This window comes from Dendrobates tinctorius, unplaced genomic scaffold, assembly GCF_039654945.1.
Source record: "Dendrobates tinctorius isolate UK_male_01 unplaced genomic scaffold, ASM3965494v1 ptg000016l, whole genome shotgun sequence".
NCBI lineage: Eukaryota > Metazoa > Chordata > Amphibia > Anura > Dendrobatidae > Dendrobates > Dendrobates tinctorius.
In genome coordinates this window covers 80,041,195-80,185,373 of record NW_027361684.1, presented here as the reverse complement: position 1 = coordinate 80,185,373, position 144,179 = coordinate 80,041,195, and the positions used below count along the sequence as shown (strand labels likewise).

Genomic DNA, 144,179 nt, shown 5'->3' with positions numbered 1-144,179 from the left:
CTATCTTGTCATGGTCTTACTATTTTTACCTTTAGGCCACAGGTGTGTACCTGGTTGTGTTTTATGCAAAGTATTTCACCTTTTAACAAAAGTTGTGTACATTGTTAGGAAATCACCAACAATAAACACAACTTTTCAGGTGAAATACTTTGCTTCAAACACAACCAGGAACACAACTGTGGCAAAAAGCTAAAATTTACCCACAGTTATATACCTGGTTTTGAATACCTTTTTACCTTTTAAATACCCTGTATTTAACCTTTTTTTAAAACATTTCGCCGCAGAAAGAAATGACAGACAACCAGTGTAAACAATAATTTAACTTTTATTTAAAATATTTTTTTTTGTGTAAACTGTTTTTAAAGTTAAAAAAACTTTTTTAATAAAGGTTTGAAACCAACCAAATGGGCATTTTTATTACAAAAAAAACATTATAACTCGGTGTAGTGTGGGGTGGAAATACTGCTGGAGGGGCTGCGGGACACTTCGACAATGGGAGTGTGGAGAGAGGACTGGGATCGTGGTGGGGAAGGAACAGTTAGAGGTGATGGTGTGGAAAAAGCTACAGAATGGGTGGACATGTGGGAGGCAGAAGAGGTGGTGGGCGGTGGAGTGGAGGGTTGGGCAGGGACTGTAGGAGCAGATGATGTTGATGGAAAGTTGTATGGGGAAGGAGTTTGGTACGGGGAAGGAGTTTGGTACGGGGCAGGTTGCTGGAAGTGGGGAGATGTCTGGTACTGGGGAGGTTGCTGGTACTGGGAAGGTTGCTGGTACTGGTGATGTTGCTGGTATGTAATAGGAGGGGGAGGATGGAAAGTGGCTGAAGGGGGTGCAGGTGGAGGAACTACAGTGGTGGGAGGTGGAGGTTGGGAGGTAACCTGCTGTAGAGCACCGTGGCACGAATGCATTACATGCATCTGCTGGGTAGGAGATAGTGTTGCCATGCGCTCCACAACAGACCTGAAAAAGGTGTGGTTTGGCGAAGATCTTGCTTCTGAATGCATGGTTTGCAGAAGTGTCTTCACCTCCAGAATGCTGGAGTTGATCTGCTGAAAGCCTGCGGAGATTTGCTCTGACAAGACTTTTAGACAGTTCTGGAAAGATGCATTCAGATGCAAGAACTCTGGCGCATAAGTCTTTTCCTGACCCCTCTGCCGCTGCCGCCCAGTACCCGCAGGTGTACTAGAGGTGGCAGGGGCAGAAGGGTGGGGTAAAGGGAAAGCGATCTCCTCACCAGCAGCTTCATGTAATGTAGGCGGCCACGATGCTCCTGTGCTGGTGGATGGGACAGATGGGTCGAATGTGTGGGAAGGCTTGGAAGGTGCAGATGTACCGGGGCGGTCGAAGTGTCCCTCGGTGCCGGTCTCCTCAGGGATCGCCTCAGAAGGGTCCAATCGTGCAGGCTCCCGAGTGCTGCTCACCGTGCTGTGGAATAAAGAGAAAAAAAAACAATTAAAATACTGACATGGTATGGCCCTGGCTGAAAAAAAAAAGTTACATCTAACATTTTTTTTCACATGTGGTGTGTAATATTTACCTTCTAGTGACCATTGTTTCCCGGAGGAACGACAGGGCTTGTGCGTACTTGTACTTGCTCCTGCGTCCTCCAGATCCACTCGGGGCCCGCATCTCTTTATTGAACTCCTTCTTGAAACGATCCCTCACAGACCGCCACCGATTCACAATTCTGTTCCCTGAAACGAGAAAGGACAAAGTGGTTAGTATACAACATCAGTGTTTCACAAACTCCAGTCCTCATGGTCCCCAGGGGTCATGTTTTCAGGATTTCCATAGTAAATAGAAATCCTGAACACATGATCCGTGGGGACCACGAGGACTGGAGTTCGGGAAACACTGGTTTACATCAAGCAACCGGTACTGTATATACTTACGCTCTTTAATCTGGGCCCGAACATCGAGGTCCTCCCAGCGGCCCACAAGGAGAGAACAGATTTCCTCCCAGAGTCGTCGGGTAACGATCAGGTCAGCGTGGCGGCGGTCAGCCATATTCCAGAGCGGCTCCCTTTCTCTGACGAGATCGATGAGGTGGTCCACATCGAGTCCTCCATCCTCACCGTCAGAGTCGGGAGCACGCTGTGAAGGCTGTTAAAGAAAAAGACAAAAATAACATAATTAGCCTCCACAAAAGAAATGAAATAAAAAGTGCAAAAAACAAAGCAAAAATATTTATACTTACACGCTGGTGACCGCCGCGTTGCTGTCGCCGACGACCCTGGGAGGCACTGCGAGGACCTCTTGGCCGAGCACCAGATTGGGAAGACTAGAGAAGAAAACAAAAAATGTTATGTCTTTGGATGTAGGCATTTGTTTGCTGTGTGTGGTCTGCAGAACATTGTTTTCTATGTGTTGTGTGTAGTGTGATGTTGTGTTTCTGCGTTTGATGCAAAAAACTTACCAATTGTGAGCCCACTCCAAGTGTCTGTCCACCCCTTCCTTCTTCTTCTGGGAGCTCCTCTTCATCTTGTGAATCCTGTTTTGAAATAAAAGGCAGTGAATAGACATATATTACAGAGATGATGGATTTTGGAAATAAAAACTTACCGTCAAACGCTGACGATGCGAGGGAGGGCTCCCAGAAGAAGATGTGCTGTCTTCCTGGTGGCCACACTCCATGCCTGTGGGTGGTGTTCCAGCTGCTGCCATTGCTGCTGCTGCATCTATTGGGCGGCTGTTGAATAAAGAGAAACAAAGGGCCAATGAATATCTTGATATTCAATAGCCCTAGTTTGGAGGAATGGGGGATTTGATAATTACCGTCTCTCATCTGCTGCTGGCCTCCCCTCCTCAGCATGTTCCATTTGCTGCTCCATTTGGGGTGGTGGTGGTGCTGCAGTGGTCTCCTGCCTTCTCCTGCTGCGCTTGGTTGCTTTCTTGGGTGGCATGTTGGGTGTGGCTGTGGGTCCCACTGTCTTGCTTTTATATATGTCTTGTGGGCAGAGCTACTGAGCATGCTCAGACAAAAAAAACCGGATCCGGCCACCGGATCCGGCTTTCGCCGGATCAGGCGCATTGCGGCGCTCATAGGCTTTCATTGTGTGAAAAAGCCGGACGCGCCGGATCCGGCGTGTCCGGCTTTTTCGCCGGAGACAAAAAACGTTACAGTAGCCGTTTTTTCCAGACGCCGGATCGCGACACATTGCCGGATCCGGTGAAAACCAGATGAAACGCATGGCCATCTGGCGCGATCCGGCGCAAATGCAAGTCAATGGGGGGGAAACCGGATCCGGCATTGCATTTCGCCGGATCCGGTTTCTGTCAAAAGCGCCGGATCGCGCCTGACGGCGAAAACCTGATGTGTGAAAGAGGCCTTAGGCTGTGTTCACATGAGGCATTTTTTCAGTGGTTTTTTTTTATGCCTCAAGACCTGCTCTTTTGGCAAGGAAGAAGCTGCAGAAAAAATGCAGGTTGCTTGGTCTTTCTGGCGTTTTTCCTGGTTTTTTTTCTTGCTATATCTGCCTCTTGTGCATTGCTGATGACGTTTAGGCTATGTGCACACGTAGTTGGAAGTGCTGCGGATTTTTCCACGCGGATTTTGAAAAATCTCCAGGTCAAAAATACCGGCGGATTTGCCTGCGGTTTTGCGCTGCGGTTTCACACCTCACAATGGATGAGGTGTGAAACCGCAACGGATTCCGCAGAAAGAATTGACATGCTGCACATTGTAACCCGCAGCAAATCCGCAGCATGTGCACAGCGTTTTTGGTATTATTGAAAACAATGGTACTGTACAACGCAGCAGAAACTGCCGCGGACCCGCAGGGCCAAAAAGCAGAATCCGCACCGTGTGCACGTGGCCTAAGTGCAAAAAAACCAAGATCTCATTCTATTTAATGGGGTTTTGGCACTAGAAATGCTGCAGAACTTGATACCTGCGTTTTTGGTGCGGATTTTCTGCCTTTTTGGACCACCCATTGCTTTCAGTGGGTGAAAAATGCTGAAAAAAACGCTCTATTTTGCAAAAACCAAGTAAAGCACAAAATCCTGATGTGTTTATGAGATTTCTGAAATCTCATAGACTTTGCTGGTACTGTAAAATGCAGCTGAAAATTTCCATTAAAAAACATAAAAAATGTGATATGTGAACATAGGCAGGCTCGGTCTGGCCTGGCAGGGTACCGGGTAAATGCCCGGTGGGCCCCGAGGGTCGCTGGGGCCCTTTAAAAATGCTACCCCTTTAAATGAGTTGGCCCTTTAAGAGCGCGTCCCATGATTTGCAGGGACGTGCATGCACATACCATAGCGCCGCACGTACTCTGCTGAGGCTCTGACGCGCGGTCGGGCAGTGACCCGCTGCCTGGCTCCGGCTCCACTGACTGTGGACCTGTGCGTGACCTTGCTGTTCTTGATGGGCGGTGACACCCACCCCGTGCTCTGACTTCTCTGTAGCTGGCTGCTGCCTGGCTAATAGCGTAGCAGCGCCAGCACACAGACTAGAGGACACCGCCGAGCTCTGCTCTCCCTGCTGCTCCTGCTCGCCTCTGTGTGTGTACACTGCCGCGTGCCGCCCTCCGGTCCAGTGAGTAGAGAGACTGAGTCAGGGTGTGTGCATCCAGTGTCCTCCTCGAAGTCAGGCAGCTCTTCTCTTCCGACTCCCACTGTCCTGCAGTGCCAGCCCGGCTGTGTGGTGGTGTGTGCTCTCCATCGGGCTCCCTGTCTGACTCCTGCCCTGCGGCCTGCCCTGTGTAGAGAATGATGGCTAGCCTGGCATGGTGAGCTGCTCTGCTGTCTCTGCACCCTCCCTGATGAGGCCCCAATGAGAGGAAAAATAGGGCCCAGAAACCTATTTTCCCTCTCATTGGGGCCCCATCAGGTAGCCGACACAGGGAGCATGGTGACGAGACTGATATACTAGTAAACTGCGTAGGTGACAACCGTGGGCCCCCAGAAACCTATTTTTCCTCTCGTGGCCCCATCAGGTAGCCGGCACCGCTTCCAGGGAGGGTGGTGAGATATACTATTACACACTGCGTAGGCGACCACCGTATAGTATTTCATTCTCGTCACCATTCTCCCTGGAAGCTGTGCCGGAGCAGAGGAGTCCATAGTATGCTGCATGGAGGAGCAGAAGGGGCCATAATGTGCTGCATGGAGGAGCAGGGGGGGCCATATTGTGCTGCAGGGAGGAGCAGGGGGGCCATATTGTGCTGCAATGAGGAGCAGGGGGGCCATAATGTGCTGCAATGAGGAGCAGGGGGCCCATAATACTGTATGAAGGAGCAGGTGCCCCATAATACTGTATGGAGGAGCATTATATGGGGCCCATAATACTGTATGGTGGACTATGAGGTGCCCATAATACTGTATGGCGGACTATGTGGTTGCACATAATACTGTGTGGCGGACAATGTGGCTGCCCATAATACTGTATGGCGGACAATGTGGCTGCCCATAATACTGTATGGCGGACAATGTGGTTGCCCATAATACTGTATGGCGGACTATGAGGTGCCCATAATACTGTATGGCGGACTATGTGGGTGCTCATAATACTGTATGGAAGACTATGTGGTTTCCCATAATACTGTATGGCGGACTATATGGTGCCCATAATACCGTATGGTGGACAATGTTGGTGCTCTTAATACTGTATGGAGGACTATGAGGTGCCCATAATACTGTATGGCGAGCTATGTAGTTGCACATAATACTGTATGGCAGACAATGTGGTTGCCCATAATACTGTGTGGCGGACTATGTGGTTGCCCATAATACTGTATGGTGGACTATGAGGTGCCCATAATACTGTATGGCGGACTATGAGGTGCCCATAAAAATGTATGGCGGACTATGTGGTTGCCCATAATATTGTATGGTGGACTATGTGGTTGCCCATAGTATTGTATGGCGGACTATGTGGATCCAATTGGCAGAATGTGGAGCTTTTATCCCCATTAGACTGGAGTGGCATGTCTGACTTGATCACTGATCCATTCATTCCCTCAGTGGCTGAACTTGTTTTTTTATAGAAGCCCCAAAGAGAATGAATGGAGCTGCGGTCAGATATCCCACCTGCCGCTCCATTTTAAAATGGGGATAAGTGTCCTATCAGGGATAAAACGTCCTCATTCTTCCAATCGGTGCAGTTTCTAATGGTCAGACGTAAGCGATCACCTATCCTGTGGAGTCCACCCATGGATCGGTGATAACTTGTTTTAACCAAAGAACCCCATTAATGTAAACTACTGTAATTATACATCCCAGTTATGGGGGCGCACAGTAGATGTGCAGGAGACCCCTGTGTTTTACAGCCGATGCTCCACAATAATGGGGATAACGACTGACAAATATTTGCATATAACTGTAGGGTGGGCCCCTAGAGTCCATTCCCCTGGTGGACCCCAGACACCCCAGTCCGATCCTGAAAATAGGCTAAACTTTATCAGCATGCACAAGAGACAAATGTGCCCTGACAAAAGCGCAGTAAAAAAAAAAGCCGAAAATTTTTTGATGTTGCAAGAGGTTTTGCCTGCAGAAAAAAAACACATCAAAAGCGCAATGTGTGAAAATGTTTAGCTGAAAAATGGCAAAAAGCTATAAAAGTTCATCCAACAAAAACCTGCACAAATCATATTACCCCATATTCCCCAGCAATCCTGTATAGAATATTTCCCAATCATTCTGAATTATGTTGGAGAGAATGTAGCCAGAAAGGCCTCTTAGGGCTCGTATCCATCACCGTGAAAAAAAAACATTCCAATTTTGGTAGAGAAAAGTAGGACGAGTATAATGCGAGTGTCATGTGAGTACAATCCGATTTTTCACCCCTAGCATCCGATTTACATCCGAATGCAGTGCGATTGCTATCCTATTACAATGCGATTTTAACATGAACTTTTACATACAACAATTCTCTGTCATTTACACATCGCTTTCAAAGGAAATATTCTTCAAAATTTTTCCCAGAGCTGTATAAAGAGACCACTGCACAGTTTTATAAAAATTAGCTTCTCTACATGTCTGACAGCCATTCCATTCCAGTGTCAGTTGAATTCCAACCAGAGTACACCTCATTCTACTTAATGTGCTTCTGATTAGGTGATTACCTCAACCAAATATAATTTAACGAAGGAAAGTATAAAAAATACTGCTGTGGTGTTCACAATCCTCTTGCACTAGGACAAGCTGGATGGCAAAAAAAGTGCAAGTAATATCCCAAAAGTAATAAGAATGGAAAAATAACTTTTAGCCATGGCAAAGGAGTTGGAAAGAGAAGTCTTGAGTGAAGAAAAGAAGGGCTCAATTCTGGCTTTACTAGCAGAGGGATACAGTGAGCGTCATGTTGCCTCCATCCTTAAAATTTCTAAGATGGCAGTCCATTACAACAAGGTCAAGCAGCAGACATTGGGGACAACAAAGCTACAGACCGGCAGAGGGCGAAAACGACTCTCCACTGACCTGGATGACCGTCTTCTTATTCGAACGTCACTCAGCAACCACATGATGACATTAAGTGACCTACAAAAGGAATGGCAAATGGCAGCTGGGGTGAAGTGCACGGCAAGAACAGTTCATAGCAAGCTTCTAGAGGCAGAGCTCAAAAAGTCTTTCATTAATGAGAAGCAAAGGAGAGCCAGGCTGAAGTTTGCCAAAGACCATAAGGATTGAACAATAGAGGACTGAAGTAAGGTAATCTTCTCTGATGAGTCTAATTTTCAGCTTTGCCCAACACCTGGTCGTCTAATGGTTAGACGGAGACCTGGAGAGACATACAAGCCACATTGTCTTGCATCCACTGTGAAGTTTGGTGGAGGATCGGTGATGATCTGGGGATTCTTCAGCAAGGCTGGAACTGGGCAGGTTAATCTTTGCAAAGGACGTATGAATTAAGCCGCATGCAAGGTTATCCTGGAAAAACGGTTGATTTCTTCTGCTCAGGCTAAAATCCCCAACTCTGAGTACTGGTTTTTCCAGCAGGACAATGCGCCATGCCACACAGCTAGGTCAATCAATGTGTGGATGAAGGACCACCACATCAAATCCCTGTCATGACCAGACCAATCTCCAGACCTGAACCCCATTGAAAACCTCTGGAATGTAATCAAGAGGAAGATGGATAGTCACAAGCTATCAAACAAGGAAGAACTGCTTACATTTTTATACCAGGAGTGGCATAAGGTCACCCAAAAGCAGTGTGAAAGACTGGTGGAAAGTGTGCCAAGACGCATGAAAGCTGTGATTAACCCCTTCCCGACCAGTGACACAGCGTATGCGTCTTGAAAGTTGGTGCCAAGCCGACCAGTGATGCATACGCTGTGTCATGAATAGATCTCGATCCTGCGGGTCAGGTGACCGGGTTCAATGAAAGATCTCCCGACCCGCGGGTACGGTACAGGGGGACCTATACTTGACCCCCTGGGGGGTGGCTTTGCCCCCCCCCGGGGATACGATCACGCCTGGTGACCTTTTTGTCACTCCCCCCTCAGATCTGATTGGAGCTAGCGTCCATGTGACGCTAGCCCTCCAATCAGATGTGGAGGGGCAGGGTAAAACAATGGCTGCCTCGCTCTTCAGCTTCATTCCATTTGTGGAAGCTGGAGAGTGAGGTGCCTGCCTGCTGACCTGCCCCACAGAGACCGCGATCGCCACTGCTGCTGCCGCCACTGCCGCTGAGGACAAGACCATACCCTGTACTCCCCTCTGCTGCCCTCCACTCCTCCCAACCTCCGCTCCCTGCCCCCCTGATCACTCCCAGCTCTGGTGATCTCCCCTTGCCCCCCTCATCACCTGCTGCTGCTGGCTTCATTGTCTCCCCTCCTGCGCCCTTCCCCCGCGCCTGACAGCTCCTTCCTCCTCCCCTGGTGATCACCCCCCAGTGATCACCCCCAGCCCCCCGATCACTACTCAGCCCCCCTGATTACTGCCCAGCCCCCCTGATCTCTTCCTGCCCCCCTGATCACCTGCTGCTGGCTCCATTTTCTCCCCTCCTGCCCCCGCGCCTGACATCATCGTCCTTCCCTGGTGATCACCCCCCCAGTGATCACCGCAATCACCTCCTGCCCCCCTGATCACCCCCGATCACCTGCTGCTGCCGCCTCCATTTGCACCTCTTCCTCTGCTTTCCTTCTGCCCCACCGCACCTGATAGCCCCATCCTCCCCTGTTGATCACCCTCCCAGTGATCACCCTATTGACCCCCTGCCCCCTTTATCGCCCCCTGATCACCTGCTGCTGCCGCTTCCATCTGTAGCACTCCCTCTGCTCCCCTCCTGCCCCCCTGCGCCTGATAGCCCCATCCTCCCCTGTTGATCACCTGACAGCCCCCCACACTATAATAAAGTTTAGATTTTTTACACGCACATGCACACACACCACACGCACAATGTCCCACTCATCCCAGTCATGCCAGGGTCTACTCAGTTGAAGAGGCATATGACATTATTGCCTCCGAAACTGATAGTGAGGGAGAGGACCCCACCTTTTTCTGTTCCTCCCACTCTTCCTCCTCCAGCGACACAAACTTACCATCACCAAGATGTCGCAGGACGAGAAATCGTCAGGAGCCCAGGGAGGAAGGGTCGGAGGCCTTAGAGGAAGAGTCGGAGTCCATGGAGGAAGTCCCACAGCCAAGTGTGAGTTTCCCCCAACCTAGTGCTATTCACGCCCAACCTAGCACTAGTGCTCCCTCCTGGACCCCTGTCCCTGAAAATTTTGCTCCACGGATTCCTGATTTCATTCCCCAATCAGGAATCCAGTTCGAGACTGCTAACTTCAGGGAAATAGACTTTTTCAACCTTTTTCAAAGTCTATTTCTCTGAATCACTTGTCAGTCTTATGGTGGAGTAAACTAACTTGTACGCCCAGCAATTTTTTGCTGAAAACCCGAATTCATCATTTTCTACTTGGAGTCCCATTGACTCTGTAGAAATGATGAAATATTGGGGACTGGTCCTTCACATGGGGATTGTGAAGAAACCGGAAATTCGCCAATACTGGAGTACTCATATTTTATATCAAACTCCAGTATTTAGCATGGTTATGAGTCACAGACGTTTTGACGCGATTCATGAGTTTCTCCATTTTAGGGACAACACTGACAGCCTTCCCCACGATGACCCGAATTTTGATAGACTGTTCAAAATTCGTCCGGTCATCGAACACTTCAGCAACAAGTTTGCTGAAGTGTACATTCCCGAAAGGGAAATTTGTGTGGCTGAATCCCTCATCCACTTCAAAAGGAGGCTTCAGTTCCGTCAGTACCTGCCCAGCAAAAGGCGAAGTACGGGATAAAACTCTATAAGCTGTGTGAGAGTACCTCAGGGTACACTCAGCTTTAGAGTTTACCAATGGAAGGACACGAAGATCCAGCCCCCAGAATGTCCACCTGCTCTGGGGGTGAGTGGGAAAATAGTGTGGGATTTGGTCCACCCTCTGCTTGATAAAGGTTAACATCTGTATGTTGATAACTTTTTTGCAAGCGTCCCACTCTTTCAATTCCTCTCTGCCAAAGCTACCGTCGCTTGTGGTTACGTGCGCAGAAACCAGAGGGGTCTCCCTTTGGTGCTAATTGAGCAGGCTCTCCCAAAGGGTGAGAGCCGAGCCCAATGTAGCAGAAACATGGTTGTGGTCAAGTTCAAAGACAAGAAATGTCTTTTTCATGACAACAATTCATAGTCCCAGCACCACGGCCACCACCGTTCGAAGTATCCCAGCACAGGTCCACAAACTGGACTGTGCCCTGGGGTACAACCAACACATGGGGGGAGTTGATCTTTCTGATCAAGTCCTCCAGCCCTATAGTGCCATGCGGAAGGCAAAGGTGTGGTACAAAAAACTGGCTGTGCACATCGTACAAATGGCACTGTATAGGCCAGAGCCACACCTTCCTTCAGTTCCAGGAGCCGGTGATAAAGGCCATGACTTTTGGAGACGAGGACGGAGCGTGCCTCAGCACCCCTGGAACTCATGTTTGCCTTATGGTACCAGGGCAACATTTTCCCAGTGAGGGAATAAGAAGAAAAAGGTGCCGGGTGTGCTATAAAAGGGGGGCAACAACTCGTTTCCAATGTGAAACGTGTCCTGACAAACCCGTACTGTGTTTGAATGAATGCTTCAAAATTCAACAGACGTCCGGGGACTAAACACATCCTGACATCTGACATTCCCCTAAAGAACTCACCCACACCAGCCTGACATACACAACACCACACACACCAACCTAACGTACACTATACCACACACACCAACCTGATGTAGTGTGTCAGGTTGGTGTGTGTGGCGTAATGTACATCAGGTTGGTGTGTGTGTGTTGTAGTGTACGTCAGGTTGGTGTGTGTGTGTGTTGTAGTGTACGTCAGGTTGGTGTGTGTGGTGTATACTACACCACACACACCAACCTGATGTACACTACACTATACCACACCACACTCCAACCTGACATACACTACACCACACACACCAACCTGACTAATGTGTCAGGTTGGTGTGTGTGGCGTAGTTTACGTCAGGTTGGTCTGTGTGGCGTAGTGTACGTCAGGTTGGTGTGTGTGTGTTGTATACTACACCACACAAACGAACCTAACGTACACTACACTACACCACACACCAACCTGACATACACTACACCACACACACCAATCTAACGTAGTGTGTCAGGTTGGTGTGTGTGGTGTAGTTTTGTCAGGTTGGTGTGTGTGGCGTATGGTATGTCAGGTTTGTGAGTGTGTGTGGTGTATACTACACCACACACCAAAATGACCTACACTACACCACACAACAACCTGACATACACTACACCACAACTAACCTGACATAGTGTGTCAAGTTGGTGTGTGTGGCATAGTTTACGTCAGGTTAGTGTGTGTGGCGTAGTGTACGTCAGGTTGGTGTGTGTGTGTGTGTGTGTGTGGTGTATACTACACCACACAAATGAACCTCATGTACACTACACCACACCAAACACCAACCTGACATACACTACACCACACACACCAACCTAACGTAATGTGTCAGGTTGGTGTGTGTGGCGTAGTTTACGTCAGGTTGGTGAGTGTGGCTTAGTGTACATCAGGTTGGTGATTGTGTGGTGTATACTACACCACACACACCAACGTGACCTACACTACACGACGCACCAACCTGACATACGCTACATACTTTCCATAAGCGACATGGTGTCCACTAACGATTCTAGCTAATTTTCCATTCAAAAAGTCAAACGTTGCTCCTTCCCTTCCGAGCCCTGCCGTGTGCCCAAACAGTGGTTTATGACCACATATCAGGTATCGGTGTACTCAGGAGAAATTAACCAACAAATTTTAGGATCCTTTTTATCCTGTTGCCCATGTGAAAATGAAAACATTCACACATTGAGGCTAAAAGAAACTTTTTGTGAAAAAAAAAAAAAAAGTACCTTTTCATTTTTACGGATCAATTTGTTAAACTCCTGGGGTTTCAAAGTGCTCACTATGCATCTAGATAAGTTCCTTGGGGGGGGTCTATTTTCCAAAATGGGGTCACTTGTGGGGGTGCTCCAATGTTTAGGCACACAGGGGCTCTCCAAACGCGACATGGCACCCATTAACAATTGGAGCTACCGTATATACTCGAGTATAAGTCGAGTTTTTCAGCCCCCTTTTGGGGCTGAAAAAGACCCCCCTCGACTTATATTCGGTGCCAACTTACCTGGTCCCTGTCATCTCTGCGGTCCCCGGTGTTCGTCTGCCGTCCCCTGCAGTGTCCTGGCGGCGGCGGGTGATGATAGGGCCGCGGCGGCGTTCAAAATCTCTGCGCGCCACTCTCTCCCGTCCTCCGGCAGTGACATGCCCCCTGCGCGATGACGTGGAAAGCACGCGCCCTCTGCCTGAGTCACTGAAGAGCCGTCGACGCTCAGGAGCAGCTGTCATCAACGTAGGTGAGTATATAGTGTTTTGTTTTTTGTTTTTTTAAATTCCAGCAGGGGCAGCAGCAGCAACATGATAGGATTACCAGTAATCCTATCACTTTGGTGGCAGCATTACGGTATTTGGGCCACCATTCACTGTGCAGCATTTATGGGGGCATATGTTGTGCAACGTTATTTGGGACACCATTCACTGTGCATCATTTTGGGGGCATACTGTATGTTGTGCAGCATTATTTGGGCCAGCATTCACTGTGCCGCATTTTGGGGGCATACTGTATGTTGTGCAGCATTATTTGGGCCAGCATTCACTGTGCAGCATTTTGGGGGCATGCTGTATGTTGTGCAGCATTATTTGTGCCAGCATTCACTGTGCAGCATTTTGGGGGCATACTGTATGTTGTGCAGCATTATTTGGGCCAGCATTCACTGTGCAGCATTTTGGGGGCATACTGTATGTTGTGCAGCATTAAATTTACCAGTATCTTCGGCAATTCCCACCCTAGACTTATACTCGAGTCAATAAGTTTTCCCAGGTTTTTGAGGCAAATTTAGGGGGCTCGACTTATACTCGGATCGACTTATACTCGAGTATATACAGTAATTTTCCATTTAAAAAGTCAAATGGCGCTCCTTCCCTTCTGGGCCCTGCCGTGCGCCCAAACAGTGGTTTATGACCACATATGAGTTATCGGTGTACTCAGGAGAAATTGCCCAACAAATTTATACTGTTGCCCATGTGAAAATGAAAAAATTGAGGCTAAAAGAAAATTTTTGTGGAAAAAAAGTACTTTTTCATTTTTACGGATCAATTTGTGAAGCACCTGGGGGTTCAAAGTGCTCACTCTGCATCTAGATAAGTTCCTTGGGGGGGTCTAGTTTCCAAAATGGAGTTATTTTTGGGGGAGCTCGAATGTTTAGGCACACAGGGGCTCTCCCAATGCGACATTGCACCCGTTAACGATTGGAGCTAATTTTCCATTCAAAAAGTCAAATGGCGGTCCTTCCCTTCCGAGCCCTGCCGTGCGCACAAACAGTGGTTTATGACCACATATGAGGTATCTGTGTACTCAGGAGAAATTGCCCAACAAATTTTAGGATCCATTTTATCCTTTTGCCTATGTGAAAATGGAGAAATTGATGCTAAAAGAAAATTTTTATTGGAAAAATTAAAATGTCCATTTTTTCCTTCCACGTTGCTTTAGTTCCTGTGAAGCACCTGAACGGTTAATAATCTTCTTGAATGTAGTTTTGAGTAGCTTAAGGGGTGCAGTTTTTAGAATGGTGTCACTTTTGGGTGTTTTGTGCTATATAGACCCCTCAAAGTGACTTCAAATGTGAGGTGGTCCCTAAAAAAATGGTTTTGTAAATTTTGTTGTAAAAATGAGAAATTGCTGGTCAACTTTTTTAACCCTTATAACTTCCTAACAGAAAAAAATTTGTTTACAAAATTGTGCTGATGTAAAGAAGACATGTGGGAAATGTTATTTATTAACTATTTTGTGTCACATAATTCTCTGGTTTAACAGAATAAAAATTCAAAATTTGAAAAGTGCAAAGTTTTAAAATTTTCGCCAAATTTCTGTTTTTTTTCACAAATAAATGCAAAAATTATCGACCTAAATTTACCACTAACATGAAGCCCAATATTTCACGAAAAAAAACAATCTCAGAATCACTAGGATCCGTTGAAGCGTTCCTGAGTTATTACCTCATAAAGGGACACTGGTCAGAATTGCAAAAAATGGCCTGGTCATTAAGGTCAAAATAGGCTTGGTCATGAAGAGGTTAAAAAAATATGGTTATTCCACAAAACATTGATTTCTGAACTCTTCCTGAGTTAAAACAGTAGAATTGTTGTTTCTGAATGATTATGAACTTGTTTGCTTAGCATTATTTGAGGTCTGCAAGCACTGCATTTTTTGTTATTTTGACCATTTCTCGTTTTATGAAAATAAATACGGTACAAAATTTAGTGCTTGGAAATTCGAACACATGTTGTCAGTAGTTTATAGAATAAACGAGCAATTTACATTTTACTCAAAAATATACCTATAAAGAGAAAAATCAGACAAACTGAAATTTTTGCAGTGGTCTCTTAATTTTTGCCAGAGCTGTATATATACTAGCTGAAGAGCCCGGCGTTGCCCGGGCATAGTAACTAACTGTGGATAGTTAGAACAAATTATAATGATTGTATTGCACATACGGTAAATTGTCATTGTTGAACATAGCAACGCTCCCCCACTGTTAAACGGAACACAAATGGTGCCATTTTGTTGAAACAAATTTTAACCCCTTAACTGCCAATACGCCTTTTAATGGCTGTAGTTACGGGGCCTTATTCCTCCTGCACCTCATGCTCCTTCTTTTTACACAGCCTCCTCCTGCACCTCACGCTCCTCCTTTATACACAGCATTTTTCTGCAGCACAGCTTTTCTCCTTTATAGTCGCCTACTCCGGCAGCGCCTCACACTCCTCTTACATATACAATTGGAAACACTTGATCCCTAGAGAAAGTGCACTAATTGCAATAAAGCGTATTGTATACACAGCCTACTTCTTCTGCAGCGCCACACTTTTCTCCTTTAGACCTAGTTCGCATGTTATTTGGTCAGTATTTTTACCTCAGTATTTGTAAGCTAAAACTTGGAGTAAAACAATCAGAGGAAAAGTATATTAGAAACACGTCACCACTTCTGTATTTTTCTCCAACTCGTGGTTTTGGCTTATAAATACTGAGGTAAAATACTGACCAAATACTGAATGTGTATATGTGGCCTTATACACAGCCTCCACCAGCAGCACCTCACATCTCTCATTTTCCCCTCACGCCTCGCATTTTCCCCCTCACACCTCTCATTTTCCAATCACGCCACTATTCTCCTCACTCCTCTTCATTGTCACCTCACTCCTCTTCATTTTCACCTCACTCCTCTCATTTTCACCTCACTCCTTTCCCTCAGACATGCACAGCAACTTCCTGTTATGAGCACAGCAGTAATCTATGAGGCTCCTCCCTTTCCCTTGAAGTCATGCCTCACAGAAGCAACTCCATTCTAGACACGACGGAACTAGATGTGGCCTGTGCCTGCCGCGCACTGATACTCTGAAGGCGACGGCTCTGATTGTAGCTCGCAGTGGCTGGGACGTCGCAGCAGGCTGGCTTTCAAGGTGAATGTGTCTCCGTCCGTGTGTGCTAACATGGGCCGTGTGGACGAGGCTTTGCATGTGGACTGAGTGTCGCTATGTGTTGTGGGTGTGGCTTGATACACATACATACACTCAGCTTTATATATATACAGTCATATGTAAAAGTTTGGGCACCCCTATTAATGTTAACCTTTTTTCTTTATAACAATTTTGGTTTTTGCAACAGGTATTTCAGTTTCATATATCTAATAACTGATGGACTCAGTTATATTTCTGGATTCAAATGAGGTTTATTGTACTAACAGAAAATGTGCAATCTGCATTTAAACAAAATTTGACCGGTGCAAAAGTATGGGCACCCTTATCATTTTCTTGATTTGAACACTCCTAACTACTTTTTACTGACTTCCTGAAGCACTAAATTGGTTTTGTAACCTCATTGAGTTTTGAACTTCATAGCCAGGTGTATCAAATCATGAGAAAAGGTATTTAAAGTGGCCACTTGCAAGTAGTTCTCCTATTTGATTCTCCTATGAAGAGTGGCATCATGGGCTCCTCAAAACAACTCTCAAATGATCTGAAATCAAAGATTATTCAACATAGCTTTTCAGGGGAAGGATACAAAAAGTTGTCTCAGAGATTTATTCTGTCAGTTTCCACTGTGAGGAACATAGTGAGGAAATGGAAGAACACAGGTACAGTTCTTGTTAAGCCCAGAAGTGGCAGGCCAAGAATAATATCAGAAAGGCAGAGAAGAGGAATGGTGAGAACAGTCAAGGACAATCCACAGACCACCTCCAAAGACCTGCAGCATCATCTTGCTGCAGATGGTGTCACTGTGCATCGGTCAACAATACGGAGCACTTTGCACAAGGAGAAGCTGTATGGGAGAGTGATGCGAAAGAAGCCATTTCTGCAAGCACGCCACAAACAGAGTCGCCTGAGGTATGCAAAAGCACATTTGGACAAGCCAGTTACATTTTGGAAGAAGGTCCTGTGAACTGATGAAACAAAGATTGAGTTGTTTGGTCATACAAAAAGGCATTATGCATGCGCTGTATTGTTGACCGATGCACAGTGACACCATCTGCAGCAAGATGATGCTGCAGGTCTTTGGAGGTGGTCTGTGGATTGTCCTTGACTGTTCTCACCATTCTTCTTCTCTGCCTTTCTGATATTTTTCTTGGCCTGCCACTTCTGGGCTTAACAAGAACTGTACCTGTGTTCTTCCATTTCCTTACTATGTTCCTCACAGTGGAAACTGACTGGTTAAATCTCTGAGACAACTTTTTTGTATCCTTCCCCTGAAAAGCTATGTTGAATAATCTTTGTTTTCAGATCATTTGAGAGTTGTTTTGAGGAGCCCATGATGCCACTCTTCATAGGAGAATCAAATAGGAGAACTACTTGCAAGTGGCCACCTTAAATACCTTTTCTCATGATTTGATACACCTGGCTATGAAGTTCAAAGCTCAATGAGGTTACAAAACCAATTTAGTGCTTCAGGAAGTCAGTAAAAAGTAGTTAGGAGTGTTCAAATCAAGAAAATGATAAGGGTGCCCATACTTTTGCACCGGTCAAATTTTGTTTAAATGCAGATTGCACATTTTCTGTTAGTACAATAAACCTCATTTGAATCCAGAAATATAACTGAGTCCATCAGTTATTCGATATATGAAACTGAAATACCTGTTGCAAAAACCAAAATTGTTATAAAGAAAAAAGGTTAACATTAATAGGGGTGCCCAAACTTTTACATATGACTGTAGATAAATTCCAATATTTTAAGGTATTTTATGTTCACCACAGAAACTTTCCAAGCCAGGGAGATGGCATCACCGGCCAGCCAAAGTGAAAGTATCTAGGTGAGGCAACAGTACAAGATTCCCTGCAGAAAATGACTCTGGAGTATGACGTTGAGCCTTTCCTGACTGTCTTTGAAAGGGTGACAGACAGGGAGAAACTGCCCCCAGTGCACTGGGCAGAGGTTCTTGCTCCATACCTTACTGGGGAATCACAGAAAGTGTACTACGATCTGGTCCTGCAGGATGCCAAGGAGTATGTTTTTGCTGTTTGAATCTGATCTTAGGGAATATGGAACTCACAATCAAAAGCAATATCGATTTCATTTGGCACGATTTTCTGCTCTGCTTTCGGACTGAATATGGAAATTGGAACTCCAGAAGAAACTCCAGGAGAATGCTCATGGAATTGTGAATTGCTGGCTTCTTGTAAGCTCAGATCTTGCTGCTTTAGTGCGTCAACTATAGATCCGAGGCAGGGAATTAACATAATACAATTGGCTTTAGAAATAACTAGCTGAAGGACACGGCATTGCCTGGGCATAGTAACCAACTGTGGTTAGTTATAGCAAATTATAATGATTATATTGCACATAAAAAACGTGCATCTATTCCTATCCTGTGTGATACTGTCTGCTGAGCTGTGTATCTAATCCTATTCTGTGTGATACTGACTGCTGAGCCGTGTATCTAATCCTATCCTGTGTGATACTGACTGCTGAGCTGTGTATCTAATCCTATCCTGTGTGATACTGTGTGCTGAGCTCCGTATCTAATCCTATCCTGTGTGATACTGACTGCTGAGCTGTGTATCTAATTCTATCCTGTGTGATACTGACTGCTGAGCTGTGTATCTAATTCTATCCTTTGTGATACTGACTGCTGAGCCGTGTATCTAATCCTATCCTGTGTGATACTGGGCTCCCCCTGTAGTCTGTGTCAGAGGGTGGTCTGTGTTGGCACGGTAATAAATTGTGTTATTTCCAGCTTTACAGAAGGACGATAACACCATAGAAATGATAAGAATAATAGGCCTCAGTTACCACAACTGTCTACAAAGAAAACTGTTGCTGATAGCAACCAATCACAGCTCATTTTTCATCTTTTAAACAGCTCTAGGACAGCGTGGCGACTTCTGTGTTTCAACTTTTATGTGGCGAGGTTGGTGTATGTGTGGTGAAATGTGAGCTGAGGGTGGTATATGTGTTGAAGCACGTGGTAGTGTGTGGCGCATTTTATGTGTGTGTTCATATCCCCGTGTGTGGTGAGTATCCCATGTCAGGGCCCCACCTTAGCAACTGTACGGTATATACTCTTTGGCGCCATCGCTCTCATTCTTTCCCTTGTTCACATCTGGCAGCTGTCAATTTGCCTCCAACACTTTTCCTTTCACTTTTTCCTCATTATCTAGATAAGGGCAAAATTGTTTGGTGAATTGGAATGCGCTGGGTTAAAATTTCGCCTCACAACATAGCCTATGACACTCTCGGGGTCCAGACGTGTGACTGTGCCAAATTTTGTGGCTGTAGCTGCGACGGTGCGGATGCCAATCCCGGACATACATACATACATACACACCCACATTGAGCTTTATATATTAGATTTAATAGATTAAATGAAACTCCGGGACCTTAAGTTTCTCATCAAGACATGTGATGGTCATGGAAATAAATATTCCGCAGGAGTCATTATCGAAAGGCTGCAGTGGCATAGGGAGAAATTTCACCGCAACAGCAAACTACCAGTACTGACTTTCCCCAATAACCAGACTGGCCTAAAGACCAGGAAAAGGTATTAGGTCATTCCACCCATTCATCTGTCCAAAAATGACAGGGGTCCATTTCCCAAAAAACTAGGACAGGTGCTGCTGATCTTTGTGACCACCAGCTCTCTGGCCTGTCACCCTGGCTTTTCTTCCAATGAGTATATAATTGCTGTGGACCGCAGGGAGCTAAAGACGGATAGAAAGCTGGCACAGGTACAACTCTACACCTCTGCTTGCTATCTCATCTGCTGCCTATCACCCTGCAATATATTTTAATGGTACAACTCTACTCCTCTGCTTGCTGTCTCATCTGCTGCCTATCACCCTGCAATATACTGTATATATATTTTTATGTGCCTTCTAAATTTTTGGTATAATTCATGTGACATCGGCGGCTATGTCCGCCGATGCCCCTTCTGTAGCAGCGTGCGCCGCAGCGTTTCCTCACCTGCGCGCTCCCGTCCGGGCGCGCGCCCGTCGTCCACTCTCCCTCACGCCGGCTCCTGGCTCCCGCCCCCTGTCTCGTGCACGCCTCCTCCCGCTCTCTCTCTCCAGCGGTGGGCGGCGCTGAGGGGCTGGACTGGGGGACGCACTTCCGGGGGTTGGTCTATTTCAGGCGTCCTCGCTGTTAGGAGGACGCCTGATGATTGTGTAGTTCTCTGCACCCTCTGGCCGCCACTGTTCTCCTGTACCTTACCTTTCTCTGCCTTATCTCCCTGCCGTCCTCAGTGTCGTTCCCTTGCTCTCCTCAGTCTGCCCAGGCGCTGCTTCCTTTCCATTCCTGTGCCCGTCCTCTGTCTCCAGTTCGCCCTGGTCCTTTCCCTTGCCATTTCCATATTGTGTCTTTTCCTGTACTCCCCGTCCCTGCTTGTATATCAGTCCGCTGCCTCTCCAGGCCTTTTGTCCGTGGAGCCGTCCCTCTTGGTTCCGGCTGTCGCGCCTCCGTCCTCTGTGGTCCTGCCCCAAACGATCCCTGTATAGGGGTCGGTCATCACCTGGCGTGCTCGGCCCAGGGGCTCCGGATCCGCGATCCAGAGGGTCCACTCTCTGACTTAGTTTCTCGTCAGCATTACAATTCATTTGTTGAATTGTACTTAATACTCACTGCTGTATATCCATGCTGGGGTCACTCTAGATGTTATCTGGCGAAAGATGTTACAGCATATAGATGTAGCCAGGCCCAGCATCTTTGATCATCTATCCACTCCTGGTGTGCCAGCCAACTGCTAATTTATCCCAAACCAGCTCCCACAATCCCTTTCAACTGATCTTATACTCAGTCCTATAAATTTAGTAGCATTCTAAGAGGTACACACGTGGGGTGGATACACGCGCCCTGCAGCAAAGTATAACTGCAGCTAAGTAACCAGAAGCTGCAGTTATTTCAAGGGCAATTAGTTATGGCAGGAGTCAAGACCCCACACTGTCTCTTTTGGGTATGTCTGCCAAGTAAGCACTTCTTATTACTTGGAATTGTTTTTTCTTTTAAACCATCTTACTCCTTCACCATGTTTACATATGCCCTTACAGTGTTTGCTCCACTAATCTTCAGTCTCCTTTGCTATTCCCAAACCCCAGAACCCTCTAACCAATTAATCATCTCCCCTTCCCTCTTACCTCCCTACCTGATCTCCTCTGCCGACCTGCTCCTCAACCTCAGATCGCTCCTAATAAAACAAGCTGGCCACTCCCTTTCTCCCATCTGCTCTCCCTCTCTCTGCTTCTCTTCACTGCTGGCGATATATCTCCCAATCCTGGACCCCCACAGCTAATGCTTCCTATTAATTCCCCCTCCTACCGCTCCCTATCTAATATGAACTAATGCAATCTCTCCAATGTAAAAACCATGCCCTTGAAACCCTTCCCCCTGCTCCCTCTCTCTGGAGCACTCTGGAATGCCCACTCCATCTGCAATAATCTTCATGTGATTCATGACCTTTTTTCCTCTCTCGCAATCTTGCCTTCCTTGGCCTCACAGAAACATGACTGACACCCTCTAACAGCGCCTTTCCTGCTGCGCTGTTACAGCGGCCTCCATTTCACTCACACTTCTCGCCCCGGCAACAGACACAGTGGAGAAGTGGCTTTTCTCCTTTCTTCTAACTGCACCTTTAACCAATCCCACCCTTTCCTTCCCTTATCCTCCTCTTTTGAAGTCCACTCTGTCCGCATCTACTCTCCCTCCAACCTCCAAGTGACCGTCATATACCGACCTCCGGGCCTAGCCACTGCCTTTATTGACCAATTCTCTACCTGGCGTCTTCACCTTCTTTCTACTGACATCCCCACTATCATCATGGGTGACTTCAACATCTCTACTGATACCCTTCAGTCAACAGCTTCCAAGCTCCTGTCCCTTACCTCATCTTTTGGACTTGCTCTGTGGTCCTCCTCAGCCACCCACACAGACAGACATATTGTACATTAGACCTGGTCTTCACCCGTCTCTGCTCTCTAACTTCACCACCTCCCCTCTCCCTCTATCCGACCACCATCTACATACTTTCTCATCCCTGTCCTCCTCACCTGTCAGCTCTGTCCAGCAACATGTGCACCGCCAAAGAAACCTCGCACACCTAGACACCCACAGGCTCTCTAACTATTCTACCACTGGCATCCATATCCTCACTTCACGACACAGACAGTGCCACTGCTTTCTACAATGCCACTCTTGCATCAGATATTGATGCGGTCGCCCCTCTCGTTCATGGCAGAGTGCGACGTGTCAACAGACAACCATGGCACAATAACACCACTAAAAAGCACTGGCAAGTGTCCAGGGTTGCAAAGCGGTATTGGAAGAAAACAAACTCGCAAGATGATTTCACTGCATTCAAACAGACAACACTCACTTTTAAATCTGCCCTCACCTCTGCTAAATAGCCCTACTTCACAACTCTCATATCTTCCCTATCCTACAACCCTAAACAGTTATTCAAAACTTTTAACTATCTCCTTCGCTCACCACTGCCTCTTCCAACCTCCCTCATCACTGCTGAGGACTTTTCCACACACTTCAAAAATAAGATCGACGAAACAAGGCAAGTCTTCATTGTTCAACCACCACAACCCTTTTGTATACCAGACCAATGCCCAAACCCCATAACCTCCCTCTCCAACATCACTGAAGGGGAGCTTAATTGTCTCCTCTCCAAATCACACCTCACCACCTGTTCACTCAAACCCATCCCTTCCCACCTCCTCCCCATCATCACCACCACTCTTATCCCATCCCTAATCCACCTCATCAACCTATCACTAACTTCTGCTACCTTCCCTTCTGCTTTCAAACATGCCACAATCACGCCTATCCTTAAAAAGCCGACCCAACGGCAATGTCCAGCTATCGCCCAATATCGCTGCTCCCATTCGCTTCCAAACTCCTGGAGCAGCACGTCCACGCTGAACTTTCCTCCCACCTCTCATCTAACTTGCTCTTTGACAATCTATAATCTGGTTTCCACCCTCATCACTCCTCATCACTCCACTGAGACAGCCCTGACCAAAATTACTAATGACCTACTTACAGGCAAAGCTAACGGACAATACTCTATTCTCCTCCTTCTAGGCCTGTCCTCTGCTTTCGATACAGTTGACCACTGCCTCCTACTTCAGATCATCTCCTCCTTTGGCATCAAAGACCTCACCCTATCCTGGATCTCCTCATACCTTTCCAACGGCACATTCAGCATCTCCCACTCCCACACGACCGCCTCATCCCACCCTCTCTCTTTTGGAGTCCCCCAAGGCTCTGTTCTAGGACCCCTACTCTTAATCTATACACTTGGCCTGGGGCAACTCTTAAAGTCCCATGGATTCCAGTACCACCTTTATGCTGATGACACTCAGATCTACCTCTGGCCTAGACATCACCTCTCTGCTGTACAAAATGCCAGAGTGTCTATCAGCCATATCCTCCTTCTTCTCTTCTCGCTTCCTCAAACTCAATGTGGACAAATCTGAACTCATTATCTTTCCTCCATCTCACAGATCTACCTTACCTGACCTATCTATCACAATTAACAACATCACGCTTTCCCCCCGTACCGGAAGTCCGCTGCCTTGGAGTAACCTTTGACTCTGCCCTGTACTTCAAACAGTACATCCAAGCTCTTTCCACCTCCTGTCGCCTCCAGCTCAAAAATATTTCCAGAATCCGTCCTTTCCTCAACCCTCAATTTACTAAAATGCTTCTGCATGCCCTCATCATCTCCTGCCTCGACTACTGCAACATCCTTTTCTGTGGCCTCCCTGCTAACACACTCGCACCTCTCCAGTCCATCCTTAACTCTGCTGCCCGACTAATTCATCTCTCTCCTCGCTACTCCTCTGCTTCTCGCCTCTTCAGATCTCTTCACTGGCTCCCATTCCCTCAACGTATCCAGTTCAGATTACTAATACACACCTACAAGGCCATCTATAACCTGTCTCCTCCATATATCTATAAACTAATCTTTCGATATCTTCCCTCACGTATGCTCCGGTCCTCCCAAGACCCTCATCCACACTTATTCGCTCCTCACCCAACCGCCTCAAAGAATTCTCCCGAATATCCCCCATCCTCTGGAATTCTTTGCCCCAACACATCTGACTATCAATCACATTTGGATCCTTCAAACGGAACCAGAAAACTCACCTCTTCAGGAAAGCTTACAGCCTGCAATGACCCCGCTGCCTCTTCACCACTACCGGAGCTACCGCCTCACCAACATTGGAGCTGCTGCAACCCCCCCCAACCTACTGTATCCTTCCCCACCATCCTGTAGAATGTAAGCCCACAAGGGCAGGGTCATCTCCCTTCTGTATCAGTCTGTGATTGTTAGTTTGTTTACTGTAAATGATATCTGTAATTTGTATGTACCCCCTTCTCATGTACAGTACCATGGAATCAATGGTGCTACAGTGGGGAAAAAAAATATTTAGTCAGCCATCAATTATGCAAGTTCTCCCACTTAAAAAGATGAGAGAGGCCTGTAATTGACATCATAGATAGACCACAACTATAAGATTTAAAATGAGAAATCAAAACAAATCCAGAAAATCACCTTGTCTGATTTGGCAAGATTTATTTTGCAAATTATGGTGGAAAATAAGTATTTGGTCATTAACAAAAGTTCATCTCAATATTTTGTTATATATCCTTTGTTGGCAATGACAACGGTCAAACGCTTTCTGTAAGTCTTCACAAGGTTGGCACACACTGTTGATGGAATGTTGGCTCATTCCTCTATGCAGATCTCCTCTAGAGCAGTGATGTTTTGGGTCTGTCGCTGGGTATGGACTTTCAAATTCCTCCAAAGTTTTATTATGGGGTTGAGATCTGGAGACTGGCTAGGCCACTCCAGGACCTTCATATGCTTCATACGAAGCTACTCCTTTGTTGCCCTGGCGGTGTGCTTGGGATCATTATCTTGCTGAAAGACCCATCCACGTTTCATCTTCAATGCCCTTGCTGATGGAACGAGGTTTGCACTCAAAATCTCACAATACATGGCCACTTTCATTCTTTCATGTACACGGATCAGTGGTCATGGTCCCTTTGCAGAGAAACAGCCCCAAAGAATGATGTTGCCACCTCCATGCTTCACAGTAGGTACGGTGTTCTTTGGATGCAACTCGGCATTCTATCTCCTCCAAACATGACGAGTTTTGTTTCTACCAAACAGTTCTACTTTGATTTCATCAGACCATATGACATTCTCACAATACTCTTCTGAATAATCCAACTGCTCTCTAGCAAACTTTAGACGGGCCCGGACATGTACTGGCTTAAGCAGGGGGACATGTCTGGCACTGCAGAACCTGAGTCCTTGGTGGTGTAGTGTGTTACTGATGGTAGCCTTTGTTATGGTGGTCCCAGCTCTATGCAGGTCATTCACTAGGTCCCCCCATGGTTCTGGGATTTTTGCTCACCGTTCTTGTGATCAAAAAGATCGAGAGGGATTATCAGTGGTCTTGTACGTCTTACATTTTCTTATTATTGCTCCCACAGTTGATTTCACCACACTAATCTGCTTGCCTATTTCAGATTCCCAGCCTGGTGCAGGGTTACAATTTTGTTTCTGGTGTCCTTCGACAGCTCTTTGGTCTTCACTAGAGTGGAGTTTGGAGTGTGACTGTTTGGGTTGTGGACAGGTGTCTTTTATATTGAGTTCAAACAGGTGCCATTACTACAGATAATGAGTGGGGGACAGAGGAGCCTCTTAAAGAAGAAGTTACAGGTGTGTGAGAGCAAGAAATATTGAATGTATTTTGGAGACAAGATACTTATGTTCCACCATAATTTGAAAAATAAATTTTGCCAAATCAGACAAGGTGATTTTCTGGATTTTTTTTCTCATTTTGACTCTCATAGTTGTGGTCTACGTAGGATGTCAATTACAGGCCTCTCTCATCTTTTTAAGTAAGAGAACTTGCCAAATTGGTGGCTCACTAAATACCCCCCCCCTATATATAAATAAATAATAATAGATGAATGTGTAAACCATAATTTTAGTTACGCAGAAGCACACAATGTCATTCATTTTCTTTTTGTCCCATGAACTTTACTGCCTGGATCAGGAGACAGGAGATATTTCCCAGCTGCTGAATTCCAGGCTGTTTTGTATATTCTCCTGAAATTCTTTTAGATTCCATGTGTAGCAACTTTAACCTTTTTCATATTTCATTACTATCGGAGGCAGATATTAATTAAGTGTTACCTGTGGGGTGAGTGGCCAGTCTCTGCATACAGATGACATTAGGGGCTCAGATACAGGAATTGTTTTTAATAATTGCACATACTACATTGGTACACAAAGTAAAAAGATGACTTATAGTCTGCCAAAAAATATTCAGATCCCTTAAAACGGGTCTGCAACTTGCCAATGTTCAGCTGTTATATCCCTCACTACGGCAGTGTTTTACTCTTACAAAATATAAAGTAAATACTGTATGTCTTCGGAAAATGTTTAACTCTTGTCTTTATGTTACATGCATTTCATGAAATAACAGTAAGTTAAGGCCCCGTCTCACATAGTGAGATCGTTAGCGAGATCGCTGAAACGTCACAGATTTTGTGACGCAACAGCGACCTCGCCAGCGATCGCACTACGTGTGACACATAGGGGCGACCGGGCCCCCGCTGCGATGTCGCTGATCGTGCTTGAATGTCCTGGGCCATTTTTTGATCGCTGGTGTCCCGCTGGCAAGCATGCATCGCTGTGTTTGACGCCAACGAGCGACCTCATTGGCAACTCAGAACTCAAGGACGCAGGCAGGAGCCGTCAGAATAGCTGCTGTGTGACAAGGTCCCAACGACCGCCGAGGACATTATACGGATCGCCGGATCGTTGCTGCGTCGTTGATTAGATCTGTCTGTTTGACAGCTTACTAGCGACCATTTAGCGATGCACCAGCGATCCTTACCAGGTCGTATCGTTGTCGGGATCACTGGTGCATCGCTTAGTGTAACGGTACCCTTAGGCTAGTTTCACACTAGCGTTCGTGGGCGCAGCGCAGGGCCGCCACTAAGCCCCGCCCCCGGCCACGCCCCCTCTGGTTAGTTCCTCCTCTGATCGCATGAGGCTGCATGTGATCAGCGTATCCTTTATTTAGCGTTGAATATGCTGACCGTGTGCTGGTCCGATTTTGTGCGCGCCGCGCCCCTTTGGCGCGGTGCCCAGAGCACAAAATGCAACAGCGCGTTTTTGTACCCTGGGCGCAGTGCCAGCCAAATCAGACCAGCGCATGGTCAGCGCACGATCACGCTAAATATAGGATATGCTGATCGCATGCAGCCTCATGCGATCAGAGGAGGAACTGACTGGAGGGGGCGGGGCTTAACGGTGGCCCTGCACAGCGCCCACGAACGCTAGTGTGAAACTAGCCTAAGAGTCTAAAACAGCCCTAATGGTCAGGGTGAAAAGTACAAAATTTGTAATTTTTTGTTTTAATATAGATTGTGAAATAGAAAAACAAATGGCAACAAAAATTCCAAAACATTTCACACAAAAACCTGATGTCAACAACAGGTTATTTTTTTTCTGATAACACATTCTCTTTAAAGGAGATGCATAAATAAAATGCCTAAATAAAATAAAGTCTGCTTTAGTCCAGAAACAGGGCTACTCATAAAATGGTTTTCCCATAACTATCATTTATTATTCATCCACAGGATAATTTATAAAAATATTATGGCTGATGGACCATCATCTCCGCTCATGAGAATGGGGACCCTGAGTAACCAGCATAAATGGAGTAGTAGTGTGCTTTCTCTGCCTATGGGACTGCTGGAGACCACTGCGATTATCCAGTACATTTCATACCTTCCCAAGGGAAGTATGTGGAGAGACTGTAGGGCTTATGCTGTGCATAAGAAGGCTGTGTGGGGCTCATGCAGTATATGGAGAGGCTGTGTGGGGACTCATGCAGTATATGGGGAAACTGGGGCTTATGCAGTACATGGAGAGGCTGTGTGGGGCTCATGCTGTATATGGAGAGGCTGTGTGGGGACTCATGCAGTATATGGGGAAACTGGGGCTTATGCAGTATATGGGGAGGCTGTGTGGGGCTCATGCTGTATATAGGGAGCCTATGTGGGGCTCATGCAGTATATGGGGAGGCTGTGTGGGGCTCATGCAGTATATGGGGAGGCTGTGTGGGGCTCATGCAGTATATGGGGAGGCTGTGTGGGGCTCATGCAGTATATGGGGAGGCTGTGTGGGGCTCATGCTGTATATGGGGAGGCTGTGTGGGGCTCATGCTGTATATGGGGAGGCTGTGTGGGGCTCATGCTGTATATGGGGAGCCTGTGTGGGGCTCATGCTGTATATGGGGAGGCTGTGTGGGGCTCATGCTGTACATGGGGAGGTTGTGTGGGGCTCATGCTATACATGGGGAGGCTGTGTAGGGCTCATGCAATATATTGGGAGGCTGTGTGGGGCTCAATCAGTATATGGGGAGGCTGTGGGGGGCCTCATGCATTATATGGGAGGTTATTTGGGGCCTTATTCAGTATGTGGAGAGATTGTAGGGCTCATGCTGTATATAAGAAGGCTGTGTGGGGCTCATTCAGTGTATGGGGAGGCTGTGTGGGGCCTCATGCAGTACATGGGGATGCTGTGTTGGGCTCATGCTGCATATGTAGTAGGCTGTGTAAGGCTCATGCTGTATATAAGGGACTGTGGGGGGGGATTAAAGATATATAGGGGAATGTCAGCATAATTAATTCTGCTCAATATTAAGTGATACAATTAATATTAATAAGTTAATATTGAGTAGAATTAATTTCAAGCTATTGGTTCGGCCCTCCACAACAGTCATGGTCTCTCATGTGGCCCCTCGGGAAAATGAATTGCCCACCCCTGCCATAGACAATGAATGGAGCATGCGGACGTTTGTTTTTCGATTCTACAGGATCTATGGAAGTCCAAGGATAGGACACCTACACATTGGTTTGTTTTCCCTTATTCTTTGGATAGCAGATAACGTTCAATTCTGGAAATAATCTTGGTAAAATTTGATACATTTTCATTTAAATGGAGGCTTCGAGTCTTATACGATATTCACACATCTGTGTGACACATTGATATCCTGTCCTTTTTTTTCCTCGAACAGTCCATGAACCCCTAGAGATTCACAGATCCATTTACATATATGTGGAAAACATGGATCGTTGTTTGAGATCAGTGAGACTCAGAGCAGGTCCTATGCTGCGGATCAGACTCCACCACACAAGTCTATGGGGATCCATGAGAAATGGATGCAAGTCGTAAGTCTTCTCCATGATCCGTGTCTCACAGATCTGTTAATTAGTGATAGATTTGAAGACATTTCTTCAGTGAAAATAATGCATTCCATGTTTGGTTCTGGACAATCTTCCTGCGGAACTGGAGTTGGGATTTCCTTGGTTACAGTTACACAATCCTGTTATAGACTGGGAATCTTGGGATATTGTTAAATGGGGTCCTAATTGTTCTAAGGGTTGTCTTGATACTGTTCTTGTGTCATCCGTTAATCTGGAGGGTATTCCGGAGTACCTGAAGGATTTTAAGGATTTTTTTTTCCAAAAAGGAGGCAGAGGTCTTACCACTACACTGTCCTTTTGATTCTACTATCAATCTGATTCTGGGTGCTAAATTGCCTAAGGTCCATCTGTAAAACTTTTCCGGCATGGAGCGAACCGCAATGAAGGAGTATATCTCAGAAAGCCTACGTACAGCTCACATCCGTCCCTCTGTCTCTCGTGGCAGCTGGATTCTTTTTTGTAAAAAAAAAAAAAAAATGGTGGTTTGCGCCCGTGCCTTGATTTTCATGAATTAAATAAGATTACGGTGAGAAATACTTATCCCCTCCCACTCATCCCTGATCTGTACAACCAATCATCTGGGGTCAAGTGGTTTTCTAAATTGGACCTCAGGGGAACGTATAACCTTATCCGTATTCGAAAGTGGGATGAGTGGAAAATGGCATTTCTCACCTCTGAGGGTTTATTTGAGAATTTGGCCATGCCATTTGGTCTCACTAATGCGCAAGCAGATTTTTAGAATTTTATTAATCATGTATTTTCTGATTTTATTGAGCGCTTTATGGTGGTTTATTTAGATGATATCCTTGTATTCTCATCTGGCAAACAAGATCACATGGGTCATCTACGTGTAGTTCTCCAGAGGTTACGGGAGAACTCTCTTTTTGCTAAGCCTGAAAAGTGCTCATTTTTTGTCTAAGAGCTGTCCTTTCTGGGGTTCATCTTGTCTGCCAAAGGGTTTCGTATGGACCCTGGGAAGGTATGGGGCATTGTGGATTGGGTGCAACCCCGAGACCTTAAGGGTCTTCAGCGTTTTTTGGGGGTTTACCAATTATTACATGAAATTCATTGAGGGGTTTTCGCAAGTGGTCAAGCGCCTCACTGATCTTACTCAAAAGGGGGCTGATCTTAAAAACTCAAAGAAAAAAAAGAGAATTGTGCTGGATCCTTGAATTAAAAACATCCTTGTTTTTATTAGAAAATCATTTAAAAAATCACATCAGGTTACGACTAAGGCTTCCGCTGAAACTGCGTCAACCAGTTACTGTCTTCCCTGATGTGAATTTTTTAAATGATTTTCTAATAAAAACAAGGATATTTTTAATTCAAGGATCCAGCACAATTCTCTTTTTTTTCCTTGGATTTATATATGCACCCATCCAACGGGTGAATGTGTTTCCTGCTTATATGGATCGGTCAGGTCAGAGGACTTACTGGTGAGCAACATATTCCCTACTGACTTTTATTTGATCTTAAAAGCTGGTCAGCTCCAGCAGTGGCAGCGTTTTCTTCATTAAAGGAATGTTTTATGTCTGCCCCTGTTTTGGTCCAGCCCGATCCATCTAAACCGTTCATTGTTGAGGTGGATGTTCAGACCTTGTGCCTTCTTCGCTAAAATTTTCTCCTGCTGAAAGAAATTACAATGTAGGGAATCGGGAGTTATTAGCCATCAAGTTGGCTTTTGAAGAATGGAGGCACTTTTTGGAGGGGGTTGTTCATCGGATCACGGTGATTACTTACCACAAGAGCCTGTCCTACATTGAGTCCGCTAAATGTTTGACTCCTAGACAGGCGAAGTGGTCGCTTTTTTTCACACTTTCATTTTTCCAACACCTTTTGACCTGGTTCCAAGAATGTCAAGGCTGATGCCTTATCTCGCAGCTTGGATCCGATATCAACTCCCGAACCTCCTTCCTCCATTCTTCAGCATGGGGTGGTCGTGGCAGGGGTGTCCTCAGAATTGGAGCGGGAGATTTGTGAGGCTCAGTCTCTTGCTCCTCCATCATTGCCTGATAACAAGCTATTCGTTCCTATTCAGTACCCATTGAGGGTGCTCCGGGAGTTCCACGATTCTGCTCTTAGTGGACATCGTGGAATCTCAGCCACTCGAGCTATTGCTAGGCTGTTTTGGTGGTCTTCCATGTCTTCTGTCTGTCATGATCCAGTGTTGGATCTGGCGGTGTTAAAAGCACAAAGTGAACTTTTTTTACTTTGGTTGAGTTCAAAGGTGTTTTGACTGTCCCCGGTGGTGGTTAGCGGTATCGCACCTTAGGTTTAGGTTATTGTTCACTTAATTATGGATCAGGTGGGACTCCCTATTAAATTGTGCTCAGGGTGTTCACTCACTGCTGGTGATATTTCTTGCTGAGTTGTTGGAGAGCCTGGTGAAAGGATGGAGCTGGATAGGAGTCCTGCGCAGTCAGCCAGAGAGATTGAGTGCCAGCAAATGGTGTCTGCAGGAAGGACTGGCATGGCTTGGTGGAGTCGCAGTTTATGGTGTCGGCGGGAAGTGCGGTCATGGCTTAGAGGAGTGGCGACTAGGAAGAGAGTTGCACTCAGCATGCTCTACTTGGTTGCTGAGAACTGGACTCGAGCATGCTTGGATTCTTGGCAGAGGCTGGACTCATCTTGGGACTCTGTGTACTGGACTGCTGCAAGTGGTGATGGACTCTGCTCCCAGGCTGCACGATGGTGATGGATCCAGTTATGGTGATGGATCAGGGTGGAGGAGAAGATGCACACAGGTGGTGGGCTCTGTTGCTAGGAGCGCACGCAACAGAGCAAAGATAAGTGGTGTTTCCCCTGTATTGTCTCTTTCCTCATGTGTGTTGTTAGTGCAGTGGTGAGATTAGTCTCCGCACCGACCTATTCCCTAGTGAGGGTTTAGGCTCAGGGCGAGCAAGGGCGTTAAGGTACGCGTGCGGCGACAGGTGCGGAGCCTGTTTAGGGAATGTGAGGAGTGTAGGGACACTGGCTCAGGGGAGTGCAGGAGGTCTCCATTTCCCCATTCCCTATCGCAGGGCCCACCATTGTTAAAGTTTCCCAGGTTCCCCCCTTTATTATTTAAATGCGCCTTACTGGAGGCGGTGTTTCCAGAAATATATTTATAACGTGTAATACCTAAATTCGCCAGGTGGAGGCGGCGTATCCACCTGCACGCTTTATTATTTAAATTCGCCCCACTGGAGGCGGTGTATCCAGGGTCACGTGTGTTATGGGTTCGCCTTGCGGCATCATCTGCGACCAGACACACGTGACCATGACACTGTCATTGCCTTGTTTGTGTCCTCTTGTGATACGTGTGTCCATGCTAAAGCTTCCCATAACCGGCCGGCCGGGGAATTGGTGCCATTGCCAATTCCTGATAGACCTTGAACTCATTTGTCCATGGACTTTAACACTGATCTACCTCCTTCTAATGGCAAAAGTGTGGTCTGGGTGGTGGTTGACAGATTCAGTAAACAGGTGCATTTTGTACCTTTGGCAGGTCTGCCTAATGCAGAAACACTATCTAAGTTGTTTGAGTACATGGTGCGGTTACATGGACTGCCTCTGAGCGTGGTTTCTGATAGAGGGGTACAATTTGTGTCCAAATTTTGGAGGGCTTTTTGAAAAAGGTTGGGTATTTGCTTGACTTTCTCCTCGGCTTACCATCCCGAGACCAACAGTCAGATGGAGAGGACCAATCAGTCACTTGAACAAATTTTGCGGTGTCTTGACACATCTTAGCAGGGTGATTGGTGCTCTTCATTGCCTGTGGCTGAGTTTGCATTTAATAATCGGATTAATTGGTCCACTGGCACCCCTCCGTTCTTTTGTAACTACGGTTTTTACCCCCATTTTGATGAAATTTCCAGGCTGGATTCAGGGTGTCCAGGGGCTGATTCAGCAATTCAGCAGTTGGGGAAGGTGTGGAGGGAGGTCCAGAGGAACATTGGGGAGGCTCAGGGCAAACAAACATTTTGCTGACAAGCAACGGTCTTTAGGGCCGGTATTTTTAGGGCTGAACTTCAGTCTCTATCCATTCCTGATCGGCACAGTTAATAAAATGGTTCTACTGCATGTGTGCACATAATATTAAAAACATACCTGTCATTACATCATGCTGTCCTATGTAATGCAGTTTGAGGAAAATTCCACTTTACTATTGGGCAAAAAGGCACAAAAATACTATGTCATTTGAGAAATAGTCTCCTGTATTCATAAGGAGAGCTCTCAGCCTGGTATACAGTCTGCACCACGCAGATACATGGCAGCCCATAAATCACTGGTTGGAGGAGGCAGTCTGAGTGGGGGGAGCGCTCCCCTCCTGAATACAGCAAAACGTAACTATACTAATCATCACTAGCAACTGTATTCTTTATTATACTCCACTATCCAAATGGACATTTGTCAAGTCAGCAGTCTTCCCCATGATTGTTTAGCCTACTGAAACAGACTAAGGCTATGGGCCCACGTAGCATTTTAAAACGCACAATGAAAACCGGACTCTTTCCCAGAAATCGCGCGTTTTTTCCGCGTGATTTTACCGCGATTCTGTTCGCGATTTTGCCGCGATTTTCTCAAGCACTTTCCAAGCGATTTGAAGCATCGCTTGGAAAGTGATTGACAGGTTGGTCACACTCGTCAAACATAGTGTTTGACAAGTGTGACCGGCTTTTTACTATTGAGGCCGCCTATGCGGCCTCAATAGTAAAAGATAAAATGTTAAAAATGATAAAAAAATAAAAAATCGGGGTATATTTACCTTCCGACGTCCCGCGCTGCCATCCCGGGCCTCAGCGTTCCCAGCGATGCCTTGCGAGACCTGTGATGACGTTGGTCTCACGTTACTATAGCGATCTCGCGAGACCACATCATCACAGGACTTTGCCGCAAGGCATTACTGGGAACGCTGAGGCCCGGGAATGCAGCGCTGGACGTCGGAAGGTAAATATACCCCGATTTTTTATTTTTTATTCTTTTTTTTACAGGGGTATGGTACCCAGGGCCTGGAGGACAGTCTCCTCTCCTCAACACCGTGGGTACCAACCGCACATGAGACGCTTAACTTCCCGCATGGTGAGCATAGCCACATGCGGGAAGTAAGCGATTCTCATGCATTCCTATGGGTGCGGAATTGTGGCAATTCTTTGCGATTCCACACAAAAGAATGATCATGCTGCGATTTTTTCCGCGATGCGATTCCGCCGCGGAAAAAAGCGCAGCATTGGCACATCATGTGCGGAATGCCATAGGAATGCATGGGGTGCGTCATGTACAAGATTTTTAAATGTTTTCGCAGCGTTTTCGCACTGAAAATCGCAGCAAAAACGCTTAAAAATCGCATCGTGGGCACACAGCCTAAGGGACCTTTTTAAACGCTTAAGAAGCCTTTGCAGGTGTTTTTTGTTGATTATTATAATTTACTGAGATAACGACTTTTGGGTTTTCATTGGCTGTAAGCCATAATCATCAAGAATAACAGAAATAGGCACTTGAAATAGATCACTGTGTTTCCAATGATTCTATATAATAAATGAGTTTCAGTTTTTGTATTGAAGAACTGAAAGAACTACTTTTTGTAGTACTTTTTGAAGTACTTTTTGAAGTACTTTTTGATGATATTCTAATTTTTGTGAGATGCACCTGTAAGTAAAGAACAATTCAAACAGCCTTATTACAGATCTGTTTTGTGATGATTAGTAAAGCAATGTCTATGGGGCACAACCAGGAGAAAGAAAAACAAAATGTTGCCATGTTCATTCACAGGCAGTGTTGTGGATGTTTTCTCCCCTAAGCCATACCCAACCTTACTCCATAGCTGGCAAGCAGGATCCATCTCCACTGCTGCGACTTGAGCTGCGCCCCTGAAGTTTTACATTTTCAGAGTTGTTTTTCTTGATATTATGCCTGAAGTGTTATTGTTATTTGAAGAGTTTTCTTTATATCACAAATACTGTAAAATAAAATGAAACAATGGGAAATAGATTCAAAGGTTGATGTACAATAACGATCACCACCATGGTGCTGGGGATCTGTATTGTAGACAAAGGCAGCTCACATGGTAGATGTCTACAGTAAACTGTCCTAGACCCCACCGATTACCACTCCCATCAACATGTCACTGTTCCAAAAGTGAAAAATGTTGAAGTCAAGGTATGTGAACTCTTCAGACCTGACATGAATGTTTATATTACTCCATCTTTATGTTTCCTCTGCTTAGAATTAGACATCACCTTGGCTCAGTCTCAGAAACCTAAACAAGATTCTTTTCATACACAGAGAGAGGAATGTGACACCCAGATTAATTCTTCAGTAGTTTGACAGAAGTTTCACACCTCTACAGTACCAGTCAAAAGTTTGGACACACCTGTTCATGCAGTGTTTTTCCTTGTTTGGACTTTGTAGACTCAGACTCTAAGCAGCAAACAATGAAGGAACACATATGGGAGCAAGAAATAAAGATACTTATGAGACAAACTAGAATATGTATTAAACGTTAGATTCCTCAAAGTATCACCCTTTTACTCTGATGACAGCTTAACACACCCTTGGCATTCTCTCAAACAGCTTCATCAGGTGGTCACAAGGAATGGTTAATCCCTCCACAGCATCCGCCACACATGTACGGCTCTGCAGGAGGTGCTTTCCCACAAACCGCCATGCATATGCCCTGTTGTGATCACACGGGCTCACACGCAGCGCCAGTGCGATAAACTGCAGGTGTCAGTGCTATGCGATAGCTGACAATGCCCACGGTCTGTGCTGGTGCCAGTTGTGAGCGTCTAACCCCTCTAATGCTGCATTAGAAAGTGACATCATCATCGATCGGGTTGTACAGGGGTGAAGCTCCCTCTCTGCTCCGATTGGCACAACTTGATTGCTATCGCATTGTGCCAATGGTCTTCATAGTGACCCTGGGCCGAAAAATGATCCAAGGTCACCCAAGTACACTGGCCTGTAAACTCCTACTCATAGCAGGAGCGGACTCTACTCCCTGTATGCGATCTAATGCCCTGCAATGCAAAAGCCAGGAGCCCATAGTAGGTGAAAGTGCTGAGCTCCTCCTCTGGCCATGCAGCCCTCTCCCCTTCATTCCTCCCTCCACCCCATGTCAACATTTACATTTTTAATGCATATATGTGGTTACCTGTACACATACTTAGTGACATAACCATTTATGTATGCAAATATCTTCAGAAAGATAGCCAACTTGAACTCTAGTGCTATTTATTGGATGTAGCAATCCTAAAAGTCAATATTGACCCTTCCACGATCTTTGCCTGATGACTTAGTATTACAGATGGGTAGACACCTTGATGTTCGCGTCCGGCTGAACAGTTAAAAAAAAAGTTTGGGTTCGGGTACCAGAACAGTACCCAAACTTGGACCCCATTCACTTGAATGGGGGGCTCGAACATCTAGTGTTTGCCATGCTGTCATGTGCATGACAGTACGGCAAACACTTCTTCTGAGTATGTGATAAAATCATTATCACCAGTCAGACAACCGTGGTTCCACGCTGTCAAATGACAGCGTGTGCCCGCAGCTGTGATCGGAGGTAAAAAGTTTACCTCCGGTCACTGGCATCAGCTGATGGGACCACTGCTCCCATTAGCCTACGCCTGCTGCTGCTGCTAATAACAGCAAAAACAGGTGGTGGCTGATGGGAGTATTCATCAGCCGGCATCTGCACTCTAAATAAATAGCTTAAAATAAAATGGTGTGGGTTCCCATGTATTTTTAATAACCAGCCAGGCAAAACTGATTGCTGGAAGCGGCAACCTTCAGCTGTCATGTCATCGTTAGCAAGGTTGGTCATCAAGAATAGAGGGGTTCCCACGCTGTTTTTAAATTATTTAAATAATTTAAAAAATGATGGGGGGTTGCCCTCATTTTTGACAGCCAGGCTTGCAGACAGCTGGGGGCTTGTTTTCTCAGACTGGTAAAGGGCCATTGATATTGGCCCCCCAGCCTAAAGACAGCAGCCCACAGCCGCCCATGAAAGGTGCATCTATTAGATGAACCAATTCTGGTGCTTTACCCGGCTTTTCCCACTTACCCTGTAGTGGCGGCAAGTGGGGTTCATATTTGTGTAGTTTATGTCACCTTTGTATTGCCTGGTGACATCAAGCCCACAGCTTAGTAGTCTATAAGACACCTATCCATTACTAATCCTATAGCTGTATGGTAAATAAACACACAGCCAGAATAAAGTTCTTTATTCGAAATAAGACTAAACACAGTTTTCCATTTTTATTTAAACCCCTTATTCCTCAGAATCCCTCATTCTACTGTAATAAAACTAAAATAAAAAAACAACAATATGCCATACCTGTCCATCATTCTGTCTCACACCGCTATCCATGTTTGGGGCACAAACGGTTTTCAACCTGGACGGTGCCAAGATACGACCGTCCAGGCTGAGAACCACTGATGAATGAGCTGCTGCAAGTGCAGCCTCAGAGACCAGTGGTGACATTATTAATCGTATTGTTATATTGGAAATATACTCACAGCCAGAATAGTCCTTTAATTGAAAGAATGACACAGACTCCTTTAATGATTAAATTTAAACCATACTCACATCATCGGCCATTCCATTTAAGCCTTCATCTCCAATAATAAAACAAAAAAAACAACAATACACCTCACCCCAAGATGCGACTGTCCAGGCTGAGAACCACTGGGAGAATGAGCTGCTGCAAGCAGCATCAGTGAGTAGCAGTGACATCATCTAGGTTACCGCCGGTCACTGAGGCAGCGTTCCCAGCCAGGCTCCAGAGACTTCACCGCAGTTCACTGTGAGAAATTTTTCCCGGTGAACTCATCACTCCACCATGAGGCTTTTTCTCACAGTGCGAGCGGTTATATTACCAAGGTCCCCGCAGTTCAGGAGCCCGCTTGGAACGCAGTCTCAGTGACCGGCGGTAACCTCGATGACGTTACTGCTGCTCACTGATGCTGCAATGCAGCAGCCCATTTATCAATGGTTCTCAGCCTGGACGGTCGCATCTTGACACGGTCCAGGCTGAAAACTTTATCTCCAGACATGGATTACGGCGTAGGACAGAACGACGGACAGTTGAGGAATATTGTGTCGTCCATGACAGCACCACCTGAGAGAGGGGATCCGCCCTTCAGGAACTCCTACAGATACATAAGAGCGGCACCTCTCCCATGCATCAGTTGGTTTCCTGTTCCTGAAGGACAGGATTCCGTACAGATCGTGTCATCATGGGCGAGGAATCTCCAGACCGGCTGTCCGACTCAGGTAGCGGAGGGTCTCCTACCTCGGTCAGTGCGGGGCCCCTGGAAGCGCAACAGTGGGTCCGGGTAGGGCTCCACGACAGTGCGCGGAGCAGGTGGGTGCGGGGTCCGGAGGATGACCGTCTCCAGGGTCAGCGCCGGCACGTGAGTATGTTCCCTCGAACCCCCGTCCTGGTCTCCCCCTGGAGCAGTCCGGACCGTCATCCGGGGCCGGCTGGCGTAGCGTGGTGGCAGGCACAGAGCGGGTCGTGCCGGGTTGGGCCATGGCGCCGCGCTGCTGTCATTTTTAGCGCCCCCGCGCGTTCACTGAAGCACCGGAGGTGACGCGGTCGGGGGTGGGGCCAGCGGAGCTGGGCCGGCTTTTTTCTGTTGTTCGCCACTTGGTGGCGGCGGCGAGGGTGCCGACATGGCGGTGGGAGGGGGGAGGGAGGAAAATGGAACCCCTGGCATATCTCCAGCGGACCCGGATTTCCGGGGGGGAGGAGCATAAGAGGCCACAGGAACACTGCAGAACTGCTTTGGGCCCTTTTGCAGCAATGGATGAGCCAGAAGCTCCCGTGGCCCAGCTGGACCGAGAGCAGGAACGTACCTCAGAGAGGTCCCAGACAAGCTCCCAGCAAAAGAAAAAATGAACTGGACAATCCGGTCACAGAAGTTCCTCCAGGCCGAAGGATCCAGCTCGCCCCCCCCATGAACCGGTACCTACGCCTTCTGCTCAGGGTAAGAGATCTTCGTGAATGTGCCCTGATGCAGTGTTCCCCTTATGTTTTTTCCTCCTATAGGGGAAGAAGTGCGCTGACAGAGCGAAAAACAGGGAGTGCGCCCTTTGCAATTGCCCCTTGCCGGACGCCTACCCCCAAAAAATGTGCCATTCATGTATACGGCAGACGGTAAAAAAAAAAAAAAAGGGGGGGGAGTAGTCCCAAAAATTACCATACAGACTTCCTTACCCTTTCCCCACTCCTACAGGTGTCGGAAGAAACCCCTGACTTCGCTATGAGTCTAAGGGAAATTATCACGACGGAAGTGAAAGCTCTAAAGTCCGTATCCCAGGGGGAATCATCTAAGAAAAGAAAGAGAGCAAGTTTCTCAGGGTCGGACTCCTCAGCTGACCCTAGAGGAAAGGAAGATTCCTCAGAGCCCTCGACCTCCTCGTCTGCGTCCTCTTCAGAGCAGGACGCCAGTCGTTTCCTTGGGTCTAGAACAAGTGGATAAATTAGACAAGGCAGTTAGGGCCACCATAGGGACGCAAAACCAGAACGGTCAGCACAGGACCTAATGTTCAGCGGTTTAGACCCCAGGAAACGTAAGTCGTTCCCATTAAAAGACAAGGTCCAAAACTTGATCAATAGGGAATGGAAGAAACCAGAAAGAAAAGACTCCCTACCACCGGCTTTTAAACGACGATATCCCTTTGAAGACCCCTCAGTGAACAAATGGGACAAAGCCCCAAAATTGGACACAGCAGTGGCTAAAGCATCCAAAAAATCCGCTATTCCCTTTGACGACATGGCTTCCTTAAAAGATCCACAAGATAAAAAGGCAGACTCCTACCTGAAAGGGACATGGGAAATGTCAGCTGGCGCCCTGAGGCAGGCAGTAGCGGCTACCTGCACAGCCAGATCTATGATGGTCTGGCTGGACCAGCTGGAGTCACAATTAGAGGACAGAGCCTCGAGGGAATCTATCTTGAAGACCCTACCTACCATCCAGAATGCGGTAGCCTTTTTAGCCGGCGCTTCGGCAGATTCTGCAAGAATGGCAGCCAAAGCCGCAGGTCTATCAAATGCAGCCCGAAGAGCTATATGGCTGAAATGCTGGCCCGGGGATATCCAGGCCAGATCCCGGCTTTGCTCCATCCCGTGTGAGGGGGAATATCTATTCGGTCCAGTCCTAGATGAACTCCCGGAGAAAGCCTGCGATGATAAAAAGAAATTCCCTTCCCTGCCCACCCCTTCCTATAGACGTCCCTTCGCTAGGAAGAGATTTTTCCATAGAAGATCATCCAGAGACCGGGGCAGAAGGGAAGATAAAAAGAAAAAAGGTACCTGGTTTATTTTTGGAGGGGGATGCCAGGAAGCATCCCGTGAGACCAAGAAACCTCCCCAATGACTAGCGGCTCCGGTGGGAGGTAAACTATCGGCCTTCTACCAAGCCTAGTCACGGATCTCTAACAGTAACTGGATCCTGGGGTTGGTGGCCTCCGGTCTAAGGCTAGATTTTTCCTGTGCCCCCTGGAACAGTTTTAAGGTCACCCCGTTCAGGTCTTCCCTGTCGGAACAGGCTGCCCTAGAGACCGAAATCCATGACCTATGCCATAAAAAAGTACTTATAAAGGTACCAGAGGCAGAGAAGGGTGAAGGCTTCTACTCCCCGCTATTTTTGGTCCATAAACCGGATAGTTCTTACAGGACCATAATCAACCTGAAGGCACTCAATAGATACCTGATCATTCGGCCATTTAAAATGGAAACGATCAATTCCACAATAAAGTTACTTTTTGAAAACTGCTTTATGGTGGTGTTGGATTTAAAAGACGCCTACTACCATATACCCATCCATGCGTCTCATCAGCGTTTCCTCAAAGTGACGGTTCATTTAGAGGGGTCGGTACAGCACTTCCAATATGTCGCCCTTCCCTTTGGTATAGCAGTCGCCCCCCGAGTGTTCACTAAAGTTATAGCGGAGGTTATGGCCCATCTACTAGAAGCAGACATCCTGGTAATCCCCTACCTGGATGACTTCCTTATTGTAGGCAGAACAGTAGACCATTGTCTGGATCAATTGCAAAAAGCAAAATCAGCTCTGGAAACGTTAGGGTGGCTACTAAACATTAAGAAGTCCCATCTACAGCCCATGAAAGTTCAGCAGTTCTTGGGCCTAATCCTAGATTCACAGAATCAGGAGTGTCATCTTCCACCCGAAAAATTAGTTCGCCTACGACATCAGGTCTTGAACGCCTCCAATAACCCCACCATGTCTCTTAGGACGGCAATGTCCTTCCTGGGTTCTCTCTCGTCCTGCATCCCCGCGGTCCGGTGGGCCCAGTTCCATACAAGGGTGCTACAGGGCGAGGTTTTACGTCATCAAAAAATCCTGGGCGGTTATCTAGAAGGCCAGTTGACTTGTCCCAACATGCTATAAGATCCCTTGATTCGTGGCTAGACGAAAACAATCTAGCCAGAGGGGTGCCCTGGGAATATAACGTCACCACAGGCGCAAGCCCTACGGGTTGTGGGGCCCACATGGGAGAGGTCTTAATCCAGGACCTATGGGATTACCATCAGCTGGAAATGTCCTCCAACCTGAAAGAGCTAACAGCCGTAGAGCAGGCAGTTAAAATCCTTCTTGTGTATCTACAGGGTCACCATGTTCGAATATTCTCCGACAATCAGGTCACCATGGCTTACATCAACCATCAAGGTGGGACTCGTTCCAGACCCCTGATGAAGGTAGCAGAGCGGCTGTTTCAATTGGCAGAGCAACATCTTCTGTCTTTAACAGCTCTGCACATAAAAGGAAGAGAAAACACCACAGCGGACTTCCTAAGCCGCAACCTTCTAAGACAAGGGGAATGGTCCTTAGAAACCTCCATCTTCGACCTGATCGTACAGAAATGGGGGCAGCCAGGAGTGGACCTCTTCGCCACCAGAGAGAACAGGAAAGTGCCTCAGTTTTGCTCTCTAAATCCCAGAGAGAAGCCACTGGCAGTAGATGCTCTTCTGATCAAATGGGACTTCGGGCTAGCATACGCCTTCCCTCCCCTGTCTCTACTACCCCTGGTGATGAGGAAAGTCAGGAAGGGCAAGGCGAGGATTATAGTGATCGCCCCGTTTTGGCCCAGGAGGGCATGTTTCTTATGCCTCAGAACCATGTCGGTGTCCGACCCTTGGGTCCTACCAAATATACCAGATCTCCTATCCCAGGGCCCAGTTTACCATCCTCAGGTGGCTGGCCTACATCTGACGGCGTGGATTTTGAACGGGTACTACTAAAGGAGAAAGGTTTCTCCCCATCCCTAATTAACACCCTGCTCAAGAGCAGAAAACCAATTACAACCCAAATCTACGTTAGGATCTGGAAAAGATTCCTTCAGGGTTCAGGGGTAGTAGCTGGGAAGTCCACACCGATAGCGTAGATCCTAGAATTCTTACAAAGAGGTCTGGACATGGAGCTTTCCACCATCGCCCTTAAAGTACAGGTGTCAGCCTTAGGGGCCCTTTTTAACTGCAACATCGCCAGTAACTATTGGATCAATAGGTTTATTAAGGCAACAGGCAGGTCCAGACTGCTAGTAAGAAATAAATTTATGCCATGGGATCTAAACCTAGTCCTCACGGCCATGACGGAGGCCCCGTTTGAGCCTATCTCATCACCCTCCACAAAAAACCTGTCTCTTAAAGTGGCTCTTCTGGTAGCTTTGACATCAGCCCGTAGAGTAAGTGACATCCAGGCACTATCTAGACTATCTCCTTACATGCAATTCAGGGACGACAGGGTAATTCTTACACCCGATCCAGCATACCTGCCTAAAGTAGCCTCCAGTTTCCATAGAACTCAGGAGATAGTCCTTCCATCCCTCCTCCCTAATCCCACGAACGTTAAGGAAAGGAAACTACGCACTCTTGACGTTAGGAGATGTCTCCTAGAGTACCTGGCAGTCACCGATCCCTGGAAAAAATATAATGCCTTGTTTATCTCCTATCAGGGCACTAGAAAGGGCCTTAGGGCTTCAAAAAGCTCGCTAGCGAGGTGGATTAGGGAGGCCATTTCATTAGCATACACCTCAAAGGGCAAACTGGCTCCTGGCAAGCTGAGGGCGCATTCCACCAGGGCCATGGCAACCTCGTGGGCAGAGAGATCAGAAGTCTTGATTGACCAAATATGTAAGGCAGCTACTTGGTCCTCTCCGAGCACCTTTTACAATAATTATAGACTAGACCTGGGTGCTTCCTCAGACCTCTCCTTTGGTATCAAGGTTCTGCAGGCTGTAGTCCCTCCCTAAAGTAATTATTACTCTCTGCAATTCTCTCAGGTGGTGCTGTCATGGATGACCGAATAAAGTGATAGTTACTCACCGGTTAACGGTATTTTTCGGAGTCCATGACAGCACCCGTATATTCCCTCCCTCTAGTTTAGTTTGGGTGTGCACTTCTTCCTCTTATTTGTACACTGGTAATGAGTAGTTGTGTAAAGTATTGTACACAAATTATGCTATTAACCTTGGTGGTCCTCTTGTGCTCTGTAAACCAACTGATGCGTGGGAGAGGTGCCGCCCTTATGTATCTGTAGGATTTCCTGTTCCTGAAGGGCGGATCCCCTCTCTCAGGTGGTGCTGTCATGGACTCTGAAAAGTACCGTTAACCGGTGAGTAACTACGACATTTTACTTTTGTTTTATTACAGGAGAAGAGGGCTTCAATGGAATGGCCAATTACAGTTTAATTTAGAATCATTAAAAGAGGTGACAAAGGTGACATCAACCTCACAAATATGAACCCAACTTGCCACCGCTACAGGGCAAGTGGGACGAGCCAGGCAAAGCTCCAGAATTGGTGCATCTAATAGATGTACCTTTTATGGGTGGCTGTGGGCTACTATTTTTAGGCTGGGGAGGGGCAATATCAATAGCCCTTTACCAGAGTACCATCCCCCAGCTGTCTGCTTTAGCAAAGCTAGTTGTAAAAAATGGGGGGAAGTCACACGTTTTTTTTTTAACTATTTATTTAAATAATTAAAAGAAACAACATGAGGACCCCTCTATTTTTGATAACCAGTCTTGCTAAAGCTGACAGCTGAAGGTTTCAGCTCCCATCTGCCAATTTTCCTTGGCTGGTTATCAAAAATACAGGGGAACCCCCCATTTTTTTTAAATTATTTATTTAGAACACAGGCGGCGGCTTGTGAATACTCCAGCCGCTCCTGCTCTCGCTGTTATTAGCGGCAGCAGCCATCAGCTGATAGGGCTAGTAGCGACAAACACCTGGTGTTCAGGGGGCCGAACCCGAACAGTAACACAGCTTCCTGGTGAAGTCCGTGATCGGTGTCCACACCTGAACAGTAGGTGTTCATTACGGACGCCAAACTTTTCTGTTCGGGTATGCTCATTTCTACTTAGAATAAGAAGCCAAACCAGCCTCTTCATTTTCAGATGTGTTTCAGGGTGTCTGCCTCTCATCAGTGCTGAAGCAGTTGATCTGATTTAGCTAGAAGAGAAACCTCTGACACATGTCTTAAATGGAATCTGTCACCCTTTTTTTGACTATGAGCTGCCGTCACCAACATCAGGGGCTTATCTACAGCATTCTGTAGATAAGCCCCCGATGTAACCTAAAAGATAGGTCTTGATCCGATGGGTGTTGCGGTCCAGTGCCTCCTATCTTCTAACGGTGACGTCCTCTTCTTTCCTTCCTGACGTGGCTCCGGCGCACTGCTCTGCCCTGTTGAAGGCAGAGCAGAATACTGCAGAGCGCAGGCGCCAGACCTCTCGCGGCGCCTGTGCACTGCAGGACTCTGCTCTGCCCTCAACAGGGCAGAGCAGTGCACCTGCGCAGGAGCCACGACGGGAAGGAAAGAAGAGGACGGCATCGTATGAAGATGGGAGGCACCGGACCGGACAGCGACACCCATCGGACCGGACCGAACGTCGGGGTGGGTATAATCTAACTCTTTTTTTCTTATCTTTCAGGTTACATCGGGGGGCTTATCTACAGCATTAAGGCTCCGTCACACATAGCAACGCTACAACAATCCCGACAACGATACAACCTGGTAGGGATCGTTGCTGCAGATGCCAAACAGTCAGATCTACGTAACGACGCAGCAACGATACGGCGACCTGTAGCGACCTTTGTAACGATGTCGGCGGTCGTTGGGACCCTGTCACATTGCAGCTACTCTGACTATTCAAACCTCGATAAGAGATGTACTGTGTGATGCTGTAGTCACAGACGTGGATTTGCGTTGCCTTTTCCACGCCCCCTCAGTTCCGATTGATGCTCGCTACTGTGTCCTGATTGGATGCCTAGCCTTAAAAGAAGGCAACATAGTAGTGCTTCCATTCGTTGTTCCTGACCGCGTGCTGGCTTGCTGATTCTAGTAGCATTCTCCGGCTGTGACTCCACATCGTTTCATCTATTATTTCATCTATTATTCAACGGTACACCTATACTCTGTGTTCACGGTAGGTATCATTTGGGGTCTCAAATGCGTTTCATTTTACTTAATTTATAGGACACCTTCCAATTATCTGCTATCATTGCTCTGGAGGGAGGGAAAGCTTGGCTTCAATCTGTACATATGCTTTTGCATGGGCAGCCATTTTAGGTGGTCTCGTGTGCACACACCCAACAAACAGTATTGCTGTTCAAACGGAATTTTTTTACTTTTTAAAATGTTTCATGTATGCTCACTGTATGCTATTCTTCATTTCTTTATTTCAGATGTTTTACAATAGCGAGGAATTTGTCCGTGAATTGATTGAGCTGTATCGGTCTCTGCCCTGCCTTTGGCAGATTAAATCGGCCGAGTACAGCAATCGAAATAAAAAAAGGGAGGCATATGAGAAAATGATTGCCCTCTTTAAGCGGCATAATCCCTGCGAGAAGGTTGATGAAAGCGTTGTTCGAAAAAAGATCCAGGGTCTACGCACCGTATATAAATAAGAGCTCAACAAGGTGGAGGAGTCAAGGAAGTCTGGTGCCGGCACAGATGAGGTTTATGCGCCCTCGTTGTGGTACTATGACTTGCTTGGCTTCACCCGCGACCTGGAGCTACCTCGGACAACAGTATCTTCGATGTGGCCGACCCTGGAACAAGACCCTGAGATCCAGAATGATCCAGACTCCCCTGTTGGAGATGTAAGTACCTTCTTCGCTTCCCTGGAAATAGCATTTTAACTTTGTATGTACAAGCCATAGTTGAATTTAAAATAGTAACTGTTTAGTAACTGTTTAGTAACTGTAATAGTAACTGTTTAAACTAGCTGTTTAATTCTGCAGTTTACAAAAGTTATCCCTTCCAGTTCAGATAAGTATACTCCTTTACTATTTTCACCCCACTCAGTTCTCATAACGTAGAATGACATTTCATATCCTGTACTGCTAGTGCCGCCCCTCACATTTCTCTCCAGTGCACATTTACCCATGCTGGTCATTTTTTTGGTATGGTGCTGGATGTTGTAAAATATTTTTTGGGTCTTGATTTAACCTTAACTTTTTGTTCCCGCAGCACCGTCATCAAGATCTGGCGAACAAGGAAGTGATGACATCACGGGTAGTGAACGTAGTATGGAGGAGGCTTGTGAGGGGTCGAGTCAAGACCCTGCACCCTCAACTTTACCTCGGTGACTACCAAATTCCCGTAAAAGAAAGCGCACCTTTGCGCCATCACAAGATCTAGTCTCTCTGGCAAACCAAATTTTAATTCATCAGGCCAACACTGCCATGGACAGCTTTGCAAACTTCGCAGCTGATAGACTTCGTAAGCTGGATGACAGACAGAGGAGCCACATGGAAAGGGTCATTTTTGAGACTTTAAGTAAAGCGGCAGCCGGTCAACTTGATGAAACGTCGACCGTAAAAAGTGTGATCGACCTTGATCCTAGTTGTCAGCATTCATGGACCCAAATGTCAGAGCCACTTCAGAGCACACCAGTGCGGAGGATTGGGCCACCACAAAACCAGTCGCTCCCCCCCCCCCCCGAAGTATCCTGTGTTTTCTCAGTCTTTCCTTTTCACAACTCTCTTCTCCGCCCAGGCAAGGATATGTAGTGTTGTTTTACTTTTGGTTTTAAGTTGGATTGTTACATACGGGGGGAATGGTAAAACTTAAATTCTGTACATGCATCAAATTAACAGGTACGTGCTTGTTAGTAAACACTTACGGTTTTGAGGTTCCTCCTGTTCTTCCGATGATGACGGGCTGAGGTTCCACCCGGATCCTCTGGCATCCTCTGATGACTCCTGCTGGGGCTCCGGTGACTATTGGTGGGGCTGCGGGTCTTCCGGTGAATCCAGCTGGGGCTCCGGGTCTGCAGGTGCGGGTGTAAAAAAACCTTATTACCAAAAATAGTAAATATATGATCAGGGCGGGCTCCAGGTTTTTGTGCGCCACGGGCAAAAGAGCCTCAGTGGGCCCCTATAACACAGACGGGACTGTGCGGGCTATGCGGGGACTGTGCAGGTAATGTGCGGGACTGTGCTGGGCTTTGCAGGTACTGTGCAGGGACTATGCCGGGCTGTGTGGGACTGTTCTGGCCTGTGCGGGGACTGTGCAGGACTGTGCTGGGCTTTGCAGGTACTGTACGGGGACTATGCCGGGCTGTATGGGACTGTGCAGGCCTATACGGGACTGTGCTGGGCTGTGCAGGCACTGTGCGCGACTGTGCGGGCTTTGCAGGTACTATGCGGATACTGTTCGGGCTATGCAGGTACTGTGCAGGACTGTGCTGGGCTTTGCAAGTACTGTGTGGGGACTGTGCGGGACTATGCCGGGCTGCGTGGGACTGTGCAGGTACTGTGAGGGACTGTACTGGGCTTTGCAGGTACTGTGCGAGGACTATGCCGGGCTGTGTGGGACTGTGCACGTCTTTGTGGGACTGTGCTGGGCTGTGCAGGCACTGTGCATGACTGTGCGAGCTATGCAGGTGCTATGCGGGACTGTGCTGGGCTTTGCGGGCACTGTGCCCGACTGTGGGGGCTATGCAGGTACTGTGCGGGACTGTGCTGGGCTTTGCAGGTACTGTGCGGGGACTATGCAGGCTGTGCAGGTACTGTGCGCGACTGTACAGGTACTGTACAGGACTGTGCGGGCTATGCAGGTACTGTGCGGGGTCTATGCCGAGCTGTGTGGGACTGTGCTGGGCTATGCAGGTACTGTGCGGGACTGTGCTGGGCTTTGCAGGTACTGTGCGGGGACTATGCCGGCCTGTGTGGGATTGTGCAGGCCTTTGCGGATCTGTGCTGGGCTGTGCAGGCACTGTGCGTGACTGTGCGGGCTATGCAGGTACTGTGCGCGCCTGTGCTGGGCTTTGCAGGTACTGTGCGGGCTATGCAGGTACTCTGCGGGACTGTTCTGGGCTTTGCAGGCGCTGCGCAACTGTGGGGGCTATACAGGTACTGTGCGGGACTGTGCTGGGCTTTCCAGGTACTGTGCGGGGACTATGCAGGCTGTGCAGGTACTGTGCGCGACTCTGCTGGGCTTTGCAGGTACTGTGCGGGGACTATGCAGGTACTGTGCGGGGACTATGCAGGTACTGTGCAGGGACTGTGTGGGACTGTGCGGGGACTGTGCAGGCTATGCATGTACTGTGTGGGACTGTGCTGGGCTTTGCAGGTACTGTGCGGGGACAGTGCGTGCTATGCAGGTACTGTGCGGGGACTATGCCGGGCTGTGTGGGACTGTGCAGGCCTTTGCAGGACTGTGCTGGTCTGTGCAGGCACTGTGCGTGACTGTGCGGGCTTTGCAGGTACTGTGTGGGGACTGTGCGGGCTATGCAGGTACTGTGCAGGACTGTGCTGGGCTTTGCAGGCACTGCGCGACTGTGGGGGCTATGCAGGTACTGTGCGGGACTGTGCTGGGGTTTACAGGTACTGTGCGGGGACTATGCAGGCTGTGTAGGTACTGTGCGCGACTGTGCTGGGCTTTGCAGGTACTGTGCGGGGACTATGCCGGGCTGTGCGGGACTGTGCTGGCCTGTGCGGGACTATGCTGGGCTGTTCAGGGACTGTGCGGGCTTCGTGCCAGGCCCCGTTTGATCCTCCGTAGCACAGCCTGCTTGTGGAGGACTGGATGTTCAGGGTGGTGGGCGCAGTCATAGTCCCTGGCATCTACCTCTTATCATATACCGCACATCTGCGTCCCCCCACGGTGTCACACGCCTCCTGGCAGCCATTTTCCCGCCTTTGCAGACAAGCTAGGCCGCATTAAGGTCATAAAACCCACCCATGACGCATCAGCTCCACCCACAATGTTATGGACGTGCGGCAGCTTGGGGGACGCTACTGCGTTCTCGAAGGAATAGGATGAATTCAGGCGGTCATACCGGAGACGCTACTGCATCGCAAAAGTGAAATTTTTAAATAGGTATATACCCATAGGACAAGGAATTTATATGTATGCATACCTGTATGTCTGTGAGTATGTATGTGTATATGTAGGTATCTGTATATGTGTATGAATATGTGTGTAGATTGGTATGTATCTGAATATGTATGTGTATATGGATGTATCTGTATACATTTGAGTACACGTACAGTATGTATATACAGGCCCTTACTACACAAGGAATGAGAAATACAGCTTTTGCAAATTAAAGCACACGGTTTATTAGACAAATCAGTACAAATTTGAAGTGTATCAAAGTGAGTAGTAGTCCACTATAAGTTCTGATGCTGCCAAGCAACAGCACCAGGACCATTAAAATATTGACAGTAGTTGTCACGGCAGGTCTTCGCATCGTGGGTGTTTCTGCCGGAAACCCAATGGTTTAAGGCCTGCAATTGCGGGATCGTTTGCATGCCATTCACCGAGCTGCACTTCGCCATTTGTTAGGTCCACAGAGTCCACAAACCCAGGCGGACAGTACACACTTGCGAAGAAAGTTGTGAAGCACGCAACAGGTCAAAACAACAGAGTCTATTGATTCAAGCTTCATGTTAATAGGCATGGGCAAAACTCTGAAGCGATTGGCCATGATACCGAAGGCATTTTCTACCACCCGACGTGCCCTTGACAAGCGGTAATTGAAAATTCTTCTTTCCCCCGTTAGACTTTTTTGGGGGAACGGTTTGATAAGATTGGGATGAAGCGGGAAGGCCTCGTCGCCAACAAAAACAAAATTAGAGTAAGTGCACACGTTGCGGATTGTGCTGCGGATTTTGCAAAATCCGCAGGTCAAAAGACCTTCGGTTTATCTGCGGATTAGCCTGCGGTTTGACACCTGATCATGGAGCAGGTGTAAAACCGCTGCGGAAACCGCACAAAGATTTGACATGCTGCGGATTAGAAACCGCAGCAAATCCGTGCGGAAAAATCCGCAGCATGTGCACAGCGTTTTTTGTTTTTCATAGATTTTAATGGTACTGTACACCGCAGCAGAAACTACTGCAGATCCGCAGGGCCAAAACCGCTGCGGATCCGCAGCATGTGCACATGCCCTTAGGCTATGTGCACACACTGCAGTTTTGGCCCTGCGGAACCGCAGCAGTTCCGCAGACATGGTACAGTACCATGTAACATTTTTGCGCGCGGTTTTGCTGCGGTTTATAAACCGCAGCATATCAATTTCTGCAGATTCCACTGCGGTTTCACACCTTTAACATAGTAGAGGTGTGAAACCGCAGGGCAAAGCCGCAGACAAAACCACCGGAAAACCGCAGGTCACTTTACCTGCGGTTTTACCTGCGGTTCCGCAGGGAAAGACCTGCAGGTGATTCCGCAGTGTTTGCTCATAGCCTTAAGGTTGCCTCTAGTCTCTGAGTTGGGAGGCAAGTGAAGGTCTCAGTTGTACAAACGCTCTCCAAAAAGTGTGTGCTCTAAAACACCACCATCGGAAACCCTACCGTTCATGCCAACATCTACATTTATAAATTCATAATTGGCGTTAACAAGGGCCATCAGGATGATCCTGAAGTAGCCCTTATAATTAAAGAGATAGGATCCGCTGTTCGGTGGTTGAGTGATCCGGACATGTTTTCCGTCCAAAGCCCCACCACAGTTAGGGAACTGCCAAAGCTGCTCAAAATCGCATGCAATCTTTTTCCAATCCTCCTCCGTGTTGGGAAACTCCATGTAGCTACGTAAACTATTGAAAATCGCTTTATATGTCTGCGGAATAAGAGCGCTGAGCAGGGTCCTGGAAATTGCTGCTGAAAAATGCAAGTCTTGCAGTGAGCGTCCGGTGGCCAGGAATCGCAGTGTGACTGCCAATCTTTCCTCTGCCGGGATGGCAGCACGCATTGTTGTATCCTTCCGTTGAATAAGTGGAGTAATTCTTTCCAGTAAATATATGAAGAATTCCTCGGACATCCGCAGATAGTTATGGAAATCATGAGGATTTTTCTCCTGCAGCTCTCTCACTAGTTGCATGTTGGACAATTAAGACCTCTTCTGCAACCATTCTCTGGTCCACATGCGACGCTTTCTTTTTGAACGCCTCTCCAGCATCCGTGCCTCATCTTGACGCCGAGCTTCCTCAACCAGCAATGCAGCAACCACAACAGCACACTGCGCATTGTTCATGATGGTGCAAACTAAAAAAAAAGGAAAAGATGATAAAAGTTTCAACAAAACAATAAAGCAATTATTAAAACTGTACATGCAACCTATCGTGGTAAATTGCATTCCATTCTGTTAGCGGGCGTGCCAGAAAACGTGCTTTATTGGGTGTGTGCACACGAGACCCCCTAAAATGGCTGCCCATGCAAAAGCATATGTACACAGATACAGTCATATGTTAAAGTTTGGGCACCCCTATTAATGTTAACCTTTTTTCTTTATAACAATTTTGGTTTTTGCAACAGGTATTTCAGTTTCATATATCTAATAACTGATGGACTCAGTTATATTTCTGGATTCAAATGAGGTTTATTGTACTAACAGAAAATGTGCAATCTGCATTTAAACAAAATTTGACCGGTGCAAAAGTATGGGCACCCTTATCATTTTCTTGATTTGAACACTCCTAACTACTTTTTACTGACTTCCTGAAGCACTAAATTGGTTTTGTAACCTCATTGAGCTTTGAACTTCATAGCCAGGTGTATCAAATCATGAGAAAAGGTATTTAAAGTGGCCACTTGCAAGTAGTTCTTCTATTTGATTCTCCTATGAAGAGTGGCATCATGGGCTCCTCAAAACAACTCTCAAATGATCTGAAAACAAAGATTATTCAACATAGCTTTTCAGGGGAAGGATACAAAAAGTTGTCTGAGAGATTTAACCAGTCAGTTTCCACTGTGAGGAACATAGTAAGGAAATGGAAGAACACAGGTACAGTTCTTGTTAAGCCCAGAAGTGGCAGGCCAAGAAAAATATCAGAAAGGCAGAGAAGAAGAATGGTGAGAACAGTCAAGGACAATCCACAGACCACCTCCAAAGACCTGCAGCATCATCTTGCTGCAGATGGTGTCACTGTGCATCGGTCAACAATACAGCGCATGCATAACGCCTTTTTGTATGACCAAACAACTCAATCTTTGTTTCATCAGCTATTTCAGTTTCATATATCTAATAACTGATGGACTCAGTTATTGTCAAGGACACCGCACTACACTTGCTCATAGAGCCAGTGCGCGTGTCCTGAGTACAGAAGCAGTGCTAAGAGTTACCTGGGGAGCAGGGCAGCAGAGGTGACCAGGCGTGCTTCAACTATTAGTGTCAGGGTCCAGTCAGCGCTGGAAAGTAAAGAGGCACGGGACCTGTGGACACTGAAAATGAACAAGCTTGCACAGGACCTATGGTCATGTGACTGCAAGGGGGCGTGGCTTAGCGTCCTGCTTTCAGATATGACAGGACACCATACAACAACTCAGAGTCAGGCAAAACGGAGGTCACAACAGTACGGGCAAACGAGGCACAGGAGGGATAAACAGACGGGAGGTCAGACAAAGCCAAAGGTCATACACAGGATCACAGTACAGTACCAGGGAGGAGACAGAGCGGATAATCAGGGCCAAGCAGAGATCAAAACCAAACAGACATATAAGGTACCAGGCAGAATCCAAAGCGATATCCAGAGAACAGACCGAGTCATACACAGAGAATCAAGTAACCAGAACACAGCACAGACACACTCAGGGGTCACCACACAATGCCAAGGGCGAAAGTATAACTGACAGGGATGGGAGCTTCCTGAGGCTATAAGAAGCCTTCCCAGAACCAGGGAGAGGCCACAATCATAGCCCCAGGTGTGCAGGTAAGCCTGCATCGGGATCACAACCTTTAACCCCAGAAATGCCAGTCATCAGCACTGGTTCCAAACATTAACCCCACGTGTGCGAGTCAAACCCGCACTGAGATCATGACAGTACCCCCCTCTCAACGGGGGGCCTCTGGACCCCCAGGCTTGCCCGGGTACTTAGCATGGAAAGCCCGTACCAGGCGATCAGCATGCATCAACCGGGCCGGTACCCAGGACCTGTCCTCCGGTCCATACCCCTTCCAATGAACCAGGTACTGTACCGACTGCCGTACCAACCTGGAATCTACGATATGACCAACCTCGTACTCCACCTGCCCCTCGACCAAAACAGGAGAAGCAGCAGACTCGGAGTCTCCCCGGACTGCTTCAAAAGGTTTCAGTAGAGATTTGTGGAAGACGTTAGGGATCTTGAAAGAGGGTGGAAGGCACAGCCTATACGCCACTGGATTGATTTTTTTCCACAATCTTGTACGGGCCAATGAATTTGGGTCCTAACTTGGCTGACGGAATCTTTAGAATCTTTAACTTAATGTTTCGCGTGGAGAGCCAAACTTTCTCTCCAACCTGAAACGTGGGACCAGGTGTTCGTTTCCTGTTCGCGAAAAATGTATACCTGCCTTGAGACCTGGATATACGCCGCTGGACTTCTGCCCATGTATCTTTTAACCGCTGAACAGAGTCCTCAGCCCCGGGGCACCCTGAATCCAGACGAGAAAACGCACCAAAATGAGGACTGAACCCATAGTTAATCAAGAAAGGGGACCTACCAGTGGATTGACTCACCCGACTATTGAAGGCAAATTCAGCCAATGGCAGTGCATCGCACCAGTCATTCTGTCTAGCAGAGGTTAGACACCTGAGGATCTGTTCCAGGGACTGGTTAGTGCGCTCCGTCTGCCCATTGCTCTCAGGATGGTATGTAGACGAAAAGGACAGAGACATACCTAATTTTTTGCAGAAAGCACGCCAAAACTTAGCCACAAACTGCACACCACAATCAGACACCACATTCAGGGGTACCCCATGCAACCGGATCACATGCTGCACAAACAACCTGGACAACGTCTCAGCTGATGGTAGTGCGGACAGGGGTACGAAATGAGCCTGCTTAGAAAACCTGTCCACCACTACCCATACCACTGTATTACCCTTAGATGGATGGAGATTCATAACAAAATCCATGAATAAGTGAGTCCATGGCCTTTCGGGCACTGCCAAGGGTATCAGCTCCCCTGCCGGCCGGCTATGAGAGCTTTTAGAACGAGCGCAGACCCCACAACCAGCAATGAATTTTTTTATGTCCGAACCAAGGGTAGGCCACCAAAATATCCTAGCCACCGCCAGACCTGTGGCTGAAATACCAGGGTGAGCACTCAGCTTGGATTCATGGAACTCCTGCAAGAGTTTCAGGCGAAGTTGCTCTGGGACAAACAACTTCCCCTCCGGCTTGGCCGCCGAGGCCTGCGACTGGGCCCCCTGAATCTCCCGTTCCAATTCAGATGAGACCTCTGCTATCACAACCCCAGGGTGAAGAATGGAGGACGGTGGCTCAGGGGGGGAACACCGGCTGAAAACTGCGTGATAAGGCGTCAGCCTTGACATTCTTAGACCCTGGACGAAATGTAATCGTAAACTGAAAACGGGAAAAAAAAAAGTGACCAACGGGCTTGTCTGGGCGTTAGTCTTTTAGCAGACTCAATGTACGACAAATTTTTGTGATCCGTGATCACCGTAACCGGGTGACTGGCCCCCTCCAAAAAGTGCCTCCATTCTTCAAACGCCAATTTGACCGCAAGAAGCTCTCTATTGCCTACGTCGTAATTTCTTTCCGCAGCAGAGAACTTCTTGGAAAAGAAAGCACATGGCCTGAGGTTGGTTAGAGTGGCAGGCCCTTGGGACAACACCGCCCCCACCCCCACCTCAGAGGCGTCCACTTCCATGACGAATGGTTTGGACGGATCTGGCTGCACTAACACAGGAGCAGACATAAAACATTTGTTCAGCGTCGCAAAGGCCTCTTTTGCGAGCGAGGACCAATTTCTCACATCCGTACCTTTGCATGTTAAATCCGTGAGAGGTTTGACCACTTGCGAAAACCCCCGGATAAATTTGCGGTAATAATTGGCGAACCCCAAGAAGCGCTGAAGACCCTTAAGATCTCGGGGTTGCACCCAATCCGCAATGGCCTGCACCTTCTTGGGGTCCATGCGAAAACCATCACCGGATACAATTAACCCCAAAAAGGACAACTCTTGTACACAGAATACACATTTCTCCAATTTGGCATACAAATGATTTTCTCTCAGCCTTTGGAGCACAGTTCGTACATGTTCCAAATGAGAATACTTGTCGGGGGAATATATCAAAATATCATCTAAGTAGATAACGACAAAACGACCAATGAGATCCGAGAATACCACGTTGATGAAATTCTGAAATATGGCAGGGGCGTTGGTAAGACCAAACGGCATGACTAAATTTTCAAACAGTCCCTCGGTCGTGAGGAACGCGGTTTTCCATTCATCCCCCTCTCGGACCTTTATCAAATTATATGCCCCCCGAAGGTCCAGTTTAGAAAACCACTTTGCCCCTGATAGTTGGTTACATAAATCGGGAATCAACGGAAGGGGGTACGTATTCCGTACAGTAATTTGATTAAGCTCCCGGAAGTCGAGACAGGGACGTAACCCGCCATCTTTTTTCTTTACAAAAAAGAAACCTGCCGCCACAGGTGAGACTGAAGGACGTATGTGTCCTTTGCGCAGACTTTCAGTAATGTACTCCTTCATAGCCAAGCGCTCAGGACTGGACAAATTAAACAGAAGGGCTTTGGATAATTTAGCCCCCGGGACCAGCTCAATAGCGCAGTCAAAGGGTCTATGTGGCGGTAACGTCTCGGCCTCGCTTTCGGAGAATACATCTTCGAAGTCCTTCAGGCATTCCGGAATACCTTCCAGCTCGACAGATGATACAGACACAGATTTAACAGGTTCAACCAGCAGTGCGGATTTATCACATAACTCAAAATCATTAAACCCCCATTGTACAATCTCCCCCGTTTTCCAGTTAATAACTGGGTTATGGTGTTGTAACCAGGGCATGCCCAACACCAACCCTGCAGGTAGATTGTCCAGCACAAAACAACTTATGTTTTCCACATGAGTAGCGCCCACTCTGAGCGAAAACACATCAGACATAAAGCGAATTCCCTCCTTAGTGAGGGGAGATGAGTCAATGGCCATCACCTTGATCAGAACCTTGAGCCTAACTGTCCCTATCTTGCAGTGTGTGACCAATTGGGAGTCAATAAGATTAATAGATGATCCGCAGTCCACGAAGGCTGTAGAGGAAAAAGAACTACCATCCACAAACAGTTCCACAGGCAGTACTACTTTAGAAAACGAGGAAAATGGTATCTGAGGGTCTGAGCAGCCTCCCCGTTGACTACCCAGACATAGTCGTTTCCCGCCGACCGGGTTTGAAGACGGGCAATTCGGGCACTCCCTTTTCCAATGTCCCGTTTTACCGCAGTAAAAGCATAACTGCTTGTCCTTCCGGCGTTTCCTCTCCGTATCCTTCAGGGAGAGGGCGCCTACATCCATGGGCTCAGGGGCAGTCTCTTTTCCACTGGGGAATAATGGAGTATCCACCTGCATCACCCCTCTGGCCCGCAGCCTGCGATCCATTCGGACGGCCTGGGTCATGGCGTCCTCGAGAGAGATGGGGGATGTAACGCCAAGGCATCCTGCAGCTGCTCGGACAAGCCTCTGCGAAAGAGTCCTCGGAGTGCGGCGTCGCTCCAAGAGACCTCTGCCGCCCAGCGGCGGAACTCAGAACAAAACCACTCAGCTGAGTGTTTCCCCTGACAGACACTCATCAACATGTCCTTTGCCAATCGCACTCGGTCAGGTTCATCATAAATGTGCCCAAGGGCCTCAAAGAATGTGTTCACTGACATACGTTCAGGAGCAGAGGAAGACAGAGAGAAAGCCCATGCTTTCGGAGCCCCCCGAAGTAGGGAAATAATGACCCCCACCCTCTGGAACTCATCCCTGGAGGAGCGGGGCCTTAGAGAAAAACAAAGCTTGCATCCTTCTCTGAAAGACCTGAACTTTTTATCCCCTGAGAAAAGGTCTGGTAATTTGACCGGAGATTCGGGGGACGCTTATGACACATCCCTACCCCCAGAACCAGAAGCCCCTGCATCGACAGCCCCCTGCACAGTAACCACCAACTGTTGCTGGGTCTGGGCCATCATGCGTTGTTCCACATTGAGCTTATGGAACATTTGGGTCAGGTGCTTGACCTGATCAGACAAGGCTTGTATGGGATCCATGAGGATAACACACACTTTTTTTTTTTCTTCAGAAAAAAAAAAACTGAAACGGTCAGGTATAATGTCAAGGACACCGCACTACACTTGCTCATAGAGCCAGTGCGCGTGTCCTGAGTACAGAAGCAGTGCTAAGAGTTACCTGGGGAGCAGGGCAGCAGAGGTGACCAGGCGTGCTTCAACTATTAGTGTCAGGGTCCAGTCAGCGCTGGAAAGTAAAGAGGCACGGGACCTGTGGACACTGAAAATGAACAAGCTTGCACAGGACCTATGGTCATGTGACTGCAAGGGGGCGTGGCTTAGCGTCCTGCTTTCAGATATGACAGGACACCATACAACAACTCAGAGTCAGGCAAAACGGAGGTCACAACAGTACGGGCAAACGAGGCACAGGAGGGATAAACAGACGGGAGGTCAGACAAAGCCAAAGGTCATACACAGGATCACAGTACAGTACCAGGGAGGAGACAGAGCGGATAATCAGGGCCAAGCAGAGATCAAAACCAAACAGACATATAAGGTACCAGGCAGAATCCAAAGCGATATCCAGAGAACAGACCGAGTCATACACAGAGAATCAAGTAACCAGAACACAGCACAGACACACTCAGGGGTCACCACACAATGCCAAGGGCGAAAGTATAACTGACAGGGATGGGAGCTTCCTGAGGCTATAAGAAGCCTTCCCAGAACCAGGGAGAGGCCACAATCATAGCCCCAGGTGTGCAGGTAAGCCTGCATCGGGATCACAACCTTTAACCCCAGAAATGCCAGTCATCAGCACTGGTTCCAAACATTAACCCCACGTGTGCGAGTCAAACCCGCACTGAGATCATGACAGTTATATTTCTGGATTCAAATGAGGTTTATTGTACAAACAGAAAATGTGCAATCTGCATTTAAACAAAATTTGACTGGTGCAAAAGTATGGGCACCCTTATCATTTTCTTGATTTGAACACTCCTAACTACTTTTTACTGACTTCCTGAAGCACTAAATTGGTTTTATAACCTCATTGAGCTTTGAACTTCATAGCCAGGTGTATCAAATCATGAGAAAAGGTATTTAAGGTGGCCACTTGCAAGTAGTTCTATTTGATTCTCCTATGAAGAGTGGCATCATGGGCTCCTCAAAACAACTCTCAAATGAGCTGAAAACAAAGATTATTCAACATAGCTTTTCAGGGGAAGGATACAAAAAGTTGTCTCAGAGATTTAACCTGTCAGTTTCCACTGTGAGGAGCATAGTAAGGAAATGGAAGAACACAGGTACAGTTCTTGTTAAGACCAGAAGTGGCAGGCCAAGAAAAATATCAGAAAGGCAGAGAAGAAGAATGGTGAGTACAGTCAAGGACAATCTACAGACCACCTCCAAAGACCTGCAGCATCATCTTGCTGCAGATGGTGTCACTGTGCATCGGTCAACAATACAGCGCACTTTGCACAAGGAGAAGCTGTATGGGAGAGTGATGTGAAAGAAGCCTTTTCTGCAAGCACGCCACAAACAGAGTCGCCTGAGGTATGCAAAAGCACATTTGGACAAGCCAGTTACATTTTGGAAGAAGGTCCTGTGGACTGATGAAACAAAGATTGAGTTGTTTGGTCATACAAAAAGGCGTTATGCATGGAGGCTAAACACAGCATTCCAAGAAAAACACTTGCTACCCACAGTAAAATTTGGTGGAGGTTCCATCATGCTTTGGGGCTGTGTGGCCAATGCCGGCACCGGGAATCTTGTTAAAGTTGAGGGTCACATGGATTCAACTCAGTATCAGCAGATTCTTGACAATAATGTGCAAGAATCAGTGACGAAGATGAAGTTACGCAGGGGATGGATATTTCAGCAAGACAATGATCCAAAACACCGCTCCAAATCTACACAGGCACTCCTGCAGAGGAACAATTACAATGTTCTGGAATGGCCATCCCAGTCCCCAGACCTGAATATCATTGAACATCTGTGGGATGATTTGAAGCGGGCTGTCCATGCTCGGCGACCATCAAACTTAACTGAACTGGAATTGTTTTGTAAACAGGAATGGTCACAAATACCTTCATCCAGGATCCAGGAACTCATTAATAGCTACAGGAAGTGACTAGAGGCTGTTATTTTTGCAAAAGGAGGATCTACGAAATATTAATGTCACTTTTATGTTGAGGTGCCCATACTTTTGCATCGGTCAAATTTTGTTTAAATGCAGATTGCACATTTTCTGTTAGTACAATAAACCTCATTTGAATCCAGAAATATAACTGAGTCCATCAGTTATTAGATATATGAAACTGAAATAGTTGTTGCAAAAGCCAAAATTGTTATAAAAAAAAAGGTTAACATTAATAGGGGTGCCCAAACTTTAACATATGACTGTAGAAGCCAAGCCCTCCCTCCCTCCAGAGCAATGATAGCAGATAATTGGTAGGTGTCCTATAAATTAAGTAAAATGGAAACGCATTTGAGACCCCAAACGATACCTACCGTGAACACAGAGTATAGGTGTACCATTGAATAATAGATGAAATAATAGATGAAACGATGTGGAGTCACAGCCGGAGAATGCTACTAGGATCAGCAAGCCAGCACGTGGTCAGGAACAAAGAACGGGAAGCGCTACTATGTTGCCTTATTTTAAGGCAAGGCGGCCAATCAGGCCACAGTAGCAACCACCAATCAGATCTGAGGGGGCGCGAAAAAGGCACCGCAAATCCACGCCTGTGTCTCGCTTCTGAGTCGCTAACGAGGTCGTTGGTAAGGTGTCCAACTTACCAATGCATGCTACGCAGCGGGACCTCAACAATCAAAAAAATGTCCTGGCCATTCCGACCAGACCAGAGATCTCACAGCAGGGGCCTGGTCGCTGCTACCTGTCAAACGTAGCGAGATCGCTGCTGAGGTCGCTGTTGCGTCACAAAAATTGTGACTCAGCAGCGATATCGCTGTGTGTGATGGGAGTGTTACAAAATGCTTTAGATAAGCCCCTGAAGTCAGTGGCGGTAGCTCATAGTCGAAGAAAAGGGTGACAGATTCGCTTTATGGGGGAACATTTTTATTTTGTGCAGAGTGCCAATAGGTGGCGCTAGATATACAGAATTGATTTGCCCCCTAGGAGTCTTGTGAAGCACCTAGAAGAAGTAGGGGAATAGAGAATGAAGAAAAGATGCTGTGTTTGTATGGGGTTTCACCAGGTGTTAATAAGTTAATTTTAGATTTTTTTCCCCCAGTTGCTGCAAGGACACATCCAAAAAAGTGTCTGACAGATAATCGGTTACCCATAGACCCTATCTACAGAACAGCTGTCTCAATATGAGTGCAGTGTATCCACATGAATTACAAGATTTACTTATTTTACGTTTGTCTTATGTGTAATATGTAACATAGAGACTAATGTTCTGTACCTAATGTCATATTTTGAACTGAAGACAAGATAAGAGTATGAAAAAAATCCATGTATACACAGGTAATACATACAAACTCCATATACAGTAGATATTTGCTTGGTTAGTAAAGAAGTCAAGTCTCTGGGTTTACGACATGCATACCGCGTCATTAATGCTCATTTCTGGGGTAAAATGGTAACAAATACAATGCAGAGAGCTGACTCGGTGCACTTGGTGTTATCGACTGCATGTTTCTTGCAGCTGGACTCCCTCTATTGGTTACTTAGGAAAAACGCATGTGACACATTGTGCAAATTCTAAAGATTAAAACAAGGCTGGCATTCAGTGGCAAACAAATTCTTTGTGAGCTTTAAGGCATAAAGGTGTATGCAGTTTGTATCATTAGAAGATGGTGCACTTTGTAAGGCCAGACATGTTTGTGTGACATAATTATGTTCAGTATGTGTGACTCCCTCTGCAAAATTGTATTTTCTTTAGAGGGTAACTACAGTATACATCTATGTACCATTTTATAATGAATTATCTTGTGTGTACATGAAGAATAACACTATTTCTGGTTATATTATGACTTGAAGTGCGATTACTTGCTGCTAGAGGGTTCCAATATTCAAAATCCTTCAACAGGACCCTCAGCTATCACAGGTCTTGATTGGTAATTGTCTAGAAAGAGGACTTGAATTCTATAGCGCCACTTGTTGGTAGTGGTGATCCTACAAGTCACAATCAATCCTTTAACGAGTTTTGTAATATGACTTTTTTTTTAGCCTCCATCTACTAAAGTAATACCCCTACTTGTATACAGCATTTCTCACCAATTTTCTCTTCTGCCGGCTGAATCTCTGATTTTCTTTTATCTCTGTGCTGGTGTTAGAAATTAGCAACTTTATTGTCTCCCATAGATAGCACAGCACACAGCAATATATTTCTGCTCTTCATTATTTAGTTAGCACACAGACATACGAGGGGCGCCTGAAAACTTCGAGGCCCACCCATGAAATCTTTTTTGCATGGTCTTGTTTTGCAATGCAATATGTTATTTAGTTAGTTGAATGGTCTCATGAGCAATCTGGATTTATTTTGATTTTTTTTTGTTTTCGTTACAGCATTGTAAAGTTGGGTCGCAAGGCTGACATATAGAAATGGAGAAGTTGGCAAAGTTCACACATCAGCTGCTGCAATTCAACCCTGTGGTTTCCAACTGCTTCAGCACCCACCCTACTCCCCTGATTTGGCTCCCTCGGACTATCACCTATTCCCACAGATGAAAAAGCACCTTGGTGGAAGGTGGAATTGCAGCCATTGCAAAAGCGTTGAAAAATCTATCTTATTTGAATTACTCATTTATAGAGTATTATGTGCTTTTTGGTTTATTTCTTTGGTATATAACACTCCAAAAAAGCACTGAAATTTTTTTTTCTGGATTCAGTTACTCATCCATACAGTATTACGTGCTTTGTGGTATATTTTGGTGCTATATAACACTCCAAAAAGGCATTGAAATTTTTTTCTGGATTGGTGTGCAAATGTAGACTAGGTATTCTCCAGAGTTTCAAGTCTATGGCCTTGTTGGGCGAGGTCTTGTTTGATATCAATTAGTTCTTTTCCGATAGGTTCGAGGGCCTTTGTCAGTATCTGTTTTATAAAAGAACGTGTTACCAGCTGCTATCTAGAGATGGATCCCATGTCTGAGTCACTCTCCATGTCCGTATCTGAGTCGCCCCCTTATGCTGGGTCTGTCGAGTGGTTGGACTTGGTTACGCCTGGGGGTGGAAGTTTTTTTTTTTCAAGAATTTATCCAGGTCCCCTTGGGTGTCTGAGGTAGAGATCTTGAACAAGCATCTTTGTTATGAATGAGTCACCGTAGGAGGCGAAAACAGAAATACTAGCTAAGTCCAGAAAACCAGACAAGTTGGCAGCTATCGGATTGCAGACCCCTGAACCTAACAACAACAACTAGCAGTAGCCGTGGGGGGTTCCTACAGTGCCCTAGACCCCTCTATCACAGCCGGAGAACTACATAGCCTAAAGACAGAAAGGGAAATCTAAACTGCCCCAGAGCAGACCCCAAAGCAATAGGCAGCCCCCAACATATAATGACGGTGAAGCAAGATGAAAAAACACACAGATAGAAAAATAGGCTGAGCAAATGATGGGGCCCAAGCTAACTAAATAGGACAGAATAGAAAAGCTGCTGTCTGCAATCTGCCAAAACCCTCTCAAAAACAAGAGCCAACAGACTGATAGGAAAAAAAGGCCCTGAAGACGCTAGGCTTCAAAAAGACTATCAGTACTCAGGTATTATCTGAAGACAGCGCAAAAAGGAAATCCGCTCACCCAGCAGGGAAAGGCAGAAATCCAGAAAAACAAGGCAAAACAATACCAAAACACAAATGCAAAAAGTAGAGCAGAAAACTTAGCTTTTGAGGAGCAGGAATCAGACTTGTCTCCAAGAATCCCTCAGAGTAATCACCCGCAAGGCACGACGTCGGCTGCCTTATATCCAGTCAGCAATCCCAGTCACCCAGTCATCATCATTCTGCTCAGGTGCTTTGTAATCAGCCTCACTACCTTCCTTCACCAGAAGAGGGAGTTCATCAGACCTCAATGGTGAAGGGGAAAATGAACTCACAACACATCTTAGTGTCTTGACTCCCAATTTAACCATCATAACAAGAATGTTGGGTATAGTTATGTGTAGCTTCTTATACCTCCCCTGGCTGGCAAGCTGAAGTGTTTAGTATGTCATCTTATATAGTACTGCAGATGTAGATTATGTGCAGCTTCAATTCTGGTATAAGATGGATAGGTATGACACAGGGTATACACAGTCAGCTGTAGACAGACTTCTATTATGAATGTTTATGGTAGATGGCAGCCTGCTGTTTTTTGGCAGCAGGGATATAAAGTATCCAGCCCCTGTATAGGGGCAGCCTGTGTCTCAGGGGGGTTTGTCCATTAATGTATTTTGCACGAAATGTCCTTATGCCTGATGTGGGGCACAGATTGTGGTCTCAGGGTCAAAATGGACTGTTTTATCTGGATACTAGTAAATAGGAAAATAAATACAGGCAAATGCAATTCTACATACAGTCTAGATCACGTGAAGTCATTATTTCCCTCTATTCCTCTTTAGTCAGACCTCATCTGGAATATTGTGTTCAATTTTGGGCACCACATTTTAAAAAAGACATCAACAAACTGGAGCAAGTTCAGAAAAGAGCGACCAGAATGGTGACCGGTCTGCAAACCCTGTCTTATGAGGAAAGGTTGCAGGATTTGGGAATGTTTAGTTTGCAAAAGAGAAGACTGAGAGGAGACTTAATAGCTGTCTACAAATATCTAAAGGGCTGTCACATTGTAGAAGGATCAACTTTATTCTCATTTGCACAAGGAAAGACTAGAAGCAATGGGATGAAACTGAATGGGAGGAGACACAGATTAGATATTAGAAAAAACTTTTTGACAGTTAGAGTGATCAATGAGTGGAACAGGCTGCCACGAGAAGTGGTGAGTTCTCCTCCAATGGAAGTCTTCAAACAGAGGCTGGACAGACATCTGACTGGGATGATTTAGCGAATCCTGCTTTGAGCAGGGGGTTGGACCAGATGGCCCAGGAGGTCCCTTCCAACTCTACGATTCTATGATTCTATGATCTGGCAGTGCTTCTCTCAGCAATTTCCCTGGTAATACTTCCAGCAGTGCTTCTCTCGTTTCAGGGCCGAAACTACTGGGGCTGTCACCCTTGTTGCCAGGAGGTAGACTTTCTGACTGGGACTAGAGTGGACACCTGACTGCAGGGGGCGAGTCCAGGATAATAGGCTCTGAGCACGGGAAGAGGGGGTCTTTGGCGGGAAGGCAGCGTGCGCAGCAGGGGAAGGTTTGCTCACTCCCCACAGCACCATATCAGAAGGCCAGGCCATTTTGCTTACTGCTCTCGCAGACGCCAATAGACCGCGAGCAGCCTAAGAGGCTCGACCAGGGGGATCACACGGGGTCGGACAGTGTACTCCTGATCTCCACCGTTGAACTTTGTCCATCCAAAGAGGCCCCGCAGGCTACTTCTCCATCGACACCTTGTTCCGGGACTGTGAAGCCATGTGCAGGAGAGTCAGGATACCTCGCGGCTGTCAGGAGACAGTGCCTCTCATTTCTCCAGGACCAGGGAAGAGACTTCACGCATCGTCTGTAATGCCACTGTGGGATCTTCAAGCTTCCACCCTCTGAAAACATCAGACTGCTAAGTTTACCTTTTTTGTTGAATATTTACCCCTTTGTTGAATCCCAAACTCCCTCTTTCACCTATTTATCTCCCTGCGTGAAGTAACACCTGTATTAAATACCCATTAACCCTTGATTTGCCTCCTGCTTGTCACTGGATCCTGCGTTCCTGCTGTTTACTCACACCTGAGCAGCCAGAGCCTGCACCTCGACCTTTGGTTCTGGAGATGCCAGAGCCTGAACCTCGTCCCCTGGTCCCGGAGCAGCCAGTGCCTGAATATTGTCCCCTAGTCCTGGAGCGGCCAGTCCTGTTCCCGAAGTCCCCTGGTCCCAGTGCGGCCAGTACATGAACAATATTCCCTGGTCCATGAGTAGCCTAAACATGATCCTTAATCCTAGACCAACGTGTCTGTACTAAGCCTTAAATCAGTGTCAGCGTAAACCTTGGTGTCAACAGCTGCAGTATCGGGTTCTGCTCAGGAGTGGTACCTAACATACCTGCTGACAAAGCCTGACCTCATGCTGCTTCCTTGGTAGCATGGGCATCACGTGGGTCTCAAAGAGATTGAATGCTTTTCCAGTTCCTCCACGGGGACTGAGCAGCATTAAAAAGCGAGCTGGGGAGGGTAATAGGGGTGGGTGATCATGCTCATAAGACAGCTGGCATATCTTGTGCCCAGGTCTTCGCCAGGTTCAGGTTCTGCTGTCTATCCCTTGATGCCACTGTCCGGAATGTCCTGGATATTCGCTGCCGGTAGGCGGTGGCCCCCAACAAGCCCTCAAAGAGGATAAAATATGACTTTGCTGTAGCCTCCTATATCTTTGGGGTCTTTACCCCTGAGAGCATGAAAACTAATGCAGTCAGAAAGCTGGAAGGTGGTCTGCATGGACCCCGCGGAAGCAGCTGACAGGCTCAGGATGAACAGCTGTGTTCTGGTCAAGAGCAAAGATATGACATTGCCATCCTCAGGCACCTGGGTGAAGGTGTCACAGAGGAGAATGTCAGTTGGGACATTGGATAAGTCTGGGGCTTCTCCCATATTTTTTTGGACCCTAAGTAGACATATCTGAGATATGAACTGACAGGCCGAGGGACAGGGTGTGCTCGCTTTCTTCTGCAGTCTGCTATTCTTTTTCTATGCCATACTGGTGCCTTTCCCTCTGAATCACTATTAAGCTCATTTCCTGAGCACTATATACTTTCTACCTATGTTCTTTAAGTCTATTTAGGGTCCAAAAAAATATGGGAGAAGCCCGACACTTATCCAATGTCCCAACTGACATTCTCCTCTGTGACACCTTCACCCAAGTGCCTGAGGATGGCATTGCACTATCTTTGCTCTTGACCAGAACACAGCTGTTCATCCAGAGCCTGTCTGCTTCCTTGGTAGGCCCGGCCCTGTGGCACAGTGGCTTCACAAATCCATGTACGTCATGGCTAGGCATAACAGTCTTTGTGAGCAGCAGAGACCAATTGTGGAATACCAGCTCCAACAGGCCCGTCAGTATTCTGATCAGCCTCTGCACATAACAACTGAAGAGTGGGCATGGATATCTGACATTTGTGTAGCTCTCAAAGACTTTTAGGACTCTACAAAAATGGTAAGTGGTGATGACGCCATCATCAGGCCAACAATCCTGCTATATGCCTTTTTAAACCGTCGCTGCTGGCAATTAAACATGAAGCTTTGTGTAACGAACGGAAGTGGAGTTAGAGATGGTGAAGTTCACATTCGTTTTTATTTTTTAAGTGGAACCTCGGGACCACGGTCCGGGGGCTCCGAAGGGGGCGTGACTAGTGCGCCCCGGGCACCCGTAGTAAAGCCTCTCAGGCAGGGCCAGAATGGAATACCCGGAGGACACAGGTGCTACCTCCAGTTAGACCCCGAACACGTGGCAGCTGTCCCAGCGGGACCAAAAGGGATAACAAAAGTTACAGCAGAGTCCGTAATGCGCTGGGTCTTGGATCCGGTTAGTTGGTAAGGATTCGGTTCCAGTGACCTTCACACAGTTCTTGGACTCGGATGGCTGTAGGCGGAACGGGATGGCTTGGGCCCAGATGGTTGCTGATATAACCAGGTAACACAGGATACTGATATGCTGTGGAAACAGAGAGCATTAGACAATGCACAGAGACTGCAGATGCAGCGCAGACAGGTTAGCATGAGAACCGGCTGTAGCAATGATAGATACTCATTGCTGCGGCGCTCTCCCTATGGAGGAGAGGCCAGAAATAGCAGCCAGTGCGCTGCCATTGGTTGATTGCATTTTTGAATAATGCACGCCGCCCCTTTAAGAAGGCAAGAGAGCGGGCGGGCGTGCCTTAATAGCCTTAGCTACAGATCTCCTCACAGGACGCCAGGAGGCAGGAGGGAGGACAGAACGCTGAGCAGCAGCATGAGAGGCTCGAGGTGAGTGCCCAGAACGGAGAGCAGCGGCAGGCCTGGACGCAGTGCCAGGACGGGGGCCAGATGTAACAGCGGCAGATCTGGGGGCAGCGCCAGGACAGAGATTGGGTGTAACACTTTGCATGTGAATCAGGTTGAGATCGAGGAAGATATGAGACAAAGACATACAACCCAGCCCATTCTCATCTCATCTGAGTAGTCTTGAAAGCTTGCAATTTCTTACCATCTTTTCACTTAGCCATTAAAAGGTATCAACCTCTGTGAACTTTCAAATTTTAATATTTTTCTATTTATTGGCTAACACGGCACAAAGATATATATTTTTAAGACTTTTACAAATTTTAGACAAAATCCTGCTAAATTCAGGGCATCCTGGAGTGAAAAGGGTAAGGGGTCCTTAATTGGGCATTCTAGGGTGGTCTGGAAGGTGGAGGGTTTTCACAGGGCACGACCTAAACACCACCCACTCAGCAAGTTACCAACTCTGCAATCAAGGTCAGGGCCGGCCCGAACGTATAGGCGAACTAGGCGGCCGCCTAGGGCGCCGACCCAAAGGGGGCACCAGAGAAAAAATTATAAAAAATCTTTTCAAAAGGCAAAAAGTTTTAGGGATGGAAAGAAAAGTGTACATATTTAAGGGCAAATATGACGCAAGAGAGGTTGGTTGGGTTGGCAACAATTTCGATAGAATCTGAAGTTGCTAAACAAATTAATCTCGGTGACTTAGTGTCATCCTTTTCAAAAAAAAGGCAAGGAAGCAAAAATTTTAATTACCTATGGTCGTTTTTGTTTTGTGTTATTGATTACTTTGTATATATTTGTCCTATACAACTTCTCAGAAGATTAAAGAGTTAGGAGAGAGTTAATTAATCATTGTTGTTGTGGTTTATTTTGCTCCTAAATTTATATCCCAAGTTTTCATCTACTGCCAAGAATAGTAGGGGCGCAACAAAATAGTTTCGCCCAGGGCGCCATAATCTCTCGGGCCGGCCCTGATCAAGGTAATGCCTCTCTACATGCAAATCTCCAGTTTGCCTATACTACACTGCTTTCCTGTGGTAAACCATTTCTTTGCTATAGTTTGTATAAATCAATGCCATTTTAACCTTTGCCCTGCTGGAAGATACAGCTCTGGACTTTAATGCAGACTGCGAGGGCTCATTCAGACATCCGTGCAAATCGTTCCGAGGTCGGACTGCATTGCACGGACTGGCCATGGCTCTCCCGACCCAAGCGGGAGGTCATCATAGAAATATATGAAGTTGTCACACTCATGTCTGGAGACCCATGGCCAGTCCGTGCATTAGCGATTTGTGCTTGGACAGATTTGCACTGACGTTTGAATAAGCCATAAGTAATACAATATTGTTAAAAATGAAGGGTGGACATACATTGTGAAGCAGTTTTTTTTACATAATGATCTATTTTGTCTATTATACTTCACCGTTCATTGCTTTATAATTGTCATTATCTGCACAATACTTTGTTATATCCCGCAGATGGACTTGATGGACATTTGTGTTTTTTTTTCAGCCATTCTATGTAACTACTATGTACTTTATGTACTATATTATGTAGCTATATTTTATCACTTAATTTAATAATAATAATTTATTTAGGTTTACATTTGCGGTTGCTATATAGTTTCTGGCATCTTTTGTGAAGATATGCAGCACAAGTCAGATCAGACAGGCTTAAAATACCTGTGTGAGCAAGTCCAAAGTTAAAAGCTGAAATACTTGATTTTCTCTGCCGTAGGAGGTTACATAACATACTTCTTCACTATGGCAAGTCAGTTATCCCAAGTGATGACTGTTCTTTAGGTGACTGCATTACGTTGAATTTTAGGTTTGTCATTAATGTACCATTTATAATACAGCTCGTGTATGCCTAGCAGAGGCCACATTGGCAAAGAATCCAAAGTTTTCCTTGAATGAAGCGAAGTAAAGACATAGCTGCAGGGATTGTGAAGCACATGATCTGAGTAAACTCGTGATGAACAGCACAGAAGAATGAAGCCGACAAGTCAGAGTAAATTTCATTAAGCCTTTCTGTTTTCTTTTCCTGACTTTTCTGAATTTCTTCAGGAGTCAAGCTATGGCTTCCCCTCGGCTGGAGACCTTTTGCTGTCCCAATAGGGATCCTGCCACTCAGCTAGTGTTAGATTATCAGCCAACGGTGTTCGGCTCTCTGTGTATCGGTAGTGGGATGGTTAGCTTGATTTTTTCTGTTATACAACTACTACCAAAGGCAAAGCAAGGCTACAGAAAACAGGGCAGATCCACCTTACCCAAGTCTTCTTCATCAAGAATCCTGCTTCTAGTTGTCATCTGTGACCTTCTTGGATGCATAGGTAAGAAGATCTGATTAATTTTAACTTTTTTTCACCCACTGATTTATCTATTTAATTTACACTATTTAATGTAAGGCTAACTTATAGTAAAATATAACATATTCATTATATAACATATTGGTTATACTCTATATGTGTATATATATATATATATATATATATATATATTACTGCTGCATGGGCATATAGCCATATGGGCTATTAAAAAAACACTTTATTGAAAACCAACATGATGTGCTGCCTTCTTTTCTTGATGGACTATTTGGAGGTTTGGTATGTACCTGGAGTGCTTGCACCCGAAATCTTTTTTCTATTTTGTGCTGTTTTTTCAATTTTGTTCTATGTATATTACTGAATATATATACAGTATATATACATATATATATATATATATGAGTCAAAATTTTTATGCGCATATTTTTAGGTCTGTCCCCTATTAATAATTTGGTATGGTTGTAACACGCACAAAATTTCAGAACATTGCAACATTGTTTACTGGTGGCTCAATCATCACAAAACTCACAATTATCTGTAATAAATGTCTTGCAGCAAAGTAAATATACATTTTTACTGTAGTTTCATGGTTTCACATTTTCTTAATAAAACATGCTTTATTTGGTTCAGGATAGTCATGGCATTGATTCTCCATACATTGGAAAAGTTGAAAGCTGCTCACCTGTGAGGGTTCTGTGTAGCACAACCACTATCATAGCCTAGTTGTCATTATATACAACATCCACAGAGTTGTATATAATAGAAAGCCAGAGTAAGTGGACTTCAAGCGCGCTGCTTATTCAGGAACGAATCATAAACAATTTAGTTGAAGGTGGTTTATGTGTTTATCCTGAGGAAGGAGTCGGATTTGAGAAAAGTTGACAAATAAACCACCTTCAACTTAATTGTTTGTGATATGTTTCTGAGTCGGCAGCGCACTTGGAGTCCACTTACTCTCAGCCACCAATTGTACAAGTTCTCCCATTTAAAAAGATGAGAGAGGCCTGTAATTTACATCATAGGTAGACCACAACTATGCGAGTCAAAATGAGAAAACAAATCCAGAAAATCACCTTGTCTGATTTGGCAAGATTTATTTTTCAAATTATGGTGGAAAATAAGTATTTGGTCACCTAATAACATGCTAGATTTCTGGTTCTCACAGACCTGTAACTTATTCTTTAAGAGGCTCCTCTGTCCTCCACTCATTACCTGTAGCAATGACACTTGTTATCAGTATAAAAGGCACGTGTCCACAACCTCAAACAGTCACACTCCAAACTCCACTATGGTAAACACCAAGGAGCTGTCGAAGGACACCAGAAACAAAATTGTAGCCCTGCACCAGGCTGGGAAGACTGAATCTGCAATAGGCAAGCAGCTTGGTGTGATGAAATCAACTGTGGGAGCAATAATAAGAAAATGGAAAACATACAAGACCATTGATAATCTCCCTCGATCTGGGGCTCCAAGCAAGATCTCACCCCTCGGGGTCAAAATGATCACAAGAACAGTGAGCAAAAATCACAGAACCACACGGGGGGACCTAGCAAATGACCTGCATAGATGCATAGAGCTGGGACCACTGTAACAAAAGCTACCATCAGTAACACACTACATGTTGCCCGGCGATAGGCCCAAAACATTAATTCTCTAGAGGAGATCAGCATGGAGGAATGGGTCAACACACCATCATCAGTGTGTGCCAACCTTGTGAAGACTTACAGAAAACGTTTGACCTCTGTCATTGCCAACAAAGGATATCTAACAAAATGTTGAGATGAACTTTTGTTATTGACCAAATACTTATTTCCCACCATAATTTACAAAATAAATCTTGCAAACTCAGACATGGTGACTTTCTGGATTTGTTTTCTCATTTTGACTCTCATAGTTGTGGTCTACATATGATGTCAATTACAGGCCTCTATCACCTTTTTAAGTGGGAGAACTTGAACAATTGGTGGCTGACTAAATACTTTTTTCCCCACTGTATTCTCCACACACTGGAGAATAAACTGTTTTCTTGAGTTCATGATTTTCAATCCATCAGCTTTTGAGGATGCAACTTGCATTAGTGTGCCACAGGCAAGGATGATGAAGAAAATCTTGGTTTATTTCCAGTGCAACTAACAGATTTTTTTTTCTATTGGATGACATGAATTGATGAAGCTTCTTGTGTAACACAAGGTCTTCGATAAGCTGCAAGAAAGTTGAGCAGGCATCATTGCCTTTCATCTGCAGAGCCAGTACAATGTCAACCTTTTCTGCAATTGGAACCTCACTGTCAAAAAGGCCAGAACCACCATATTCTCTCTGAGGTACAACAGGTGTCTGCTGAAAGTTTTTATTGCTGCATCAGCACCAGGTCCGTTGATTCCTTTGTATACTATGAGTGCAAAATTGATGGAGATTTTTTTATTGTGTCAAAGTTAAACTAAATTAGTGACAAAATATCGTCAGATCTTCAGAGCGTATATCATTTTGGCCATCCATCCGATGGCACTGTGCAAGCTGGTTGGTGCAAATTCAACTAGACACTCCTTAAAAGGGCCTAGCTCAGTTGAAACTGTATAATCCTCCATTCCAGCGGAAAACTTGGTTTTACCCAGTTCATTCCAGTCAGCCGAAATTCTCTCAAACAACTTTATATTTGGACATGTTGATGCCGGCCACAATTTATCAAACACGCTTGCAATAATTAGCTTGTGAATGTGGTGCCTGCACGGCAAACTCAGTAGTTCTCTCTGCAGTTTCTGTTGCAAGAAGACAAATGCACCAGCCTTTGTACCAGTGTTACTACTGGTCAAGTCAAATGACATAAACTTCATTTTAACCAAGAGCTGCCAATCCTGCTGAACCTTGAATACAGTCTTAGCTGGTGCTGCTCTTTTGCTGTTGGGTATCTCTTGGAATGACAACAACTTCTCAGTTCCTCCTCCTGACACCAAAACTGACAGTTGTTCACCATTTTCAGGTCTGGCTTGCAAGCTTTTTCTAGCCCCAGTGTACAGTCAGTGGACCACTGATATCGAAGGAAGCTTTGATAACATTTGCTGCAATCTCTTGATGCCGTTGACTAGCCTCTCTTACACTGTAGATTCCCTATTCAACATGAGACTGTCTGGATAATAGCCAAGAGACTGAGAAGCAGCAGCATGCAGGTGAATCGATTTTCTATCACTGGTATTAGTTCTGTTTAGAGTTGCAGCAACATCTGGAGTCACAATATTGACAGATCTTACTGACTTATGTTTCTTGTGACTAAAATGCCCTTCACTCTCGTCACTATCGTTGGAAGCGCCGTTGTTGCTGCAAATGCTACTACTATTGCAAAATTCAGCCAATAATGTTGACTGCTGAATTCGCTCAGTTTACTTTTTTCTTTGTTTCTCTACCTGTAATCTACCTGTAATTCTATCATAAATCTTCTTTCCTCAACCTTGGCCAGTTTTATGTCTAATGGTCTCATGTTTCTGTAAGGTAACAAGCAGGAAAGTGGGATGCAGTGACGGGACGCATGCAGAACAAGGGTTAACAGGTTTATTTACAGGGGAATACTCCACGCAGGGAGGTAAAGGGTTAAACAGGGGAGACAAACAGTACATAAAGACAAAGGATAACTTGAGGTGAAGTCTCAAATATCGGCAGTTCGTTAGACCAGGAGTAAGGAAGTTCCTGAACAGCAGCTCCTGCTGTGAACTCAATGGCGCTGGCAACGGTCGACATGGTGTCCTTAATAATGGGGTCCAGCACACAACAATACCCCATCTTCTGGTGACAGTGGTTAGTCTCCGATATCTTTCACTGCTCCTAGTACATATACTGTGGTGGCTAAACAATGGTGAGGGCCACAGTTCTGTACGAGCCCAAAGTGGCTCTGCAAGTATACAATGGTCAAGTCGCAAGTGTCTGGGGCCAATATTAATTAGCACAGTCAGGGTGTAGGTTACGGTCTCACTCCCGGTCTCTTTCAGGCAGCACATGCATGGTACTCACGATCCTGAAGCATCTGGCACCTGGCTTTATGTCGGTCACCGGGCACACACTGCCCGTCTCTCTCTCTCTCCCTGGTCCCCGCGGTTGGTGGCAAGCAACAGCGGTTGCTGGTCTGTGTGGTGCTGGTGCTCCCTGGACGGAGCACTCCTCTCTCTTGCTGCTGCAACACCCGTCTCGGCTCTGGTCTGTGTGCACTGCTCTGCTGATACAGCTCTGCACAGCCCGGCTCTGCATGGCTCTCTCAGCGGGCAACAGGGGCTCCTTCTATGTGGCCTGTCACCACAGCGGCACTTTCTGGCAGGGAAAGCAGAGCATGATGCTCACCGCTCTGTGCGCTGCTCTCTGCTGTGCCCTCAGTACTGCTCTGTGCCGGCACAAGACTGTCCAACTTCGTGCGCTTTTTCCTTTTAACCCCCTGCTGCTGCGCGCTCTTTTCTGCCTCTCCCCGCCCTCCTGGGACTCCAGGAAGGTCTGCTTCATTAATGCCTCCCCCAGGCAATAGGGGAAGGTTCTCCTCACTCAGGCTTTCCCCCCCGGGAACAGTGGATGCAGCCTCTTCAGTTCCGGACCCGGCATGCAGGAACCAATGGTCCGTTCAACCTCCCTACACTTCCACAATGACCTTTTTCTCTTTGAGCAAGCTACAAGTCACGGTCTTCCTGAAGTTTTTTTTAAGTTTCATGGCATCAGCATGAGTGACATCAAACAAGTTATGGATACACAGGGGTCTGCTAGTTGAAACCGTATGGACTAGGGGGTCGTCCCTCAGAATGCCCGCTCTCCCTTTAACATGGGCATAACGCTACTCGGACAACACAAAATGAGGGTAAAACAGTGTTGCAATTCTTTATTGAAGCACAATACAGGCAGATAACACATAGAACAATCCCAGCAAAGTACCCAGCATGGTGCACATTACAGAGTCTCACCCTTATGCTGATTTGCCGGGATAAGAGTAGCTGTTACTTGAGATCTTCCAGTGCTGATTACCCAAGAGAGAGGAGGTAACGACAAACATAAGAAGATGACAGTCCATTTAGGTACAAGGCCAGTTTACTGGACGGTCACAACCTGGCTTCATCTTTCAGGGTTGACTACCCCACCTGTGGCCCGCACACAGAGAGGAGGTAACAACAAGCTAAGAAAACAACAGTCAATTCAGGTTTAAGGCCAGTTGACCGGAGGTTCACAACCTGGCTCCTCCAAACGTATCCATGGTGCCAGGTGACCCGATGGTCCCAACCTGATTTCTCCAAACATATCCATAATGCCAGATGATCAGATCGTCCCAAACTAGTTTCTCCAAGGGTATCCATAGGCTCCAGGTGACTAGATGGTCCCAACCTGGTTGGCACAAACGTATCCATAGTTCAGGGATGGTCAATAGAGCAGCATTGTATTCTTCCAGCAAGGCTGTGGTCCCCTAAGCTGGCATTCTGTAGAATGACAAATCTGTTTCCCTCGTGATGAAGCCATGGTGTCTTGGCTGCTGTCCTGTAGAGAGTCTCTGGATGTTTGTATGTTTGGATGTCTTGATGTCTTGGCTGAATCTCTGGCTGTCTTATACAGAGGCATATAACCTCTTTTTAAGGTTAGCAAATGTCCTTCAATCCAGCAGTCACAGAATAGGGGATGAATGGTAATGACCTGATTGTGTAATCTATTTGCATGATTTTTCCTCCTCTGTTTTAAAAGTCAACAAACTAGCTGGCTTGGACAATGTGTAATTAGCATATCAGCAAACATCCCCAGTCATCCAGGATAAAAGCACAGTATGTTACAATAAATATCAACTTACAAAACAATATTACAGGCTTACACAGGAAAAAGTCTGTTTTCTTGACCAACCAGAAAGAAACACACAAATTCAACAGTCAACATATAGATATCAGTTAATTCTTTCTGGCTTGCTAAAAATAGATGTCTGGTTAATTAAGATACAATGCTATATGTCAACACAAGTCATCAAGTTTATTAACAAATTCCTTTTTGGATTTTTGTGTTTTGATTCGTGGTTTAGCATTCTTCTTGAGACTCTTACATTGATCAAACAAATATTTAGAGATTACACTCACCTAAAACAGTGAATAATACTGAATGTTTTCTGTCATCTGGCAAGTTTACTTTGAAACAGGAAATATAAATATATACTCTTAAATAAAAATTACAAATACGTAAATTGGAGAGTTTCAAGGAGCGATGAGGCCCTTATTGCTGCTCTATATTAAAACTGCTCAAATGCTATTTTAACGGCTAGTAAGTGTTCAAGGGCTGACATTGAGTCAACTTTTAAACACAACCAAAAGAAAGGATATTACAGATCATTATGTGTAACAATTATAGGAGGTAAGCCTTTGGATTAAACATTTTTTTATTTTTTTATAGCACGCATTGTCACCATATGTATATATTTGTTTTAGTCAAAGTCTCACCTCCTATAATTGTTACACATAGTGATCTGTAATATCCTTTTAAATAATTTTCTTTTGGTTGTGTTTGAAAGTATATATACATACACATGCACACATATGTACTATATATATATATATATATATATATATGATAGAGTGATCAAATGGTAACGTCAGTTGGTTCTACATTATTGTACTGGATTAAAAACACATGTGACATGCACAAATGTGAACAAGTTGGTCGGACAGTGTTCACACCACCCACTGACTGAAACACAAAAAGAAAGCACAGAATAACAAATGTGCAAAAGTACCCTGCAGTAAAAAATATGACAATAATCAGCAAGTGCTGGTAAAAAGATGACAACAAATACAGGGTATTTAGTCGATAGTTTTTTTGCAAAAAAGTGTATACCAAGCCACTCCACCTCGTCAAGGTAACCCTTAATGGAGCAGTCCCGATCTAATGTATTTAAAACCTGAACATATGAACAGTGTCTAAATGAACAGGATTAAGACAGGCGCTTCCTAGTATGGGCACGTGGTGTAAGACGGCTCTTTATGTGCATGTCACACAAGAGAGGGGTGGGGTCTCTCAAACCATGCAAAAGCAAGGAAAAAAAATGGATTAAAAACACATGTGACATGCACAAATGTGAACAAGTCGGTCGGACAGTGTTCACACCACCCACTGACTGAAACACAAAAAGAAAGCACAGAATAACAAATGTGCAAAAATACCCTGCAGTAAAAAATATGACAATAATCAGCAAGTGCTGGTAAAAAGATGACAACAAATACAGGGTATTTAGTCGATATGTTTTTTTGCAAAAAAGTGTGTACCAAGCCACTTCACCTCGTCAAGGTAACCCTTAATGGAGCAGTCCCTATCTAATGTATTTAAAACCTGAACATATGAACAGTGTCTAAATGAACAGGCAGCACACATATGTACATATATATATATATATATATATATATATATATATGATAGAGTGATCAAATGGTAACGTCAGTTGGTTCTACATTATTGTACTGGAGTTACAGCATGAAAAGAGGAAGCAGAGCTTAAGGATATTTTTATCACAGTGATGATATATCAACTGATCCAAACTGTATGCATTATAACTATCATTGAGCATGTGACTGGATGTTGTAAGAGAGGAAAATGAAACAGAAAAAGTTCTGAGGGGGCATTAGAATTACTAGCTATGAGCCCTAACAGTGGACTTTAGAAGAAGAACATCTGAGGTTACTCTGAATGTTTTTCCCGCAAAAAGAATGCTAAGAAAGGATGTGTAGAGCAATTGTGAGCATTCATTCATTGTTAATTAGTAGCTTCAAAATTAAAATAATTTCAATTTTTTTTAACAGATGGGTTAATAACATAACAGCATTAGCAGAACAGACTCTGTATAACTGTCCTTTTATATTTAGGGCTCATGCACAAAATATTGTGTACATGGATTTGCACAGCAATGTAGACAATTCACCTCACTACAAACTTACCCTGTAGACCAGGTGTGAGGAACCTTTTTTCTGCCAAGGGCCTTTTAGAATTTTACAATAGGGTTCGGGGGCCGTATAAAATTATTAACTTAAACATTAGCTAACTATATTTATTCAATATATTTATTTATATTTTTCATGTGATTGTAAAAAGGCGTCACGGGGTGGTAGTCGTGGGCGAGTCCCTTAAGCTATAGTCAGTAAGCACCCCGGCACCTTGTACATAGAGAGACAAGTGAAGTCCCAGACCCAGGGGTGGACATACCGCATTCGCCTGCACCAGGGCCCGGAGGTGGAGGGGCCCCTTGCAGGGTGGCTAATAATGAGTGCAATCTGGCCTGTTTATCTGGCCAGGAGGCTCCGGGAGGCCCCTGGACATATTGCCCTCATGTGCGGCAGGCAGGGAGAGATCCCTGTGCCAGAGAGAGGAAGCTGCTGGCAATGGTGATGCTGCGGGAGAGATGCGAAGAGGTGAGAGGTGCAGAGAGTTGAAAGGTGCTGAGTGTGTGTGCATGTGTGTCGCTGTGGGGGAACGTGCAGAGAGGTGAATGGTGCTATGTGTGTAGCTGGAGGAGAGGACAGAGATGGGGAGAAAGCAATGATGGGGTGATGGAGAGGGCAATGATAGGGTGGTGGGGGAGAGGGCAATTATTGGGTGGTGGCGGAGAAAGCAATGATGGTGGCAGTTGAAAAGACAATGATGGGGTGGTGGGGAGGAGGAAATGATGGAGGTGGTGCAGTGGGCAATGATGGGGTGGTGGGGGAGAAGGCAATGATGGTGGCAGTGGAAAGGACAGTGAAGACGGTGGTGGAGGAGGCAATGATGGAGGTGGTGGAAAGGACAATGATGGGGGTGGTGGGGGAGAAGGCAATGATAAGGGTGATGGAGAGGGCAATGATGAGGGTGGTGGGGGAGAAAGCAATGTTGGAGGTGGTCAAAAGGACAATGATGGGGGTTGTGGGGGAGAAAGCAATGATGGAGGTGGTGGAATGGGCAATGATGGGGGTGGTGGGGAAAAGGCAATGATGGTCGTGGTGGAAAGGGCAATAATGGGGGTGATGGGGAGGAGGAAATTATGGAGGTGGTGGAATGGGCAATGATGGGGGTGGTAGTGGAAAGGACAATGATGGTGGAAAGGGCAATGATGGGGTGGTGGGGGAGAAGGCAATGATGGGGGTGGGGGGGAGAAGGCAATGATGGAGGTGGAATGGGCAATGATGGGGTAACATAGTAACTTAGTTATTAAGGTTGAAGGGAGACTTTAAGTCCATCTAGTTCAACCCATATTCTGTCCTACCCTGCCCTAACATGTTGATCCAGAGGAAGGCAAAAAAAAACCCATGTGACAAACAGTAAGCTTCACATTGGGGAAAAAAATTCCTTCCCGACTTCACATACGGCAATCAGACTAGCTCCCTGGATCAACGCAATATTAAGGAAACTGGTATATATACCCTGTAATATTATACTTTTCAAGAAAGGCATCCAGTCCTTTCTTAAATTTTAGTAGGGAATCACTCATTACAACATCATATGGCAGAGAGTTCCATAGTCTCACTGCTCTTACAGTAAAGAATCCGCGTCTGTGAGTATGCTTAAACCTTCTTTCCTCCAGACGTAGAGGATGCCCCCGTCACAGGTCTAAGAGTAAAAAGATCATTAGAAAGGTCTTTGTATTGTCCCTGCATATATTTATACATTGTAATAAGATCACCCCTAAGCCTTCGATTCTCCAAACTAAATAACCCCAAGTGTAATAACCTGTCTTGGTATTGCAGACCCCCTAGTTCCCTAATATCCTTGGTCGCTCTTCTATATTGGTGGTGGAGAAAGCAATGATGAGGTGGTGAAGAGGACAATGATTGGGGAGGGGGAGAGGACAATAATGGGATGCGGGGGGAGGAGGACAATGAGGGGTGTGGGGGATTGGGATGGGAGGAAGGGGGGTTTATAATGGATATAGGAACAGGGGGGAAGTGGAGGAAGACGTCATTATTGCTTATTAGGTCTAACACAGTCCCTTAGTATATAGTGTACTCACTTATACATACCGCAGCCCCATAATATATAGTGTACTCGTTTATTTTGTAAATCAGTCCCTTAGTATATAGTATACACTTATTACGCTTATTATGTACAGTGCCATCCCTCATATGTATAGTGTATAGTGTAGTTACTTTTTATGACGCCATCCCTTATTATATAGCTTCCTCTGCTGTTATGTACTGTCGGAGAAGGGATTTCAATTTCTCCTCAGGTATTTTCTATCTTATGGGTACCCATGCTGTCTCTTACATAGTGTATTCTTGTTATTTTTGTTATTCACAGCGCCCTCTTTAATAACAGAGTCCCCTCTCTTGGTAGATATCAAATGCTGATGGAGAAGCCGGTGTCCAGACTACTAGTCCATCAGCTCCTCCATTAGAAAAGAAGCTTTCCCATGCTCCATCAACCATCATTGCATTATACAGCTAACAAGAGAGGATGGTATGTAATAAAAAACAGGGCTCTATATAATCCAATATGTAAGGGATGGTGCTGTACATAGCAAGAGAGGGCACTGTATAATGAGGGAATAAGGGACGGCAATATACATAATAAAGGAGACTGTTCTATATACATGTATGTATGTGTGGCTATATATATATATATATATATATATACACAGTCAATGCAAAATTTTCAGTTTGTCTGATTTTTCTCTTTATAGGTATATTTTTGAGTAAAATGTAAATTGCTCTTTTATTCTATAAACTACTGACAACATGTCTTCTAATCCCCAAGCACTAAATTTTGCATTTATTTTCAGAAAATGAGAAATGGTCAAAATAACAAAAAATGCAGCGCTTGCAGACCTCAAATAATGATAAGAAAACAAGTTCATAACCATTTAGAAACAACAATACTAATGTTTTAACTCAGGAAGAGTTCAGAAATCAATATTTTGTGGAATAACCATGATTTTTAATCACAGCTTTCATGCGTCTTGGCATGCTTTCCACCAGTCTTTCACACTGCTTTTGGGTGACCTTATGCCACTCCTGGTACAAAAATTTAAGCAGTTCTTCTTTGTTTGATGGCTTGCAATTATCCATCTTCCTCTTGATTACATTCCAGAGGTTTTCAATGGGGTTCAGGTCTGGAGATTGGGCTGGCCATGACAGGGATTTGATATGGTGCTCCTTCATCCACACATTGATTGACCTAGCTGTGTGGCATGGCGCATTGTCCTGCTGGAAAAACCAGCCCTCAGAGTTGGGGAACATTGCCTAAGCAGAAGAAATCAACTGTTTTTCCAGGATAACCTTGAATGCGGATTGATTCATAATTCCTTCGCAAAGATTAACCTGCCCAATTCCAGCCTTGCTGAAGCATCCCCAGATCATCACGGATCCTCAAACCAAATTTCACAGTGGGTGCAAGACATTGTGGCTTGTATGCCTCTCCAGGTCTCCGTCTAACCATTAGACGACCAAGTGTTGGGCAAAGCTGAAAATTAGACTCATCAGACAAGATTACCTTACTCCAGTCCTCTATGGTCCAATCCTAAAGATCCTTGGCAAAAATTCAGCCTGGCTTTCCTTTGCTTCTCATTGATAAATGGCTTTTTTCTACCTTTACATGACTTGAGTGCTGCCTCTAGGAGCCTGTTACGAACTGTTCTTGCCATGCACTTCACACCAGCTGCCATTTGCTATTCCTTTTGTAGGTCACTTGATGTCTTCCTGTGGCTGCTGAGTGATATTTGAATGAGATGACGGTCATCTCAGTCAGTGGAGTGTCGTTTTTGCCCTCTGCCGGTCTGTAGCTTTGTTGTCCCTAATGTCTGCTGCTTGACCTTGTTGTAATGGACTGCTGTCTTAGAAATTTTAAGGATGGAGGCAACATGACGCTCATTGTATCCCTCTGCTAGTAAAGCCAGAATTGAGCCCTTCTTTTCGTCACTCAAGACTTTTCTTTTCAACTCCTTTGTCATGGTTAAAAGTTATTTTTTCATTCCTTTTACTTTTTGGATATTACTGTCATGATCCCAGTGCAGGTTTTGACCTGCACATCAGGGTTTAATGTCTTGAGCCCAGTGCAGGCTTTGACCTGCACGCCTGGGGTTAATTATTGTGGCCTCTCTTTGGTTCAGGGAGAGCTTCTTATAGCCCTGAGAAACTCCAATCCCCGTCAGTTATACTTTTGCCTTTGCCCGAGTGTGGTGACCCCTGTGTGCCTGTGCCTGTTCGTTGTCTTCTAGCTTGCTTACATGGTTCTGACTCGGTTCTGTCCCCCGTTGTGAGTTTGCCTGTTGGTTCTGTACTGTATATCTGTTTCTCTGGTTTCTAACTTCTTGGCTATGTCCTGACTATCCGTTCTGTCTAATCCTTTGGTATTGTTGTGCTATCTTGTGCTTTGACCCCGGCCTGATCTGTTTACGTCTCTGTCTATGCCCCTTGGTAACTTTGTCCCGGAGTTACCATTCTAGCAGTTTTCCTGCAGCTCCTAGCTCTCTGGAGTTTAAGCCACGTCCATAGCAGTGACGTGCTTCAGGTCCTGCTGGTCTGAAGCACGCATCTTCTCTGCTGCTGCCTGCTCCACAGGTATCTTAGAGCACAGTTTGTCTTACTCAGGACACACGCTCTGGCTCAGTGAGCAAGTGCAGTGCGGTGTTCCTGACAATTACTAGCACTTGTTTTGCCATCCAGCTTGTCCTATGGAAAGAGGATTGTGAACACCACAGCATGGTTTTTTATACTTTCCTTCATTAAATAAGATTTGGTTCAGGTGATCACCTAATCAGAAGCACATTAAGTAGAATGAGGTGTACTCTGGTTGGAATTCAACTGACACTGGAATGGAATGGCTGTCAGACATGTAGAGAAGCTGATTTTTATAAAACTGTGCAGTGGTCTCTTTATTTTTGCCATAGCTGTATATGTAGCTTTGTTGCCATAGAAGGAGAGGAACCCAGACACATTTCTTGCACAGGGGCCCCAACCTGTCAGTGTCCGTCCCTGCCCAGACCTGCGGTACAGTCCGTTACCTGCATCACACTTTCACTTCAGTTGCTGGGGACGAGATCTCAGAAACACCACAAGCCACAGTTCTATTCCAACGGGAAAACTTTACTGAACATGGTGCAAACATGACAATGTTTCCTGTTCTCTCCCTGAAGCCCCTTTACGTTTCATGTTACTGGCTCTTATCCTTGTCCCGAACTCCGTATTTCTCTTGGGTATGTTTTCTGCAGAGCCAGTGTCCGTCCACGCTGCCCGGCAGCCTTTATGCCCATAACCAGGGAATTTTCTGTCCTCACTATGGTGCATGCCCTGCCCTGGGCAAGCCTGCCCGAGCTCTGCTCTAAGAGCAGGAAGTCCTTTGCCTAAAGGTCCCGTCACATTTAGCGATGCACCAGCAATCCCGACCACGATACGACCCGGTCAGGATCGCTAATGCATCGCTAAATGGTCGCTAGTGAGCTGCCAAACAGGCAGATCTCTCCAGCGAGGTAGCAGCGGTCGGCGGTTGTTACTTACCTGTCAAACACGGCGATGAAGCCGTCCTCCCGCCCGTGTCCACGCATCGTTGATCGGCGCCAGCAGGAAGCCGCTGCCAAGAAACGGCCCAGGACGTTCTCGCACGATCAACGATATCCAGCGGGGGAGCCAGTCGGAAGTAAGTGTCACACATAGTGATATCACTAGCAATATAGCTGCTGCGTCACAAAATCGGTGACGCTAAAGCGATATCGCTAGTTATCTCGCTTAGTGTGACGGGGCCTTAAGTCCCTGAGGTTTTGCATCATCCCTCTTTTAACTCCTCCCAACTGTTTAACCCTTAGTATTCTGTCCCTAAGCTAAAGAATACATTTTATAGTACAGTATTACAAATCACATACAAGAACATTGGAAAACCGCACATTACATCAATAAAACATTAAGAAGCCGCATGTAACGCATGTGCTCGTTATTCAGGAGAGGAAAGGCAATTGAGGGTCCCTGCCACCTCCTTACACTCCTCCCTCCTAAAACAAGTTTGTCCCTGACCATGATGGCTCCTGAAAGCTACAAAAACAGTTTAACATTTATTATACATTTAACACATTTATTCAGCTGATACAGTCTATGTCCATCTCTTCTTGATGGTCAACCATGACCTCGGTTCCACTCGGTTGGAACCCTGGAATCAAAAGAGTTCAAGTTCCTTAAACATGGGTCCGATGGACCCTGGTCCCTTTGTTCCTATGACCTGTACTCATAAGGTGCTGAATAACAACAGTCCTGGCCCGTGGGCCAGTCTTTTCCTGCTCCATGTATCCAAACACAGGAAGTTCATGAAAACAAACATTCTGGCCCAGTGGCCAACTTAGCGACAAGTCCATATAGTCCTGAATAGTCCCACCCACTATTTATCCAATACAAGCTTTAAAAAAAGAGAGAAAACTGTCGGCAAAGACGTTGCAAAAAATAGCTGAAAAGCTGAAAAGATGCAAAAAAAGGATTTGGGAAAAATAATCACCAGAGTCTCCAGAGCGAACGTCTGCAGGTATGTAAGAGAGCGCCTTCTGCCCACGGTGACGTTAAATGACCAGGAATAGGTGGGCACGGATTTACAGGTAAAGGGGCCTAAAAGGGAAAACTGGCAAAGATGGATGCAAAAATACAGCGCAGAGGACATAGTCTGAGGCAATGCATAATCCCCCTGCTCATGCAGACAGGCTGCAGTGTATGGGCATCAGACCACCACAGCCTAGAATGAGCAGCAGTTTCATGGCATTCCCTCTATCCCCATAACCTCTGGGGTATCCACCTTCTCATAACTAGGAGCAGGTTAGTGCGTATAACCCGGGCACAGTGCCTACTTACAGAATAGGGGTCCGCTCCAGGCTGCGTACCACCGCCACCCACGTGTCTTCCTTGGGAAGCATCCACACAGCAGCAATAACGCCACTACGGAAGGCGGGAGGAGCCTCGCGCCTCACACTGGAGCTGATGTATTTAGCTTTGACATTTCCTTGCCTATGATAATAATAGCAGTCAGACACAATACCACGCGCACCTCTGAAGAATTAAAGGGCCCCCAGCCAAAAAACGGGCAAAGTGGCTGCGGGATGCAGCAGATAATATCGCGGGCAATAAATGGCCAGTGGGTCGGACATTCTTCACCCCTGCTGTACACAATCCATTCCCCTCTGTGTAATAAATATAAGAGACATTATAATGCACAATGCTTTGCAACATAATCCTTTTTATTTGGAATCTGTAAAAAAAAAAGCTCTGTACACAGTAAAATTAGAGGCACATGGGTCGCCCTCCCAGGGCTGTGGGGTACTCGGTACCGGGCCGGTGTCAAGGGGAAATGTGTCACAGCGGCGGTGACCCGGTCCGTGGCCCTCGGCGCCCAAATCAATGGTGGTTTGTGATATAGTGTGTGATAGTTTGTGACGCCACCTGTGGTGTTTGGCAAGCAAGATGTTAAGCCAACGCTGCGTGCAGATCCTCTGGGGCTGATGGTGTGCTGCAGAATAGATGGTGTAGCTCCCCACAGGTGAAACTGTAACCCCAGGGCAGTGTCATTGCAATAGATGAGGATAGGCGCAGGCGGTGTGAGGAATGCTGGTACTCAGATGTAGCGGTACTGACGGTGTTATCGCACAAATGAATGGAAGACACCAGAGCTTGCAGTTCCAAAGGTTTACTCACAGTTCGTGGTACACACTGGTGCCTGCCTCCGTGCCGTGTCTTCCAGGGTAGAGACTCAATCAACCTCCCGGGCAAGTCAGGATTCTCCTCTCCAACACTCCGCCAACATGTACCTTTCCTGAACGACTCCTCTATTGCGCCTTAAGGTGTGAAGAGCTCCAATACCGTGGTACTCTGAAGTTCCTCCTGTCAGATGTTCCTAACAACTCTACTCGTATGGCCGACAGCTGGAGCCTCTCTCGGGGACTCCCTTCTCCGGAGTCCTGGCTCTCTATTCAGTTGCTGTTGTGCCTCAAGTCTTAGATGGGAGTAGTGCATTTACAGCCAACTACTTCACCAGTGTCTGCTGCAGAACCATAAGTGTCCATACAACCTCGGGGACTGGGCCCCGGCCTTACGCTGATAACCTATAGGCAGGGTTCCTTTTCCAACCCACGTCTCCTCTCTGTTCTCCTACTCCTTCGTTCCGCACTGTTCTTTCTCTTATGGAAGCTTAGGTTGCAGCTCTACGTCTTTCTCCTTCTGTTCCTCTCCGTGCCAGCTGGCTCAGATCACTGAGGCAGCTGCAGCACTCCTTCTCCTCGGACCCGTCCTCAGACTCTCCTGACTGACTGTCCTTCTCTCGCCTGAGCTCTCAGACTGATCTGACCTCTAATTCTAAACCTTCTCCATCTTTTATATGGATTTCAACTCCATCCACCTCCCAGCACATCCAGTGTTCCAAGCAGGGAACCACCAGAGGTGCTCTGCTACTCTCTAAGCACTGAGCCGCAATGTGGTTGTGCAGAACTACCCTGTTGTGTGGGGTGCGAGTGTTGGAGTGTGGAAAGGAGTTCCCAACTTACCTAGTTGGTGGGGCACTACACCTTAGGAGAAGGTGCAGTACCTCTGTGGCAACTGAGCCTCGGGGCGCCACACACATCCAGAATTACTTATTCAGGCTCTGTGTGATGGGATTGAATACAGCCATGTGTAATAGGTTTTAGGCCGTATTCACACATCCGTGTGTCACAATTCATGATTCAAGGGCGAGTCACTGGTGTTCCCCAACGCAAGCTCAACATTCTCCTAAGTATACTTGAGGTTTTCAACTTTGGGTCAGGAGACCAGTGGACAGTTCTTATATCGCGGTCCATACTCCAACCGCGACTAACGAATGTGTGAACACAGTGTTAATGTGGTTCACACCTCAATGTAAAACAGTTTTATGAATGACAACAAATAGAAATGTAAATGTGTTGATTCACAAAGATATGCAATATCCTATCAATGGTTATTGACAACATGAAGAGGTGTTCCACTCTAAAAACCAGTTGAACCTCTTAATAATCAATATGGTCGCATTGTTTCTGCTTGCATCAGTTATGCAAAGGATCAGTTTTGATTATTAGGTCCAGCTGTTTGCTCCTAGAACAGAAAAAACAGATGGAATTAACTAACACAAATGTGAAAGACCCCTTATAGCCCCGAGCATCTGAATGTGTTTTTACACAAACATACACTTCTAACCACATGTACACACCAAATTACACGATTACATACAGGCACACTTCTTATAAACTGATACATACACTTGTACATATATATACACCCACATAGGGGCAGCTAGCCACACAACACTTACCAGCTCTTTGTTGCACTTCTGTTCACTCAGCAAGCTTAAAGCTCCTCTCTGGCCAGGAGAAGTAGGCCCATGGTCAGTAGAAGTAGCATCATGGCCAGTATAAATAACATCATGGTCAGTCGCAGTAGCATCATGGTCAGTCGCAGTAGCATCATGGTCAGTAGCAGTAGCATCATGGCCAGTAGAAGTAGCACATGTCCAGTAGAAGTAGCATCATGGCCAGTAGAAATAGCACATGGCCAGTAGAAGTAGCATCAGGCGCACTGCTTGATGTGACTTCTTGCAGTACCTCTGCTGACCAAAAGTGGTGACATAACTGACTACCAGTAACCTGACTCATGTGGCCACTGATTGGATGCAGGGTCAGGATCAGTCAATCAGTTTCCACAGCAGTCAAGTTACTGATGGTTTGTGCCATCACTGCTCCTGACATGGCATGATACTACCAGAACAGCAGCACCGGAGCAGGGAGCCAAGTGCAAGTGGGGGAGAGAGGTGAGTATGATTTATTTTGTTATTTTGTTATTGTAACTCCATGGCTGCTCACTGCCAAATTTACTGTTTGACCTGAAAACTCCATTAATTCCCAGGGTCCGCTCCATATAGCAAGGGCGTATGTCGCCAAGGGGTTAGAGCAAAAACACAAAAAATACTGAATGGATTATTTTATGAATTCAAGTTTTAGCATATTATTTCCATTTTAGGTGTTATACTCCGATCAACAGTATGGATATCTTCACCGTCTCTTATCAGCAATATTTCCTTCAAGAACAGTACAGAGGTTTGGCCTGCTGCTTTTTGTGTTGGAAGTTCAGTAAGTATCAAACGTATTTCATCACAGCTTGGTGATGAAGTTCCAGAGCATTTAATTACAGCTTGGTGATGAAGTTGCAGAGCAGACTGTCAATCAAAGTGCCTGGGCGTGCTTACAGCCAGCGGTCACATTATAGCGAATGTTGCAGTGAGTGATGACTGTAATTTCGTCATGCATGCATGTTTGCAGGTAAATAACACCTTCCGAGGTGACAGGTTCACTTTAAATTAACTCTCTCTTTAACCCCTTCACAACCTATGATGTATATATATATATATCATAGGTCGTGTCCCTGCATTCCATGCGGGCTCTGGCAATGAGCTGGCATGTTTACCAAAGCATTTCATCAGCTGACTTGTGCCTCTAATAGCCGTGGGTGGAATTGTGGAAGCAAGTTATTAATCCCCTCCATCGGCCCCAGTATCACATGACCGTGGGGCACCAATGGGTTAGCATGACAACCTGGGGTCTGCAGAGGTCGCTGTGGTTGTCATTCCCGATCTGTGAGCGCCGCCCTGTGACCACCGCTCATAGCAGATGATCATTTTAGCTACACATACAGTAGCATGGCTCAAGCCCTCTTATGTGTAGCACAGACGATTGGATGATCGCAGCTTCTAGTCTCCCATGAAGACTATTGAAGCAAGTGAAAGGTAAAAAAAATGTTTTTAAAAATATTTTAAAACATTAAAAAATATGAAAGTTAAAATCACCCCTTTTCTGCCCCATTTAAAATAAAACAATAAAAAAAATACACATATTTGGTATCTCGTGTTCAGAATCTCCTAATCTATCAAATATAAAAAAAATGAATCCAATCGGTAAATGGCTTAACGAGGAAAAAACCCAAAATGCCAGAATTACATTTTTTTGGTTGCTGCAACATTGCAATAAAATGCAATAATGGGCAATCGAAACATTATATCTATGTGACAATGGTATCAGTAAAAACATTAGTTCAGTGCCCAAAAAATAAGCCCTCACCAAGCCCCATATTCCAAAAAATTGAAACCCTACAGGTCTCGGAAAATGACGTTATCTTTTGATGGGGCAAACTTTAGATTTTTTTTCACCACTGAAGTAAAAAAAAGAACCTAGACATGTTTGGTGTCTGTGAACTTGTAATGACCTGGAGAATCATAATGGCAGGTCAGTTTGAGTACTTGGTGAATATGGTAAAAAAAACCTCCAAAAAGCATTTTTATTTGCACTTTCACTGCACTTTGAATTTTTTTCTCATTTTCCAGTAAATGATATGGTAAAACCAATGGTATTCTTCAAAAAGTACAACTCATCCTGAAAAAAACAAGCCCTCACGCGGCCATATTGATGGAAAAGTAAAAAAGTTATGGTTCTTGGAAGAAAATCAGAAATGAAATAATGGGAATCCCCAAAGTTGTGAAGGGGTTAAAGGAAAGAAAAATATTTTGCTAGTATCCCTAAGTTGTAATATTTTCTCTGTAAGCCTGTTCCTGACCCTTTATTCGGCCAAGACAGTTTGAGCCTACTTACCCCTCATCAGTGCAGAGCAGGGTTTGACTGGCTGAATGAGATGCCCATCACTTTTGGACATTGATTTATAGAGCAGCTACTGCCAGTAGTTGGCAGACGCAAGATAGTTTTCCTTTCTTCTAGGAGAAAACTAGTATGTATTTTTAAAATGGTGCATTGCTAGTAAGTCTATATGCTCAACTGGTTTCCTTAAAGGGGTTGTCCAATCTAAATTGATAAGTCTGCAGTCACTCACTGTGTCTGCAGACTTATGAATCCCCTCAGGGCACACATTGTGCACTATGAGGATTCACTGGTTTCTTAGCCAGGACCAGTTGAGGTGGTTTAGTGAATCCTGCATTGAGCAGGGGGTTGGACTCGATGACCTTAGAGGTCCCTTCCAACTCTAACATTCTATGATTTTATGTATGCATTATGTATAATCCCGGGCAGAAATCATCTAGTGGGTGCGGACTTGCTCCATACACTTGCATTGAGCGAGGTCGTACCTCGTCTAGCGATGCTGCCATCCAGTGGGCGAGGCTTTGCTAAATGCAAGTGTATGGAGTACTAGACTGTCTCTGGCCCAGAGTATGCATATCGCATACGTTACAGCCATTCCCGACTCAGAAACCGGCGAATCCTCGCAGTGTGCAGTGTGCGCTGGGGGGATTCATAAGTCTGAAGTCACACAGAGGGACTGCAGACTTTTCAATTTAGATCGGATAACACCTTTAAGGCTGGCAAGATTCCAACCTCCAAAACTGCATCAAGGATGTCTCCACCAACCAAGTGATGGCCCGAATGTCAGGCAAGTCCTCTGAAACTGGTTAGGTCTCGTTCAAACGTCTGTGATGCAAGTACGTGTTGCATCCATTATTTTTTTTTTTTACAGATATTCACGAATGCCACACATATCCATAATAACCTATGGTGATGCTCACATGTCCGTGTCTTTAGATAGACCGTGTGTGCAAACCACACAGAGACATGGATGATGAGGGCCAATACAAGTCTTTCGGTCTGTGAAAAACACGTACAGCTCTCAGATGGCATCCATGTGCTGTACATGTACATGTTTGTCACTGCAAAGTATAGGAGAAGTTTTGTAAGTTCTTTATTTATTGATCCATCTCATGTGGACATATGGATGACACCGTTAGCATTTATTACACGGACGTGTGAAGGAGGTCTTACACTAATATACCTAGCCATTTTCCAAGGCTTGTTAAAGGCTGGACATTGACTTACAACTTAGCTACCTCAACTGCGTGTATAGCACTAGTTGGAAGTTTCGTGGAAGATAAAAACCTTTCTAAGTTTGAAATAAACTCACTTTCATCTTGTAACCACATTGTAAGGCTGGGTTCACACGTAGCGGAACTCTCGCGGAATTTACCGCGAGAGTTCCGGAATTCCATTCCGCTGGAAAATCGCATTTTAAATTCCCGCGGAAAAACTAGCATTTTGCAAGCGTAATTAGCTTGCAAAATGCTAGCGTTTTCCAAGCGATCTGTAGCATCGCTTGGAGAACTGATTGACAGGTTGGTCACACTCGTCAAGCATTGTGTTTGACAAGTGTGACCAACTTTTTACTACTGAGGCCGCCTATGCAGCATCAATAGTAAAAGATAAAATGTAAAAAATAATAAAAAAAAATAAAAAATGGTGTTATTCTTACCTTCCGATGTCCCGCACAGCCTTCCCGCCTCTCTCCATGCTCCCGTTCCCAGTACTCCTTTGCGAAAATGCCCGCGATGACGTACGTTCTCGCGGGATCACGGCGTCTCGCGGTAATTCGCGATGACGTCGCGCGAATGACCGTGAGACTTCGTGATCCCGCGAGAACAGACGTCATCGCAGGCATTTTCGCAAAGGAGTACTGGCAATGGGAGCGTGTAGAGAGGCGGGAAGGCTGCGCGGGACGTCGGAAGGTGAGAATAACAATATTTTTTATTTTAAATTCTATTTTTTACAGGGATATGGTACCCAAAGCCCGGAGGACAGTCTCCTCTCCTCCGGACCGTGGGTACCATCCGCAATTGTTCTGCTTACTTTTCGCATGGTGGGCACAGCCACATGCGGAAAGTAAGCAGAACAATGCATTCCTATGGGTGCGGGATCGCCGCGATTCCGCAAAATTAATGAGCATGCTGCGTTTTTTACCGCGAAGCGATTCCGCCACGGTAAAAACCGCAGCATTAGCACAGCATTGCGGAATCCCATAGGAAAGCATGGGATGCTTATTTTTCGCGTTTTCGCGGCAAAATCGCACGGTTGAAACCACCGTGGAAACGCGAAAAAAACGCCACGTGTGAACTCAGCCTAACCCTTCACAAGTCCCTAGAACCTTCCATGATAATGGTGGTGTCCAATTCAGGATTGGGAACCAATGTCAGCTCCGTAATTTTCAATGACTTAACTGTTGCTTCTGTTTGTCCTGCAGATGTGGATACAATTATTCTACAGTGCGAGCTTCTGGTGGCTGTTCTGCTACTCGGTGGATGCTTACCTCGTGATCAGGAGGTCAGCTGGAATAAGGTATTTCAAAAAAAGATTTTTATTTAATGATAATGTTTATTATTTTAACTAAGGTGGTGTTTCTCTCAAGGTAATAATGCAAAGTAGCCTAAAGACACCCCCCCCCCCAGAAAACCTTGTGTGCAACACCTCTTGGTGGAGGTTGTAAAAATTAGCACTAAATAAAATGGCTCATATAAAAGGAGCAACATGACTGATTTTTTTTTAAACATAAGACATAACACACAGTGGGGGGAACAGGAATAAAAGACGAACAAAGACTGCACTTTTCAGATGGTGACAGGTACTCTTTAAATGTTTGAAAGTTAAAAAAATATAAATGCTGCAATTTTCCAATTTTCACAATGGCCACTTGGGCTAACTTGTTGTTTGCGGAAACAACACATGTACATAGTCACAATGTTTAGCCTCTCCTCTATTTTCGGACTGAAGTGACTAGTGCGCCTGTGCAAAGGTCATTGTGAAGGGAGGTGGAAGAGCAGGGTCAGCTGGGACATCGTCCATTATGATTTCTGTTATCAGTTCTGTTATCAGTTGTGTATAAAAGTGTTATCTGTCATTAAAATCCTGTCTCTGATGATTAGAAATCTCCTTTAAATTGGAAACTCATCCTAAAAGGACAAAGGACAGGAAGTACAAGCCTAAAAAAGATCTAGTGGTCAGTGTGAAAATCACAAGATCACTTCTTTTTTTTTTTTTTAAAGAAAAGATTGTATGCAAAAAAAAAAAACATTGACAACATTTCAACATGTAACACAAAAACATTGTTTTAAACAATAGGTTGTTTACTGATAATAGCTTAGGGGTATTCCAGTCTCCAAGATCTTATCCCAATATGTAGTAAATGTAATAATAATAATATTAACAAATACCTCCAATAAGAAATGTAGTATAGTTCTTCTGATTCGCTGTGTCGCTCACCCCATGTGTAGGGAATTGAAGTAGCTTAGGTATCCATAGTTATGACCACTAAAAGCTGTCACTATATGAGTGGCCATAATCATGGGTTCCTAAGTTACCACAATGCCCTGCACATGGGGTTAGCAACATAGCGAATCAGAAGAACTATACTACATTTCTAATTGGATGTATTTGCTAATATTATTATTATTACACCTGCTACATATTGGGACAGGATCTTAGAGATGGGAATTCCCCTTTAAGTTTGATGGGTAATATTTAAGACAAAAGGCTTCTAAATTACTGTAGCACTATTAGATTTTTGAAACTAAAAATTGGACAACATTCTACTCATTTTGTCATTGATCTGACTGACAATTTGCTTAAAAAGTTCAGTTAGATTTCTACTTTTCAAAATTAGATATCTTTAGGTAAAGTGATAGCATTAGAAATCTTAGATATCACAAGTACGGTATTTTCCGGTTTATAAGCCACACTAGATTATAAGACGCACCCCAAATTTTGAGGAGAAAAATATGAAAAATACTTTATGTTAATAAAATGGTGGAGCTTCTTACAATTCATGCGTCTTAGTGCGGGGTGGTGGCTGCAGTGAACCGGAGTCCTAGGGTCGCTGTTGGCAGAGGCAGGAGTGGGGCGATGCTGCGGACCCCAAACTGGGAGAAAGGCGTGTTCGGATGAGCAATGCTGCGGGTGTTCGGTGGTGCGGGGATTCACCGACATTTTGTGAAAGCCAGGAGCCCCCGTACTTCCATGGTTTACATTGTGTTGGATTCTGGGTAAATACTGCAGGGGCGGCACATGCGCAGATGGAGATCTTGGCGCTGAAATCTCATCTCCCGAGATTTTGTCTCGATTTCTCCATCTGTGCATGCGCTGCACTGAAAGCCATTTTCCCGGAGTCCACCGTAATGTAAAACATGGAAGTGCGGGGTCTCCCGGCATTCACAAAATGTTGGCAGAGCCCCTGCACCACCGAACACCCGCAGTGTCGCACCTCCAAACACCCCTTCATCCCAGCCTGTGACCTGAAGCAATGAGCCACTCTTGCCTCCTCAAGCAACGACCCTGGGACCCTGCTCCACCGCTGCCGGTAAGGTATATTCAAATTATAAGACGCACCCCCATTTTCCACCCAAATTGGGGGTGCGTCTTATAACCAAATTGGGGGGCCCTTAGAACCAAAGAGTTAAGGACAAAGAAAAAAAAACTTCTAAAAACATAGTCAGAGATAGGTGGTAATAGGAAATTTGCCAGACCACAGCTGCATAGTTAGTTACATTGTTGCGTAGGCTGAAAAAAGACCTAGGTCTATCAAGATCAACCTTTCTCCACCAATTATATAGTTTGTTACTAATTTAACTATATCCCACAATGATATGTCTACAGAGGAAATCATCCAGCTCTTTTTTAAAAGCTGTCATAGTTTTTGCCATTACTACCTCTTGTGGTCGGGTATTCCACATTCTCACTGCTCTAACTGTAAAGAACCCTTTCCTATTTAGCTGCTGGAATCACCTTTCTTACACACGTAACGAGTGCCCCCTGGTCCTCAGTATGGTCTTTGGAAGGAATAAGTCATGTTCCTTTGTACTGACCACAAGTAACATGTACATGTAAATGAGATCCCCTCTGAGGCTTCTTTTTACTAAGCTAAACAAGCCCAACTTTTCCAACCTTTCATCACATGAGAGGCCTTCCATCTCTTGTAATAATCTAGTTGCCCGCCTTTGAACTGACTCTAAATTCTGAATTTCCTTTTTAAAATGTGGAGCCCAAAACTGAATCCCATATTCTAGATGTGGCCTCACAAGTGATTTATAAAGGGGTAACTATACATTCGGATCGCGGGATTTTATCTCTGTTTTCATACAGCCTAAAATCTTGCTTGTTTTTGCAGCTGCTGCTTGACATTGAGTACTGCTGCTCAGCTTACTTGTAGCCAGAATACCCAAGTCCTTCTCCTGTTCTGTAGTCCCAGCCAGGTATACTCCCATTTACTGTATATGCAGCAATAGGATTACTCCTTCCTGGGTGCATTACTTTACATTTATCTACATTAAACCTCACCTGCCAAGTGTTTGCCCATTCAGTCATCTTCTCCAGATCACTGTGCAATATTATAAAATTTAGTTAAAAGAATGGTCAAAAGAAGACTTACCGTATTTATGAATATGTCTATGGGTGCAGATTGTCACATTAGGTTATAATCAAAAAGATTCGAAAGGCCAACAGTTTTATTTTATAAAATACTGTGACAAGAAGTCTGAATGATTAAGCCATGACAGTTCTTCCTTTTCTCAGTTAACTGGAATTTGATACAAGGTTACATTATAAAAATAATTTAATTTGGGAAGTCATGCTTTCCTTCACACATTATCCACATAGTACAAAGATATCATTCTAAGCTTCCATGGATGGCCAAAGGCAGAACAAAACTCATCTGTATTTCCCATGAGTTATTGTAAGAGACTGATGTAAAAGACCTGATAGCAACATGATCTGAGCCCGAGTATAATTAAGCCCGGCAAGAAGTAAAATTAGCATAATGAACATCAGGGTCTATTTACACGAAGCTCTTGTGACATGAAGCCGTTAGGCCCTTTATCATCTCTGTGAGACCTGATACCTTTTGAGATCTAATTTTATAAAGAGTAGGACATACAAATTAATGCCAGGGTTAAAAATTGACATCCGCATGTGAAAGAGACACTAGGCAGGCCAGCAATAATGTGCATCTTCATAACAGTGCTACTTAAGTGATTTTTTGAGGTGGCCTGGGTGGTAGTCATGGCAAGGGGCTACTGTTTCAGCACCCCGTGGCACCTCGCAAAGAAAGTATAATGTCCGGTCTGTTGTGTGGTGCAGGATTATTGCACAAAACTTACGTTTGCATTTACAGATCCTGCTGATCCCATAGTCCCGTCTCCGGACGATATTGTCACGGGCACTAACCAGTGATGTACACTCAGCACGGAACCAGATAAGACAGTGGCGAACGGGGCCAGGTAGCACCCAGTGAGCCACAGGGAGCGCACGTACCCACAGGGTTGCCGGACCTGCGTCACGTGAACGCCGGAGGCAGAACGGGGGCGGAGTCTGCCGCGACACTCACCGGGGAGGCAGCGGAGAGTGTCGACTGGGAAAGCCGGGATGGGGACCGAGAAAGGCAACAACAGTACCAATGAGGGTATAACGAAAGAGGAGTCAGGAACAAGCCAAAGGTCAGGACCATAGAGGGCAGCAGAGGTACAGGAGGGTCAGGCAAAGCGAGCAGTCAGAGTGGAGCAGGAGTCAAATACCAGGCAGACAGCAATCAGAACCGAATCACTAGACACAAACCAAGATGGAGGGACGAATCGGATCAGCAACAGGGAATCAAAATGAGAACAGGCACGAGGCACAAGCACATAAGGGTCAAACTACCCAGCCGAGAGCAAAAGTATAACTGACAGGGATGGGAGCTTCCAAGGGCTATAAGAAGCCCTCCCTGAACCAAAGAGAGGCCACAAAAATTAACCCCTGACGTGCAGATAAAAACCACTGGGATCATGTGTTAAGGCTGGCGGAACGCACCAGATTATAAAATAGTAGAGAGTGCGTTAGCAGCCCGGGGACCACCGTGCAGAGGTGGTACACTGCTGCTAGGTAATGGCAGAAGGGAAGAGCGGCGTGAAAACAGTCACACATGGGTTACGTCACCCAGTGTGAACAGGAGCGGATTCTGTTACTTCACAGAACTGCACAGCCGCTTGAAAGCCGGAGTCTGTTTAACTCACAGAGCCCGGCCACAGAGCGCACAGCAAACAGCCACAGAACTCCACCCCAAGGCATGGGGTTAGAGTCCTTCTAGGCCACTGAGCGAGCGGCGTCTCTGCCACGAATGCCGCTATAGACGCCGGCTAAGGAGTGCGGAGCACTTGCTCTGAGGCATGCCGAGTCACTGATAGTGACTAATATCTGACTCAACTCTGTCCTACCTACGCCTAAGCCTGGGCGCTAGCAGGCTAGGCTGCACAACACATGCGTACCAAGGGTAGGGGTTTCATAATGTGTCAAGTCACCAGAGACATTCATACGTGCATCCATCACTCACTCCTTATAGTCAGAAAATACTGGCTATCCTAGCGCATGGCCGAGTGGCCATGCAAACCTTTTATAGCCGCGAGCGTCCGGGACCTTCCTGGCTTCTCGGATGGGCCAATTCGAACACGAGCAGGACCTGAGCACGTGACCTTCGATCTCCAAAGGGAGATCACACCACGGGCATGCTCAGTGGCCCGACATGAGGACTAAGGCTAGTTTCACACTTGCTTTTTTTTGCAGCGCGTTTTTCCCGCAAAAAAACGCATTGAAAAAACGCATACAAATGCATAAAAACGCTGCGTTTTTTTCAAGCATTTTTATGCGCATGCAGGAAAAAAACGCAGCGTTTTTGCGCGTTTGTATGCGTTTTTTGTGCGTTTGCGTTTTTTTACAGATTTTGGAAAAACCCCACAAAAAAGAAAAAACAACCATTCAACAACACACAAGACCAATGGGACTTCATTGTGGGTGTGGTATGTTAATTTATAGACCCTGTCTACAGTATTCTTCACATTTGCTTGATTCTTCTCGTGACCATGGATCTGCGCTGGAAGAGTTTTCACTTCAACTTGGATTTGGACATCGCGATGGCTCAGGCGTATGCAGTTGCTTGCCATGAACAAAGGAAGAGAGAGAGGCAGCGAAGACGGCGGCGTATGTGGATACATCCGATTGTTGAACTCCGGGAGAGCCGTGGGGCATACCACACCCTCTACAGCGAGCTCCAGTCAAACCCGGAGAAATTTACAGATTATATCCGGATGTCCCACGAAAGTTTCATGGATTTGCTTGCTCGTGTCCAACAATCCATCCGGAGACAGGACACACAGCTCCGTCGTGCGATTCCTCCTGAGGAACGGCTACTGGTGACATTACGGTATGTTTTAAAAACCAAGGGGTGCGGTCTGATGGTTTTTTTTTAAATTTAGTATTCAAAACCTTGGGTAATTAGTTTTCGTGAATGTACTAATATTTTATTTTATAGTTTTTTAAAATAATATACATAAATATTAATTTTACTTCTTTGTCTGTTCACAGATTCCTGGCGACTGGAGAAACCCTATCTTCACTACACTTCCAGTACCGTATTGGAATCTCTACCTTGTCTGGAATTGTTGCTGACACCTGCCGGGCTCTCTGGAATGTTCTTTGTCCAGAATTTATGCCCCTGCCCACCGCTGAAAAGTGGATGGAAATTGCTGACAAATTCTGGACAGTATGCAATTTTCCCAACTGTTTGGGAGCTGTTGATGGTAAACACATACGGATCATCAAACCCCAAAGAACGGGATCTGAGTACTATAATTACAAAAAGTACTTTTCAATAGTACTCATTGCGATTGCGGATGCCGGATGTATGTTTGTAGCAGTGGACATTGGAGCATTTGGCCGTGGTAATGACTCACAGGCTTTTAAAAACTCAGACATGGGCCGGAGGTTGTATGGCAACCAATTTAATTTCCCTATGCCACGGCCTCTTCCTCACACCGAAGCTCCGCCACTGCCCTTTGTAATGGTTGGCGATGAGGCTTTTCAAATGTGCGGAAACTTACTGAAACCCTACTCCAGCCGGGACTTGGACCACACCAAAAAAATATTTAATTACAGGCTGACCAGGGCCAGAAGAACTGTCGAGTGTGCTTTTGGGATTCTTGTCTCCAGATGGCGAATTCTGGGCACGGCCATTAATCTTAAACTTAAAACAGTCGATGAGGTGGTGAAGGCCTGTGTGGTTCTACATAACTTTGTGATGGCTAAAGAGCACCCGACCTTTGAACTGAACGATGATGCTCCTAACCCATTGCCTGAATTCACTCAGCACACTCTCAGGTCATCCGTTGAAGTTGGCCAAATGAGGGACCAATTTGCGGCCTACTTTATTTCTGATGTAGGACGGGTGCACTGGCAAGATGAAATGGTGTAATGTTTTTGTTTGTTTATGGTAATAAAAAACCTTATTTGATACCATTACTGAGTGCACTATATTTTTTAAACTCCAATTAAATAAAAAACTTCCCATGTATAACTGAATTTTTTGATGTTCACACACCTGGGCAGGTAAATACACATATGAGTTAAAATGCAGCATTGCTAGTCTGCGTGAAATATATTGGAACGAGCAAAGCTGCAGGCCATGAATCAGGAAACCAATTTTTTTCAAGAGAAAATTGTGCAACTAGTTGAAAAAAAAGTATGTGATTTTCTCAAAACACAACCCTCAAAACCCAACCCCAATGAAAGTCCATGGGGAATACAAGTCAGCATTGAGTGGATGAATGTAATCTGCTCCATTCCAACTTACAAGTTATTACACTAGGCCTTGGAATGACTATACTAGGCCGTGGTATTTCAAATATGAGTATAGTAGGCCTTGGGCCTACTAGTATAGTCATATGTGAAATACCACAGCCTAGTATAGTCATACCAAGGCCTACTCGATTTTTGCCAAACTGGTGAAACTTGACAAGTTTCAACAGTTTGTTTTTAATGAAACCAGATTCTAGTTGGTAAAACTAGAGTTATTACACTAGGCCTTGTAATGACTACACTAGGCCGTGGTATTTCAAATATGAGTATAGTAGGCCTTGGGGCTAGTAGTATAGTAATATGTGAAATACCACGGCCTAGTATAGTCATACCAAGGCCTACTGTAATAACTCGATTTTTAACAACTAGCATATTGTTTCACAAAAAACAAACTGGTGAAACTAGAAAGAAACTTATTTTTTAGACAAGTTTCAACAGTTTGTTTTTCATGAAACCAGATTCTAGTTGGTAAAACTAGAGTTATTACACTAGGCCTTGTAATGACTACACTAGGCCGTGGTATTTCAAATATGAGTATAGTAGGCCTTGGGGCTAGTAGTATAGTAATATGTGAAATACCACGGCCTAGTATAGTCATACCAAGGCCTACTGTAATAACTCGATTTTTAACAACTAGCATCTTGTTTCACAAAAAACAAACTGGTGAAACTAGAAAGAAACTTATTTTTAAGACAAGTTTCAACAGTTTGTTTTTCATGAAACCAGATCCAAGTTGGTAAAACTCGAGTTATTACACTAGGCCTTGGTATGACTATACTAGTCCGTGTTATTTCACATATGACTATACTAGGCCTTGGGTTGGTTTTTAACATGTATTTACCCATCAGTGTGTGTGAGCGGCACAAACAACATTAATGAAACTTTGTAATGGTGAACCACAAATGTAAATTTATTTTTAATCACAAAAATAAACCAAAAAATTATTTTTTCCGGTGTTTGGGGGCAGATGGTTTCAATTTGGGGGTGTGCAGGGAATATGCAACACTTGCAGTTGAAGACGGTGTTTGAGGGGAAGGGGCAACAAAACTTGTGGGGGAAGGTAGTCCAGTTAAGGGAATTAAATTAGGAACACTTGGAGGAGAGGAAATCTGTTCAGGTACATTAGTTGTAATGGCATGTCGCCGTAGGCTTGTGTGCCTGGACCGACTTTGGCCCAATGCCCGCCTTGATAGATTTCGCCTTGAACTAGGGGCAAATATTGAATGTAGGTCCCCCGTCTGCTGGTGTGGCAGCTGCTGCTGCTGAGGTGGCTGCTGCTGCTGCTGAGGTGGCGGCTGCTGCTGAGGTGGCTGCTGCTGCTGCTGAGGTGGCTGCTGCTGCTGACGTGGTTGCTGCTGCTGAGGTGGCTGCTGCTGCTGAGGTGGCTGCTGCTGCTGCTGAGGTGGCTGCTGCTGAGGTGGCTGCTGCTGCTGAGGTGGCTGCTGCTGCTGCTCTTCGTTGGCAGTGCTCGTCCTTGCAGGAGGACTGGTGGCGGCAGTGATGGTCCAGGTTTGCAGAGTGGTGGTGGCAGGGCTACTACATGTTGTTGTAGCGGCAGGGCTGTTCCATGTTTGCCTAGTGGTGGCTGAGCTCCACGCATGCATGGGAGTGGCGGTGGTGCTCCAGACAGGAGCAGCGCTTGCCATGGTGGTGTCGGTGAAGTGACCAGCTGCACTCAGACTTGTGGTGGTGTAACGGTGGGTGTCCTGGCTTTGAATAGAGGTGTCCGTGCAGTGGTATGCAGCACAAGTCGGTAGTGAGGTGAAGCGAGTCAATGGTGGCACAGGTGGAAATGCACCACTGACTGCTGACCGTACCGATTATGCTGCATAGCCTGCAAGAAAGCATTGTTGCAGGCCTGCAGCACATTCAGCTGTTGCTCAGGACTAAGGTGTTCCGCCATGCCCTTTTCAATCTTACTAAAAAAATGGTGTGCTGGTCTGTTGAGGTCGGCCTCCAGACGGTCAAGGCGCTGTTCTACAGAATTGAAGCGGTGTTCAAAGTGGTTAAAACCACGTTCCATGAGTGCAAAACCGCTTTCAACTCTGTCGGACAGTGACTTGAGGCTGGAATTAAAGGCCTCGCTCAAATGCATAAACTCGGGCAAGACATTCCTGTCCAAGGCCCTCTGCCGCTGGCGGGTAGTGCCCGCATAACCAGTGGCAGAGACCTGGGACAGGGGAACACCTGATGGCCCAGCTTCCTGGTCACCAGCTGTGTGTGTGGTTGACCTGCAAGGTGCTTCCTGGCTGTCGGATGGCTGGGACGGGTCAGAGGACGTCCGAGGAAGGACCGCTCCAGGGCCAGGTTGCAGGGTGCTGCTCCAGGTGCTGTGGAAGAAAGGAAAATCATTACTACCATGCCTTTACAAGAAGCATCAGCTGTGGATTAGAAAAACACAGATTAATAAAAATAAAAACCCAAAATTTATAATACTTACGATCTCGTGGCAAGGACCGGTCTTAGGAACTGCAACGCGTGATAGTGACGGTATCTAGTTCTGGTCCTTGATGCAGATCCACTGCGAACCTGGCCCTCAGCACGAACATCACTGTAGAAGCGGTCCTTGATCGAACGCCAACGTGTTCGGACTTTGTCCACTGTTGTTAAAAAAAAAACAGTGCCGTCAAGGACAACAGTCACTGCGACACAATATAGCAATACAATACTCAAAGCAGTCACTGTAGACCCCGATGACACTGTTGGGTTTCCTGCTAGAATACACCTAGCACGAAACCCAACAGTGCCGTCAAGGACAACAGTCACTGCGGCACAATGTAGCAATACAATACTCAAAGCAGTCACTGTAGACCCCGATGACACTGTTGGGTTTCCTGCTAGAATACACCTAGCACGAAACCCAACAGTGCCGTCAAGGACAACAGTCACTGCGGCACAATGTAGCAATACAATACTCAAAGCAGTCACTGTAGACCCCGATGACACTGTTGGGTTTCCTGCTAGAATATGCCTAGCACGAAACCCAACAGTGCCGTCAAGGACAACAGTCACTGCGGCACAATACAGAGCAGGGAAATACTCACTAAACGCCTTTTTGGAGGATGCTGTGGCGCTGTCCCAGCCATCCATCAACGCTGCGGCCACCTCATTCCATAGCCGCCGGGTCACCACAATGTCCTTGTGCAGCCGGTCACGGCTGTCCCACAACGGCGAACGCTCCTGGACCAGGCTGATGAGCTGCTCATTATCCAGGTAGACGTCTTCATCCCGTTGTGGAACCTAGACAAAACACATTCATTAGAATAATCAAATTTAAATTGAATAAAAAGTTACAAAAAAAGAAACATAAAAAAGAGTAAAAATAGAAGATAAAAAATAAAGAACATTACAAATCATTTGATACATACATTCCGTATCACCACCGGGACTTGGCTTCGCTGCTCCTGCTCTTCGCCCTCACTAGTCCCGTCCGCAGAAGATGATGATGACGATGTCTTAAAAAAGTTGAAAAAAACGTAAGAGATTTGGAGAAGCAGCAGATATACTTACCAGATGCACGAAAATAATCACCTCACGGTCTGCTTGCGCCAATTCCTGCCGCGATGGGGAATACTCGGATTCTGAAGACATACTGCATGTAAAAATAATAAAAATCATTAGTACATACATAATTTAAAAGGACAGGCATATAATGTAATATACTCACATTCTTCGCTGATAGAAGATGGGTTCCTTGTTGACTGTCTGCTCTCCAATCTGTCAGTGTAGTAGTGGCAGAGTTTTGGCAGGCACCTCCTTTATATAGACTTTTTTTTTTTGACTTTAGAAGATTATAACTAGTACAACAAGTGGACACCACCAAAAAAACGCAGCGCTAAAAAAACGCTTACATGCGCATGCCAGTGCGCACGTATGCGCATCCATAGGCTATAATGGCCATTTTTAGCGCAAAACGTGCGCATACGTGCGCATGCGCTTTTTTGCAGGGCCAAAAAATGCAACATGCTGCGTCTGGAAAATACAAACGCACACCCCAAAAAAACGCAGCTCATGAAAATCGCATACGTGCGCATGCCAGCGCGCAGGTATGCGCACCCATGTTAAATGTAGGGGAAAAAACGAATGCGCACGTATGCGTTTTTTTCCAGCGCAAAAAAACGCAAATGTGAAACCAGCCTTAGTCCCTGGAGAATCTCGCTGCTGAGCAGCATGCATTGCCATAGCTGTGCCAGAGGTGGCAGCAGCAAGCAAACCCATGGAGCTGGTCTGGGCAGAGCGCCGGGACCGATGAGTTTGCTGAGCAAGCTCCTCTGCGGCTGAGGAGGAATGGGAGACCGCTGGAAGTAAGGCTCGGGTTTCTTGCTGTGCAGCGACAGAAATCTGACGCCAAACATTATGACAGATATCACACACTCAGGAACAGACACTGTATTGCACTTAAACAGTGCAACTTTACTTGCTGGCACAGAAAACATGGCAGTCTCAGCAGGGCTGCCACCTGGAATTTTGTGGCCCCATACTGGCAAAATTTTCAGGCCCCCTTGTGACTCTGCCCAGGCTCCACCTCAGCTCTGCCTCCATCCTTCGAACCTTCCACAGTCCCACTGCCCACTCATAGAAAAACTCCACATCGTCATCACCAATCACACATTATCAGTTCCCATGTAACACCAGATCACCTACATAAGTAGCAGCTTTTGTTTTGGCTGAAAGATTTTTTTTAAGCCACCATCCCGATAAGGTAGACTCTTTTGGCCGGGCTGTACTCTACTCTAACCTATTAAATATTAGTTAAAATTTCAAATACTCTTTTTACAGCAGGTACATTTTTATTTGTTTCTTTAAGGGAATGTGTCACATACTTTTTTTTAAAATGAACAATAATGCCACATATAAGGGACAAGTACCACTGCACCATGACCAGATGACATATTACCAGCATAGGGCAGCACGGTGGCTCAGTGGGTAGCATTGCAGCACTGGAGTCCTGGGTTCAAATCCCACCAAGGACAACATCTGCAAGGAGTTTGTATGGTCTCCCCGTGTTCGCGTGGGTTTCCTCCGGGTACTCCGGTTTCCTCCCACATTCCAAAGACATACTGATAGGGAATTTAGATTGTGAGCCCCATCGGGGACAATGATGATAATGTGTGCAAACTGTAAAGCGCTGCGGAATATGTTAGCGCTAATATGAAAAAAAATTAAGAAGAAGAAGACCATGTAGTGACCAAATAAAAACACATAAAAGGGACAAATATGGACACACCATGGTCAAACCACATATTACAACCACATAGAATACTACAATACTGATCATTAATACATTATACACGGGAGCTCTGTATATAGTGTCAGTGTACAGATAACAAAGAGATTACCAGGGACATTATACACAGGAGCTCAGTATATAGTTTCAGTGTACAGAAAGCACACTGACTCACCGGTGACATCAGAGACATTCATACGTGCATCCATCACTCACTCCTTATAGTCAGAAAATACTGGCTATCCAACGTCTCTAGTTGAAGTCCTACATCTTTGCTTTTCTTCTTCATCCAGTTCAGACCACCATCACTTTTTCCAGCCAGGACCCATCTCTGTAGAAAATAACACAGCTATCTAGAGCACATTCCCAAATTTTTCCCCAACATCTACACTACACCAAATGAAGAAAAAAGCGACCGTGTTGTCCTGCACAGTAACAGGACATCTCCTCTCCCACACGGAAAACAGTATCCTCAAAAATAATATCCTTTAATTAGCACCTACAGTAATAGTAACCTACAATCTGGACCCCACGTATCCTCCCATTCTGGACCCCATGTGTCCTTCCATTCTGAACCTAACATGTCCTCCCATTCTGGACCCCATGTGTCCTCCCATTCTGGACCCCATGTATCCTCCCATTCTGCCTCTTGTCTCTCCATATTGCCCCCATAGTCATCCATAATAATATAATGCATCCCATAGTCATATATAGTATAATGCAGCCCCATAGTAGTATAATGCAGCCCCACAGCAGTATAATGCAGCCACATAGCAGTATAATGCACCCCCATAGTATAATGCAGCCCGATAGAAGTATAATGCACGCCCGTAGTGGTATAATGAACCTCATAGTATAATACAGCCCCATAATATAATGCACCCCCATAGTGATATAATGCACCCCCATAGTGGTATAATGCACTCCATAGTAGTACAATACAGCCCCATAGTATAATACACCCCCATAGTGGCATAATGCAACCCCATAGTGGTATAATGCACTCCATAGTAGTACAATGCAGCCCCATATTATAATACACCCCTATAGTGGCATAATGCAACCCCATAGTGGTATAATGCACTCCATAGCAGTATAATACATCTCATAGTATAATGCACCTCATAGAATAATGCAGCCCCATAGTAGTATAATGCAAACCCATAGTAGGATAATGCAGCCTCATACTGCGGCTTTACAAAAAAAAAATTCTACTTACCTGGCTGAGGTCAAGCGGTGTCCTCCGCTCGATACATCTGAGACACATACCATCATACGATAGTGTCATCATATGCTGGCGAAGTGCCCGCTGATGTCAGCTGCTGGCTTATGAATGGCGGCGGCTGTTAACTGTTGCTGTGCAGGAGGAATCTCCTGTAACGACCAGTTGATCTGGCCGTTGGGGCTCGCTGAGTACGGGAGAGGGGCTGCGGGCCCACTCTGTTCGCCGGGCCCCATACGCCAGTAAGGGCAGTAATGCCCTGATGGCAGCCCTGAGTGTCAGTACAGCATATGCTCATATTTTCAGCCTGAGCTTTCCCTCTCAATGCTGGTTCCTCTAGCCTCTGTTATGCTTGTCTTGGCTCTGCACTCCCCATACTCCTGAGCCTACTTTCCTGTACTGGTTCTTGTTCTGGCTCCCTTCACTGGGAGATGAAAATGGTTCATGTGTCCAAACCTGATTCGAGCCTGAGGCCCTGGATTTTCTAAGGGATACTGTTACTGTATACCAAGTGGCGACCGACCGCATTCTGCTTTTCCCAACGTCCTGTGCGGCCCTCTGTCCTGTTCTGCCTTTTTCTGAATCACTCTCCAGCACTTTTTTTAATGTTACAACTATAATACACTACTTTCCACAGCTCCCACTGACTGACCTAGAATCAGGAAGTCTCCCCTAGAGAAACTCCCTCACTCCTACCCCTCCCAACTGGGAAAATCCCTTACCAGTTTAGCTATTCCTATACTCTATTGTGCCCCCCCGTTGCACTATACCCATTCCTATCGTAATCTATGCTCTATCCTTATCTCTAAACTTTCCCTAACACTATGCATAAATAGTATTATTCTCTATATATCAAATTAACCAAAAGCATTAGTGATCATAAAATTCTATGCAGCATCACATATTATAAGTCACAAATCAGCACACATTTTATACAAACAATGTTTAGAACGGGAAAGGCACATGACATCCCCTGTCACACCCTTACAACTTCATAATGGCATACACAGTGCTCCTATAGTAGTGTTCCTTTCATTACTAGTGATACAACAGTACCAGACAACCACAGTAACTCTTTATCATTTTTATTAAGCCATGAGAATTGTGACGTGCTCCTTCAGGACAGAACACTACTACTGTCTAGAGTAGACCTGGGAAAAGTGTGCCCGCCCTCTCGATCGCTGTCTCCCGCAGTCAGCATTGCTGGAGGATGGTTCTCCAGCCACTTCCTCCACCAATCAGCGTGTGAAACAGCTGACGTGATGACGTCATCTCATCGCGTCAGCTGCGTACCGCCGGAGAGTTAACGATGCAGAGGCAGAGAGAAGAGCAGTGCGCCAGGGAACGGGACCGAGGTGAGTATGTGGTGTGTTTTTTTTTTCTTTCATGTGTATGATTATAGGGGTGAAGATGGGGATTCTATGGTGGTGAACATGGGGATTCTATGAGGGTGAACATGGGGATTCTATGGGGGTGAACATGGGGATTCTATGGGGTGAACATGGGGTTTCTATGGGGGTGAACATGGGGATTCTATGGGAGTGAACATGGGGATTCTCTGGGAGCGAATATGGGGATTCTATGGGGGTGAAGATGGGGATTCTATGGGGGTGAAGATGGGGATTCTCTGGGGGTGTACATGGGGATTCTATGTGGGTGAACATGGGGATTCTATGGGGGTGAACATGGGGATTCTATGGGGGTGAACATGGGGATTCTATGGGAGTGAACATGAGGATTCTCTGGGAGCGAATATGGGGATTCTCTGGGGGTGAAGATGGGGATTCTCTGGGGGTGAAGATGGGGATTCTATGGGGGTGAACATGGGGATTCTATGGGCATGAACATGTGGATTATATGGGGCGAACATGGGGATTCTATGGGGTGAACATGTGGATTATATGGGGCGAACATGGGGATTCTATGGGGGTGACATGCAGCACATGGGGAGGGTATGGGGTTACAGACAGCACATGGAGATTCTCTGGGGGTGACATGCAGCACATGGGGATTATATGGAGGTGACATGCAGCACATGGGGATTCTCTGGGGGTGACATGCAGCACATGGGGATTCTATGGGGGTGACATGCAGCACATGGGGATTCTATGGGGGTGACATGCAGCACATGGGGATTCTATGGGGGTGACATGCAGCACATGGGGATTCTATGGGGGTGACATGCAGCACATGGGGAGGCTATGGGGGTGACATGCTGCACATGGGGAGGCTATGGGAAGGCTGTATACTGTCATGCAAAAAAGTTCCAGCAACAAACATCCAAATCAGATTGTTGAATAGACGTTAAAACTTCATCTTTATTGCAATGCCTTTAAAAACATACTGTTAAAATTGTAAATCCAGGGGATTACGCGTTTCGAACAAAAATGTTCTTAGTCATAGCCATGGACATCCATGACCGGGCCGGGTGGGTCGCTGATTATCACAGCTGACACCCGGCACTATGTGTCAGGGGCGGTCACGGACCGCCCCCGGCATGTTAACCCCTGGCACACTGCGATCAAACATGATCGCAGTGTACCGGGGGTTTAGGGAAGCATCGGCAGGGACGGGGCTCCCTCCGTGCTTCCCTGAGCCCCCCGCAGCAGCGCTATGTGCAGTGCTGCTGTGGGGGCCTCCTTCACTGCAGGTCCCCGGATCCAATATGGCGGTGGGGACCTTCGGGGGCCTGCAGGGAGGTGGCTTCTTCACTGCCTGCAGAGCGCAGGCGTGAGGAAGCCTTGTGCAGCGCCTGTCAGATCGCTGATCCGTCACAGCGCTGTGTGACGTGTCAGATCAGCGATCTCACACATGACAGTGATGTTCCCCCTGGGACAGTGTAATAAAGTTAAAAATAAAATGTAAAAATAATTTATAAAAAATCGCTAAATAAATTAAAAAAAATAAATATTCCCTAATAAATTCATTTTTTGGAAGTAAAAAAAACAAACAATAAAAGTACACATATTTAGTATCGCCGTGTCCGTAACGACCTGCCCTTTAAAACTGTCCCATTAGTTAAGCCCTTTAGAGAACCCCTTAAAAAATAAAAAACAAAGCAAAAAATAATGCCTTATTATCATACCGCCGAACAAAAAGTGAAATAACGCGCAATCAAAAAGACGGATATAAATAACCATGATACCGCTGAAAACGTCATTTTGTCCCGCAAAAAACGAGCCACGACACAGCGTCATCAGCAAAAAAATAAAAAAGTTATAGCTCGCAGAATAAAGCGATGCAAAAATAATTATTTTTTTATATAAAATGGTATTCATTGCATAAAAGCGCCAAACATAAAAAAATGACATAAATGAGGTATTGCTGTAATCGTACTGACCCGAAGAATAAAACCACTATATCAATTTTACTGCACGCAGAACGGTGTAAACGCACCCCCTAAAAGAAATTCTTGAAATGCTGGTTTTTGTTCATTCTGCGTCCCAAAAATCGGAATAAAAAGCGATCAAAAAAGTCACATGCCCAAAAATGGTACCAATAAAAACGTCAACTCGTCCCGCAAAAAATAAGACCTCACATGACTCGGTGGGTCAAAATATGGAAAAATTATAGCTCTCAAAATGTGGCGATGCAAAATCTATTTTTACAATAAAAAGTGTCTTTTAGCGTATGACAGCTGCCAAACATAAAAACCCGCCATAAATATTAAATCAAACCTCCCGTTATCACCCCCTTAGTTAGGGAAAAATAATAAAATTAAAAAAAAAGTATTTATTTCCATTTCCCATTAGGGTTAGGGCTAGGGTTAGGGTTAGGGCTAGAGTTAGGGGTGTGTTGGGGTTAGGGTTGGAGTTAGAATTGGGGGGTTTCCACTGTTTGGACACATCAGGTGCTCTCCAAACGCAACATGGCGTCTGATCTCAATTCAATTCTGCGTTGAAAAAGTCAACTGGTGCTCCTTCCCTTCTAAGCTCTGCCATGCGCTCAAACAGTGTTTCACCCCCACATATGGGGTATCAGCCTACTCAGGAAAAATTGCACAATAACTTTTAGGGTCCTGTTACCCTTGGGAAAATAAATATTGGGGGTGAAAAGATCATTTTTGTGGAAAAAATATGATTTTTTAATTGTACGGCTGTACATTATAAACTTCTGTGAAGCCCTTGTGGATTTAAAGTTCTCACCAGATATCTAGATAAGTTCCTTGGGGGGGGTCTAGTTTCCAAAATGGGGTCACTTGTGGGGTGTTTCCACTGTTTAGGCACATCAGGGGCTCTCCAAACGTGACATGGCGTCCGATCTGAATTCCAGCCAATTTTGCATTGAAAAAGTCAAACGGTGCTCCTTACCTTCTGAGCTCTGCCATGCGCCGAAACAGTAGTTCCCCCCCACATATCAGGTATCAGCGTACTCAGGACAAATTGCACAATAACTTTTGTGTCCAATTTCTCCTGTTACCATTGGTAAAATAAAAAAAATTGGACCTGAAGTAATTTTTTTGTGAAAAAATTCCTGTGAAGCACCTGAAGGGTTAATAAACTTATTGAATGTGGTTTTGAGCACCTTGAGGGGTGCAGTTTTTAGAATGGTGTCGCTTTTGGGTATTTTCTATCATATACAGTTGTGGCCAAAAGTATTGACACCCCTGCAATTCTGTCAGATAATACTCAGTTTCTTCCTGAAAATGATTGCAATCACAAATTCTTTGGTATTATTATCTTCATTTAATTTGTCTTAAATGAAAAAACACAAAAGAGAATGACGCAAAAAGCAAAACATTGATCATTTCACACAAAACTCCAAAATGGGCCAGACAAAAGTATTGGCACCCTCAGCCTAATACTTGGTTGCACAACCTTTAGCCAAAATAACTGCGACCAACCGCTTCCGGTAAACAACATTGAGTTTCTTACAATGCTCTGCTGGAATTTTAGACCATTCTTCTTTGGCAAACTGCTCCAGGTCCCTGATATTTGAAGAGTGCCTTCTCCAAACTGCCATTTTTAGATCTCTCCACAGGTGTTCTTTGGGATTCAGGTCTGGACTCATTGCTGGTCACCTTTGAAGTCTCCAGTGCTTTCTCTCAAACCATTTTCTAGTGCTTTTTGAAGTGTGTTTTGGGTCATTGTCCTGCTGGAAGACCCATGACCTCTGAGGGAGACCCAGCTTTCTCACACTGGGCCCTACATTATGCTGCAAAATTTGTTGGTAGTCTTCAGACTTCATAATGCCATGCACATGGTCAAGCAGTCCAGTGCCAGAGGCAGCAAAGCAACCCCGAAACATCAGTGAACCTCCGCAATGTTTGACTGTAGGGACCCTGTTTTTTCTTTGAATGCCTCTTTTTTTCTCCTGTAAACTCTATGTTGATGCCTTTGCCAAAAAAGCTCTACTTTTGTCTCATCTGACCAGAGAACATTCTTCCAAAATGTTTTAGGCTTTTTCAGGTAAGTTTTGGCAAACTCCAGCCTGCTTTTTTATGTCTCGGGGTAAGAAGTGGGGTCTTCCTGGGTCTCCTACCATACAGTCCCTTTTCATTCAGACGCCGACGGATAGTACGGGTTGACACTGTTGTACCCTCGGACTGCAGGGCAGCTTGAACTTGTTTGGATGTTAGTCGAGGTTCTTTATCCAGCATCCGCACAATCTTGCGTTGAAATCTCTTGTCAATTTTTCTTTTCCGTCCACATCTAGGGAGGTTAGCCACAGTGCCATGGGCTTTAAACTTCTTGATGACACTGTGCACGGTAGACACAGGAACATTCAGGTCTTTGGAGATGGACTTGTAGCCTTGAGATTGCTCATTCTTCCTCACAATTTGGTTTCTCAAGTCCTCAGACAGTTCTTTGGTCTTCTTTCTTTTCTCCATGCTCAATGTGGTACACACAAGGACACAGGACAGAGGTTGAGTCAACTTTAATCCATGTCAACTGGCTGCAAGTGTGATTTAGTTATTGTCAACACCTGTTAGGTGCCACAGGTAAGTTACAGGTGCTGTTAATTACACAAATTAGAGAAGCATCACTTGATTTTTCGAACAGTGCCAATACTTTTGTCCACCCTTTTTTTTATGTTTGGTGTGGAATTATAACCAATTTGGCTTTAGGACAATTCTTTTTTTTTTTTCATTTAAGACAAATTAAATGAAGATAATAATACCAAAGAATTTGTGTTTGCAATCATTTTCAGGAAGAAACTGAGTATTATCTGACAGAATTGCAGGGGTGTCAATACTTTTGGCCACAACTGTAGACTCCTCAAAGTGACTTCAAATGTGATGTGGTACATAAAAGTAAAATGGTTTTGTAAATTTTGTTGTAAAAATGAGAAATCACTGGTCAACTTTTAACCCTTAATAACTTCCTAACAAAAAAAAATTTTGATTCAAAAATTGTGCTGATGTAAAGTAAACATATGTGAAATGTTATTTATTAAGTTTTTTGTGTGCCATATCTCTGTGATTTAAGGGCATAAAAATTCAGAGTTGGAAAATTGCGAAATTTTCAAAATTTTAGCCAAATTTCTGTTTTTTTTCACAAATAAACGCAAGTTATATCAATGAAATTTTGCCACTGACATGAAGTACAATATGTCATGAGAAAACAGTGTCAGAATCACCGGGATCCATGGAAGCGTTTCAGAGTTATTACCTCATAAAGGGACAATAGTCAGAATTGTAAAAATTGGCCCGGTCGTGAGCATGCAAACCACCCTTGGGGGTAATGGGGTTAAATGGTCACTGTACTTTCAGTCCACTTAATCTCATTTGATAGAGTATTCTAAACTGGCAATATGCAAATCACTTTAAATAAAAATAATGTTGCGTTAACCTGGTAAAATCACTCCAAAGTGACAGCCAGTCAGTGTCTAACTCTGACTAACCTCCTATTAACTGTTGTCAAATGTAATCCTTCTCTAGTAACAGAAATAGTAGGGAAGATTGCAGGACGTCCAGATGGGTCTTTACCTCTCAGCTTCTGGTCGCCTTTCTTTTAGACTCCATAGAGACATAACAGAGGTGTGGGCTTTCATTTCAGTGCAGGTCAGTATCAGAATTCAGGGTAGTCAAGTAATTGAACAAAGGAAAAATACATGCTGGGAGTTGATGAAACAGAAGTCCATGTAGTGCTGGTAGAACACTGGAGAACAACAACCACCCACTAAAAAGAGAGGAAATCTAATTAGAATGCTGGAAAAAAGGAGTCGTTCTTGGCCATATTTCCCTGTTATGTGGACAAAAAGTACCTTTGAGTTGTCCAGCTTTTTACAGGTTTTGCGTAAAAGGACGGGTACACTATAAGTTAAATTTGTTAGTGGGTTCTGTCTGATTTTATGATAGATGGTGCATAACTGTATCATCAAAATAATGGCACCATGTCTCTTATCAGACAAAAATGACCCCTGGATCTCACATAGATCTTGCACTGAAATTGAGACTGCCAAACCCCCTTATGACCAGACATTCACTAACCTGCAGTGGACCTTGGCATGCATATGCCCCCTGGCAGCAGGTATCAATCACGTGTAGGTTAATGTTTATGCCATTTCTTAGCTTTTGGAGGTCTCAATTTTTGGATTTTACTTTGCTGTTAATCTGAGCGCTGGTTTCTATCTGGATCGCACTTCATGGATAATTAAATATGCAGAGGACTTGCTTTGTGCGATAATATAATGCAGCAGGATCTTCTTGTCGTTGCAGCACTATTGTTCTTTACCACATGATGACTTGGGGCTTGGCGGTTCTACTTTGCGTAGAGGGTGTTGCAATGCTCTACTACCCTTCAGTATCTAAGTGAGTATCATCATTCTGCATGTATTATTCAGGACCCGACTATGGAAGCAAAGAGGAAAATGTCTCTAATTTCCGGCTGTTCCTTTTCGGTCATGCTCACATAATACAGACACCAGACTGTTATACAGAAAACCTATGAGACAATACAATATGTAGAATTTTACAATCACAAATGCCGTGACACAACATGACTTACTAAACTGGATTAAAATTAAGTCCCCTCTCGATAATCTTAAATTCTGCTTTTATCCACTCAACTATGTCAACATTTAGTGATAATCCCTGATTTATGAGTTTTGGCTCTTATTAATTATGCAAACCAGTTGTAGTCTACCTACATACGCTTACTGTATAAACTTGCCAAAGAACCAAAAGTGAACTTCACTAAATCAAATTTAGGGAATTTATTGCAGGCCGAATAGTTCCAAGTAGGGTTTCATTCACAGATCGTGTACTTTCAGGCAGCTGTGATGCCACCATGTTTTGGCGCACGTGTTACAAGCAATATGTCTGGACCAGCAGTGCCTCTACTGATCTGGACGTACACTACCATAGAATATGCTGTGATATCAGGGACTGTGCTATGTGATGGCATTTGTGCTTTCATTCATGCATCTATGTCTGAGCAAACATACAGACCTCCTTGATATTTCTAGAGGATGAATCGACACAGGCTGTACAGTATGTTCCAATCTTTCAGTGATCCCCTTACTCACAGAACCCCTTCAACGTCTTAGTTCACGAGCGCACCGCTCCCCTGCCTCTCGGCTTCCTGCTTGTCATGACAGTGCACTCTTGATGATTGACATTTTGGACAAGCAGTATGGTTGAACTTCTGGCCCAAACTGTTGCAAATCGAGGCAGCTTTGCCTCAGAATATCTGAGAAGTGCAGCGACACTGAAGCTGCATGGATGTAGCAATGCAATCATCTTCAGAGCAGTGCTTTCAAGCAAAGACCTTGTAACTGCTGCACTCCTTGTCTAGGAGTCCGGTCACTGCTAACAAAACTAAAGTGGTGGCCGATAACCTAGGCAACAAACAGTACATAATAGAATTAAAAATCTCTTCCTTCTCAAAAATGGAGACATTTTTAATAGCAATAAATTGCAAAGGTGCTTATTTATTCAAGCATTTTACGATATAGCCTGCAATGATCCTCGGTCTACTGAACCACCACATAACCTGCTCTACCCTCTCCTATTGTATCCTCACCCATCCCTGTAGACTTTGAGCCCTCGCGGGCAGGGTCCCCTCTCCTTCTGTACTTGTGTGTCCCTTGTCTTACACATGTTAATTATACTTGTCTATATTTCCCCTTTTCACATGTAAAGCGCCATGGAATAAATGGCGTTATATAAATGCATAATAATAATATTAACCATTCATCATATTGTTGAGGAAACCCCTTGTTACTGGAAGGTCTTTTATACAATCCACCTTATGTTCAGGTCTGTTTGGCCCTTAACCTTTGCCCCAAAGAGTCAACATAAGCAATTCGTGAATTCACTAGATGCCTCAAGGCTAAACTGCGAACATAATTGTAAAACTCAATTTTAGGGTCGTTTAGGGGTAGGGTGACATATATTTTTCTGATTGATAGTCACTTCTAGAACAACAATGCAGCCATAAAAAATGAAAAATCAGCTATCGCTTAGTGTTTATTTGTATTCTTTGCCTCCAGATTTGAGACATTTTGTGCTCCATATTGCTCCATGGTACTGCGTATTTTCTACATTGTAACATCAGTTGACAGCTGTTTCTGCAGTATATGATTTCCAAAGATGGCATCGTGCCAGCTGTATATTAGTTACCTTTCCATATACACCCTCTGGACTCAAAAAAATGAACTATTCTGAAAAGTGCAAAAATGTATCTATCGCGCTATAACTTGTCCAGTGCAGTCGCCCCAAGTTACAGCCCTGAATATGCTATGTCACCATGGCTTAGTGTATACACTGAAGTGATATAGAGCTGATGAACAGAACTTAGATTTACGCTTTATTATTTTTACTGTTTATACTACTTTTTTACTACTTAAAATCATTGGAGAAATTTCTTAAAGGAGCAGTCCAAGATTTGGACAAATCCGGTTAGCGATGTAAGCTGTCCACATTATATTTGGCATACAAGTGTCACCATTGGCACCAAACATGTGCCCTAAATGTATGAAACTTTATGCTTATACAACAAAGGGTATGTTTCCACGGGCCGGATTACATCTGGATTAGCTGCGGATTGGACGCTGCGTTCAATTCGCAGTGTCCAGATGTTACAGCATAGTGGAGGGGATGTTATGAAATCCCCCCCACCACTATGCGTGCGAACACGCATCCAGCGGTCCTGCATTTCCGGACATGTGGCGCGCCTTTTTAGACCCCGGCATATCTGTTTACCTTGCAGTGACGCGCCATCTCTGCAAGGTAAATAACACAGTCCTAGGTATAGGGTGAGGCAATTCCGGATGGGTTCAATGAACACATCCAGAATCACCGTGCGTACAGAAGGGGCGGTGCTTTGGGTGGAGCGGGGTTTCCGCTCCGTTCAAAGCGCCGACAATCTGGACCATGGAGACGTACCCTTACATGAATTTACTGTTGACGCCATTTGTAAAATTAAACTTCTATGTAATATGTATCTTTTTCAGCCTACAGTTGTAAAGTAAAGCTTACCAGTGTATAGCTGGTGTGTATAAATTCTGCAGAAATGGCTTCTGTGTAGAGTGAATAGAGCCTTACAGGTCGGAATTTGTCCGATAGTCAGGGTACCACATTATGAGTTATCTTATATTAGTTTTCAAAATGTTCTACATGCGTGTGTCTACATAAGTAACGTAGGTGAAAATGGTTTTATCTTGTTTTCCAGTTGTGAGGAGGGTCTAGAACATGCAATTCCTCATTATGTTACTACCTATGCACCTCTTCTGCTCGTAATGGTAGCTAATCCAATCTTGTTTAGAAGAACTGTTTTAGCAGGTAAGATGTCATAAACCTTATTTAGTCATGTGCATTGTGCAAGCCTTTGCTACTATATACACAGTTATGGGTAGGCTTAGATATACAGGAATCCAATTTATTATAAGTGTTATGTTAAGTCAAATTATAAAATAAGTGACCAAATTTGAAGGTAAACTTCTCATTTGGTGCATTTACATGAAAAGTGGACATTAACAACAATTTCCACCTAAATATTTCATGATTCCTTTTTAAATATTATGCAAATTGCCTCTTCAGAAAGAAAGAGGACTTTTACTCTACAGCGCCACCTATTGGTAGTAGCGATCCTACAAGTCACAATCAACCCTTTAACGAGTCTTGTAGTATGACTTAGGATACAAGCCAAATATTAAATATTAGTGATTTGACTAAAGGGGGAAAATGGGTGCAGGAAATCAAACTGCCTCGACTTTCTCTCAACAGTACTGCCATGCAGGAGCTGTGCTCTAACACCAGGTAACCCCAACTGGTGTCAACTACCAACTTTCCAACCTGACCTCAAGTGGCTACGTTTTCAATATGTCTCTACAGATTATTTATCCTTTTTCAGGTTGTGTATTAAAAAGAAGAGTTGTTGAGAATGCATGCACTGCCGAGAACAATGATGTATTGTGTCGCAGAAAAGATCATTCCACCCGACAAACATTCATCGGCAGCCTGTTTAAACTGCAAGATTGCTGTGAAACAAACATTCCTAGGAACACTTGTTCTCAGTGATCTTGCAGTGTAGTTCCATCATTATTCTTCTTCCCAACTTTTTGCGGGGTCTTCCTCTATAGTTAAAGGTGGAATTAGAGTCATAGAATCATAGAATGTTAGCGTTGGAAGTGACCTCCAGGGTCATCGTGTCCAATCTCCTGCTCAAAGCAGGATTCACTAAGCCATCTCAGACAGACGTCTGTCCAGCCTCTGTGTAAAGACTTCCATTGAAGGAGAACTCACCACTTCTCATGGCAGCCTATTCTACTCATTGATCACCCTTTCTGTCAAAAAGTTTTTTCTTATATCTAATCTGTGTCTCCTCTCTTTATCTAATCTGTGTCTCCTCTCTTTCAGTTTCATTCCATTGTTTAACCGATTTGTGGTATTAAAGGGTACTTGCTATTAACCTGCAGATATATAGGGTTAATCTGCAGGTCAGTAGCGTTTTGTGCCTGCCCTGGTACATAGAACCCCACTTCCAGGGAGAAATTAACTTTATGACTCCCGGTAGCAATCCAGATTTTGTCATGGGGTGGTGTCGGTGCAGGTTCAGTCAATGCTCTGTGTATAGAGAGCGGCAGCTGTAGTTGTGTCCCCAGGACTGACTGACAGCAGGCTCTACTGCTGAGTTTTGTCAGTCAGTGATGGGGGCATGCTTACAGGCGTCGGTCTCTACGCACAGAGCGGTGACTGAACTCGTGTCAGCGCCACCCTGTGACTGAAGCTGGAATTCTACAAGGAGGAATAAAGTTAATTTCCTCCAGGCAGGTGCTGGGCAATTTCAAAATGCTATTAACCTGCACATTATGCCCATATCTACAGGTTGATAGTGTTGTTTAATGTGACAGGTTCCTTTTAAAAAGAATCTTTCCAACCCCAGGACATATACGACCTATTAATATGGGCATACAGGTAGTATAAATGTTACACAAGTCCTACCTGTATGCCTCATATTAGCGATCTTCTTGTTGAGAAATGTTCTATTCTTTCTTTATGTTAATGATTTCTTCAAGACTTCGGGGTGTGCGGTGCCTGTAAGAAATCCCTGCTTCCTGTCTTCATTGTAATACTTACCCCCCTCCCATCAGCGTCAGTTACGGCCCTGGAATCCTGCGCCTGCGCCCTGCACTCCCTCAGAGATACATACCTCATCCTTCCTCCTGTGGGCACTGCACTCAGGGATCTTCTGATGACCAGGTGTCGGTAAGTCACTGTGACCTCCGGTGTGCGCACTAATAAGATGCTCTCCCAACTTCCTCCCTGCACAGTCATTGCTAGGAACAATTTTGTACATGGTGATGACTATGCAGTGAGGAAGTGAGAAGAGCACCTTATCGGCGCGCATACCAGAGGTGACTGGAGCGGAAGTTGCCGGCGCCTGCGCAGAAGATCTCTGTTTTCCATAAGATTCTGCTGTTTTCTCTAAATATCTGTTTTCTACAGTTCACTTGCAAGTAATGTGCAGAAATCTGTTTATAACATACTTCTTTATTGTTTAACAGTTGCCACATTATTAAAAGGAAGACAAGGAATATACACAGAAAATGAAAGACGTCTAGGAACTGAAATTCAGATACGATTTTTCAAGATCATGTTGGTGTTCATGATATGGTAATGAGTTTCTGTCTTTATTTAGTCGGCTTTGCATCACATGTGTTTTTGTGCCCGCCGAAAAAAGGCAGAAATTGCCAAAAATGAGGTCAAACAGAGAACAACGTGACTCTGTCTGCTTCATTAGAGTCAATGTCAGATATGCCTAAATCCCGTTATTCATGGCTTTAGACTGAGCCACTGATGTGTGGTTAAAATGTGATGTGAACCTAGCCTTAAAATGAAGAAGCAATAAAAAAAAGTTTGGGTCAAATGGATTAAAATTGTAAGAATTTACAGGCAGCACCCAGTGGACAATTTGTCAAAATCATTAGACAGTTTGAATTTCTTTGAAGGGTGAGACCACATGTTGCAGGTGGCTGGTCACGTGTCCTATACTCATGGGGTTGTGGCTGTATAATTTTATGGCACAGTCGTGCAGTCATTAGCTCCCTGCCGCTGGATGGAGTTTCAGCCACGCACCCAGCTTTACCATGAGGTTTGCTTTTAACATATGGTACATCCAAAAGGCGTCCGGAGGGGCAGCTGTCACTCCTGGAGCGGTTGAAGGTCCTGGTGGAATAACATTATTTTACATGCAAACTCCGAAAAACACAAGTTAAAAAAATGTATCTGTCTTCAATATCACTCTGATAACAATAATGTAAAAAACTGCTGCGTTTTAGCGGTCAAGAGAGAGAGTGACTAATGTGTCGTACATCACAGCTGACATTAATATCTGTTTCATCTTTTTATCAGTTGGTTGTCCAATATAATCAATGAAAGCCTTTTGTTCTATCTGGAAATGCAGCCAGACATAAATGGAGATCAGCTGAAAAATGTGAGGAATGCAGCACTTATCACATGGTTCATCATGGTAAGCCAGCCATGAACTCAATCAGCTTCCATTCTGGGTGTAACGAAATATTTTCTAATGTCTTCTGGGGTTTTATCTGTTCTATATTTAGTAATTTATCTAGAAACGTAATAATGAGAAGCTCCACATATGTAAATGTAGCCCTGAATCAAGGTATCTTTAGAGGTTAGAAATATTTAAACAGTATTACTTTATTTTGATGTATACACTTTCTGACTTCTATACTTTTAGGATAGATTCATCCAACTGTGTCTAATCTAATATATAAAGCTCAATGTATGTATGTGTGTATGTCCGAGATTGGCATCTGCACCGTCGCAGCTACAGCCACAAAATTTTGCACAGTCACACGTCTGGACCCCGAGAGCGTCATAGGCTATAATAATAATAATAATCTTTATTTATATAGCCCCATCATATTCCGCAGCGCTTTACAGTTTAACAGTTTCAAAACACAAGTCATAAGTAACAACTTTAACAATACAATAATTAAAGCAAAATAAGACTACCCTGCTCATGAGAGCTTACAATCTACAATGAGGTGGTGGAGATACAAAGTACAGTTGTGTATTTACAATGATGTATTTACAATAATGGTCCAGCCATCTTGAGGGAGTGAGGGATGGATGGAGATCGTGAATGGGCTACTCATGCACACTTACACATAGAATGATTTTGATTAGTGAATGTGATAGGCCGCTCTGAACAAATGTGTTTTGAGGGAGCGCCTAAAACTATGCAAATTGTGGATAGTCCTAATTTCTTGGGGTAGAGCATTCCAGAGGATTGGCGCAGCGCGGGAGAAGTCTTGGAGTCGGGAGTGGGAGGTACGGATTAGTACAGAGGTTAGTCGAAAGTCATTGGCAGAGCGCAGCGGTCGGTTAGGCCAATAGACAGAAATGAGGGAGGAGATGTAGGGGGTGCTGCACTGTGGAGAGCTTTGTGGGTGAGAACAAGTACTTTGAATTGGATCCAATAATGAATGTGCAGCCAGTGTAAGGACTGGCGAAGAGCGGACGCGTCCGAGTACCGATTAGCCAGATAGATGACACTGGCTGCTGCATTAAGTATGGACTGGAGAGGGGATAGGCGAGTAAAGGGGAGGCCAATTAATAGAGCATTGCAGTAATCCAGGCCGGAGTGGATCAATGCTACAGTGAGGGTTTTTGTTGTTTCCATGGTGAGAAAAGGGCGGATTCTAGAGATGTTCTTTAGGTGTAAGCGGCAAGAGCGGGCAAGAGATTGCATATGGGATGTGAAGGAGAGTTTGGTGTGAAATATAACACCCAGACAGTGCGCCTGCTGCCGGGGTGTTATTATAGTGCCACCCACGGAGAGGGAAATGTCAGATTTAGGGAGGTTAGTAACGGCGGGAGCAGAAGAAGTTCAGTTTTAGAGAGGTTGAGTTTCAGATAGAGAGCAAACATGATGTTAGAGACTGCGGACAGACAGTCACTGGCGTTATGTAGTACAGCGAGGGTAAGGTCGGGGAATGACGTGTATAGTTGTGTGTCATCAGCATAAAGATGGTACTGAAAGCCAAATCTGATGGTCTGTCCAATTGGGTCCGTGTAGAGCGAGAAGAGAAGGGGACCAAGGACTGAGCCCTGAGGTACCCCGACAGTGAGAGGAAGAGGAGATGACGTGGAGCCAGAGAACAAATCACTGAAGGAGCGGTCAGAAAGATAGAAAGAGAATCAGGAGAGGGCAGTGTCCTTAATGCCAAGTGACTGGAGCCTAGAGAGTAGGAGATGGTGGTCAACGGTGTCAAAAGCTGCAGATAGGTCAAGAAGAATGAGCAGAGAGTGGTCACCATTACGTTTTGCTGTCAGAAGGTCATTGGTCACTTTGATGAGTGCGGTTTCAGTCGAATGTAGGTGGCGGAAGCCGGACTGTGAAGGGTCTAGAAGGGAGTGAGCGGAGAGGTAACGGGTAAGGCGGGAGTAAACTAGGCGCTTCAAAAGTTTAGAGATGAAGGGGAGATTGGAGACTGGTCTGTAGTTGTTTGTGCAGGATGGGTCGAGAGTGGGTTTCTTTAGTAATGAAGTAACAATGGTGTGTTAGAAGGAGGATGGGAAAATGCCCGAGGAGAGGGAGAGATTAAAGATTGCAGTTAGGTGAGTTGTGACGACTGGAGAGAGAGACTGGAGGAGATGTGAGGGAATGGGGTCGGTAGTGCATGTGTTCAGACGAGAAGAGAGGAGTCTGGAGACTTCTTCTTCTGTGATGGGATCAAATGTGGAAAGTGAGCCAGGGGAGATGCAGGAAGGGATGGGAGTCACAGTACTTGGTGGTTGGGAGCAGATTTCCTGATGGATATTGTCTATTTTTTCTGTGAAGTGGGAGGACATATCATCATCACAAATGTCTGTGATAGGGGCTTGTGCTTTTAGGGGTTGTTGGCTAGTGAGGAGATCAGGGTGGTGAAGTAGGTCTGTTTGGCGAGGTGAAGGGCAGCATTATAGGTTCTTAACATAAATTTGAAGTGGATGAAGTCTTCTGGTGTGCGGGTTTTTCTCCATAGGCGTTCAGCACTCCTAGAGCATCGCTGGAGAAGTCGAGTTTGCGATGTGATGTGAAATTTTAACCCCGCGCATTCCAATTCACCAAACAATTTTGCCCCTAGGTACATAATGGGGATAAAGTGTATGTATGTATGTGTGTATGTCCGGGATTGGCATGTGCACCGTCGCAGCTACAGCCACAAAATTTTGCACAGTCACACGTCTGGACCCTGAGAGATTCATAGGCTATGATGTGAGGTGAAATTTTAACCCCCGTGCTTTCCAATTCACCAAACAATTTGGCCTATTATTCTTATAATTTCTATGGTGTTATCGTCCTTCTGTAAAGCTGGAAATATCACAGGTTATTACCGTGCCAACACAGACCACCCTCTGACACAGTCTGCAGGGAGAGCCCAGTATCACACAGGATAGGATTAGATACACGGCTCAGCAGTCAGTATCACACAGGATAGGATTAGATACACAGCTCAGCACACAGTATCACACAGAATAGTATTAGATAGACAGCTCAGCAGACAGCATCACACAGAATACGCCTCCAGTTTCCAGTTCAAACAGAATAGGATTAGATACATGGCTCAGCAGTCAGTATCACACAGGATAGGATTAGATACACGGCTGAGCAGTCAGTAACACACATGATAGGAGTAGGTACACAGCTCAGCAGTTAGTATCACACAGGATAGGGTTAGATACACGGCTCAACAGACGGTATCACACAGGATAGGATTAGATACACAGCTCAGCAGTTAGTATCACACAAGATAGGATTAGATACACGGCTGAGCAGTCAGTAACACATGATAGGATTAGATACACAGCTCAGCAGAAAGTATCACACAGGAGAGGATTAGGTACACAGCTCAGCAGACATTATCACACAGGATAGGGTTAGATACACAGCTCAGAAACAGGATGTGCCAAAGGAGAGGACATTTTCATTCCAAGAATTCCACTCATTCCATCTGATTTGTTTTTTGATTTTAAACGCCTCCAGTTTCCAGTTCAACTGCTATTTGCAATGTCCATTAACAATGCTCAGGGACAGTCCTTGAAAGTAGTAGGGATCGATTTGCAATCTCCATGCTTTTCTCATGGTCAACTTTACGTGGTCTGTTGGAACTGCTAAAAATCTGTTCATCTTTGCACCGAAAGGAAAAACCAAAAATGTTGTATATCAAAAGGCTCTTGAATGAGTTGAAAATAAACTACTATCAATACTTGGGTAATCGTTTTGTTAATTTGTGTTGCAAATCTGTAGTGTTGAATATATGATGTGAAATGTTTTTATGTGCAATATAATCATTATAATTTGTTATAACTAATCACAGTTGGTTACTATGCCCAGGCAACGCTGGGCTCTTCAGCTAGTTTTGCATAATTGAAAAACTAATCTTTGAAAATAGCACACATAAGGCTTCAGTGTGTATTCTGCTTTTTTTCCTCACTCCCTTAGACTTAGAGGGAATTTGTCAGTAGGATCAACCCTCTTAATCCATCTACATGGGCATGCAGATCCTATAACCATGAATAAAATGATTCCGTCATACTGTATCTGCGATTAGATGTCTTATTCCAGAGAATACCATGTTTTTCATAATTGAGCTTTTCAGGACTTTGGGCTGGACAATGACCTGTATGAGAATCTGCCTGCAGACCTTATTTTAAATTAAAGGGGGCATTACCAGTGTGAGACATGAAATGACTGACACTTTGTTCTCATAATCACTCACAAGCCTGTAATGAGATCAGAATAATCACACTACAGCAGAGCTAACACAGCACAGCAAAGCTAACACAGTACAGCAGAGCTAACACAGTACAGCAAAGCTAACACAGTACAGCAGAGCTAACACAGTAGAGAAAAGCTAACACTAATGAGACAAAGTTAATTTCTATTGTATTAACACATCAGCACTGACGATGTCCTCTCATAGTGCTGGCAGTTTAGTGTGGGGGGGAGAGGCTGTACTGCAGAACTGACCACTTCAAATGTGTTTTCAATGAGACAAGTTTCAATACTGCTGTTGTGTATTAGTTATAATCAGGCACACCTCTGCAGTAAAGCTGCCAGCACTATGAGAGGAAACATGCTGCTACAAATGTGTGTAATGAGATAAAGTTCACTTGTGCTATACTGTGTTAGCTTTACTATACAGAGCTGTTATTAAGAGATGAAAGTGTCAGTCATTATATGTCTCATACTGACAACCCCTCCTTTCATTTATTATAAACTCTAGAGGCAGATTCTCAGGGAGATCTATGTCCGGCCCATAGACCCTAACAGCTCATTTAAATATAAGAGAAATATGGATCTCTCAGGAATAAGACATTGAATTGCAGATATCAATTTATAATTTCATTCAGTTTTTTATGACCTGCACGCCCATATAGACGGCTTAGGAGGGTTAATCCTATTGACAAATTCCCTTTAAAAGGTCAAGTCTAATTTGCCAAAAAAGGACGCGAATAAAACATGCATGAGTCATTGTAAAAGATTTGATGTGGAAATAGCCCCTTTGATTTGTATGGGTCAGTGAGCTGTCATTTTGATCTTACAGAGATAGACTTTATTCACAGGACCATATTTTTGGTCATTAATTCATCAGTAATTGTGAGCTAACACCAGGAATAGCTCCAAAATAAGAACATTTATGAATCTTTCAATTACAGTTTTTCTCTATATGTCCCATTCCCTATTTTGACTGACCAAATACTGATGTGTGAATAAGATCATAAAAGGAAATTTGTTCAGCGTTGTTTTGGTGGCCATGTTGCACAATTGGCAAAATAAATGATTGTTCATTACTTAGAATTAAGATCCTGGAGAACTGACACTGTTTTATTGATTGAACATGTTGGCAAAAATGACAAGTGATCATCAGAATATAAGAAGTTAAAACAAAAATACCAGCTAATATGGCTGTGGATAGTGTTGTACAGTAGGTTTTACAAAAATGATCACCACAAATAAAAAAAAATCATTATCTTTGTAGTAAAAGATTACTAACATATGACACCATTTAGAATTTTGGGTACACATCTATGTCTTGAATTTTATGCGATGTCACAATTATGCATAATCTCTAAACAATTCAATTTTAGGGCATACTTAATCCCATGCAGGGATTCCTGTTTACCCTGGCATTTTATGGATGGACGGGTTGGAGTATTAGCTTCAGGTCTCAGCAAAAAGAAATCCCATGGGAGCCTCTGACCAGCTCATCTGCTGTAGAGACCACACGTAATGGCGTGATGGGTTCCTTCCTGAATTATCCTGGATACATCCAGGACCCAAACAAGGCAGAAATGGGGAATAGCCACCAGACTGACGAAGCACTAAGCATGCTGTCTGAAGGTAATGGGACTATATCCGAGAGGATAACCAGAAATTCTCCAATTTACCAAGGATGGTAGTTATCAGTCATTCCCAGCTATTTGATTTTCCCACTTATTGTCAGATGAATAATATGAAATGTTCAAGACCAAGAATATATTAAAAACAAGTGAATTTCTGACCTGTACACCCATGAAGAAAGTAATTTTGGCTTGGGCCACTGCATATTAAACTTCTCATGCCTCAATTTTGCATTCTCCCAATCAGTGGTTCGCTATAATATAATTAGTATCTTAAAGAAACAGTAATGCATTCGTAATGTCCAAAGACTGCAAGATAATGAAAATCTTATCAATTTCTCAATTATTGGCATGTCATCCGAATATGGCCAATTCAAGTTTTTTGTTAAACGATGCTTTAGGAATTTATTATGTTTTTTTTATGTCGTTTTCTATGTTGGAGCAAATCAGAATTACAACAATAGATGTAACCTACACGTTGATCCAACTGGATCCAACATTCACAATAATTGATACTCACCTTCTCACGGAGTACAATGACCTCTGCGTATAGAAGTCAATGAGTCAGCTCTATACTATTTCTTCTATGCTCCATGTGGCGGCTGTACAGTATATCTATAATTGCTGTTAACAGCAGCTCAGGAAAGATGTCACTGCACAATCATCTATTAAACTTCAAACAAAAACATCTACAATCTGAAAATAAAAACAGATCAGAATAAAATGTAACTCTACCTTGTCTTTTGATCCATAGTGAAATCAAAACTAAAAAAAAAAAAGAATAATAGTTATAGATGGGGATAAACAATTGGTATCAAATCAAAATCATTGCTCCCTAAAATTTTGGATTCAATTTGCATGAAGTCAAAAGGCTACCAAACTTTTGTCATTTTGCAGATTTTTTATAGAGCCATGAAAGTGTAAATGAATGTAAAAGATTGTTTACCTGTCCTAGGAGCACCCCTCACCTGTCCTACTGTTACATCTCATTGCTCGATACACCGCTTGCTGTCTTCTCTGGCCTTTACTCTTCTAATCTTCTTGCACTAACTAGGTCTGACGCAGTCACCCCTGGCACGATGCTCCTCATTGTGCCTCACATGAAAAACTATGTCAAAGATGGAAAACCAAGAGGGGGGAGCGAGCATAGCATTGGGCAAGGAACTGTGGAGGTAGGACAGGTTACGGGCAGATGTAGAACAGGTGTGTATCATCTGTTTTCATGCTTTGGGGTCTAGGGAAATCTCAGAGCATAATAAGATTACTTTTGGTCCTCTTTTGATTTGGACCAAATTGAATCTGCTGACAGGTTCGAATAAAGCTACCCATAATGAAATTTGAGAGATTGCTCAACCGCATACTGTATATAACTGTAATACTTCCTCTTGTTTTTTGCATATCTCAGAAAAGACGAAACACGGTAAGCCAAATATTCCGGAACATATGGGAGAATTCCCTTAAAAAGGGTAGACCCCAGAACTCCCTAAAGAGTTGGACAGTCACTTGCGCACCTCAGAAGCAGAAAGGAGCAGTCCTGAATATTTCTTGTGAATATCCATAGGATGGTACATCATGAGACTTATCCTTGATGTCCTATGCCTATCGAGATGGAAATTTCACTGATTTATTGACATATCATGAACATGTCAAGTCGGGGGAGTGACATAAGGAGTGCAAAGAAGGCTGACAACGGCCGTTTCTCGAAACGGCCGTTGTCAGCCTTCTTTGCACTCCTTATGTCACTCCCCCGACTTGACATGTTCATGATATGTCAATAAATCAGTGAAATTTCCATCTTGATGAGTGCGACCTTTTCTCTTTGCATGGATTCCCAGGATTGACTGTTTCCATGTCTGGCACCCGAGATTCCCAGCTGTTGGGCTTCTGCATGCCGCACATCATTTGAAGTTACACGGTAACAGCGGTGCCGTCCGCTTTTTATCTTGAGTTTTGTGTCCTATGCCTATGGTTTAGGCTGGTTTCACACATGCGTTTTTTTGCGCTGTATTTTAGCGCTAAAAAACGCATGCGCTTTTCCCCCCCTATATTTTGCATGGGATGCGCTTATGTGCGCATACACATGCGTTTGTATGCTTTTTTGTGGTGTGCGCTCGGGCGCACAAAATGCATCCTGTTGCATTTTTTGGGCGTCCGACTTGCCTCAAAAAAACGCATGCGCGTGCAATACGTTTTTTTACAGCAAGACACCCATTGTAAGTCTATGGGTGTGCATACGTACGCATTGGCATGCTCATGTATGCGTTTTTTTGCGCATGTGTTTTTTGTTGACCGTTGGTTAGACAATGGAAATTAGGGGTTTGGGTTAGCGTTAGGGTTAGTTAATGGGGCTTAGGGTTAGGGTTAGGGTTTGGGTTAGAGTTAGTATGGTTTGGTCAAGGGTTTGGGTTTAGGGTTAGTTAGGGTTTAGGGTTAGGGTTTGGGTTAGGGTTAGTAGGGTTTGGTTAAGGTTTAGGGTTAGGGTTAGTAGGGTTTGGTTAAGGGTTAGGGTTAGGGTTAGTATGGTTTGGTTAAGGGTTAGGGTTAGTAAAGTCATGGTTTGGGTTAGTGTTAATCCTAACCCTATCTTGATGTTTTTGGTGAGGCCAACTAATGTTGGAAAAAAACGCAATTGCGGTAAAAATGCACTAAAAACGCATACAAACGCATAAAAACGCTACTTTTTTTCATGCATGCGCATACAAATGCAGCATTTGTATGCGTTTGTATGCGTTTTTTCCATGCATTTTTTTGCAGGAAAAACGCGCTGCAAAAAAAGCAAGTGTGAAAGTAGCCTAAGTCCAGTGAAAACAAGTTATCACCTATCTACAAGATAGGTGATAACTTGTTGATTGGTGGTGGTAAAACTTCTGGAAGCACTTTTATCCCTGTTAGAGTGGAGTGGCAATGTGCATGCTCAACCACTGCTCCATTCTCTATGAGGCTGCCGAGCGCTATGCTCAGCCTTTTCCAGCAGCCCCATAGTGAACGAATGGAACAGCGATCCAGCATCAAACATGACACACTATTTTACAGCAGGGATAAAAGTTCCCCATAGTCAAAAAACTCCTGTTCTGCCAATTGTTGCGGGTCTCAGTGCTCGGATCCCAACCAATCAGAAAGTTATCATCTATCATATCGATAGGTGATGATCTATTTTAACAAGACAACCCCTCACACACAGATCTAACCTCCCCCTTGTGTGGTTTCATCTGCTACAGCCACTTTCCGCTATGTAAAAGGGACATGGTTTGTCAAAAGAGTCAAAAAAGTTGTTTGTTAAAAAAAGTCTTTGGACTTTTAAGGTAAAACTGGAAGACTTAGTTTTGAATAGGACAAATACTGAATACCAAATAAAGATATGAACTACTGTAAAATGTTTTTTTTCATCTTCATTTAGGTTTTCTAACTATAGAAATGGGAAATGGATTATTTTTCTCCATTGCCTGATTGTTTGGTTTGTTGGAAGAGTTTGCTTGGAAGTTTTTTAGTCTTTCCAGTTGTTATGTTTTGGACTTGCTACATGAATGAGTTAAATGCATACCTGCCTATAATTGAAAAATTATTTCTCACAAATATTGAGAGTAAGTTGACCATCTCATTAAAATTTAGGATAACCCTTCAGGTCTGCTGCCTTTGAACACATAATGATTCTAGTCACAGTGCACCCATAATACAGACCTCGACTGTGTGGCCCCAAAGTGGTGACAGACACAGCACCTCCAATTCTGTAGCAATCTTCTCAAAGCTTTGACACCGCACCCCCCTTTTTTGCCTGGTAGGTTAGTCATGGGATCAGGGGCTGACATTAGACCCCTCTGCCTGCACAGTAGTATGGGCATATGGAACATTAATGAACCCAGAGTATGCTTCGGGAAAAATCTACTGATACTGGAGTCCAGCAGGATTTCTTTTTTATGAGTCTCCTACAACATAAAGTAAGAAGAGTGAATGTCAAGTATAGAAAAAATTATAACATTGTCCATGTAACTCCCACCTTGTTACTTGTATTTCTTGGTTAGAGGTTTCTTTTTTACAGAGAACCTGGGTTTATAATCTCTGTGACCTTCTATTGCTAAGTAGGACTAGCAAAATACTTAATTTTATTAATTAAAATGACATGAGATCATGTATAGTTTTAGCCTTTTCTTCTCCAGACCTCTGCTTCCTTTTTCTTCTGCACCAGGAAATGTTATCCTTTCTGTACAGTACTATGTGACTTCTGGGTTGAATTTGTCCTCAGCATATTCCCAGTCTACAACCTTAATGTATTCATATGTAAACCTGCTCTCTACAAAGCATGACTACAGCCTTATTGACTGCTTTGTTGTGAGTCCGGTGTTCTTTGTCAGTGCATCCATGGAACTGAACAGGGTGCATTTGGGAACGAGCTGGTGAGTGGGAAATCAACATTGCAGCCATGTAGAAGATAAATTTAGGTTCTGAGACGAAAGGTCTGACATTTCACTCATATTCTGCACATCAGGACCACATATGACCCTTAATAAAATTTATTGATGGCAGCTAGACCATCATAATGGTTTCCAGGTACCAATATTAATTTGGTTAACTAGGACTATTTTATTTTTTTCTCATAAGGGTTAGAGCTGATAGGCGCTGGCTGAGAGCGATCACAGACCACTCCTGCCGGTGATTCTGCTGCTTCATGTCAACTGAGTAACTCTTCCTTCTCCTCCCTGCTCTGTCAACGGGCCGTGACTGCTGGCGTAATGCTGATTTATAGCAGGCTCCCCGCAGTTGTGCAGCGGGGAGCCGGCTGTCAATCGGCATAATATCGTCAGTCACACCCGTCAACAGAGAAGCGCAGAAGAGAAGCTGTTCTGTTGATGTCATATTACTGGAAGCTGCAGAATTGCTGGAAGGAGTGGTCTGAGCCAGCAAAGACTTGCGGCAGGCATTACAGACTGGTAGTTAACAACTACCTGCTTGGTAATTTTTAGGCCCAAAGTAAAAAATTAAAATTGTCCTTGTAAATTCAACATTTAGAAAATGTCTACCTAGTAGAAGCTGCTTCTTTTTGCCCCAAGCTGAGAGTCTTACACTTGCCATAGATTTAGCACATAGGGCAATATATGGTCTACATGCATGTTCCCCACATCACAAACCGCAGACATTTATAGAAAGTACTGAAAATGACAATCATTTGTATCCCACTTACTCCAGGACACTGCTGTTTATTTAGCTGATGAAAGCAGTGTGCAGAGCGAGACATGAAGGAGAATGCTTGCGGTGCCATTGTTTGATTTTCTAATGTCAGTTTTTCCATGACAGCTCTGCGCTAACAGAGATTTCTGTCCATCACAAGTTCTGGGAAGAAGTGTATCTGAATAAATGCAGAAATAAGAAAGGTTTATATTATAGCGACGGCAAAATGACTTAGGGCATTGGATTAACAGAATATAGAATATGGATATTTTTATCCTTTGCCACTTTTGCAACTCCAGCTATGTACTTGGAAATCTCTTGATACAAGAGTGGGGTAAACCTAAAGCAGGGGATTCAGAGGCGCTCCCCTGAGCCCTGAGATTGAACATCTGATGGTTGGATAATTGTTCACGTTCCCTCATTGAACCCTTTTGTTAACAATTCCTTTTGTTCTTATCTGTAATACACTATCCATATTGCTCCATCCTCTGCATACATGTGCAGTTTGCCAGGGTCTGTAGTAGGGACCACTCCTTGCATCTTCTCTCTTAGGGTACACTGGGCACCCAGTCACCAATCTACTAAATAGAAGCACCCATGGTACTGGGAGTCCTAAACTATTGTTTTATTAGGTATTAACAGCATTTCATTGGAATAAATGGAATCTCAATTTCACCCTCTTACCCTCCATTATTGATATGTAGGCCACCTGCTCTGTTTAACCCTCATCTAGACCCTGATTTCATGCATCACGCCTAACTATGTCATTGCTTTTACACAGCATCATTTTTATGAAATTGCAATATTTCCTGTAAGGGTTCCTGTTCCTGCACAGGGCACCTCAATGGGGAACCAGGAGGGGATGACTAACACTTTAACATATTTTTTTCATCATGGGACTTTTCCATTATCATTATGATAGGTGGGATATGATGTCTGAAACCTCCACTGTTTATGATACTGATACTGAAGGGGTGGCTGCGCCAGTTTAGTGCTGCTTCCATCTCTCTATTTTGTCTTCGCACAGCAGACCTCAGTTACCTAGATGTCAGGCGGACTGCTGCATGGTGTCATTTCAGCTACAGTAGCACTTCTTCACCTTTATTCTTAGGATTATTAGACCTCCACCACTTATAAACTGATATCATAAAGTAAATCCTAGCAATGTACCATCGCTTTATGGGATGGAAAGCCCCTTTAAAGGAAATATATCAGCAGGATTTTTCTAAGTAATCTGATAGCATCAGAGACCCTGATTCCTGTGATATATCACTTACTAGATTGCTTGGTATAGCTTGGATAGAATCCCTGTTTTCTCTGCTGTACATGTAGCAGTAGTCATAATGCTGATCTGTGTATAACCCCGCCAACACCCCTGATTGACATCTTGCTGTGTATGTTTTGCATTGTAAGCAAGCTGACAATAAGAGGGGGGTTACACAGATTAGCTTGACTGGCCTGCATGTGAAGCCTAGTCCTCCATAATCTCCTGCTGATAAAACACTGATTGCAATGAAACTACAGCACACAGCCTAATAAGTGACACATCCCTGGAATCAGGCTCACTCGCCCCATATTATGCTGCTCTCATATTAAATAGCAAAAACCTGCTGACAGATTCCCTTTAATAGCATGTGTTTTAGTTCTAGATGTCAAACTATTTCACAGAAAATATTAAGTGGGCTCACAGTTTATTCTTACGCATGTACAATTAAAACATCAATCTTTATTTCTATATATTAAAATTGATACCAAAAATATATCACATCACACCTACACCAAAAACCAATTAGAAATGATCACCATAGGAAGATGCCTGTCCATACACTAGCCTGAGAATCCCTACCTGACAGCGGGGATTGGCACCCTGGAACCTGCGCAGTGGCGCCCCCGCTCCACGACGGCTCTCCCTGCTCACCCTGTATAGCCCTGTTGTGGCAGGGGTGTGAACAGGTGTTTAGGTAGGTGAGAAAGAAATGTAAGAGGTGTCTAGATTTTTTTCAGTTGATAATTCCAAGATCTAGATAACTTAATTAAATCAATAATTTGGACAATACAGAACAGTGTGCAAGATTAACAACCAAGAAGAAGGAGGATCAGTATAGAATCATTTTAGGGAGCCAAGAAGATGAAGAACTAGTACTGACTCAGTTAGAGAAGTCTACATATACATTCAGGCAATACTGATTTAATAAAGGCATGACGCTACGCTGTGCCGCACACAATTTACCCTGATTTTTATTAAAATCTGAGTAGAAAATGAATTTATGCTTTTCAAGATATTGTTGGAGTAAACTGCAGTATATATTAGAAGGTTGTAACATTTAAAATAAATATTTTGAAAAATACCTCGATGCCTTTTATTTATTGCATACAGTATATCTATAGAGCATTTTGCCCAACTAATTTTGCTGACATTGGCAATATGTCTGCATTACGACCCAGCTACTACTGCTGTAGCTCTTAGGTTTCTCTTTTCCAAGGACAATTCCACTTAAAGGTGTTGTCTGAGATAGAACAAAATTGGGAAAAAGACTGGTATTGCTGTAAAATATCAAAATAGGCATTGCAAACTTGTAGATTCCCCTGCCACTCCTGAGCTGCCTCCTTGCCGCTCCCCGACTTTCCTCATTTGCAGGCTTGTAGCGGTGACGTCCCATTTACAACACGTGATTAGACAGTCGACCACCAGCCTCGACGTTGAAGCCAGGAGAGCAGGTATATTTTTCGCTGAGACCTGTTTCCATGAAAGTATACCTTAAAGATCAGCTCTTCCCAGCTCGGCTGCAGGTTTTTTGTGGGTCTCTCCCTCATGTACATATTGGGATAGATCATAGAACTGTTAATCATCCACAGCAGCACTGGGAAGAGCCGGCAGAGGACAGAGCTGGGGTAGTCTTGTCTTTGGCTATGGTTCCTGACCAGATCTTTAAAGTGCATTTTTTTCTGAAAGGCCTGAGCAATTTCGAGAAAAACATACCCGGCTGTAATCATGGAGACATGAGCTTATCCATTCTGCCCATGATTTGGGCAGCAAGTATCATTCACCTATAAAAAGGGATTTTTTGTAAATAAAACTATTTTATTCTACAGGGTGAGCCATTTATATGGATACACCTAAATAAAATGGGAATGATTGGTGACCCAGATCTGCTGAATTTGCAGAATGGGCAAAGCAAAAATTGGAACAGGATTCTCAGTTTACACAGAACATTATGTTCAGTGATGAGACTTTTTTGGGTGGGCCATTTATATGGATACACCTAAATAAAATGGGAATGGTGACAGTTTTCTTGCGTAGGGTGTCTTGCATTGAAATCTGCTGCAATGACCCGGGTACTGCGCTCACCAGACATCAACACAATTTCTATCCACTCCTCACGTGTTAACCTCTGCAACATGTCAATGGCTGTAAACAAAGAGAAACTTCTAAATAACTCATGAAAGAATAAAGTTACGTTAAAACCAAGCACACCTTTGTTTTTCTTGTGAAAGTCTCAATATGTTTGATGTGTCACATGACCGTCTTCCCATTGAAAAAAATAAAGTTGGATCCAAAATGGCCGCCATGGTCACCACCCATCTTGAAAAGTTTCCCCCTCCCATATACTAATGTGCCACAAACAGGAAGTTGATATTACCAACCATTCCCATTTTATTTAGGTGTATCCATATAAATGGCCCACCCTGTAGATTTGATGAGGTCTGATTAGATATGATATCTATGATTTCTTGTTATTTTTGTGTTCTGTCTAAAACTGACCTGTAAAAAGAAGATAATAAAATAATTACAAGTTTTAATTTAAGGGGAATCTTTCAGTAGGTTTTTGCTGTTTAACCTGTGACCAGTATGATTTTGGGAAAGGGAGTCTGATTCCAGTAATGTAATCACATACTTTTTTGTCAGTTGTGGTTTCAATACAATCAGTGTTTTATCAGCAGGAGGTTTTCATTAGAGGACTAGATCTTACATGCAAGGCAGTCCAGCTAATCTTTGTAACCCCTCCCCCACCACTGATTGGAAGCTTGCTGACAGTGCAGCTGCCAATCAGGCTTGTGGGCGGGGTTATACAGAGCTCAGAATTATAGCACTGCTGCATCTACTACTGGAATCAAGTTCTCTGCCCCTACATCGTGCTTCTCCCTGATTACATTGCAAAAGCCTGCTGACAATGTAAAAAACTACTTAACCGGCATATACCTTCTTTTTTACAAGAACAAATGGGAAAGCACATGGCATAAAATATAAAGAATACATGAATTGATGGGTGTCCTGAATACGGGTCTCTTTTGTTTTGCTAGGTTCTGAAGCTAGCACAATTGAAATCCACATATCCAATGAAGTGCCAGATTTTCATGACATAGAGGCTGACGATGAATCAGTGGAGAATGACTGTCACACTGAACCAAAGGATGCAGACTGAGAGTCACAATACCATCAAATCATAGGACTCTCAAGAATTTGCATTGTAATGTTTACCCCATTAAAAGAATATTGAGACTGTTGGCGCATTTATAGATCATTACCTGGAAATATTACACATCAATAAAGCTTATGAGCAGTTAGGACACAAAGGCCGAGTTCAAACCTGGCAGAATTGTTGCAGTTTTGGTGATTTTTAAATCTGCATCATATGTTACATATATTTTATTTTTTTACTTATATACAACGATCATATTCTACAGGGCTTTACATACATAATCATCCTTTTCTGAGTGAAAATCTGTGACCTTCATCCAATGCAATACAAAGGGTGAAATGAGTAGCAAAATCAGTGCCAAAATCGGCTTTTAATGCTTGGAAATTTTTGTTGTGAATTTGCACCAAATTCCTAGTGGGATAAACATGGTTTGATTGTGATAGTCAGACATTGCTGTGGGTGAAGCAGTTATCACCTATAAAATCAAGAGAGAGACTAACTGCTTTACCGTATTGGCTTACCCCTAATGCAATGGCTGATCGGTGCACTAGCTCCTTATCTTTGGTGGCATTTCTCCATATTTGTTCACCAGTGTCTTACATAACATCTTGTTGTCTCCTCACAGCAATGGAGGTTTGCCATGTTCAATATAACTGTGGTAGCCAGTCATAGGCTGTATTGATGACATCCCCAGAGTCAAGAACTCACTGCTGTGGTCAGTGATTAGTAGCAACTGTGACGGCTGAATCTTGGACGAGGGACAGCCACAGTTCGAGCGGTACAGTAACAATCAGCAGACACGCACAAAGATTTAATGTGAATATTTACTAGCCAGTTTATAAAACAAAGAAAAGGATGGTAGGTAAGCAGTGTATAAGTAACAAGTACAGTGACAGCAGTTACTCTCTATAACGCCGACTAAGAGTATACACAGTTACACTTAAACAGAATTAACAGATATATGCAAGCAAAATACAATGCGATTAAGCCTTTCTATGCATAAATCAATAATATGACAGTTTTGTGCCAGTACTTTAGTAATCGCCTACTTGGAGCAGCTTTCGTGTCTCTTACAGAAGAGGCCTTTTCTCCTAACTACTGTAAATGGACTTCTATAAGGCTATTCATATATGTGTACAGTATATATATTCAGATGTACTGTAAGATGGTGCAGATAAGCCCTGAACTGAAACTGAAGTAGAAGGGTCCTTGCTGGGCTAAGTGACGAATAATCACAAACACCATCCTGAAGCTCTTAGGGAATGCCAATCTCTCCAACACAGGGTTTTCCTAAGTCCTTAGAGATAAGGCCTCACATGGCCTAGCCCAAGATGCTGTGTACTTGGTTGTCCTCACCGAGTTGTCTCACATTAAGCCCAACAACGTGTCCCAGAGTCACTAAAAACAGATCCAAAGACGCACATGTGGTAATGGCAGGTACGCAGGATGCAGTGACGAGACGCAAGACAGATATGACTTTAAACGTTAACTTTTATAGATAAATGCTGTTAGGGCTATTGTTACGCAACCAACAGAATAACAGTAGTTGTCCTCGCAGGGAGCCAAAACACATAAACAAGGATTGGGAGAACACAACTAATCCGGCAAAGACCGGTCACTATATGGCTACGTAATGGCCGACTACGGTTCCTTAGTCACTATGTATCACTTATCCGTCCTGACGTCCCTCGGCATTCGGTTCCACAGGGTGTCTGCGTCGCAGCCACTGGGCCCAGCCACTGAAGATCTGGCGTAGTCTTCGGGCGTTCTGACGCCCAGGAGGAGCAGGGGCACAACAGGCCCGCGGAGAGTTCTTTGGCGTGATGTCCCCCGGCGGAGGCAGCGGGATACCGCCTGGGAGTGGGAGAGTGGAGGTCGCAACTCCCTGACAGGGACTGGCAGCAGCGGTGATAAGTAGCGGTTGATAGGCCACAGGCACAGTCTGAGGCCACACTGGAGGATCCGCAGCGGGCACAGGCTCAGTCTCTACCGCAGACTGGAGCGGGGCAGTGGCAGCTGCGGGCGGCAAAGGAGAAGTCACCGCCGGAAGTGAAGTGGTGATGATGGCTGCGGACTGCTGCGAGTAGGCCGCAGCCGAGAGCTGGAGTGAGGCAGCAGTCTTCTTTTGTCGGTCAGCTCGGCGCCATCTCCCTGTGGTCCACCGAGAGGAGAGCTCATGGCTCTCACTCACTGGCCCTCCCCAAGTCTCCACCTCCTTCTCCCTCATTCTACTGACTGGCCCTCTCCGCTCCTCTTCTCTGAACTCCTCCCCCAACTGCCCTGTCAGTCTCAGCAGTCCATCCCCTAGTTCTGCTCCCTGGAAGCATACTCCAGGACCCTGGAAGACGGTCCCCTTGGTTACGGCTCGGGGACTCGGCGGAGGCCTCCCCTCCTACACTCCCCCATCCTGTATGCTCGCCAGTCCTCGGGCGAGGGTCTTGGTAGGTTCGGGTTGGCCTTTTGAGACAAAAGTTCCTGTAGCCATACAAACTGATCCTGTTCGTAGCGTTCGGGGGGTTTGCCGGCTGTTGACCTCTCGGGTCGTCTTGGTCCGACTGTGGTGGAACTTTCTGGGGTGGTGGCCGGCGGTGGACTGACCGATTCTTGTAGGCTGGCGTGACTTGCTGAGATATTGTTCCTTGGATGGCCCTCTTGTACCGCTGGACTATCTTCGTCATCTAGGTCCCAGACCTGGGTATTGGTTCGGGGGCCTGAGGAGTGGGTTCGGGTTGCACGGGATCATTGGATGTACAGGGCCACAACATATTCCGGTGCACAGTTTGAGTGGGAAGTGCCCTGTCCCTTTCAGGCCGTATCTCGTACACAGGCCCATCGGGGCTTATTTGGTGCAATACTCTGTACGGACTCTCTTCCCATCGGGGTTCGAGCTTGTTCTGGGGGCGCTGGTCTAGTACGAGTACTCGATCCCCAGTCTGAAAGTCTGTGGGTGGAGGTAGAGTCCCTCCTGGGTGCTCTAGGTCCTGGAGTTTTGTCTGGACGATGCGGTGAAGGGTCTGTAGCTGGTGTCGGTGGTTTCGGACCCATGATGACACTCCAGACCAGGGTTGGGGTTCCTCCGGGTTTAGTTCTACCTCCATAATCCCTTTGCCTTCTCGCCCGAATAGCAGTGAGTAGGGGGTATAGCCCTTAACCCGGTGCACCCAGTTGTTACAGACCCACACTAGTTCAGGGACATACTCAGGCCAGCAGGCCTTCCGGTCACTCTCCAGGGTACGCAACATTTGAATTAGTGTCCGACTAAAGCGCTCACAGGCCCTGTTTCCCTGTGGGTGGTATGGTGTGGTCCGAGACTTATTGATACCATAGAGACGATGTAGCTCCTCCATGACCTTCCCCAGGAAGCATGCTCCCTGATCTGTATGTTTCCGTTGAGGGCAGCAGTACACTTGGATAAAGTTCTTGCAGAGTGCATAGGCAGCTGACTCCGCAGTTTGATCTCAGGTGGGGGTTACCGCGGAAAATTTGGTGAAGTGATCCACCATGATGAGACAATGCTCATACCCCTGGTATGCAGGGCCAATGGTCACATAGTCCACCGTCAAGAGCTCGAGGGGTGCTAATGTCACTATCGTTTGCACCGGGGCCCGTTGTGCGGGTGGTTTAGCTAGTTCGCATAGGCGGCAGGCCCGGCAAACTTCTTCCACAGCAGCGTGCAAGTGCGGAGGGTAAACTATCTGCTGCATCCATTGCAAGATTTTCCGGACTCTCTTTCTCTTTCTGAGCCCCCTTTTCGTGGGTTTCCCGTGCCAGTTCACTGAGTTGGGCTCTGGGCACGACTACCTGCCAAGTTGTTGCAGACGTCGCCCGTGATACTGTCTTATGATACAACAGTCCTTTCTTGATGACTAGTTTCTCCCACTGGCGTAGCATCAGCAACATATCCTGAGACGAAGTCTGTCTCTGGGCGTCGGTGGGTAGTCTGCCGGTGGTCACCCATCGGCGTAGGAGCCCAATTTCTTCATCTTCTTGCTGCTGTTGAATCCATCTGTCACGTGATTGCTCCAGTACACCCCTTGGGGGTCTTCTTGAGTGGCAGCCGTGAGCACAGCGGCGGTGAGGGCATACGGTGTCTCTTCTCCTTCCAATTCGTCGTCTCGACTTTTCCCCGATGTTGTGTGCCGGATCCTGGAGAGAGCATCCGCGTGCACATTTTCTGCTCCTCTTTTGTAGATGATCTTGTAGTTGAACGTGGCCATCCGGGCCACCCATCGCTGCTCTAGAGCCCCCAATTTGGCATTTTTCAGGTGGGCCAGCGGGTTGTTGTCGGTCCGCACTACCACTTCAGAGCCCGCCAGGTACTCTGCGAACTGCTCCGTCATGGCCCACACTACCGCGAGGAGCTTGAGCTTAAAGGAGCTGTAATTGTCAGAGTTTCGCTCGGAGTCATGAAGTGATCAGCTACCAAACGCGATCACTCTCTCTCGGCCGTCCTGAACTTGTGACAATACAGCCCGTAGCCCGTGGAGGCTCCCGTCGGTGTGTAGTATGAACGGTTGCGAGAAATCCGCATAAGCTAACACTGGGGCACCCAAGAGCGCAGCCTTAAGGTCTTGGAAGGCCTCTTCTTGTGGTTGTTGCCACTGGATATTCCATCCATTCGCCCCCCCCAGCAGGAGCCCCCTTTAGCAGGTCCTGCAGGGCTCGGGCCCGGCATGCAAAATTCTTTACGAAACGACGGTAGTATCCAGCCAGCCCCAGGAAGGCCCGCACGTCTTTTATCGTCTCGGGGGTAGGCCATCCCTGAATGGCAGCAACCTTTTCCAGGGACGGTCTAACACCCTCGGCAGAGACGACATGCCCCAGATAGTCAATCTGGGTGCGAAACAGGTGGCATTTCTGGGGCTTCACCTTTAATCCGTACTTCTGCAGCCGGCCGAGCACCTGCCCCAACCGCCGCAGGTGGTCCTCAAATGTGGTGGCACAGATGATTATGTCGTCCAGGTATATCAGCGTGGCCTCAAAGTTGAGATCCCCCAGACACCGCTCCATCAGCCGCTGAAAGGTCCCGGGGCATTGGCCAGCCCGAACGGCATTCAATTGAACTCGAACAGTCCCATAGGAAGAATGAACGCCATGTTAGCCCTGTCTTCTTCCGACATCGGCACCTGTCAATACCCGCTGGCCAGATCTAGCGTTGAAAAGTACTTCGCCTTCCCCAAGGCGGACAGGGATTCTTCTATACGAGGCAACGGGTACAAGTCTTTGATGGTACAGGCATTCAGCTTTCTATAGTCCACGCAGAACCGCAGGGTGCCATGCTTTTTGCGGGCCAACACGATGGGAGCCACCCAGGGGCTTTGGCTCTCTCGTATGACCCCTTCCGCAGCATTTGGGCCAGTAAAGTTTTTACCTCCTGGCATAGTTGTGGGGGAATTTGTCTGTATCGTTCCCGTATGGGGATCGTTCCTGCCATGGGAATTCCATGCATGATGGCTGTGGTGCATCCAAAATCATCCTCGTGGCTAGCGAATACCTCGTAATACTGTCCTAGTAGTGTTTCTACCTGGAGAAGTTGGGTGGAAGCCAGGCCAGAGAGTTCAGCCCGCATTCTTTCCAGGATGTTTTGGCCCTTTTCCTGAGTCGAGGACTCGGCAGCCTGCAGAGTTCGAATAGTCACTGCCCAAGGGTCCTCGGGTTGCACCTTCAATTGGACTGTAGGGCTGGCAGCACCTCTTCCAATGGCCTCACCAGCTTGGCCATCTCGACCCGGGGCCTTAAGACGATGTCTTGGTCTTCTAGGTTGACACAGCGCACCAGGACGGTCCCTCTCCGCACAGTGACCAGGGAGCGGGCCACCAGTATGCCAGGAGGCAGGCGTTCCGAGTAGCATGTCTCCACCTGCATCTCCACGCCCACCAAAGGCACTGGGGCCTGGATGGGCAGGGCCACCACTGTCTGCCCAGGGGCCAGTATGAGCGGAGGAGCCACTGGCGCAATGACTTTGCCCAGTGCCTCACCCTCCTGGCAGTCCTGGAGAACTCGCGCCTCCAGCACTAACTGCTGGAAGACCTGCCCTTGGGGCATGCGGGAACCCCACTGGTTCAGAGTCTCTTGCGTGGGGTCATTGAAGAGTAATGTCAGAGACACCGCACTACACTTGCTCATAGAGCCAGTGCGCGTTTCCTGAATACAGAAGCAGTGCTAAACGAGGTACAGGAGGAATAAACAGACGGGAGGTCAGACAAAGCCAAAGGTCATACACAGGATCACAGTACAGTACCAGGGATGAGACAGAGTGGATAATCAGGGCCAAGCAGAGATCAAAACTAAACAGACATAGGAGGTACCAGGCAGAATCCAAAGCGATATCCAGAGAACAGACCGAGTCATACACAGAGAATCAAGTAACCAGAACACAGCACAAACACACTCAGGGGTCACCACACGAATGCCAAGGGCAAGAGTATAACTGACAGGGATGGGAGCATCCTGAGGCTATAAGAAGCCTCCCCCAGAACCAGGGAGAGGCCACAATCATAGCCCCAGGTGTGCAGGTAAGCCTGCATCGGGATCACAACCTTTAACCCCAGAAATGCCAGTCATCAGCACTGGTTCCAAACATTAACCCCACGTGTGCGAGTCAAACCCGCATTGAGATCATGACAAGTAAATTGCCAAACTCCCGCAGGATGTTCATGCCCAGGATAACTGGATGTCTGTCATTGGTTTCTCTATGAGTCAGGACCACTCCCCGGCGGCCGAGGTATTTGCCACACAGCGTCATCTGCACCAAACCATCCCGGCGACAGGGACCAGTAATTGATTGGCGGCTACCAGTTTTATCATGGGTCCCCACTGCCTCAGGGAAATGCTGCCGAAAGTAAGTTGCAGGCATGGTCGTTACTTGCGACCCCATGTCCACCAGGCACCGTACGGCACGGCCCTCGACTTTTGCCCATACCACTGGACACTTTGCGACCAGATATTTGGGACTTCCACCACCCCATATCGTGGCTTCTGGCTCCAAGCGGCTCCCCCCAGCCCAGAGCCCTCTAGTTTAATGGCGGCTGGGGTGGATGCCTCCCACGCCGCGGACACTCTCGTGCGAAGTGGCCCCGCTCCCCACACTCATAGCACTGGGGCTTAATTCCCAGGGACGTATAGTAAGTCATAGCGATCAGCGGCGCTCACGTAAAATTCTTGAAATGCTGGTTTTTGTTCATTCTGCGTCCCAAAAATCGGAATAAAAAGCGATCAAAAAAGTCACATACCCGAAAATGGTACCAATAAAAACGTTAACTCGTCCCGCAAAAAATAAGACCTCACATGACTCAATGGGTCAAAATACGGAAAAATTATAGCTCTCAAAATGTGGTGATGCAAAAACTATTTTTACAATAAAAAGCGTCTTTTAGCGTATGACAGCTACCAAAAATCAAAACCCGCTATAAATAGTAAATCAACCCCCCCTTTATCACCCTGTTAGTTAGGAAAAAATAATAAAATTAAAAAAAGTATTTATTTCCATTTTCCCATTAGGGTTAGGGCTACGGTTAGGGCTACGGTTAGGGTTACGGCTAGGGTTAGGGCTGAGAGACTAGGGTTAGGGGTATGTTGGGGTTAGGATTGGAGTTATAATTGGGGGGTTTCCACTGCTTGGGCACATCAGGTGCTCTCCAAACGCAACATGGCGTCTGATCTCAATTCCAGCCAATTCTGCATTGAAAAAGTCAAATGGTTCCTCTTCCCTTCCAAGCTCTTCCATGCGCCCAAACAGTGTTTTACCCCCACATGTGGGGTATCAGCCTACTCAGGACAAATTGGACAACAACTTTAGGGGTCCAATTTCTCCTGACACCCTTGGGAAAATAAAAAAATTGGGGACTAAATGATCATGTTTGTGGAAAAAATATGATTTTTTTATTTTCATGCCCGGGCGTTATAAACTTCTGTGAAGCACTGGGAGGTTCAAAGTGCTCACCACACATCTAGATAAGTTCCCTAGTGGGTCTAGTTTCCAAAATGGGGTCACTTGTGGGGGATTTCCACTGTTTAGGTACATCAGGGGCTCTCCAAAGGCAACATGACACTCGCAAACCATTCCATCAAAGTTTGCATTCCAAAACGTCACTACTTCCCTTACGAGCCCCGACATGTGCCCATACAGTAGTTTTCTCCCACATATGGGGTATAAGCTAGAGTTGAGCGAAATAGGTCGGTCAGATTCAAAAGTCGCCAACTTTCGCCAAAGTCGGGTTTCATGAAACGAAACCCGACCACAGTGTGAAGTCGGCCATGCGGTCGGCGACCCAAGCATCAAGGTTTCGCTGAATGCTTGCACGTGACTTTTTTCAGCCAATGAGAGAAGCGGAGCATAGCATAGCGGGAGCGTAGCTGGAGTGGGAGTGGGAGAGAGAGAGAGAGGGAGAGGAAGAGAGAGAAGAGAGAGAGAGATTTTGCCGCCTCTAGGGTTAAAATTCATGCCAGGTGTGTTTACAGTCCTGCACTCACTGCCGACTTTTCTTCCCATTGACTTGCATTGGGTTTCATGTTTCACGACTTTTCCCTATAGTCGGCCGATTTCGTTCGACTCGACTTTTGAGAAAGTCTGGTTTCATGAAACCCGACTCGACCCTAAAAAAGGCAAAGTCGCTCATCTCTAGTATCAGCGTATTCAGGACAAATTGGACAATAACGTTTGGGGTCTAGTTTCTCCTGTTACCCTTGGGAAAATAAAAAAATTGGGGACTA

At 45.3% G+C, this 144,179-nt stretch overlaps 1 protein-coding gene and 1 long non-coding RNA gene across 2 annotated transcripts; both read left to right on the top strand.

The window, feature by feature from the left end:
• Nucleotides 1–45,230: 45,230 nt before the first annotated feature.
• LOC141080626 (uncharacterized) lies at nt 45,231–47,655 on the top strand. Its single transcript, XR_012228975.1, has 3 exons — nt 45,231–45,800; nt 46,060–46,476; nt 46,847–47,655. It is a non-coding gene; the product is annotated as an uncharacterized lncRNA (long non-coding RNA).
• Nucleotides 47,656–69,671: 22,016 nt separating this feature from the next.
• Nucleotides 69,672–135,552, top strand: GPR143 (G protein-coupled receptor 143). Its single transcript, XM_073565982.1, has 9 exons — nt 69,672–70,247; nt 88,178–88,287; nt 92,225–92,319; nt 113,743–113,835; nt 116,699–116,808; nt 119,034–119,142; nt 119,881–119,998; nt 125,632–125,884; nt 135,349–135,552. The coding sequence occupies exons 1-9, from the start codon at nt 69,992–69,994 to the stop codon at nt 135,468–135,470; spliced, it is 1,266 nt and encodes a 421-aa protein (XP_073422083.1). The 5' UTR covers nt 69,672–69,991; the 3' UTR covers nt 135,471–135,552.
• Nucleotides 135,553–144,179: the final 8,627 nt, after the last annotated feature.

Excerpts from the sequence above, each read along its gene's own strand:
- GPR143 (XM_073565982.1), top strand. The coding sequence starts at position 69,992 with ATGGCTTCCCCTCGGCTGGAGACCTTTTGCTGTCCCAATAGGGATCCT. Across the intron at positions 88,288-92,224 it reads CTTTTTGTGTTGGAAGTTCA|ATGTGGATACAATTATTCTA; the intron begins GTAAGTATCAAA and ends TTTGTCCTGCAG. Across the intron at positions 119,999-125,631 it reads TTATCACATGGTTCATCATG|GGCATACTTAATCCCATGCA; the intron begins GTAAGCCAGCCA and ends ATTCAATTTTAG.